Source organism: Pseudopodoces humilis, chromosome 26 (assembly GCF_049639895.1).
Source record: "Pseudopodoces humilis isolate 2021_Gansu_Grassland_sample_001 chromosome 26, ASM4963989v1, whole genome shotgun sequence".
Classification (NCBI taxonomy): Eukaryota; Metazoa; Chordata; class Aves; order Passeriformes; family Paridae; genus Pseudopodoces; species Pseudopodoces humilis.
In genome coordinates, this window is record NC_142225.1 from 3953828 (window position 1) to 4056104 (window position 102277).

Sequence of the window (102277 nt, forward strand, 5' to 3'; positions counted from 1 at the left end):
CTGCCCTCCTTCCGTCCCTGGAGAGAGCGGGGATGGAGGCGGACAGGCTGTCCCGGGACACGGGCTGAGGAGATGGAGCCCGTCAGGGTCCTTCTCCCGGATTTTCCAGAATAGTGTCCAGATTCCCCCTTTCATCTCCTCCAAGGTGGTTCCCATGTTCCTTCTCTCGGATTTTCCAGAATGGTGCCCAGATTCCTTCTCTCTTTTCCTCCAGGATGGTCCCCAGGTTCCTCCTTTCATCTCCTGCAAGGTGATTCCCAGGTTCCTTCTCAAGATTTTCCAGAATAGTGCCCAGGTTCCTTCTCTCATTTCTCCCAAGGTGATTCCCAGGTTCCTTCTCTCGGTTCTTCCAGGATGATCCTCACCTTCCTTCTCTCTTTTCCTCCAGGATGGTCCCGAGGTTCCTTCTCTCATTTCTCCCAAGGTGATTCCCAGGTTCCTTCTCTTGGATTTTCCAGAATGGTGCCCAGATTCCTTCTCTCTTTTCCTCCAGGATGGTCCCCAGGTTCCTCCTTTCATCTCCTCCAAGGTGATTCCCAGGTTCCTTCTCTCGGATTTTCCAGAATGATCCCCACCTTCCTTCTCTCTTTTCCTCCAGGGTGGTCCCCAGGTTCCTCCTCTGGTTTGCTCCGAGGTGGTTGCCAGTGCTGTCCTCCCTTCTCATCTTTGTCAGCATCCCAGACCTTCACTCCAGGACATGAGCTCATTTCCATGTCCTACCTGCTCCTGCTTTCACTGTTTGGATAGAAATCACCCATTTTTCCATTCATCCGTTTATTTTGTGGAGCACACAATTCCCTCCCCATCCCATATCCAAAGGCAGGTGCTGTAACTCCCGGGAAGGTGCAACCCATCCTCGCTGTTTAACCCATGCTCCTCATCCTCCCACCAGTCCAGAAAATTCCTTGTTTGCTTCTTCTTTTCTGTGAAAACAAAAAAACCACAAATACACACTTCCCAAATTGCCAGCAAACACCCAAACCAACCAAAACATTCTGAGTTACAACCCAAATACTCTCTGGAAAATGGACCAAAATGGGTTTGGTCACGATCTAAATATTTTCTAGCAAACAAAACAACAGTTTTTTGTTCATAACCAAAATATTTTCTGGCAAAGGGGCTGTTATCCAGATATTTTCTGGAGCTCCTCCAGGCTTGTTTGCATCCCAAATCCAAGCAAGACAGCTCTTGGAACAGAAAAACACCTTCTCCATCACCCAGTCTTGGGTTGAAATGCAAGCTGTAACCAAAAGTCTGTATTTAATTATCATTTTCAAACCAGGTAAGGGAGTGTTCTTTATCTTTTCCAGGACCCATCCCTCATAACTGGGGGATATTTTCTGTTAATGGGCCAGGTGGGGCAGTGTTCTTTATCTCTTTATCTCTTCCAGGACCCATCCTCCTTGCAGGGGGATCTCTTCTGTTAATGGGCCATTGAGCCTCACTGCATGACTGATAAAATTCCATCATCCCATTGTGAGATGCTCCACCCAGTGTGAGGAGCCAAGCATTCCTACCTGGATATAATCTGGGATTTAGAGCACCAGAGTCAGCCTTTCTCCACTGGATTCCCAGAGGAGACCGGACCCATTTCACCACCACTGAACCTTCAGAGGAAAACTACACCCATCTACAAAATCACTGCTCCAACAGAACCACATCTGTCACCCCAGGACTGCAGCCACCATTTAATGGGACTGCTCCCAGCACCCTGCCCAGCAGAGTGTCAGGCTGTACTCTGACTGTCAGGGTTTTTTTTATTTTGTTTTGTGTGGTTTTTGGTGTTTTTCTTTGGTACTACTGTATTTGAATTTTAATTTTCCTAGTAAGGAACTGTTATCCCCATTCCCATATCTTTGCCTGAGAGCCCCTTGATATCAAGATTGTAATATTTCAGAGGTGGGGGTGGTTTACATTTTTCCATTTCAAGAGAGGTTCCTACCCTCTTTAGCAGACACCTGTCCTTCCAAACCGAGACACACCGCTCGGATTCCGTTCCCTCGGGAGCACCGAGCGCGTGTCCTTCGCTGGATTATCGACACCATCACACAGCAATTATCGTCTTTGCCAGCAGGGCTGGTAGGAAGATTGGGTTCTTGAGACTGGATAAAAAAGCAGGCTCTGAAAATCAAGTTTTCTGACATTGTTTTATAGTTCCTAAACACTTTCCCAGGAAAGTAACTATAAACGTATTTAAACAGTGTCAGAAATCTTGATTTTCAGAGCTGCATCTCACCCTTTTTGTCCTTAAAAAAGAAAAAAGAAAAGAAAAATGAACAGAGGAAACAAACAATATCTTCAACAACCAAAAAAGGAAAGTAACATCGAAAACGAACAATGTTCCAGACAATCAGGAAGTTTGATTTTCAGGGCGATGCTCTGGTGGGAAGCAGAGCGCGGTTTTTGGAACGTCGGCAGAGTGCCCACTCCCAGCACGGCCCCGCGGTGACGCTGCTCTTGGCCACACTGGAGCTCCGGGCTAGCTCTACGGTGCCACTCCGGCACGGGCAGTCGCCAGGAGTGGGGAACAGCAGGGGAAAGGCGATCCCACTGCAGAACCTTCAGAGCACCGAATCCTGCCGGGCTCTGCCAAATCAGGCATCATGGGTGATGGCAAAAGGATGGAGGAGACTCACTCGGCTGTACTTCCCAGGAACAGGTTTATTCAGGAGAGGGGATGAGCACAAGGATCCGGGCTGGGAGAAATCAGGACTGAAGAGAGCCCCGAGCACCTCTGTGCACTGGGTTTTATCTCAGGGGCGGGCACAGTCCAGGGTCCAATGGGAGCTCATGGAGGGAGGGGTAAGGGGAGGAGGTTACAATGTCAGGGACCAATGGGGATACAAAGAAGGTGTGAATACAACATAACAACCAATAACGTGTTGAGGAAGGGATGATGTACATGGAAGGAGAGGTGGGGATTACAGTGATGGATGGGGAGATGGGGCAGGGTAAAGGTGATTGACGGGGAACATTCAGGAAAACTGAGAGGGTTTTACATAACAGACAAATGGAACCAACCAAAGCAGTAAATGGGGGAGAACCAGGAACATATCAAACGGATGAAATAATAACAATTTTAACAGAACTGAATAAACATACTACAACACCGCGGGGCACAGGGTGCCCTCTGCAGCACTCATCCCACTTCTTGGCACTTCCTGACCCAAAGTGGGGCAGCACTGAGGGAATTGCTCCAGCAGGAATTACGGATTTGGAGTTTCCAGCAGCTGATCCTGCGCAGAGCGAGGATGGTGCACCCAGGATTTCCCTCGGAACCAGGCTCTGGGCATTCCCTCTACTTCTCTTTCAGTTTCTCTTCAGTGTTGGTTTGGTGGCCCAGCTCCAGCTCAGGGAATTCCATCTCTCCACCGCCTTTCCCAGGATTCTGAGTGCCCAGCACTCAAGAGGAGCCTGTGGAACCTGGAGCAGGGAAGGTTCTGTGGAGACCTCATGGCCTCTTCCAGGACCTGGAGGGGCTACAAGGAGCTGGAGAGGAGCTGTTCATCAGGAACCGCAGTGAGGGACAAGGGGAATGGGTTCAGGCTGAAAGAGAGGAAATTTAGGTTTGATATTAGGAAGGAATTCTTCCCTGTGAGGGTGGGGAGGGGCTGGGATGGAATTCCCAGAGAAGCTGTGGCTGCCCTACCCCTGGAAGTGTCCCAGGTCAGGTTGGACAGGGCTTGGAGCAATCTGGGATAGCAGGAGATGTCCCTGCCCATGGCAAGGGTGGAGTGAGATGATTTTTAAGTTCCTTCCAACCCAAACCAGTCTGGGATTCCATGCCCCCGGAGCAGCTGTGTTTATGAACCCACACAAGCAGTCGGATCCTTCACGAGCTGCTTTTAGTGTTTTATTTCCAAAACAGAGGTCACAGTACACAGGAACAGCTCCATCACATCAAAATAAAGATTCCTCTTTTTCCTGTGAGCAAAAGATGGCTAAATAAACTGTAAATACATGGTTGGGCTCCAGGTCAGGCATTTAAATTCCCAAACCAGGTGAGGATCAGCCACTTCTTGATGATCCAAACCTAAAGGGGCCCTAAGGCAGCTGGAGAGGGATTTTGGACAAGGGGATGGAGAGACAGGACAAAGGAAATGGCTTCAAACTGACAGAGGGAAAGCAGCACTAGGAATTGTCTTGTCAAGGTCTCCCCATGGGTCACCAGCCAGGACAACCATCCCATTCCATTTATTCTGTACAGTTCCACACTTCAAGGCAAGCCAGGAGCCATCCTCAGGTCACAGAGCTGTTTTCAGAGAGGCACTGCCCGGATTTCCGTGGGAATAACCCCAAGGAACAATCACACAGCAGCCCCTGGCTCAGAGCACCTTTGCTTCTCTGCCACACCAGAAATGTTCGGTGTCACCCCCACAGGTGACAATGACAGGAGTCGCACAGGAGGAGCCTGAGGTGACACTGAAGCTTCTGGAAGGATCCTATTCACTCAGGGAAGGAAAACAAATTAGATCCCATCTTTACAATGAGCCTTTTCCATCCCCTGGCCTGTAATTGCCAACTTCAAAGCTGCCAGGGTTCTCACTAATGAATTCATCTCCAGCAGCAGGAACCCAAACCTGTTCTGCTGCCTGTGAGCAGCATTTCCAGGCCAGCCGAGTTTGGGGAAAAGACAAAATTCCCAGAAAGCCTGAGGGCAGCCCTCCCAGAGGCTGGAATTAGGAAATGTGTTCATTAATGACCATTTGTTAATGAGTCTCCACCTGAGAGGGCTGAACAGCATCACACAGAGAGACAGTGAGAGAATGGGGAGCTGGAAATGCCACCCCTGGTTTGGTTTTTCTCCCAGTAAACAGCATGGCTGAGGTAATAAAAATAAGAATTCCTCAGAAATAACAAACACATTTGAGTGTCTCTGCAGAATTATTGATCCTTTAACCTTCACCACCCTCCCTGTAAGGCAGGCACAGCTCACAGGGGTTCCAACTTCCTTCCCTGAGGGGAAACAGGCACCTGAAATGGGTTAAAAGAGGAAAAAACCCTCCCACAGAAGACAGTGGAGCTCTGGGAGAAGCTCTGTTCCTATCAACGGGTTCTTGGGAAGGGGAAGGGGAGAAGATTTGTTTGTGCATTCACCAGGGAGGAAATACCAGGGGAAGAAATCGAATGGATTAACTCAGACTCAAACAAGAACCACTTAAAAAGGTCAAGGCAGTGATATTCCCTCTGCTCAGCCCATGGCTGTTCACAAAACATCCCAAAATTACAATTCCAGGTGGAGGAAGGAGCCCAGCAAGGACAGGTCAGGCCCCAGTGGGGCCACACAGAGCCAGTCCCCAGCCAAGGAACCTCCAGCCCAGCTCCCACCCCCAGGGCTCAGCCACCACCCAAATCCACCTCACTTTGCTGCCTAAACCCTTTCTAAACCCTGTTTCTCAGCAAACATTTCACTGAAGCAGCTCCTTCCTCGATTTTCCAGTTCCCAAAACACCAAGCTGAACCATCTGAGCTTGGGACAGAGAGGAGGAGAGGTCGGAGCATCCCCTCAGCTTCAGGGACAAACTCCAGAGCAGGTTTGGGATGGTTTTTCCTACCCAGCTGTACCAGAGCCCGGGATGGATCCCTGAAAACCAAAGGCAGATTTATGGATGCATCCACCAAGGGTGAGGATCCTGCTGTGAAGTGGGACGGGTCACCAGGTATCCCAATCCTGGTTTCCCATCCAAGCCAGCAGCACCTGCTGTTGTGCATCCACGGGGAAAGCCCAGCAGAAAGCGTCAGACCCAAAGGAAAATCCCTAAAATCCACCTTTACGAGGTTCCATAAGGATACAACAGATCAACAACATTCCCAAGTCAAATAAAACAGCCACAGGGAAAAACCCCAAAAAGACCCCAAATCACGGAATTGAAAGGATTGAGAGCACGGACTGGAATTCCCTCCTCACTTCCCAATCCAAACCCGGATCCTCCTCTGGAACTTTTCTCCCACGGCCACTAGAGGAAGCTGCGCCACTGCGCCGGGAGAATCCCAAAAGAAATTCCAAAAGAATCCCAGAAGAAAATCCCGGAGCTCCGGGACGGTGAGGTCAGCCCCAAACACAGCTCCAGCCCTTCCCTGCGCTCCCACTGCACCTGGAAAAACAAATATTACGGATTTCTCAAAGGGTCCTGCAAGTTTTCCAAAAAAGAGTGAAAATCACTGGGATGCGAACAGGACGTGCACCCTGAAACCCGTGAGTTCCATCCTGGCTGCCGGCACGATAATTCCCATTTAATGGCTCAAACATGGAACAACCCACAACAAACAATGGGCTGAGAGCAGCTTTTCATTCCCAAAGCTTCCCGGGGAGTTTGGGATCGCGCTGGAGCTCAGCCTGCTGAGCCAGCAGGGCCACCACGGCCACCGGTGAGAGGGGACACGAGGGGACACCAGGGGACACGAGGGGGCAGGGAGCACAGGATGCTCCATGCTGGAATGTGCAGCTGCCATCAGCTCGATCCTTTCTTGTCTTCAAGGCCCCTGGAATTCTCCTTCTTCCCAGAAGAGGAGCAGAATCCTCCAGGAACACCGGGCTAAGGACATGCCGGAGAGCGGCGATCGTGGATCTGCTGGGTGAGCACAGAACTGTCACCGCACTTCCAGTGTCCTGTGGGAGCCCTGGATTTGCCAAGGAGGGAAGGGTGGGACAGCCCAGACACCTGGAGGAGGTGAAAAGCAGCAGTTTGAGTGATCCGAGTCAAGTTTCCCAACACAAAGCTCTTGTGGAGGCACAGAAATGGGATTGCCAGACTTTTTAAGGAACTCCAGGGGGAATTCCCTGATCCCAGGAGCTCACAGAGCTTTCCACCCCATCCTCAGGGACACGTGGCCATGCTGCACCCAAGGACAGCCCCAGCCCTGAGCTGCTGCCACCCAAGGCACAAAGAGCCCTCCCCAGCACCTTCCCTGGAATTTAACCCACCTGGAAAGGGCCCTTACCTCCTCCTCCGTGGAAATGGAAAACATTTCCTCTCTTTTCCCTTTCTGGGAAAAAAGGTAAAAAAGGGATTTTGTATTTCTCAGCTCCAGCACGTTCCTACAGAGGCTCCAGAGGGAGTTGTGGTGAGGGTGACACTGACAGCTTAGAAACTCTTTATTTAAATATTTTATTTAAAGCTTAACGCAGTTAACTTTTTTTTATATATATATATATATATATATGTATAGATAGATATAAACAATTTCTTCTCTCACTTCCCTAAATGAAAGCTGGATTTAGGGGGATACATTACTTGGGGTGGGAGTTGTTTTTTTCCTTCAAATAAAGTCATTTGTTATACATATAAAAATATATTACTTGGGTTTCCTTTCAGTTACAGGTGACACAAGGGACGGGGCGGACGAAAGAATGGAAGATGAGCACAAGGACTTCCAAAAGGAAAAGAAAAACCAGTGGATTGAAGCGTGTGGCACACTTGGAATTTATAGTGCAACAGCAAGCCAAGAACTCCACGTTCTGCGACACAAACATGGCACCACTCGGACTTGGGACACGTGGCCTTGCTCCCAACAGGGTCACGGCTCAACAGGACATGACAGCACCAAAAACCAAAAAAAGGCTGAACTTCCAAAACCTGGAACTTGAGCTCCAGGCCCTTGGAGCTGGGGGATGGGGCTCTTTCCTCTTCCACAGACGTCAACAGCAGGAAACATCCAAGGACAAGGGGGACACGAGGCTTGGCAGCGTCTCTGGCTGGGCACTGGATCCAGCTCCTGTCCCAGGAGGAACACAGACACAGCCAGGAGGGATCCAGCTCCAGAGTGTCCCAGAGCATCCCAGAGCATCCCAGAGCATCCCAGAGCACTGCTCTCCATCGGAACAGGCACAGAGAAATCCAGGGAAATCCCACGGGGAGGGGCAAGGGGACATCCCGGGGCAGCTCAGCACAACCCCGGCATCGAGACAAAAATCCACAGCAAAAGGCCACAAAGTTACCTGGAATTTGAGCCCTTCCAGGTCTGTAGTTGAGGGAACAAACTGCACATTCTCTCCTGACACCGAGCACAGGCTGCTCCCGACCCCAGCCAGGCACGTGGGTGTAGGCAACGACTTTGATGCCACTCCAAGCTCGGCTGCCCGGCGGCTCCGCTCCCACTCCCACGTCTCCCATTCCATTTCCCACCCACCCCGTGACAGTCAGCCCCGAGTTCAGAAATTCTTCATTCCCAGCTGCTCCTTTCCACAGTGTTTTTCCCCAGTTGGTGGCTCAGCAAAGCCACCAAGGTATTTTGGGACCTGTCCCCTCAGACAGGAGCGAGCCCCAGCGAGAGCACACTGCAGACTGGCACCAACTTGGCAACGAATGGGGATGCAAAGGAGCAGTTCATAAATAAATAAGTAAACAAATAAATAAACCCACAGCATTTCTCAGCAGCTGCCAAAAAAGAACCCTTGTAAAAAAAACAAAGCAGGTTATGGCACAAGTGAAGTTCTCTAGGCCAAATTTCCAATCTCCCTCACGGCTGTGGCCTTTCCCTCTTCTAAAGCAGGGAAGGGAATTTAAGGATTTAGGCAATCAGGTTTCTGTGATCACAGTGTGTGCCCATGGCTCTGTGTCCTCTTTGTTTAATTGCAGCTGCCCAATTGAAATTGAATCTGAGACAGGGACAGAAGGATAAAAAGCTTCAGGAACAAACAGTGAGCTGAGGGGGGAAAGGCCACGGCGTGAGCTCCCTCATCTCCAGGCACCACTGAACCACAAGGCAAATCCCAGCTCTGGAGTGGCCTCACTGCAGAGCTCTCCTGGAGATGTGAAATCCACGGGGAACGGGCTCCATTTGCACCGAGCTCCTGGAGCAGCTCAGTTTTGGGAGCTTTAATGTTTGGGTTTTTTTCCCCCCGTGGCACTGCCCAGCTCTGGCTCTGCCCTGCCCCACCCCAGGCTGTGCCACCTCAGCGCTGGCACCTCCCGCCTGGAACTCAACCCTCAGAGTCACCAAACATCCCACAAGGCTTGAAAAACGAGCAACACAGAGAGGGGAGGACGGACAGACAGACAGACGAGCCTCAACAGCAGCAGCTGCAGGAGCCACAGCGGGCAGGACACAGCGAGGGACAGGGGAGCCAGGGCCGGCACTCGGGCCCCTCACAGGGGCAGGTCAGTGCTGTTGTGCCGCGTTTTCCTCGAGGTGCCATCGTCCCTGGGCAGGGCCCGCTGCAGGCTGGACATGGCCGCTGTCTTTTTGAGGTCGATCACGGCGTACGAGTCGGTGCGGCGGGCACCGGGGCTGGCGGGAGGTGCCACCCGGGGGTCCTGGTGACCCTTGCAGGGCTCAGGCTCCAGCTCCACCTGGATGTAATTGAGCTGCCGCGGAGGCTCCGGGCAGGGCCGGGGGAAGTCGAAGCTGAAGACGTTGGGCAGGCGGCTGCGCCGGGCTCGGGGCAGGAAGGAGCGGCGCGGCTGCAGGGCCGCGCTCTCCGAGCCCATGGAATTCTGCAGCGGCTCCTCCTCGCCGGCCTCGGAGAAGCCATTGGGGGACGGTGTGGGTGCCGTGCCGCCATCCTCGTCCCTGTGCCGGCCCGGCTGCAGCTCCCACACCGGCGGCAGCGCCGGCAGGTTCTCGTAGTGCAGCAGGGCCGAGCGGCGCTGGGAGCGGCTCCCGTCCTCCCGGGCCACCTTGGAGCGGCCAGCCCGGCACAGGGACGAGGTGCTGGGGGCCACCAGCCCGTTGAGGTTCTCGTAGACGCACTGTGGGGACGGACACCCCTCCTGACACTCGTTGTTGTTGTTGTTGGGGGGACTGAGGTGCGCCCGGCATTCCCGGGGGTGCCGGCACAGCCGGCGGTAGCCGGAGCTGGGAGCCAGCACGAATTTCACCTCCCCTGGCTGCAGGAAGACCTGAGGGTTGCGGTCTTCCAGGGAGCAGCTGTGGTTCCTAGGGGGGAAAGGAGGGTGGGCTTCAGGCAAGGAGTGCATACAGTGCCGGCCCCTCGGCTCCGGCTCCCCGGTGGCCGTGTTGACGTAGGTGTGGGACTGCAAGGAGAGAAGCAGAGGGACAGTGAAAGGAGGAGACAGCAGAGACCAGAGCAAAGCAGCCGATAAACCACCAGGAGAAAGGAATTTATCAGTGGCTGACGAGAAAAAAGGGATTTTGGAGGTTGGGAAGGTTTTGGGATGCAAATGTAAAAGTTGGTTTGGGTTTTGTGGGCTGGGAGAGAGGCAGAGTCCAGCTGCAGATACACACCGTGTGTCCACATGGATGGACAGCAGCAGGAATTTCCTCATGGAAAGGGCGGTCAGGCTTTGGAAGGGGCTGCCCAGGAAGGTTTGGAGTCCCCATCCCTGGAGGTGTCACCTGGAGGTGGCACTCAGGGCTCAGGGTGGGGATTGGGCACAGCTTGGATTTAATCTTTTCCCAGGTATTGCCCATCCCCAGTGATTCTGGGGTTCTGTGTCACATCTCACAAACTGTCTCCTCGAGTGGCTCACAGCTGATCCCACAACCCTCACACCTGCCCAGCCTGCCCTGGGGGTGGCTCAGACCAGCTGGGTTTTGTAGAAAAAATCTAAAAATTCTAAAACTGTGAGCAAAGAGCTGAACCTCAAAAATGAAAAGGATCTGAATTTAGGGGTTGTGTGACAGCTGACAGATAATTGCCACCCAAACACCAGTGGGTTGAGCATAGAACTCAGATTTTTTTGGACAGAACACCAGTTCTAGTGAAGTGTCAAAGAGCAGGAGCCTCCAGAAGCAAAATGAAAGAGAATAAAAAGAGTGACAAGGTGTGAGGATCCCCTGAGCTTTGAGTGAGGGAAACCCAGAATTGCACCCAGGGGAGTTTAGGATGGGTTTACCTGCTCCTCAGGCCCCAGGAGGGGGTGGGTAGAGTCTTCCCCCACAGAGGAATGCCTCAGGCTGCTCACTGAGGGGTGCCGGGCTGCAGAGAAGGACAGGGATTCTCCAGGGAAGCTGTGAAATCCATTGGGAAGTCCAGTGTAGCCCAGACCTGTGAGGGAATCAAGGCAGAGAAGCATTAAATTGGTACAAAATAGAATTATTACACTTTCAGAGTGAGCTGGGCTCTTCTGGACACCCTGGAAGGTAAAACCAGCCTGTCCAGGGCCATCCCAGGGCTGGAGCACACACACGGGGGCCAGGCCCTCCTCTAAATCGAAGGAATTCCTCATGGAGACAGGAACTGAGCCATTCCAGATGTGGCTTCCTGCAGAAACCACCTGACCCTCACAAGTGCTGCCCAGGAGAGGCCACTTGACAGTGGTGGCCTGGACAAATCCAGCTGAGGGGTGACAGCCCTGACTGCCTGAAGGGCTTTTCATGTTTTCCTCAGAAACCCAATCCCACGCTGGGGCCTTAAAACAAGAGCAGCCATGGGATCCAGGGGCAGTTTGATGGGACCCCCCTGTCACCCCCAGCCCTGTGTCCCCTGTCCTGTCCCCACACACTGATGGGCTCGTACTGGTGGGGCGCTGGGGGCTGCGGGCCCGCTCCCGATCCGAGGGCTGGCTGTTCCTGGTGATCACCACCGGCTCCTCCACCACGTTGATGCTGTTGCACTGCATCAGGTCCTGCAGCAGGTTGAAGATCTCCTCTGCTCGGGAGCACTTGAAGGCAAAAATTCCTGCCAGGGACAGAGAGGAGGGTCAGAACAGAGAGGAAATGATCCTGCTTTAAAAATATGTGTTATTCCCACTTCTAAATGAATTCTGATCTCTTCTGCTGTTGTTTAACACCATCAAGCCACAGGAGAACAAGCAACAACCCTGTGGATTATTTGGGAAATAACAGCAGAAATCATGGAATACAGAATAGTTTGGGTAGGAAGAGATCTCAAAGATCAGCCAGTTCCACTCCCAGCCTGCCACAAGCCCAGAGCTCCACACAGCCTGGCTTTAAACCCCCTCAGCGCTGGAATCTCACAGCACACGGGTGTGGAGGGCCAGGTGAACTGCTCACCTCTCCTATCTGAACTCCCCTGGCACCCACTCCATCCTTTTCCAGGGGAAAATCCAGGCAGTGACTCCTTAAAGCTGGACTGGGCCCTGTGCACGGGAGGGAGGGACAGGAATGTCACGTTTTTAAAAATCTCTGGGATTGAAGAGTCTCTCCCCAAAGGAGCAGCCCAGCCCAGGAGCCAATCCCAGGCTGGCACACGCACACACCAAACCATGGCAACAGGAACAGCCTGGCAACAAGGGCTGCTCCCAAAGATCCACGTTTTCCACTTTCTGGCAAAAAAAAAATATAGCTGGATCTGCCTTGCATCAGGTGGGGAGCAGCATCAGCAAGGAGGGCTCCAGGTGAAATTAATAAGCAGGATAAAATCCTGCAAGGAAGGAAGAAAACAACACATCATCCCTCTCATTTCTGCTTAAAGAGTGCCTGATAAAAATTCTGCAGGGTGTGAGAGCTCTGCTTCATCCCCTCTGCCTGGACCTGAACAGAACCAAACCACGCAGAGGGCAGAATTTTTATCTCTGGATTAAATTGTCACCACTGATCCTCACCCTGCAAAAGGCAAAGCAGAAACCCAAGGACAAATTCCCTGATAGGAGTGGAAAACCCCATTAAAATAAATATTAAAGAGCAGCAGATGCCAGAGCAGATTCACACAGACCCTGAGCACTCAGGGGAGTCCTTTTGGAGTTTACAAACACATTAACAGAATGAGGAAACAACTTTTTTTTTTTTTTTTTCTCCCAGGAGATGCAGATGCCAAGGAAATGTTCAGCTCTTTTTGAAAGCAACAGACTGGTGGAGGAACCAAGAGGCACCATTGTAAAACTCATTCCTCTGTTCCCAGACTATTCCCAGTGCTGCTGGTGACTTGGCATCAGCTCCTGGGTGAGTCACTTCCCTCTCCATGCTCACAACATCAGGGAAACATGGGATTCCTTTTCCTCTGTCACAAAGTGTTGCCAGACCCAAAATTGGAGCTCTGGGTAGAACCAACGTGGGGGAAAAGCACTGAGGAAAACAAAACTCAAAACAAAATTCAAACAAAAGCTGCTCTGTGGAATAAATAACCCTAAATTATGGGGAAAGGTGCAGGTGCTGCTTTATCCTGAGTTGAAAGATGCTTAACAAAGTCCTGCAAATGCTTTTAAGCTCCTGAGGAAGGCCCAGCAAACCCTCCTGCCCCAACTGGGGCACCAAAGCACGGAGTAACAACCCCAAAAATGCTTCACCAGTATCCCCAGGAGCACCAGCAGGGCAAGGCCATCAGATTTATGTCAAATTTAACACTTTTAACACAGAGCATCCCCCGTGTGTGCACAAAGAGGGGGAGGAGGCTGCAAGACCCCCAGCACCAGGAATTTGGGAAGACACGAGGATCAGCTGCCTTTGGGTGATGCCTTAAATTTGAGCTTTCATATTTTCCAAACTCTGCACTCTGATTTAACTCTGAACTGCACATAAAGTGTCAGCAAGTTCTCTTCACAAACAAACAAACAAAACAATCCTTTTCCAGCCCCAGAACCAAGGGCACCATTGCAGCTTCAGGCCCAAAAAGTACAAATTGCAAATGGATGGAGCAGCCTGGGAGGATGGGACTTCATAACCTGAAGCTGTAATTGGATAATTAAATTAATTAAATGGACCAAAACTTATAAAAGTGTGAAAACTCATTATCCAGGGTCCATCTTGTGTGGAGCCATGGCCGGGCTCTTGTAGTGCCCAAGGTGTATCCTTGGAAGGGCTTTTAATTTTAATACTATTTAGTATTATTTTATTTATTTTAATATAATAATATTATTTTATTTATTTTTAAATTTTAAATTTTAAAGTATTATTTTATTTTATTAATATTATCATTAATTTTTCATTCTTTTAATAAACCCTGACTTAATTCCTTTAACTCTGTCCAGCCTCTGTTCTAGGGAGCCTCCCAAGGTGTCACGGGGAGAGAAAGCTCAGAATTGCTGCCCCCAGGGAGCCCCCAGGCACTGACCCTGCCCCAGAGATCCCCAGGGAGCCCCCAGGCACTGACCCTGCCCCAGAGATCCCCAGAGATCCCCAGGGATCCCCAGGGATCCCCCGACACTGACCCTGCCCCAGGGATCCCCCAGACACTGACCCTGCCCCAGGGATCCCCAGAGATCCCCAGGGATACCCCAGGCACTGACCCTGCCCCAGAGATCCCCCAACACTGACCCTGCCCCAGGGAGCCCCCAGGCACTGACCCTGCCCCAGGGATCCCCAGGGATCCCCCCAACACTGACCCTGCCCCAGGGATCCCCAGAGATCCCCTGACACTGACCCTGCCCCAGGGATCCCCAGGGATCCCCAGGGATCCCCCAACACTGACCCTGCCCCAGGGATCCCCCGACACTGACCCTGCCCCAGGGATCCCCAGAGATCCCCAGGGATCCCCCAGACACTGACCCTGCCCCAGAGATCCCCAGGGATCCCCGGGGATCCCCCGACACTGACCCTGCCCCAGAGATCCCCAGGGATCCCCAGGGATCCCCCGACACTGACCCTGACCCAGGGATCCCCCGACACTGACCCTGCCCCAGGGATCCCCCAACACTGACCCTGCCCCAGGGATCCCCCGACACTGACCCAGCCCCAGGGATCCCCAGAGATCCCCAGGGATCCCCCGACACTGACCCTGCCCCAGAGATCCCCAGGGATCCCCGGGGATCCCCCGACACTGACCCTGCCCCAGAGATCCCCAGGGATCCCCAGGGATCCCCCGACACTGACCCTGACCCAGGGATCCCCCGACACTGACCCTGCCCCAGGGATCCCCAGAGATCCCCAGGGATCCCCCAGGCACTGACCCTGCCCCAGGGATCCCCCGACACTGACCCTGCCCCAGGGATCCCCAGAGATCCCCAGGGATCCCCTGACACTGACCCTGCCCCAGAGATCCCCAGAGATCCCCAGGGATCCCCCGACACTGACCCTGCCCCAGGGATCCCCCGACACTGACCCTGCCCGGTGTGGCAGCGGCGGCCGCTCTCGAAGGAGAAGAGGTTGGAGTCGAAGCCGTAGCGGCGCAGGCACAGGTAGGGCCACCTGACGGCGTCGCGCTTGTGCGTGTGCAGGATGAGCTCCCTCTGCGTCAGCTCCATCACCCCCGAGCCCAGCTCGTGCCCCTCATCGTCCACGTTGGTCACCTGCAGGGGACACAGCGGGAAAATCAGAGCCACGGCTCGGCTGGGGCTGGGAACGAGCTCCAGGAGCAGCCAGTTCAGATCTCTGCTTTCACTGCCAGGTGGACACTGAGGGGTGGGGAAATCCCTGGGCAATTCCAAGGACTGAATGTGTTTTCCATGAGGAAATTCCTCCTGATTTCCAGCCTAAACCTCATCTGGTGCAGCTGTTCTCTCTCATCCTGTCCCTGTTCCCTGGGATAAGATCCCAAATCATCCCCTGGTTGTCCCCTCCTGTCAGGGAGTTGTGGAATCAGAAGATCCCTCCTGAGGCTCCTTCCCCAGCTCCCTCAGGACTCTCCAGTCCCTTCCTCAGCTCCATTCCCTTCCCTGGACACGCTCCAGCCCCAAAATATCTCCCTTGCCCAGAGCTGGACTGGGCCCTCCAGGTGCCCCTGAGCAGCGCCCAGCCCAGCCCAGCCACCAAGCTGGGCAATTCCATGGATTCCCCTCCATTTCCTGCTGCCTTTTCCCAGCTGAGAGCAGGGATTCATGGCTGGCAGGAGCTGTCAGCCCTGGAGCCCATGAGCTTGGCAGCTCAGCTGCTGTGGCTGAGCCCCGGCCCTGGAACACAGCCCTGAGCAATAAAAGGTTTTTCTCTCCAGTCCCCCATTTCCTTGCATTTCCCAAGCAGAGGCAATTTAGCAGCAAATACAAACACATTCACAGCAGGAGTTTCTTAAGGAAAGGGGGAATAAAACCCCACCAAACCAGAAGTGATGAATTTGCAAATGCTATGGAGGGATGTTTGTGTGCAGGGACAGAAGTTTGCTCTCGCCTTGTGCAGTCAGAGCTGTCCCAGGCCCTCTGATGGGGTTGGAAGGGCAACAATTTACCTTGAATTTGGTGGGATGGTTGTCTGGGATGCTGTCTGTGCACAGACAGCTGCAGCAGCTCCCCATGACGCCAGGCAGAGAGGCAATCCCTGGGGACAGGACACAAATTGGGGCACAATCAGATTTCCAGGCAACTCTCCCAGCATCTCCAGCTCTGCCCTCCCCCATCCCAGTGGGTTTGGAGCTCCAACTCTTTGTTCTGTTCCTTGATTAACGAGAGCTCTAAGTGTAGCACTAATTAAAACCAACAGGTTTCTTACCATTAGGCAGTTGTTGGATTTGTGGAGGAGTGAGAAGGGATTCCCACTGCAGTCCCTCTATCTCTCTTGGGACTTCATGGCAAGCAGGCTTCACCTAAAACATGAGGGGAACACTCCCATCTTCCACCTGGCAAGGAGAACACAATTAAAAAATTATAAAAGCAGAGAAAATTAGAAAGCAGGGGGTGGGAGAGTGACTGAACATCCCTTCAGACATCCCAAGGATAAACGGGTGCATTTTGTGTTTAATTAATTACATTTATATCAATGCAGAAAACTCTGCACAACAACAAAAAATACACAGCTGAAAATAAAAAAAAATAAAAATAAATAAGAGATATTTTATTTCCTGGCTTTGGGATCCTACAGAGGAGTGGGCCCTGCCAGGGTGAAGAAAATAAAACTGAGCAGCCAGGGGTGGTGAGGCAGCTGCTGCTGAGGAATGCGAAGGTGCCTTCAGTGCAGGGAAGGTCCTTTGGGGTCACAGAACCAGCAGCTGCTCTGCTTTGGAATAGAAGCAAAAAAAAAAAAGGCCAGAAAACACAAAAACTCTGATATCTGACCCAGTCAGTGCGAGGATCAGACAGGCAGGAGTTGCACGCAGTAGGATTGAGAAATACTCCTGGGTTTTTTAAATTAATAATAATAGTGAGAAATGTGAAATTCTGCCATCCCTGATGGGAACTTGGGCAGGTAACAGGGGATGATGCCAGGTGTGCCCTGAGAGCAGCTCAGTGTCTCCACCTGATCCACCAGGACCCAGAGCCTGGCAGCAGGGCAGTAAATGGCAATTTGGGAACCTCTTCCCACTGGAAACCTCTTTCCATTGGGAACCTCTTTCCATTGGGAACCTCTTTCCATTGGGAACCTCTTTCCATTGGAAGCCACTTTCCATTGGGAGCCTCTTTCCACAGAGAATCTCTTCCCATTGGGAACGTTTTTCCATTGGGAGCCTCTTCTCATTGGGAATCTCTTTCCATTGGAGGTCTCTTTCCACTGGGAACCTCCTTCGACTGGAAACCTTTTTCCATTGGGAATCTCTTTCCATTGGGATTCTCCTTCCATTGGGACCCTTTTTCCATTGGGAGCCTCTCCCTTTGCCATGCCAGAATCCGCCTCCCCCCTCCTCCAAGTTAAACCACGCATTGTGGAGTGGCAGAGCTGCCCTGGGCCCCCTTCCAGTGTGGAGGGAGGGGGAAGAGCCCCACTTGAGCTGCCAAAGGGTCCCACTCCATTTTTACATCAAAACCTCCCATAAATCACCTCCCACCGCACTCCATGCCGTCACTTTGGCCCTTGGAGAATTCCCCACCACGCCCCAACCCTGCCAAGAGCCCGGGAGAGGAAAGTTTCCTTCTGTGCAAGCTGAGAACAAACAAAGCCGGTGCCAGCTGCCCTCCTGCACACACCTGCCAGCCCTGCAGCACCACCAGCCCTTCCCTGTGCCACCCCACACACCCTGCCCCTGCCAGCCTGCTTCTTTCCCTAGGCCGGCATGGATTTATTCCCCTCCCAGGCTTTGGTCAATAATTCAGCACAGATCCTGCTCCATGTGATCTGTGTCCTCTGTGGCTGTGCTCTCCCACCGCAGCCATTCCCTCAGGAATAACAGCTGGGAGAAAACATTCTGCCTTTGCCTCCTCGATATCCCTCTCTCCCTCCATCCCCATCTACGAGGGGTCAGCCTGAAGTGCTGTGGCTTATCAAGGACAGCTTTTACAGTGAGAATTGAGCAAATGAACTAAAAAACCACCACCTGAACGCTCCCTCAGCGCTTCCCACTGCTCCTCGCTGGTGAATATTTCATCAGCATCCCTTTCACACAGACGCTGAGATTCCCGAGTCTCCAGGCTCCTGCTCTGCACTTCCAACTCACCTTCCCACACCTGTTTGCCAGTTCAGAGCTCAGCCAGTCACTAAAACCACCCCAACAGCCCAGCGCGGCTCCCCACAGTAGGACTGGGTCCCTCCTAAGGCCACCAGCCCCATCCAGACTCCCAGGATCCCAAACTAAACCCTCCTCAGCCCTGCTTGGACCAGGCTCTCCCAAATTCCCAGCCTGCAGAAGCCCCTTGTGCCTTCACCCTCCTGCCAGCCCTTCTCTTAAACTCAGAGCTGGAGAAGAGGATCCCCCCCAATCCCAAAGGATCAGGGCACCCCGATACCCCCTGCACAGGGACACACGGACACCTGGTGTGGAAAAGCACCTGGTCCCACATCAAGCCCTCCAGGACACGCAGGGACAGACCCAACACATCCTCCCAGGAAAAGGAGGGAGCAGGGGGGCAGCTCCGGGGGCAGGAGGGACAAGGAGAAGGGGCTGGAGGAAGGAGAAGAGGGATGGGGGATTCAGGAGGGGGCTGCAGGGAGGAAGAAGGGGATGGACAGAGGAGGAAAGGGATGGAGGGGTGAAGAAGGGGATGCAGGGAAGGAGAATGGGATGCAGGGATGGGGAAGGGGGTGCAGGGATGGGGAAAGGATGGGGCTGCAAGGATGAGGAGGATGGGGCTGCAGCGACATGGAAGGGGATGAAGGGACGAGGAAGGGGATGAAGGGATGAGGAAGGGGATGGAAGGAGGAGGAAGGGGATGGAGGGATGAGGAAGAGGATGGAGGGAGGAGGACGGGCCTGCAGAGCCCGTGGGAACGAGGGGCCTGAGGAAGGGGCGAGTCCCGGGGAGTACCGGGGAATTGGCTGCGAGGGGCGGCCGGGGGAGCCCGGGGAGGGCACGAGGGGAGGGGACAGGGGGCGATGCCGCGGCCCCGCTTCAGGCGCGGCTCGGTACCTGAGGCGCTCCCGGCTCCGCCGTCCGGGAGCTGCGGCCCGGGGCCCCCGGCCCGGCCCTTCCCGGAGCCCGAAGCGCGTCGGAGCCCCCGGCCCGGCCCTTCCCGGAGCCCGAAGCGTGTCGGGGCCCCCGGCCCGGCCCTGCCCCTGCCCGGCCCGGCGGGTCCGGGGGTCCCCGGTCGGGCCCGGGGGCGGGGGGGCCGGGCCCGGGCCCGCCGGAGCAGCGCCCCGGCGCGAGCGCGGCGGGGCCGCCAGGGGGCGCCAGGGGGGCGCGGCACCGCCGGGGGGCGGGGCAGGGTGGGCGGGGCCTCACGGTGGGCGGAGCTTGGGTGGGCGTGGTCGGGCTAAGGGGGATGGACGGGAGGGGTTTGGGGGGGGTCACTGAGAGCGTTTGGGGGTCTGAGGCAGGAGAGGGCACTTCGGGGGGTTTGGGGATCTGGGTTCGGGGGATGCTCGAGGGAGATCAGTGGAGGGGAACTGGGGAGGGGTCTGGGGAAGGAGAGGGGCTGGGGGTCGGTGGAAGGGGATTTGGGGTTGGGGGAATGGTCGTGGGGGATCAGTGGAGGGGAACTGGGGACGAGTCTGGGGAAGGAGAGGGGCTGGGGGTCGGTGCAGGGGGATTTGAGGGATCTGGGCTGGAGGGTCGCTCAAGGAAGGGTCAGTGGAGGGGGATTTTGCAGGGTCCGGGTTGGAAGGATGTCCTCGGGGGTGAGTGAAGGGGAATTTGAGAGGGGTCTGGAATAGAGGGAGACTTAAGATGCGCATCGGGGGCTCTGGGGAAGGAGGGGGTTCGGGGGGCTGAAGCAGTCACAGCGGCCCCATGCACGGCCCGGTCCCAGCAGCCTCAGAGCACTAAAGCAGTGCCGGGGTCCCGCTGCACCCCCAGAACATCTCGGAGGGCTCCTGGCTGCCCGTGCTCAGGCTGTGCCGGGTCCCGACTGAGCCCAGAACGCCGCATTTGACCCGGCATGGGGCACAGCTCGGGGAGAGTTTACCCGAGCCGCAGATTTTACAATTTACAATTTCCATTCCACAATTTTCCGGTTCCACCCTCACCCACGGCTCCGAGGTGGAGCTGCCGGACATCAGCCCTGCGTTCGGAGGGACGGGAGCTGCGGGTCCTCACCCCAGCACGGAGCCAGCGAGCCGTGTCCTGCCCTCCGCGGGGACACCGCGGGGACACCGCGCTGCTCCGGGCTGTTGCCATGGAGCAGTGGCTGATGTCACCTCGGGAAAGCTGCGAGTGACCCCTCTGTCCCCGAGCAGGACTTTGCCCAGGAATCCTTCTGGGGAGGGATGGAGGAGCGTGGGGGGAGCAGGGGACGGGGGGGGTCCTGTCACCACCCGCGGGGACAAAGTCCAAAGCAGCAACCGGGCCGAGATAAAGCTGCAGGGACCAAGCTCCCGGCAGTGGAATAACAGCGTGGGGACATCCGTGACACCAAAGGGACCCTGGGTGGTGACAGCCCCGGCGGGACAGCCCTGCTGGGACCCCTGAGCAGGGAGGGACAGCAGCAAAGTGTGGAGGTGCCCACCCCTCCTCCTCTTCCTCCTGCTTTTCCCCCTGCTCAGGGGATTTTGCAGAGGATCCTCAAATGGTTTGGCTTGGAAGTGACTTTGAAAATCCCATTCCTGCCATGGACAGGGAAAATTTCCACTACCCCAGGTTGCTCCAAGCACCCAGGCTACCTAAAAACAGAGGCCAGACAAAATGAAGGGAATAAATGGCAGTTCTATTTATTGAAAGGCCTCCAGGTACATTTTGGGCAGACAAAGCCTCTCCCAGGGGTGACATTCAAAAATGGACCACAGCTCACAGGTTTCCACACTTTTTAAAGTTTGGTCTGTTTGCATATTGAGGGTTAATCTTCCAATTCCAGCTTCAGGTAATGAAGTCATTTACCCCAAGTTTGCTCCCCCCCACCTCACTTTTGTTTCCATCTCTCAGGGCCTGAGGCAGGGAGGTGTCCTTGATCCCCAGGCCTGGAGAGGAATTGTTGTGTCTGACCAAAATGGGAAAGCAGCAGCTGACACTGCACGTGGAATTTAGTGTTCTACACTGAAGAACTGCAGGACTACAAATGTATGAAAAATAGAAAATCTAAAATCCTAAGGCTTCACAAGCCCTGTCCAACCTGGCCTTGGACATTTCCAGGGATGGGGCAACCAGTTCCATAAAGCAGCACAATAACCTGTGCCCCAACACCGCCCTGCACGGCCTCGCCCAGCGGTGCCACGGGCTTGTCACGGAGCCTGGCACCTCCTCTGCCAAATCACCATCCCTGTGCGTTTTGGCTGCAGTCCCGACCCTGATCCCAGAACCTACACGAGCCATCTGCACCCCTCGGGGCTCCCAAAAGCTGCCACAGCTCCCGGGACCACGCAGGTGGCAGAGATCCAGCCTGGTCCTGGCAGATTTAGGGGTTTTTGGGGATGCTGTGTCCCTTCTCATCCCCAAAGTCACATCAGCGGGCAGGAAAATTTTACAGCGTGGTGAGAAATGCACAGAAACACAACCAAGACGCTGTGCCTCGCGTCAGGCTCTGATAAATTTTCTCCTGACTCCTGCCCGGGTAGAATTGCTGCAGCCAGAGCCGGTCTGGAATGGCTTGGAGGAGCCTCGTCAGGTGTTCAGGGCTTGTGGAAACTAGGACATCCTGACTTGCCGCTGGCTAACTCCTTTGTGAGAGCCCAGCCTAAGTTTCTCCACCTCTAAATTGGGGTGTAATGACACTTCCCCCTCTTTCATGAAGCTTCAACTCTTTCTGATCTCGGCAGGGAAATAAATCATCGCGCGGGATCATAAAAGTCATCAAACGGCAACCTGGGGTGAACCGAGCCGCAGATGGAGGGAAGGGCGCGGGCGCTCGGAAAATGAGAGGTAGGAGCGAGCCAGATGTCATCGGCAGCTCTTTCCCCTGTAGGGTTAATGTCCCCCCCCCTTCCCCTCCCTGCCTGCCCTGGAATTCCAGCCATTGGCTGGCTCCCGAGGTTTAGGCTAAAAAGCCTCTAATTAGGACCCCGGCTGCCGCGGAGCCAGTGCCTGGGCAGGCAGGGGGGAAAAAAGAGAGGAAAAAAAAAAAGAAAAAAACCCCAACAACAAAAAAAACCAACAACGTTTCCCTGACTGAGCTTGGATGTTTTCCTTTCGCTTTGCAAAGTTTTCCCAGCCCAGGCTCCATTCCCTCGCGTCCTCCGGAGCAGGGCGGGACAGCGGCGGCCGGCGCGGGGCTGGAGCGGGCGGCCAAGCCCGGAGCGGCGGAACGCGGGGCCCGGAGCGCCGGGAAAGGGCAGGTACGTGCGGCTGGAAGGGACTCCGGGCTCGGCTCTCCCAGCTCCGTGGGGAGATGGAGGTGGGGGAGAGGGAGATTGAGAGGGAGATTGAGAGGGAGATTGAGAGGAGGGGGCAGCGAGCTGCTGCGAGGGGAAGGGAGCGAGGCGGAGCAGGGGGATTTTGGCTGTTTGGAGATTTTTTTGGGGGGTGGGGGGATAATATCGCTGCCCCCGCGGTCTTTGTGGTCGGGGAAATGTCCCCTGAGAGCAGGAGGTGCCGCCTGTGCCGTCGTGCCAGGCTCTGCCAGCCCGCAGCGGGCAGGTGCTCCGGGGCTGGGGGCTGCTTCCACCATCCCTGCTCCCCTGGCATCGGCCGGGAATGGGATGTTTCGGGATTGGGGATGGAGCTGGGCCCCTCCAGACTTGCCGGGCTGAAATCTGGTGGCCACAGGGAGGGGTGGGGTGAGGGGTTTTCACCCCGGTGGCCACGGGGAGAGGAGGGGTCGCGGATCTTTATCTCGGTGGCTGCAGCGAGAGGAGGGGCGGGGGTCTCGGTCCGTAGCTGCGGATGTACGAATGGGTGAGCCAGGGTGGGTTAATGGGTTACTGCTCCCTGCCGTGCCTGCGGGATGGAGGGAAAACACAGCAGGAAAAGCCATTTGCAGCACTGGCACATCCCCTGGTGAGCCAACAGAACGCTCCCCTCCGGTGCTGCGCGGCAGAGCAGGATGCTGAGACCCTCCCCCATCATTTGGGGGACAGCAAAAGCCTTTTTTAAAGCCAGGGCCACGACGCTGCTGTGCCCAGCAGTGGCACCAAGGGCTGCTCCACCTGGTGCCACCCCAGGTCCAAAAGGCACCGTGGGCTCCTGGGTGAGACCGGCTCCAGGTCGGGCAGGACTTGCTGCTCCGGCTCTCCTTGCCAGACCTCAGCTTATCTCGCCCCAAAAGATGCATCTTTACTGCTCTGCATCTTTATTGCTCTGCATCTTTATTCCACTCTCCTCCAGCGCAGCTGTGTTGACGGGAGCTGAAGCAAAAACAGGTTATCCCGTGGGTGAGGCCAGAGTGGAGCTGCGCCTCTGGGAGCTGCCGGCGCTGCCGGGTGCTTTGAGGGGCTTTTTGGAGATGTTGTGTTTCCTGGGGACTCTGTGAAAGCGAAGTTGAGGCAGGGATGAGGCTCCCTGGCCGTGCTGGGAACAGGGAGCCTGTGCTGAATTCCGAGCGGGCTGGGGTGGCTGGGCTCCAAGTTAATGTGTGACCTTGGCAGCAGAGGGCTGGGAGCCCACACAGACTCCCACAGCCAGCTGGAGACAGGGGCTGCTCCCGGGGAGCCAAATCAGATTAGTATTCCCAGGAATTTCAGCCTCTTGTACTCGGGGAGCTGCGACAGCTTCCGATCCTTTGGAGAGCAAGAGGAGCTTGGGCAAACGCGTCCGGAGGAGCACCCACAGGCAGGACAAGAGGATTTCCAGCCAAGGCAAATGACAGCCAGTGCCACCCAGCCTGCCCGACTGGTCTGTCACACGTCCCTTCTCGGGGACTTGCTGGCTGCTCCCCCAAAGTGCCAGCACGGTGCCACCTCCCCTGGCGCCCGGTTTGGGGCAGACTGGGAGCATCCCTGTATCCCTTGGCAGCCCAGCAGGGCAGGGCAGCCAGGGAGTGCCCGGGGACAGCCAGGGAGGGCAGGAAGGAAGAGGGGACAGGGCCGGGGAGCAGAGGAGCCAGACCTGTTGGGGCTGCCTGGCTCTTTAGCATGGGAGGCGCGTACCTCTGTCACCGTCTGGGGCTAATTACAGGGACTCGTTTACAGCCCAGACGGCTGCCAGCCATCGTAATCACATCAAACTGGGCTGGGCTGGGCTCTCCAGCACATCCCCGTGCGTTCACAGCGGCCGGGAGCCCTGCCCGAGCCGCTGTCCCCCAGTGTCACCCCACCTCAGGGATATGGGGGTCCCTGTGCCTCACTGGGCTGGGGCCAGGCCGGCACTGCCAGGAGGGGTCTAATTAGCAGCAAAGTTCCAAGAGATTACACAAATGCAGCTTGGAGGCTTAATGAGCCAAGCACAGCCCGGGAATGGCACCCACCTCCCACGGGGACACCTCTCCCAAACCGGGCAGCAGCAGAGACACGAGGGTACCCCTCAGCATCCCCAGGGTCTCTCACAACCCTGCTCCTCCTGGAGAGCCAAAACTGTTTCCCGATCCCTCACCCGAGCCAGCAAGGCCAGGGCTCTTTTTGGGCAGCAAATACGCACTTAAACCAGATTATTTCATCCCTATCCCAAAGCACAGCTTTGAACAACACCCTACAACCAGCCCTGCATCCCCCGGGCTGCCCCAGGCTTCCAGACCCCAAATGCCAGGAAAAAGCCAGCAGGCCTTTTGTTTTATCTCTCCGATTAGCCGATCTGCAGCGTTAATCATTGACCCGGCAGCAGGGCAGGGAAACCTGAGCTGCCCCTGCTGATCCCATCTGCTCCCGGCTCCAGAGCTGCCCCCTTCGGGTGCCAGCACCCCGAGGTGCTGCTCAGGAAGGGCACTGGGGTGTTTGGTGTCAGCAGTGGGGACATTGGGATGTCCCTGACAGGGGGGACACACCAGCACCGTCCCAGTGTGGAGCAGGGAACGAGTCCTTGTGGTGGCAGAGGTGTAGGAGGACCAACATTTCATGGCCTGGGGGTTCTCACCCCTCATCCCTGAGATCATTTGATGCAGGGAACATTTTCCATAGGGGTTGACTGTCCATGGTGGGCGTTGCAGGGGTGAATCCCTGGTCACAGCCCCGTGATTTCCCTCCACGAGGAGCAGCAGTTCGGTCCCAGCCCACCCTGGCTGCCCATGCCAGGGCAGGAAATGTGGGCTGAGGGAGTCAGGCTCTGGGCTGGCATCCAGGGAACCCCAGGAGCCACCACATCAGCATCTCGCCTTTGTTTTGGGAAGCCAGGGCAGGAAGGAAGCGTGGTGGAAAGGAGGGGACGGCACCGGATGGGTTTCCACTGCGTAACCCCGAGCCAGGCGTGCGGTGTGGGCTGGGACAGCCGGGCAGGAACAGCCCTGGGCAGAACAATGGCAGCCCGAGGGGAAGTAATTATTTCCCACTGAATTGGGCTCAACCTCAGTCTGTTCCCACTCAGGGATGGGCAACTAGATCTGGGATTAGGTGTGCCAGCTGGGGGAAAGCTTCTGCTGTGGGTGTTGCTTTTTTCCAAAAACTGTTCCAGCTTGAGCTTGGGCACTTGGGGTCTTCTCTACCTGGCTTCATCCCCATCCCCATCCAATCCCATCCCCATCCCCATCCCCATCCCCATCCCATCCCCATCCCCATCCCCATCCCCATCCCCATCCCATCCCCATCCCATCCCCATTCCACCCCCATCCCCATCCCATCCCCATCCCATCCCATCCCCATCCCCATCCCCATCCCATCCCATCCCATCCCATCCCATCCCATCCCATCCCATCCCATCCCATCCCATCCCATCCCATCCCATCCCCATCCCCATCCCATCCCCATCCCATCCCCTCATTGTGGGTTTGCTGTAACCCCCAAAGAGAAAGGAGCCCCCCCAAAATCCCTTGTATTCCTGCAGTGGTTCAGCCGAAGCTCTGGAGGTTGTGGTGGTTTGGAGCATCATCCCAGCTGGACGTGCCCCAAGGTCGCTCCAAGGGATGAGGAGCTGCTTGTCCTGCTGCCACGTGGGCACAAGACAGGTATCCAGGGACGGACCCTTGCTCCCTGCCTCGTGTCTGACCACCTCTGGCTCTCTGTCCCCAGCTCATGTCCCTGCCGAGCCCTGCATGGCCCCAGCAGGACGAGCCCTCCCCCTGCGGCACCACCACCGGTCTCCCCCCGGCCTCGTCCGACAGCGACTCCGGCTGTGCCCTGGAAGAATACCTGGAACCCTCCGCGGAGCCCGCGCCCCCCGAGGTGGGCAGCACCCGGCTCTCCCCCAGCCACACCAGAGCACCCCGTTTCTCAGGGTTAAACACACATTTTAGCAGCTTTGAGCTAAACACAGTTTAATCTCCCTCTGAAATTGTTTCTCCCAAGGTGCTGCCGTGTTTTGGGCCCCACTCGCCGCAGCCTGGCTCTCCCTCTGACAGGACCCGCAGCAGAGCCCTTCTGCAGCAGCTGCCTCCTCAGGACTGCGATGTAAGACCCCCCTTTTTTTGGGTGCTGCTCCCCTCCCCAGGCTCACCTGATGCTTTTTTGGGACTACTTAAAAACAGAGGCCAGACAAAATGAAGGGAATGAAAAGCAGTTCTATTTATTGAAGGGCCTCCAGGTACATTTTGGGCAGACAAAGCCTCTCCCAGGGGCTGCACACAAAAATGGACCACAGCTCACAGGTTTTCACACTTTTGTAAGTTTGGTCTATTGGCATATTGGGGGGTTGATTTTTTGATTCCAGCTTCAGGTAATGAAGTCATTTACCCCAAGTTTGTTCCCCACGACTCCCTTTTGTTTCCATCTCTGGGGGCCTGAGACAGCGACTCCAGGCCTGGAGAGGAATTGTTGTGTCTGAGCAAAATGCAAAAAGCTGACCCTGTGTGTGGAGTTTAGAATTATCCACTGAACAACTGCAGGACTAATACATTTTCTAAAACAGAAAAGCTAAAATCCCCTGACCCTGGTGCCCCACAGGAGCGGTACTGCCCCGACCTCGCCGAGGAGGAGCGGCGGCAGCTCCGAGCCTTCAGCGCCCGCCGCAGGCAGGAGGCTCTGGGCCAGGGCCTGGCGTGTCCCGTGCCAGCTCCCTGCCACGGCTGTCCCTGCAGGAAGGTGAGCTGTCCCCTCCAGCGCCCATTCCCTGCCAGGGACCCGGCCCCAAAAGCCAGCCCAGCCCCAAACCTGGCATCTCTCTGCCTTGCAGTGCGGCCGGAGGCTGAACAAAGGGGACCCGGGGATTTCAGCGTCTCGCCTGGGCGACCAGTTCTGGCACCCGTCCTGCTTCTCCTGCCACTTCTGCCACCAGCAGCTGGTGGATCTCATCTACTTCCAGCAGGATGGGAGGATCTACTGCGGCCGGCACCACGCCGAGCTCTTCCGACCCCGCTGTGCCTCCTGTGACCAGGTGGGTGCTGGCCAGGTGGGTGCTGGCCAGGTGGGTGCTGGCCAGGGGCAGGCTTTGACCTCCCTGAGGCTGTTAAACACCCCCAAGCTCAGCTGGGGGCTCCAAATCCATCAGAACCACCGATGGGCCGGAGGAATATTCTTTCCTGAGCCTTGCAGAGAGCCCCACGGGCTGGCGGCTCCTCCTCACTCCTCAGCACAGCGAAGCACCGAGGGTTCTGAGGCTGTTTTCCCATTCCAGCTGATCTTCATGGAGGAGTGCATCGAGGCCGAGGGCCGGCGCTGGCACCTGGAGCATTTCTGCTGCCTGGAGTGCGACGAGCCCCTGCGCGGGCAGCGCTACGTGATGAGGAGCGGCCGGCCCTGCTGCCGGGGCTGCTTCGAGAGCCTCTTTGCCGAGCCGTGCCAGGCCTGCGGGGACCCCATCGGTACGGCCGCGACCCCCGCGGGCTCCCCTGGCCGCGGAGCCTTCCGAGGATGGATTTTGGCACTGCCCTCACCTGTGGTTGCCCCGCAGGTGCTGACAGCGAGGAGGTCACACACCAGGGGCTGCACTGGCACGCCCGAGCCGCCTGCTTCTGCTGCAGCCTGTGCCGAAAGCCGCTGCGGGGACAGCCCCTGACCTGCCGCCGCGGCCGCCTCTTCTGCTCCGACACCTGCAGCCGCGGCCAGGACGCCTCTTCCACCGCCTCCGACTCCTCCGACTCGGCTTTCGCCTCCGCTCCATCCCCCGACTCCACGCCCCTGTCCCGCTCGGCAGCGGGGGGCTGCAGGCAGCAGGGGGAAGGGGCTGGTAGGGTCCTACTGCCGTGGGCTGGGACGGGAGTGGGAGCAAATCCAGGCTCTGCCCAGACCCTGGGGACTTCATTGGGAATGTCACACAGTGGGAAGTGGGGATAAACCCCCAGCCCACCTCCCACGGTGGGAGCTGGAGGTGGCTCGGTGCCACCTCGTTGTGTCCTGAGACAGCCCTTGCTGTGGGATGGCTGTGGGAGGGCAGGCTCAGCTTCTCCTTCCTCCCTTACACCCATTTCCCCTTTTCCAGAGGCGTTTTCAGATCAGGCCCCGGTGCACCCTGCGTTCAGGAGCCCCGAGGATCTCGGAGCAGCCGCACGGGAGTGGAGGGGCGATGCTGCCAAGGAGCACCCAGGGATGCTGGGACCCCCAGCCGGCCACCCCTCGGCCCCCCAGCCCAGCCCAGAGTGGCCCAACGAGCCTGGAGCCTTGGGCCAGCCGCTTTTGGGGGGCCCCGACACCCGAACAGCCACAGGCAATGGAAACCCACACTTCCAAGCGGGCACCTCCCCTCCCCGACACAGCCCCCGGGCAGAGGATGGCACGGAGGAGGAGGAGGAGGACTCCTGGTGTCCCACCTGCTCCTCATCTTCGGACTCGGACTCAGAGGAGGAGGGTTTCTTTTTTGGGAAGCCCATCCCCAAGCCTGGGATGAATTCCCTGGGCAGGGAGCCCCCGGGGAGGGGCAGGGGCAGGACGGCCAAGCACTGCAGTGTGTCCTAACAGCGGGGTCCGGGTTCCCCGAGTGGCACTGCCAGGTCCTGCCAGGTCCTGCCACAGCCTCAACACGTTCCAAGTGTGTCCTGGACGCGGCCCAAGGCTGGTGGGAGAAGCTGCTGGGATCTTTTCCCCCCCGGCGGCTGTTGGCAGAGCAGAGCCTGCAATTCCTGCCAGCCTCTCCCGCAATTAGGAACAGGTAAAGCAGGAAGGGAGCGGGGCCGGCGGCCGCGCCGGGGCTCCAGCGCCTCCGACAAGGTGGCAGCTCCAGGGAGAGCGGCCGGAACTCCAGACAAGGGCAGCTGCCTGCATCACCCCACTGCTGGGTGGGATCCTTCCCTGGACTCCTCTGTGCCCCACTGCCACCTGCTCTCCATCCCTGGTGGCACCGCTGCCACCGCAGGGAGGGGACCTGGGGCACAGCTCTGCTGCTGCCGATGACGAAGCTCCAATAAAGTTTGGCTGAAATCTGAACGCAGGGTCTGCCCTGTTCCTTCCCAGCCCATTGTGACACTGACAATGTCACCGGGGCAGGGAGGTCCCCAGGGGTGGCCTCTGCCCTCTGCCACAGCCGGGGTTCGCTGTGGGACCCCTCCCCTACAGCCCCAGGAGAGCGGGAACAGAACAATGGCAGAGCAAGGGCTGCAAAGAAAACGCGGTTTAATTTCAGATTTAAACCCAAAAGCACTCACTGGGGTTTGGGGACACATCCCTGGCAAGCAGGAATGGAGGAGAGGCACTGCTGCCCTCCCTCCCATCACCCCCCAGTAAAACTTTTGCTGCCCTCAGAAGTCTGGGCAGGGCTAAAACCAAACATATCCTGCTCGCCCTCCCTCTTCCAAGAGGTCGAGTGGGGCTGCCAACACCTCCCAGCTTGCCCCGCAGGCTCAGCCCCCTCCTGAGCACCCCAAAGCGCTGTCACAGCCCTGTCACAGCCCCCATCACCCTCACCCAGCTGGCAGGAGGGGGTGGCTGCCATCAGAGGCTGGCGGTGGCTGAGTCGATGGTGTCGATGAACTCCTCCAGCTGCTGCAGGTGGTAGAGGCGGCACTGGCGGAGGTTGGCCCTGAGCGCCAGCCCCAGCGCCGCCTCCATCGACGGCTCCTTCTGCAGCAGCATCGTGGCCACCACGGCGATGGTCAGGCTGAACTGCTGGTACGACTGCAGGGGAGGGCCACGGGGTCAGCACCCCACAACCAGCACCAAACAAACCCCTACTTTTAGTCCTAAAACCCTCAAACGTCATCAGAGCCCCTACAAGCTCCTTATTGCCCACAGCACCTCCCCCTGCAAGCACCAGTGCCTCCCAAAAATGCACAAATTCACACCCCCCACCACCCAGCATCGCTCCTGAAGATCCTCAGGTGAGATCCTCCATCCTGCAGCCTCTCCCAGGCCTCCAGGTGCTCATCCAGGGGCTGCCAGGACTCACCTGCTCGATCTCTGCCTTCTTGGCGAGGACGGTGGCAGAGCGTAAGTCGACGCCTGCCGGGAATGGTGTGGGGAGCGTGGAGCAGAGCTGCTGCTGGCCAGACACAGCCTGGGAGGTGGAAAAGGCAAGGAAGGGTCAGAGGGGAAAGGGACTGAGCCAAACTGGGGCTGCCAGTGCTGGTCACTAGCCCGGGACTGGTCACCCTGCGGAAGGAGCCCCTGGTTTGCCACCCTCCCCTCGGGTGCCAGAGCCGCCCCCGCTCCCCCTCTGTCCCAATTTCTCCCCCTCATTAGGCAGTAATTAAGCTGCTCTGGAGAGCTCTCCTCGGCTTCCTCAGAGCTCCAGTCCTGGGGCTGTTCACACTCCAGCACTCCAAGCCTCCGTTACCTCCCTGGCTTTTTTCCCAGCCGTCTCCCGTTTATTGGCATCTCCGGCACAGCCGGCAGCGGGGCCGATACGGGCTCTGCCTCCAAACAAAGCTGCCCTTTAACCCCAGCCCGGGATCCTGCAGGCCACAGGGATCCCCCTCTGGGTGTGGCAGTGTCCCCAAGCCCAGGGCACCGGCCCCGTGGGGGCACCCAGACCCCGTACCGGCTTTGTCTCACCAGACCCAGGCGGGTGCTGGGGCCCTGCAGAGGTCTTTGGTGTGGTGCAGGCACCAGGAGAAGCCTGGTTGGGCTGGACCTCGGGTTCTGCTGCAGATGCTGGAGGGACCTGAGGGTTTTTGGGCGGCTGAAGGCTCTGCAGAGGCTGAGGGACAGAGAGTGGCTGTGCAGGGACAGGGGGACAGCGCTGCCAGCACAGCCCCACTGACAGCAGTGGCCTCACGGGGCTCTAACGTGGGGTGGGGACGCACCACGGAGCTGCCCCACATCCCAAACTCACCCCATCCTGGGCAGCTTCTGCCTCGGCTTCTCCAGCTCCACGTGGCGGCTGCTCCCAGGAATGTGGGCTGAGCTCAGCCCCTGCCTCTCCAGAGGAGCTGGATTCCAGGAGTTCCCTCCTGGCAGGGTGTGGAGGGGCTGCTGGGCTCTGGGGAGGTGACCCATGAGCGGTGCCAGCCTTGGGGACACCTGGACTGCACGGCTCTACCTGTGCAAATGTTACAGGGGGACAAAGGCTTGGGGAAGGGGGCTGTGCCTCTTCCAGACTCTGCTTTAGGGTGGGAATAAAGCACATCCCTAGGGGAAGCTGCTGCTGGTGGGGAGGATTTGGGGAGCCTGGAGCTGGTCCAGCGCCACTTCCCAGCAGTCCCATACCTCAAGGTGCTCCTGGATCTTGGGATAGCTGGAGGTCTCCTCTGGAGGGGTTGGATCTGTCCCCAAAGCACAGGGATCATGATCCTGGTCGCCCACAGGGGTCTGCCCAGCTTCCAGCTCAACCTGGGGAGAGGCAGTGGCGTGAGGACACGCGTCTATCCCGGGATGGGATGGACAGGGCGCTGAAACCCAAAGGAAATCCCAGAGAAAGAAGAGCCTGGAAAAATTCCATGCCTGGCAAAGAGACAGCGAGGTGGAGAGGGGAAGAGCTGGAGGAGAGAGGAGAGAGATGTTCCAGCAGCCAATGAGACCCGTGATCCAGGCAGCTCCCGAGGTGGGAGCACCCCTGGCAGCGGGGGAATCTCCTACCGGTGGCTTCGCAGCACCGGCATCGGCAGCCGGGCTCTCCAGAGGGCTCCCAGCCGGACTGGGGGGCTCCAGGACATTCCCAGTCCCCACTGGCACATCCTGCAGGAAACCAGGACACGTGCAAGGCTCAGGGTGAGCACACTCCCGGTGTGGGATAGAGGGGACAGGTCAAACACCACAACCTGCGGCTGTTCCGGCGTCTCCGCAGCACCTTGGAGGGCAGCAGGGCGCTGGGCAGGATCCGGGGGCTGCAGCTCCTTCCTGGCCACTGGCTGGCTCGTGTTGGAGAGGGCAGGAGAGGGCTTGGAGTGCTGCTTGTGCCCTGCAGGGTGGGAAACAGCGGGAGAGACTCCTCACCCTGCCCCGGGAGAGGCTGGAGAGCACCGAGGATCCGGCACGGGGTCAGCACAGACCTCGGGGGGCTGGGGGACACCACGCCCGGGGGACCACGGTCAGCTGCCGGTGGTGGCTCCTGCGGAGGCGGCGTCTCCCAGCCGGGTGATGGCTCCAGGGCGGGCGGTGTTCAGGGAAAGCTCCTGGATTCCTGCAGGAGCACAGCCCCAGGGTGGGGGTTTAGGTTGGGAGGGGTCTCTGTGCAATCCCAGCCTAGGCAGGAGCAGCTTCCAGCGGTCCTGGTGTCCCTCATTGTCACCCCAGAGCCACACGGGCCCCCTGAGCATGGCACCCACCGTGGAGGGCCGGCGGGGGGCCAGGGTGGGGGCTGCTCCTCCTCGGGGAATCCGGGCCAGGAATCAGGCAGCACGTCCTGCAGGGAATGGGGCAGGGGATGCTGTGACTGCAGAGGGTCCCCACACTGTCCCTGTCACCTGGGCAGCGAGGTGACATGAGGGGGACATGTGGCTGCCACCCCCAGCCCGTGTCCCCCTCACCAGGTGCCAGCTGTCTCCAAAGCCATCCTCAGGCCCTTGGAATTCTTCTCTGTCACCCCAGGGGGGAGGTGGGGGGCAGTAATGGGGTGCCCATCTCTCCTCCTCCTTCCACGGGGCATCACCGGAGCCAGGGAAGGGTCTGGAGCCCCTGGGCTGAAATAGGAATGGCCACTGCTGAGGACTGGGATTTTCTGCTTCTCTTGCTGTTCCCCCTCCCCACTGTGACCCTCAGCTCTTTCTGCCTCTCCTTTCTGCCCTGCTTTGGATGTGTCCGTGAATCCCTCCTTGCAGCAGGATGCAATTAGGGTGAAACAGCTCAGATTTCACCTAACTGAGAAAATTAGCTCAGATTTCACCTGAGAAAATTAGCAGGCTGCCAGTGGTGGGGAACACTGAGAGCAGCCTGACTCAAACACCCCGAAATGAAACCCCAAGAGGATATGAAACCCCAAGAGCAACTGGCACTGGCAGGAAACGTTTCCTGGGAGGAGCCAGAGGGCAGCAATCCTAACTGAAGAACAGACAAAACCCCACCACCCCATCCTGTAAAAGCTCAACCCCACTTTAGAACAGCAGAATTCCCAGCTTGGCCCTCCCAGGATTGAGTGTGGATTCCTTTCTGGAGCCCTTCCCTCCTGGAGGCTGAGCCAAAGAGATTTGTGTGGGTCTGAGTGTGCAACATCAATCTAAACTTCATAACTGCTAATTAACTTTGAAACTATTGATTTAATAAACAGTGCCCTGGTTATAACCATCCACAGTGCACTGTAGATAACTGGTTGGGATCCTTTAGTCCAATCCTCACCATCCACTGATATATAATAATATGTCATAGATATATATAATCCATTTAACCTATGTAAATGTATTTGTTTGGCCATTCTCAGCCCTGGGGGACGAAGCTGTGGAGCCCTTTAGACACAAACTGCTGGCCAGGCAGCTCCACAGCTGGATCCAGACGTTTCCAGGCTCCTTTTGGGAATTCAGAAAGCCAGGGGTTCATTTCTGTGCCTGGGGGGGTCCACAACTGGATCCAGACATGTCCAGACTCGTTCTGGGGAAGGAGTTTAGGGAGCCAGAGGCTCTTTCTGTGCCTGGGAGGGTCTCCCTGACAAACTCCTACGTTCCCACCGTGCCTGGGACACATCCCTGGGACATCTCCCCCCAGCCCTGTCCCTTACCGGGCGCCTCCTGTGCCGGCGTCTCCTGTGCTGGTGCTCCCAGGGTGGCTCATCCCAGGGTGGCTCATCCCAGGGTGGCTCATCCCAGGTGTCCTCGGGACCGGGAGGGGGACCTGGCTGTGGCCCATCCCACCACGGAGGGGGACCGGGCTGTGGAGAGATCAGAGCCCTGAGACCCCCGGAGCAGGCTCGCCCCAGCAGGGATGGGGGAGGCAGGAGCCCACCCAGCTACCCTGTGAAGACCCAGACTGTCCCCAGTTCCTTCCCAGACCCTCAGCATCCCCCGGGATGGAGCAGCTCCACGGTGGGAGCTCCAGGGGCGCTCCCAGCCCGCTGTGCAGCCCCAGCAGAGCCCCAGCCCCACGTACCTCCCTGGGGAAGCCGTTCCTGCAGCCCCGCGGGGGGAACATCCTGCCCCAGGGCCGCCCTGGCCCCCGGCCCGGGCCCGACCGGGACTCCAGGAGCTGCGGGATCTGCTGGAAGGGAGAGGCTGGGTCAGCACGGCCCCCAGGACGTCACTGCCGGCTTGGGGACGCTGCCAGGCAGGTGCCACCCATGGTGCTGCCAGCCCTGCTCCCAGAGCACCAGGACACCTCCAGAGCCCCTGGGACACCTCCAGAGCCCCTGAGACACCTCCAGAGCCCCTGAGACACCTCCAGAGCCACTGGGACACCTCCAGAGCCCCTGAGACACCTCCAGAGCCCCTGAGACACCCCCAGAGCCCCTGGGACACCTCCAGAGCCCCTGAGACACCTCCAGAGCCCCTGAGACACCCCCAGAGCCACTGGGACACCTCCAGAGCCCCTGGGACACCTCCAGAGCCTCTGGGACACCTCCAGAGCCCCTGGGACACCCCCAGAGCCCCTGAGACACCCCCAGAGCCACTGGGACACCTCCAGAGCCCCTGGGACACCTCCAGAGCCACTGGGACACCCCCAGAGCCCCCGAGACACCTCCAGAGCCACTGGGACACCTCCAGAGCCCCTGAGACACCCCCAGAGCCTCTGGGACACCTCCAGAGCCCCTGAGACACTCCCAGAGCCCCTGAGACACTCCCAGAGCCTCTGGGACACCCCCAGAGCCCCTGAGACACTCCCAGAGCCCCTGAGACACCTCCAGAGCCTCTGGGACACCCCCAGAGCCCCTGAGACACCCCCAGAGCCACTGGGACACCTCCAGAGCCCCTGAGACACCTCCAGAGCCACTGGGACACCCCCAGAGCCCCTGAGACACCTCCAGAGCCACTGGGACACCTCCAGAGCCCCTGAGACACCTCCAGAGCCGCTGGGACACCTCCAGAGCCTCTGGGACACCCCCAGAGCCCCTGAGACACCTCCAGCGCCGCTGGGACACCTCCAGAGCCCCTGAGACACCTCCAGAGCCACTGGGACACCCCCAGAGCCCCTGAGACACCTCCAGCGCCGCTGGGACACCTCCAGAGCCCCTGAGACACCTCCAGAGCCTCTGGGACACCTCCAGAGCCCCTGAGACACCTCCAGAGCCACTGGGACACCCCCAGAGCCCCTGAGACACCTCCAGAGCCCCTGAGACACCTCCAGAGCCCCTGAGACACCTCCAGAGCCCCTGAGACACCTCCAGAGCCCCTGAGACACCCCCAGAGCTGCTGGGATACCTCCAGAGCCCCCAGTGTGGCCACCAGTGAGGACATGGTGGATCTGGGGACACAAAGCCCCCCACGCTGTCCCCCGGGGGTGACACGGGACTGGCAATGCCTTGGCACCCCCTTTGCCTGCCCGAGGCTCTGCTTGTGCCTGCCACGTGTCACCGTGGGTCACCCCGTGATGTCCCCAAGGGATCCCAATGTCGGGATATGATGGATGAGCCCCCCGCCAGCCTGAAACCCCACTTTTGTCCCTAAATTGTGGGGTGTCAGCCTCAGATCCTGCAAAGCAGCACTGGAGCATGGAGGGGGGTGGGGTGGAGGGCCCTGCACCCCAATCCTGAATCCCAGTCCTGAATCCCAATCCTGAATCCCAGTCCTGAATCCCAGTCCTGAATCCCAGTCCTGAATCCCAATCCTGCACCCCAATCCTGAATCCCAATCCTGAATCCCAGTCCTGAATCCCAGTCCTGAATCCCAATCCTGAATCCCAGTCCTGAATCCCAGTCCTGAATCCCAGTCCTGAATCCCAATCCTGCACCCCAATCCTGAATCCCAATCCTGAATCCCAGTCCTGAATCCCAGTCCTGAATCCCAATCCTGAATCCCAGTCCTGAATCCCAGTCCTGAATCCCAGTCCTGAATCCCAATCCTGAATCCCAACCCTTCTCTGCACCCCAACCCTGTAACTTCGCAACTGCACCCCAGTCCTGCACCTCTGCACCCCAGTCCTCCACCCCTTTACCCGGGCCCAGAACCCCAAACCTGTAACTTCGCAACTACAGCCCAATCCTGCACCCCAAATCCTGCACCCCGAATCCTGCCCCCCAAATCCTGCACCTCAATCCCGCACCCCAAATCCTCCACCCCGAATCCTCCACCCCGAATCCTGCACCCCAAATCCTGCACCCCAAATCCTGCACCCCAAATCCTGTACCCCAAATCCTGCACCCCAAATCCTGCACCATCCCGTACCCCAAATCCTGCACCCCAAATCCTGCACCCCAAATCCTGTACCCCAAATCCTGCACCCCGAGTCCTGCACCTCAATCCCGCACCCCAAATCCTGCACCCCAGTCCCGCACCCCAATCCTGCACCCCGAATCCTGCACCCCAATCCCGCACCCCAAATCCTCCACCCCGAATCCTCCACCCCGAATCCCGCACCCAAATCCCGCACCCCAAATCCTCCACCCCGAATCCTGCACCCCGAATCCTGCACCTCAATCCTGCACCCCAAATCCTCCACCCCGAATCCTGCACCCCAATCCCGCACCCCAAATCCCGCACCCCAATCCCGCACCCTCTCATTGCACACCAGTGTCCGGCGGGAGCCGATCCCTCCTGAGGAGCTCTCGTTCTCCCGAGCTCTCCTGTCCCTCCCCCGGGGGTTTCCCTTCCTCTTCCCATCCCGCTCCTGGCACATTCCGGCCCCGAGAGGAGCGCGCACACCCCGGAAAGCGCCGCTCCCCCCGGGACAGCCAAATTCCTCCGGGAATCTGGGAACAAAGAGCCGCAACCTGAACCCCGACAGCAGCCGGAGACCCCCTGAAAAGGGGGTCCTTCCATGGAAAAGGGGATCCTGGGAATCCTGCACTTCCCGGGCACGGAATATCCATGGGAGAGGGGATCCTGGGGATCCTGCAGCCCCAGGGAATGGAACACCCATGGAAAAGGGGATCCTGGGGATCCTGCAGCCCCAGGGAATGGAATATCCATGGGAGAGGGGATCCTGGGGATCCTGCAGCCCCAGGGAATGGAATATCCATGGAAAAGGGGATCCTGGGGATCCTGCAGCCCCAGGGAATGGAATACCCATGGAAAAGGGGATCCTGGGGATCCTGCAGCCCCAGGGAATGGAATATCCATGGAAAAGGGGATCCTGGGGATCCTGCAGCCCCAGGGAATGGAATATCCATGGAAAAGGGGATCCTGGGGATCCTGCAGCCCCAGGGAATGGAACACCCATGGAAAAGGGGATCCTGGGGATCCTGCAGCCCCAGGGAATGGAATACCCATGGAAAAGGGGATCCTGGGGATCCTGCAGCCCCAGGGAATGGAATATCCATGGGAGAGGGGATCCTGGGGATCCTGCAGCCCCAGGGAATGGAATATCTGTCCAAAGTGGGTGTCCCCGCACCCCCAGGGCACCAGGCCTGCTGCCGCCCCCCAGCTCCGGCATCAGCCGCCCGCTGCCCGGGGCGCTCCCAAACTTGTGCCGGGATATTTGGGGTGCAGGGCCCCCATTCCCGGGGCTGGAGCAGAATCGAGGAAGGGACAGGGAAGAGCGGGAGGGTTTGGAGGGCCCCGGCAGGACAGAGCTCCGTCGCACCCACCTTTTCTGCCATGCCGGGGGAGCGGCGGGGACGGGGGCCAGCGGGTGGCTGTCACCTCCCAAGGCGTCTGTCACCTCCTGCCACCGCAGCCGGCTCTGGGGACGCGGCTCTGAGGGTCTCCCAAAGCCGCTGCCCACCCAATTCATCCCCTCCCGGGCCGGCCCGGCGCCTCCAGGCTCTCCTCCCCCCTTTCCCCCGCACTCCCGCCGGGAGCGGCGCTCCGGGCTCGGCTCAGGGCACGGCCGGCTCGCCCTGCCCCCCGCGCATTTCCCATTCCCCCGCGCCAGGAACATCCCCGGCAGCGCCGGGGGCTGGCTCGGACGCTCCGATAACGAACTGGTCTGAACTGGTCGGGCCGTGCGAATTCCCGCATCTCACGGAGGTGAGAACAGCCCGGGTGTCCCTCCCGGAGCGTGGGAGGAGGGCAGGCAGGGAGGGAGGCACCGCTCATCCCAAACGTGCGGAAAGGACGGGGCAGGAAAAGCCATCCCAAATGTCACCAGAGCATGGAGAGAACGGGAAAACACAGAGACAAGTGGAGAAAAACCCTCGGGAAACTCCGGACAGCCCCCCAGGGATGCTCCCCGCATCTCCAGATGGTCCCTTAAGGAGAGCCCCTAATTGCCGTAAATCAATTAGCTGGCAGCGTGGATCAATTAGCTGGATGGGATTTGGGAACAGGGTCCAGCAGCATTCCAGAAATTCTGTGCAAGAATAAGTTACTTTTACTGTTAAAATTTATGTGAAATATAAATTATATATTAAAAATATAGAAATAATATATAATATATTATCTATATTATATATAATATAAATTATATTAATTATATATATTTAATTATATATAATTAATATATAATATTACAATTATATTATAACTAAATTTAATATAATATAGATAATATATTATGTATATAAACTATATAATATAAATAATATATATACCATATATAATATATTATATAGATAATATAAATAATATATATAATAAATTCAATATAATATAATATAATGTAATGTAATATAATATAATATAATATAATATAATATAATATAATAATATAATATAATATAATATAATATAATATAATATAATATAATATAATAATATTTTATATAAAATATATAAATATATAGTATAAATAATGTATATTATATTCTAAATAATATATAATATATAGATAAAAAATATAATATAAATAATATATATTATATATTATATATTATATATTATATATTATATATTATACATATCTAAAATTGTATTTATATTTGTATTGGTAAAATTTATATAATAATAGTAATAAAACTCACTATAACCACCGTCCTCATGCCACAAAGGATCCTTAAAGACTCTGTGAGGAACGAAACCCACTCCTGAAAATTGTTAAAAGGGATGATAAGGGACAAATCAATAAAGCAAAAGAAAGAGCCACTTCTTTAGCAAGCAGGCCTTTAAAAGAAATTAAAGATGTGGAGGGGTTTTTTTCCATTTTCAGAGGATGAATCATGAAAACAAATGAAAAAGAATATAAACGAGCAGTAAGAAACCTGTAAGACACTTACCAAAGAAGAGATATTAACTAGGAAAATTCAGATGTACATAAGGAGTTTAAATGGGGTTCTGATGGATGATGTTAAATATTATTTTTTTTGTTGTAACTGCATTACTTCCCCAAATGACTCTGCCAATTTTCAGAGCTGTTTGCCACAATTCTGCCCCAGGTTTGCCACAGCTGCAGTGTCTGAGATCTGTCAGGGAGGCACTCTGGGGTGGTTTTCTGAGGCCCCTCTCACTCTGTTTCCTCCTTTTATCATTTCTGCCTGTGCTGCTTTGGGGTTTGCAGGAGCAGCCCTTTCCTGTGATGCATCTCTTGTGACAGCCCAGCTTCCCACAAACCCCACTGCAATCTTGGGCTGGATCTAAAAGCACAATTTATTATTGTAAATAACACAACTGAAATTATTTACAAGCAACTCCAATGACTTGCAGTAACAAATGCATTGTAGCAAAAGCCAATTATTAAACAGCTGATTTTAACAACCCCCCCATGCCCATGGCATGGACTGAGCACCCCAAAAATGTGCAACTCTCAGGTTTGGGACTCCACCTGAGCCTCCTCCCGCAGCAGCTCTGTGCCATGAGCTGCTTTTCCCAGGCACAGGAGCTTGGGAGAACACAAAAGCTGCAGGACAAGGATCTGCTCCCATCGTTGTAAATATTCTGATAATCCATTCAAAGAGTAAATGAGAGAGAGAAAATCGTGGAGTATAAAGTACAGGAATGTCAGGAGTGCTGTGTTTAAAACGTGCAACCCCAGAAGTGTCAGGAGAATCAATCCTGTGATAAATGGAGATGATTTGTGCTGACTAAGTTGTAACTATTTGGAAAGTTATTATTAAAAGCAATAAAGGGAATTGGTGTTACAGGGCAGATGGAGCCCTTTGCAGATGTTCCATGTTAAAAATAGGATACAGGATGTAGCTTTTAAAGATAAGAAATGACCTTGAGATGGACACAGTTGGAAGGACTTCAAGCACAGGGCCTGAAATTATGGTTTTATTTATGAATTTATTAATTTATGAAACGCAAAGCTAATTAGTGGAACACACTACTCACACAACATTTAGCACAACCTGTGAGGTATCCAGAGGACAACGAGGATGAGTGTGAGCCTTCATCCAAAGACCACCAGAAGAATGAAGACCCCCTAGCAACAAGTGAGGCGTGAATTAGCGACGGAGAATTTAAGAACTGAAAGTGGGAGGAAACTTAGAGCAAACATCAATGAATATGTATAAGCATAAAGTATATAAATATAGTATATATATTTATATATATACAATATAAATTCAGTTTGAATTGCTTTGTTTTGTATGCGAGGCAGGGTGAGAAGCCCTCTTTACACCCCAGTCAGTTTTGTTTATGTTTTAATCATAATTAATTACTAACAAATTACAGACATGTATATAAATTGTATTTTTTTTACTAACTTGTGTTTGTTTATATCAAATCGATATTCAATTCAGTAAATTGTATTCTTTCACTGAATTGTATTAATTTTTAATTAAATTGCTGTTAATTCAACAGAGCTATTTGTCTAATTTCATTCACACCACCACAAACACAGAGGTTTATGTCCAAAAAGGAGGCAGAGGAGTTCTGTAACTTTATTGGAGTAAAGGGAGAGGCCACGGGGCATTTCCCCTGGGGCTTCTCAAACTTTTAGGGGACACAGCCTCCTTTTTATCCTCATTTTCCTCTCTCTTTTCCATGGGCTGAGGTATTTGAGAGGTACAGACTTCCCAAAACCCCAATTCCTAAAACTCCTTTAATGTAACCCCCCTCTTTCCCTTTGTGTCTCTATTCTTTTTCTCAAAATCCAGATATTTGAGTCTCGAGTGAAACTGCCGCAGTTCCCTGGCTGCTCCCGAGAACCTCCCCCGATCCCAGGGCTTCCCACGGCTATTCCCGGGAACCCCAAACCCCGGCCCCGATCCCGGTCCCCATCCAGATCCTGCTCCCGATACCAATCCCGATCCTGCTCCCGGTCTCGATCCCAATGCCAGTCTCGGTATTTTCCCTATCCCGATCCCAATCCCGACCCAGACCCCGGCCCCAATCCCAATCCCGATCCCGGAGCTGACCCTGATCCCAGTCCCAATCCCGGTCCCGATCAAGACCCTGATCCCAATCCCAATCCAGATCCCGATCCCAATCCCGGTCCCGATCAAGACCCTGATCCCAATCCCAATCCCAATCCCAATCCCAATCCCAATCCCGATCCCAATCCCAATCCCAATCCCGATCCCAATCCCGATCCCAATCCCGATCCCCATTCCGATCCCAATCCCGATCCCCATTCCGATCCCAATCCCGATCCCAATCCCAATCCCGATCCCAATCCCAATCCCAATCCCAATCCCTGTCCCAATCCCAATCCCAATCCCGATCCCCATTCCAATCCCGATCCCAATCCCGATCCCCATTCCGATCCCAATCCCAATCCCGATCCCCATTCCGATCCCGATCCCAATCCCGATCCCGATCCCCATTCCGATCCCAATCCCAATCCCGATCCCGATCCCAATCCCGATCCCCATTCCAATCCCAATCCCAATCCCGATCCCAATCCCGATCCACATTCCAATCCCAATCCCGATCCCCATTCCGATCCCAATCCCAATCCCGATCCCGATCCCCATTCCGATCCCAATCCCGATCCCAATCCCAATCCCGATCCCAATCCCAATCCCGATCCCGATCCCGATCCCAATCCCGATCCCAATCCCGATCCCGATCCCGATCCCAATCCCGATCCCAATCCCGATCCCAATCCCAATCCCGATCCCCATTCCCATTCCAATTCCAATCCCAATCCCGATACCAATCCCGATCCCGATCCCCATTCCAATCCCAATCCCGATCCCAATCCCAATCCCAATCCCGATCCCAATCCCGATCCCGATCCCGATCCCGATCCCAATCCCGATCCCGATCCCCATTCCGATCCCAATCCCAATCCCGATCCCCATTCCGATCCCAATCCCGATCCCGATCCCAATCCCGATCCCGATCCCGATCCCGATCCCGATCCCAATCCCGGTCCCCTCTCGCACGTGGCGCTCCGCGCGCCGGCGGTTACGTCACGCGCGGAGTGACGTCATCGCGCGGCGCGGGCGGGCGGCAGCAATGGCGGCGGTGGGAGCGGCGGGGGCAGCGGGAGCGGCGGCGGTTCCGCCGCGGGGCATCCGCGCCTGGCTGCGGAGCGCGTTCCGCTTCGCCACCGACCGCAACGACTTCCGCAGGTCCGGACCGCGACCGGGATTAGGATCGGGATCGGGATGAGGGTCGGGATCGAGGCCGGGACCAGAATGGCGGTGGGAGCTGGGATCGGGATCCGGAGCCCGGTGTCTGTCCCCAGCTGTGTCCGGAGCAGGGCAGGGATTGTCCCTCAGTGCTGGGAGGGACCTCGGTCCCTGTGTCCAGTTCTGGCTTCTCAGTCCAGGGACGACATTTTGGGCCTGGAGCGTGTCCAGGGAAGGGAAAGGAGCTGGGAAGGGTTTGGAGAATCCTGAGGGAGCTGGGAAGGGTTTGGAGAATCCTGAGGGAGCTGGGAAGGGTTTGGAGAATCCTGAGGGAGCTGGGAAGGGTTTGGAGAATCCTGAGGGAGCTGGGAAGGGTTTGGAGAATCCTGAGGGAGCTGGGAAGGGTTTGGAGAGTCCTGAGGGAGCTGGGAAGGGTTTGGAAAATCCTGAGGGAGCTGGGAAGGGTTTGGAAAATCCTGAGGGAGATGGGAAGGGTTTGGAGAATCCTGAGGGAGCTGGGAAGGGTTTGGAGAATCCTGAGGGAGCTGGGAAGGGTTTGGAGAATCCTGAGGGAGCTGGGGAGGCTCAGCCTGGAGAAAAGGAGGCTCAGGGGGAATTCCTGGCTCTGCACAAGTCCCTGCCAGGAGGGGACAGCCGGGGGGGATTTGGGATGTTATCCCAGGGAACAGGGACAGGAGGAGAGGGAACGGCCTCAGGCTGGGCCAGGGGAGGCTCAACTTGGACAGCAGCAGGAATTTCCTCATGGAAAGGGCGGCCAGGCCTTGGAAGTGCCCAGGGGGGTTTGGAGTCCCCGAGGTGGCACTCAGGGCTCAGGGTGGGGCCAAGGTGGGCACGGGGCACAGCTTGGATGAGCTGAAGTCATTTCCAGCCTCAGTGCTTGTGGGATTTTCCTGTTCCAGGAACCTGCTGGTGAACCTGGGGCTGTTCGCCGCCGGGGTTTGGGTTGCCCGGAACCTGACAGACATCGACCTGATGGCCCCGCAGCCCGTCCCGTAGCAGCGGTCAGTCCTCGGGGAGGGCTCCATGGGAGTGGGATCAGGGAATATCCTGAGCTGGAGGAGCCCCACAGGGATCAAATCCAGCTCCTGGCCATGCACAGACCCCAAAATCCCACCCTGGGCATCCATGGAGAGGTGTCCACTCTTGCAGCTCTGGGAATGTGCCCCAAACCCCTCTGGAGGAAGAACCTTTCCCAATATCCATTCTAAATCTCCCAAATCCAGCCCTCCCTTGGGTGGTGTCGCTGCCCCCCGAGGCCTCAGACTCACCCTGAGCCCGCAGGACAGCGCTGTCACCACGTGACGTGACACAAATCGGGGCTGAGCCCACCCCAGGGGCCCCACACCCCACAGAAGCCCCTCTTTACACAGAGTAAAGCAGAACCAGCTCCCCTGACGCTGCTGAATCCCTGTCCCAGGAAGGAGCCGGAGCTGCCGGGAGCAGAGCTCACCCTCCCACCAGGACTGGAGCTGTGGGGCTGCTCTGATCCCACCTGGAGCTGTTCTGATCCCACCTGGAGCTGCTCTGATCCCACCTGGAGCTGCTCTGATCCCACCTGGAGCTGCTCTGATCCCATCTGGACCTGCTCTGATCCCACCTGGAGCTGTTCTGATCCCACCTGGACCTGCTCTGATCCCACCTGGAGCTGCTCTGATCCCACCTGGAGCTGCTCTGATCCCACCTGGAGCTGTTCTGATCCCACCTGGACCTGCTCTGATCCCACCTGGAGCTGCTCTGATCCCACCTGGAGCTGCTCTGATCCTGCCTGTCCTGCCTGGAGCAGGACAAAAGGTTTAATACTGACGGAGAATTTGGTTTCCCATTGATTCATCCCTTCAGGAATTGTTTCCTTGAGGATGTGCACGGAATTTCCTGCTGTACCCCCCACCCCCAGATGTTTATTAAAATTTATGGAATAACAACCCACTGGGATTTCTTTATTTTTTCTCTTTGTTTTGTTTTTTTTTAATAAGAAACTTCAGCTTACAAAAACAAGGTGTAAAAAGAGTAAAGATTTACCAAAAAAAAAAAATAAAATCATAAAAACATGATTTCTATTTCACACCCGAGAGCCAGAGGGACCCGGCCCTGGGATCCAACATCCAGGGAAAATCCAGACTGGGATGAAGCTCCAAGCATGGAGTTTCCTGGGAAAAGTCTGTGGAGAGCTGGGACAGGTGAAGGAATGATGGCTGTGGTGGGAGGAGAAGCCTTTGGGTGTTGCATAGCTTTGGGTGCCCTGCGCTAGGAGGTACTCACAGCTCGTGAGTTACTCACAGGCTGCACAGCGGCTGCTGTGAGTTACTCAGGTTGCACAGTGGCTGTGAGTCACAGCTCGTGAGTTACTCACAGGTTACACAGTGGCTGCTGTGAGTTACTCAGGTTGCACAGTGGCTGTGAGTCACAGCTCGTGAGTTACTCACAGGTTACACAGTGGCTGCTGTGAAACAGGTTGCACAGTGGCTGTGAGTCACAGCTTGTGAGTTACTCACAGGTTACACAGTGGCTGCTGTGAGTTGCAAGCTGCACAATGGCTGTTACAAGTTACACAGTGGCAGCTGTGAGTTACAGGTTGTGAGTTACTCAGGTTATACAGCAGCTGTGAGTTAACTCACAGGTTACACGGTGGCTGTGAGTCACAGGTTGTGAGTTACAGGTTACACAGCGGCTGTGAGTTACAGGTTGTGAGTCGGGCTGCGCAGCAGCTGTTACAGGTTACACAGTGGCTGCTGTGAGTTACACACAGGTTACACAGCGGCTGTTACAGGTTACACAGTGGCTGTTACAGGTTACACAGCGGCTGTTACAGGTTACACAGTGGCTGCTGTGAGTTACACACAGGTTACACAGCGGCTGTTACAGGTTACACAGTGGCTGCTGTGAGTTACACAGGTTACACAGCGGCTGTTACAGGTTACACAGCGGCTGTTACTCACAGGTTACACAGTGGCTGTTACAGGTTACACAGTGGCTGCTGTGAGTTACAGGTTACACAGTGGCTGTGAGTCACTCACAGGTTACACAGTGGCTGTTACAGGTTACACAGTGGCTGTTACAGGTTACACAGTGGCTGTTACAGGTTACACAGTGGCTGTGAGTCACTCACAGGTTACACAGTGGCTGCTGTGAGTTACAGGTTACACAGTGGCTGTGAGTCACAGGTTACACAGTGGCTGTTACAGGTTACACAGTGGCTGTGAGTCACTCACAGGTTACACAGTGGCTGTGAGTTACTCACAGGTTACACAGTGGCTGTTACTCACAGGTTACATAGTGGCTGTTACTCACAGGTTACACAGTGGCTGTGAGTTACTCACAGGTTACACCTCAGCTCCGCGGTGCAGGAGCAGCAGCCGCCCCGTGGCTCGACATTCTTTGGCCGTTTCCCGGGGCTCGGGACACTCCGGAGCCCTGGAGGGGCCCTGGAGGGGCCCTGGAGGGGCCCTGGAGGGGCCCTGGAGGAGCCCTGGAGGAGCCCTGGAGCCCCTCCCTGGGCTCCCCATCCCCAACCCGCTCTGCCCAAAGGCGTGGGAGCGCGCCCTGAGCCGGGATCATCCCGGGAAAACGGGATTCATCCCTCTCCTGAACGGATCCCGACACTCCAGACTCAGCTCCGCTCTCACTGCCGCGGATCCGGGCGTGACTTGGAACAAACCCAACCGCTGAGGAGCCAGGAACAGCCAGGAATAGCCAGGAATAGCCAGGAATTTGGGAATATCCCGAGCTGGAAGGGACCCACAAGGATCAGCCTCAGGCCCCTCAAGGCCCTTCATTTACAGCCCCTAATTAATTGATTAATTGGATTCTCTTGGCACTTGCTGCTGTCCTTGAGGATGCTCCCGGCCTGGCACTGGCAGTGACATCAGGAATGAGCTTGGAGCAGAAACTCGAGGCTGTTCTGATTTAAAATGGCTGGAAAATCCAGAAAAATATGATTTTAAACTGCTGAAAAAATACAGAAAAATCTGATCTAATATTCCTGGGGAAAAAAAAAACCCCACAAATCTACAAAAATCTGATTTAGAACTGCTGGAAAAACCCAGAAAAATCTGATTTAATATTGCTGGGGGGAAAAAAAACCCAAACCAAACTACAAAAATCTGATTTAAAACTGCTGAAAAATCCAATTAAAAACCCCTAGGAAAATCCAGAAAAATCCAGAACACCCCAAAACACAGAGGGGACCTCGGGCTCTGCTCATCCCAACCCTGCAGCAGCCAAATTGAAACCAAACAGCACCAAAAATGCCAAATGCTGTCGCTTCCAAGGAAAAGTTGAATATCCCAGGAACCTCAAGGTGCTGGGAAAGGTAAATTTAATAAATTCCTTCCCTATCAGGGCGAATTTCAGCTCAAGTCACTTGGAGATGTGGCTCTGACACCTTTAATTTTAATTTTTACTTTCTCATTTTTGTTTTCTCTCTTCCCCAGAACCAGTTTTGCTCCTGAATTAATCCATGAAGCACAAATATTTCTAATTTTTTCAGGAATATCAACTTTTCCCTGGCTGAGCTCATTTTCCTATCCCTTGGATCTCCCGTTGTATTGAGATTAATTTGATTTCTTCAAATATTCCTTCCCCAAGCCGTTCCTAAGGAATCCTTCCAGATCCTGCTACGTTTAGGGAAGCAAAACTTTTTTTATCAGCACTACTGCAAACTGCCAGATCTCCAAAAAAAAATAAAATAACAGAACATGACCCTAAAATGATATTTAATTATTCAAAATTACATTTCTTTTAGGCTCAAAAAGCAGCATCTTGGGCAGAAAATGGGAATTTTTCTTTGACATAATCCAAGTTTTTTGCTTGCTGTGCTCACTTTGCCCAAGGACAGGAGGTTCAGATTTCCCAGGAAAAAGTGGGATTTGGGAGCTTTTCCCAAAGATTGGCGGCTTGTGTTTATCTGATGAGACAAAAGGAATGAAAAAGGTGAAGGAAAAATCTGGAGAATTTCCCTGCCTGAAAACTTTTTTTTTTTTTTAAAAAAACCTCATATTTTAATTTATTTTAATAAAAATAACCCAGATTAACAGACAGCAGATCTAATATTCAAATTAAAAGGTGAAATGTGAACAGCCAAGCCCCAAAATGACAAAAACCACACCTGAGGTGCAACTGTAGGCTGAGAAGTGCCTGGAAATAATTCAACTAAGGCTCTGTTTTCCCCAAAAATTACAAAATCAGGCTGATTTCAGATACAGACTTCTTGTTTTTGTAGCTTTTCCAACTCCACGTGGAATTTGGGATTTCACATTCCTCCCCTCGGGGTGGCCCTGCAGGAATTGAGACCTCCAAGGGTGGCACCGTCCCAGTGCCAACCTCAAGAAATGACATTTTTCACTGATTTTTCACCCCAAACCCTGTTCCCCTGAGGAAAACCAGCCAAGTTTGTACCAAAAAATAAAAAAAAAGGGGATTTTGTATTCCAAACTTTCCAAAAATTCCACCTTCTGCTGCCACAGCTTTTGGAAATTCTTCCCAATCCAGGTGATGCCAGCAGAAACCTGGAGCCTTGGTTTGGCTGCCACAGCACTCAGGGACATTCCTGAGGGGTTTTTTGGATGTTAAACCCCATTTTTTTGGGTGTTAAAACCCCTTTATGTAGGTTAAACACATTTTTGTGTGTTAAAACCCACTTTACAGGTGTTAAAAACCCATTTTTGGGGGATAAAACCAATTCTGGGGGGGGGGGTTAAACCGAATTTTCTCCACAGCAGAACTCCATGAAAATCCCATTTTTGAGGGAATTTAGCTGCCAGCTGAGTTCAGCTCCCAGAAAATCCTGGAATGTGGCCCAGCCCCGGTGGCAGTTTCAGCCAGGGCACAGAAATTGGTGTCCTAGGGGCAGCAGAGGGAGGAATTGAGAAGAATTGAAACATTTTCCCAGCAGGAACAGCTCTGGGAGCTTCCCAGGGATTGGGATTCACCAGGCCACTCAAGGGTACTGTACCTGTTCCTCTTGGAGCTGGCTCAGGATTTTTAGGGATTGAAGGGTGTTGATCCAGGGGGATTCTCCTGTTTCCTGCTTGTGCTCATTCCTCTTTGATAGGGGAGGAATGAGCAGCATCAAACTTCATTGTTTTGGGTTTTTGGAGCCAAAAAGACACTTGGAACCCAAGATTGTGCCCAAAATCAGAACTGCCCAGCTCCAGGTGGTTTTCCAAACATCCTGCCCTCATCCCATTCCTGCTCTGATCCCATTCCTGCCCTGATCCCATTCCTGCCCTGATCCCATCCCTGCCCTGATCCCGTCACTGCTCTGATCCCATCCCTGCCCTGATCCCATCCCTGCTCTGATCCCATCCCTGCCCTGATCCCGTCACTGCTCCCATCCCATCCCTGCCCTGATCTCATTCCTGCCCTGATCCCATCACTGCTCCCATCCCATCCCTGCCCTGATCCCATCCCTGCCCTGATCTCATCCCTGCCCTGATCCCATCCCTGCCCCAATCCTGTTCCTGGTCTATCCCATCCCTGCCCTGATCCCATCCTTGTTCTGATCCCATTCCTGCCCTGATCCCATCACTGCTCCCATCCCATCCCTGCTCTGATCCCATCCCTGCCCTGATCCCGTCACTGCTCCCATCCCATCCCTGCCCTGATCCCATCACTGCTCCCATCCCATCCCTGCCCTGATCCCATCCCTGCCCCAATCCTGTTCCTGGTCTATCCCATCCCTGCCCTGATCCCATCCTTGTTCTGATCCCATTCCTGCCCTGATCCCATCACTGCTCCCACCCCTGCCCTGATCCCATCCCTGTTCCGATCCCATTCCTGCCCTGATCCCAGTCCTGCTCCCATCCCATTCCTGTCCCAATCCTGTTCCTGATCTATCCCGTTCCTGCTCTGATCCCATCCCTGCCCTGATCCCATTCCTGCTTGATCCCATTCCTGCCCTGATCCCATCCCTGCCCTGATCCCATCCCTGCCCTGATCCCATCCCTGATCCCATCCCTGATCCCATCCCATCCCTGCCCTGATCCCATTCCTACTCTGATCCCATCCCTGTTCCAATCCCATTCCTGCAGTTTTCCCCACAAAGAAGGGGAAGATGAACACCAGAAGTTCCCAAAAGAAGCTGGCAGTGTTTTCCCCTCATGGGAATGTCAGTCTTGTGTCCTTGTCACTGTTTTTGGGTGGCAAACACCTGAGCTCGGAGTTGTTTTTCTGGGATTCCAGCTTTGTCCTGCAGCGTTCTCTGAGTGTAGAAGAGGATGTAGGCCTGGGTCTTGCACACCTCCTCCACGCTACATACATTCAGTTTGGAGTCATTGCAGTGCACCCAAAAACCTGGGAAAAAAGGGAAAAAAAGGCTCTTAGCTGAGGCAGGATCCCTTTGGATTTTGGAACTGCTCACAGGAAACGTCCACAGGAGAAAAGGAACCTCTGTCTTTTCCTCTAACCTGGAAAATGGTTTTAATATCATTTTTTAAATAGATATGTATTTTTTTTTGTGCTTTAGAAATATCAACTCTTCATTTAATCAGCCCAAGAACTCAATTAGGCAGCCAGCAATTCCCTGGGGCCAGGCAGGAAGGCAGAGCCCATCCTGATCCAGCTGCTGGGATCTCCCAGCCCCCTGCGGATGTTATTCATGAATAGTTCCTGTTTTTTCCCAGCCTCAAAACACGTTCTGTTCATCTCCTCAATCCCGAGGATCCTGAGCAAACCCAGCTGCAGCAGCTCCGCCTGGCAGGATGAAGAATTCACACCATTCCCAGGGAAAAAAATCCCTGACCTAAACAACAAAATAAGTAAATAAATAAAAATGAACAAAAATAAATATAAATAAATAAAAATAAATAAAATAAATAATTAAAAATAAATTAAAAATAAAGTAAATAAAATAAATAAAAATAAATAAGATTAAATAAAAATAAAAATAAATAAATAAAGATAAATAAAAATTAATAAAAATGAACAAAAATAATGAAAATAAATAAATAAGAATAAATAAAAATAAAAATTATCAAAAAGAAATAAAAAGAAATAAAAAGAAATAAAATAAATAATTAAATATAAATAAAATAAATAAAAATAAATAAAAATTAACAAAAATAAATAAAAATAAATAAAAATAAATAAAAATAAATAAGAATAAAAAATGAATATAAATAAATAAAGATAAATAAAAATGAACAAAAATAAATAATAAAAATCAATAAATAAAGAAAAATAAAAATAAACAAAAAAAAATTAAACAAAAATCAATAAATAAAAATCAATAAATAAAAAAAGTATAGTAAAAATATAGGAATATGGGGAAGGGATGGGGAGAAACAAACCACTGAAGGGCAAGGAGCGGATCCTAAGGAAATGGAATCCCGGGGAAGGATTCCAGGAGAGGGAAATGCAAGGAATGCCGAGGGGAGGAAGAGGATGGGGATGGGATTTGCCCCACGCCCCCAGCACACGCACCTCCCTCCGTGTTGTAGCAATAGGCTGTGTAGTGTCCTGAGCCAAACCCCTTGCCGTGATGCATCACCACAGCCGAGAGGTCATACACAAAGGTCTCAGTGGCAAGGGAGGGCAGAGAGTCCCTGCAGCAGTAAGGTTCCATGTTTAATACCTGCTCAAAGAGGACATGGACCCCGATCTTCTCGCGGTGATTGCGCTCAGACCACCTGCCAACACAAATCCCACACTCAGGGCTGCTCAGATCACCAGATCCTGGCTTTTCACCCCAAAATCCCCAGCAGACACCTCCCCCCAACCCTGCAGCTCCTGCTGCTGCTCGTGGCCTTGGCTGTGCTGGGGTCTCCTGACATCGAGGCCTTCAGCTGGGGGCTCCCCCTAACACCAAGGGCTTTCATTTTAGGTGGGGTCTCTTCCTACCATCAATGATTTTTATTTTAGGTGGGGTCTCTTCCTACCATCAATGATTTTTGTTTTAGATGGTGTCTCTTCCTACCATCAATGATTTTTATTTTAGGTGGGGGTCTCTTCCTACCATGGATGATTTTTATTTCAGGTGGAGTCTCTCCCTACCATGGATGATTTTTATTTTAGGTGGGGTCTCTTCCTACCATCAATGATTTTTATTTCAGGTGGAGTCTCCCTCTGCCACTGAGGGTTTTTATTTTAGGTAGAGTCTTCCTCTGCCATTGAAGGAGTTTACTCTCCCTGCTATTTAAGGTTTTTATTTTAGGTGGGATCTCCCCTTGCCACTGAGGGGTTTTATTATAGATGGGGTCTCTTCCTACCATCTATGATTTTTATTTTAGGTGGGGTCTCTTCCTACCATGAATGATTTTTATTTTAGTGGGGTCTCCCCCTGCCATTTCAGGTTTTTATTTTAGGTGCGGTCTCTCTCTGCCATTGAAGGATTTTTGGTGGGGTCTCCCCCTGCCATTTAAGGTTTTTATTTTACTGGGGTCTCTCTCTGCCACTGAAGGTTTTTATTTTAGGTGGGGTCTCTTCCTACTATTGATGATTTTTATATTAGTGGGGTCTCCCCCTGCCATTTCAGGTTTTTATTTTAGTGGGGTCTCTTCCTACCATAACTGATTTTTATTTTAGGTGGGGTCTTCCTCTGCCACTGAGGGTTTTTGTTTTAGGTTCAGTCTTTTCCTACCATTGATGATTTTTGTTTCAGCTGGGGTCTCTCTCTGCCACTGAAGGTTTTTATTTTAGGTAGGTCTCCCTCTGCCATTTAAGGTTTTTATTTTAGGTGGGTCTCCTTCTTTCATTGATAATTTTTTATTTTAGATTTAGATTTAAGGTCTCCTTCTACCACTGAGGATTTTTATAGATGGGGTTTCTTGACACTGAAGGTTTTTATTTTAGGTGGGGTCTCCCCCTGGCACTGATATTTTTTGTTTTAGGTGGAGCATTCTGGGGCCAGATTTATCCTCTGACCACCTTTAAAAACCCTCAGTTCTACCAATAACCTCCCCAAGCCCAGCCTAACCACTTTAGAAACTTGTCCTAACATTTTCAGCTTTTTCTACTTTCTATTCAACAGGTAATTTGAGGAATTTAATTCTCTCAATCTCCCACCTTTACCAAATCTTTCATCAGCTTATTTCTCCTTCCAAGCTGCCTGCAAACTCGACTCAAACCCGAGGAAATTAAGGATTAATATGCACAAAATATTAAACTGTGGCAGAAAAACACCCTGCAAATGGGTAATGGGAGGGGCTCTCACCAACCTGATGGCTCAGAAATTACACAGCTGCTTTCAGCAGGAGTTGAGGGAAATTAAAGGCCCACTTTTGGTCACTTTTTCCCCCAAAAATCCAGGGCCCAGTGCCTCACCTGAAGCGTTTAAGGTGCAGCCGGAGGACCTGAGGTAGTCTGTAGATCAGCAACTGCTTTTTAGCTTCACTCAGAACAAGAGGTTTGGGAGAAGATTTTCGCCGTTTGCCTGTCAAAAAAAACCCCCCAAAAAACCCCCAAGGCAAAGATTATCAGGATTCTGTTAATTCCCCCAGGAGAAAAATCAGCACAAGGTAAACTCTTTTTTTTTTTTTTTTTCCTTTTTCCAGCACGGGGATGGCCACAGGAATTAATATTTCTGAATTCCTCCAGCAGTTCTGTGAGATTCAAACTTTCCCTTCTCCTCATCACACAAACATTTGTCACCTCTGAGCTGTTCCTGCTGGAAAAACACCAGGAAACATTGAGCCAAAGATATCCTGGGCTGCAGCAGTTCCAGCAGGTGAATTCCAATTCACAAATATTCGATATTTTATTCTCCCTGCTGCTTTGTGCTTCAAAAAGGGGAGGAAGTGGCACTCACTGTTGCACTGGTCACAGGCGTAGATCCTCCCCTCCAGGGCTTCTGTCTCGGTGAATTTGGCCAACATTTCTGTCAGCAAGCACTCAGCCTGGGGCAGGGGCACGATGCCTTTCTCCAGGGAATGGTAGCGCTCCGGGAATTCCAGGGAAAGGTCCCAGAAGGGCTCCACGGTGTTGGATTTGTAGTTGCACGTCCTGCAGGTGACCTGCAGGGGACACAGGGACAGCCAGCTGGGTTTGGAGGTGCATGGGGATATTATTGTACGTGTGGTATTGTTTTTATGTGGTGCTAGGAGGTGTTGTGTATGGATTTAGCTGGTTGTTAATTATTGAAATTAATAAAAAGTAATGAAAATTAATAAATAAAATAAAAAGTATATAATAATAGAAATAATATAAATAAATATAATGTATATTTATACTATATATATTATATATAATACATAATATATTATGTGTTATATATATTTATAGGCTATATATAATGCATAATTTATATTATATATTTTATATATTTATATTATGTATTAATAATATAAATATATATTATATACATTTTATATATTTATATATTAATAATATAAATGTATAATATTTAATATGTAAAAATATATTATATATTTATATATAATATAAATATATTATATATTAACATATATTAATATATAATATATAAATAAACAATAAGATAAATAAATTAATAAAAAATAATAAACCCCTAATTTATTGGTTATTTTGTAATTTTATAATTTGTAAACCACTTAATTTAATAATTTAAATTAATAATTATTAAATTAATAAAATTAAATGTATTAAAGTGATTAATAAACTAAAAGTAAGTTAATTAAATTTATTATTAAATTAAAATTTTAAAAGTAAATTAATTGAAAACCGCTGTAGGTCCCTTCCAGTTCAAGATATTCAATAATTCTATGAACCATAACTTCAGGCATCCTTTCCCTGAAAGTCAAAAGTTTTCACTGGAGAAATTCACCTTTTAATCTCTGACAAGCACAAAGTCCTAAATATTGCTGAGCTCAGTGGCTCGGGGCAGGGTGACAGAAATTTTCCTGACAACAAACAGAGAACACACTTTGTGTCTGTTCTTACACACCACCAGTTCTGCTCCCAATTCATTTCTCCTGGAAACCCAAGGGAGCTGGAACTTCCAGAATTCCTGGGGATTTTGGGGCTCTTGGGCTCTGCCTTGTGGAGAATGCAACGTTTCCAGCAAGGAACAGCACAGGAAAAAGGGATCAAACAGCACCACAGGCACCTTCACCTCCTACAGGAACCTTGGTGTAGTATGTTCAGCGTCTCTTGTGCCAGCAAAAAACAAATTGTCACAAAGAGCTTCTACAGAGGTGTCTCATCATGTTATTCCCAGGCACAGAAACACCACCAGAAAGGGGCAAAAAAAATGCAAAGGCACCTTAAAAACACATTCAAACCCTAAAACCAGGGGCTCAGGACTTCTGTGTTTATGCAGGTTTCATTCAGAAGTGGCACAACTGAAGTAAATTTGTGCCAAATGTGACAAGGATGGAAACGGTGGCACCTGCACAGCAACCCAAGGGATTTTTTTCCTCAGGAATTGGGATATTGGGAATTCCTAAGACACTTCTAAAGGGGATCCTCAACATGCAGAGCCTTTGCTCCTCGGTGATCCCTGTGGGAAAGCAATTCCATACCTGACTGAGCAACTGCCCGTGGAAAATGGTGTTGACCACCTTGAGGACCTGCTTGGTGAGCTTCCTCTGCGAGAAGGGGATGAGGATCCTGCGCCTGGTCCCTTCGGACTCCAGCTCCTGCTGGACCTTGTCCAGGAGCTCACAGAGGAACTCCTGAGCGTCCTGCTGGTCGTAGCCGCGGAACGCCGGGATCAGGCTCCACACAGAGTGCAGCATGGCAAAGGGGGACACCAGGGCCCACTTGCCAGACCACATCACCCTGAACAGGGTGTGCAGCTCGTGGCACAGGGAGATGTGCTTCGAGCTGGGCTCCTTGGGCTGGATCAGCTCTAAACTGCGGCTGATGGAGGAGCCGCCGTTCAGGCTGGCCGGAGAGCTCTGCGTGCCGGATGATCCCACCCTGTCAGGCTTCCCCGGCTCGCCGGCGGCAGCCCCGTTTGCCAGTCTGCCAGGCATCCTGGCCCTCCCATTCACAGTTTTAGCTAAAAGTTCTTCTGTTTCACAGAGGTCAAGAGTCAAGAAACATTCTCGGAACTTCTGGAGGTGGCTGAGCACCTGCAGGATGGAGTTCATGTAACAAGTGTTGCCCAGGTTCCTCAGCCCCGTCACCCCCGGCGTCATCAGGGGCTGGCGCCGGATGGAGTAGAACTGCTTGAATCTGCTGCTCTGCACCTGCCTTGAGGTAGGGGAAGCTGTGGCCACTTCCCTGAATTTCCTTGGGATCAAGCTCTCCCTGTGCACGTGGGACAGCAGCCTGGCGCTCTTCCTCGGGGGAGTGTTGGCCAGCTCCTCCAGGAGCTGCCTCTTCATCTCCTGCCGCCGCTGCCGAGCCGCTTCCTTCTTCTTCTCCAGCTCCTCCAGCTGTTTCTTCTCCTTCAACTTCAGCTGCCCCCGGGAGCTCTTGTGGAACCAGGTGCGCAGAGCCCTCGCCAGCAGGGCCTGGCGCCGGTGCCACAGCGCCACCAGCATCTGGGACTGGCCCTGAGGGCTCCTCCTCCTCCAGGCGTCCTCTGCCAGCGCCATGGAGCGCAGCGTCCTGCCGCTCCTCTGCCCCTTGATGGCCGACAGCGAGCTCCTCAGCAGCTTCAGGTCGCCCTCGGGGTTGTCGTTCAGGACGTAATCCTGGCACAGGTAGCAGAAGACGTAGAGCTCGTGCACTTCCATGGCCAAGGGGTGCCGGGTCTCCTGGAAGTGCCTCAGGGCGTGCTCCTCGATGTAGCGGCCGCAGGCCACGTGCGAGCACTTGAGGCAGGCCCAGAGCGACTCGGTGGTGTGGCAGTCCACGCAGTGCCACTTCTGGGGGTTCAGGATCGAGTGGTCCTGGGCGAGTCGTAGCCGCCCCACATGTTTGCATCTATCCATGTCTCACAGGAGGCGTCGCTGCTCCGACCTTTTGGGGGGCAAAAACACAAGGAAAAGGATTTTAGAGCCGTGACACACGTCTGAAATCTCCTTGTAGGGTCGTTGGAAGGGTTAGGATCATCAAATCTGACTCCTGGCCCTGCACAGGACACCCTAAATTCCCTACATTTGCATCTATCCAAGTCTCTTACAGGATGCATTGCTGTTTTCACCTGCGGAGGCAAAGAACACAAGGAAAAGGATTTCAGAGCTGCAGTGTGGATGTGAAATGTCATTGCAGGGTTATGGGATATCCGGATTGGAAGGCAGCCAAAAGGATCATCAAATCTGACTCCTGATCCTGCACAGGACACCCTAAATTCCCTACATTTGAATCTATCCATGTCTCTTACAGAAAGTGTCACTGCTCCAACCATGGGAGGCAAGAAAACACAAGGAAAAAGGTTTTAGTGCTGCAACATGGATTTGAAATCTTTTTGTAGGGTCATGGGATATCCCCAGTTGGAAGGGGGTCAATAGGGTCATCAAGTCTGACTCTTGATCCTGCTCAGGACACCCCAAATTTCTCCTGTTTGCATCTCTCCATGTCTCACAGGAGGTGTCACTGCTCTTCTGGGGGGGCAAAGAACACAAGGAAAAGTATTTTAGAGCTGCAGTGTGGATTTGAAATGCCATTGCAGGGTTATGGGATATCCTGATTGGAAGGCAGCCAAAAGGATCATCAAATCTGACTCCTGATCCTGCACAGGACACCCCAAATCCCCCATCCTAATCTTCCAATTCCAGCTTCAGGTAATGAAGTCATTTACCCTCAGAACTCCCTTTTGTTTCCATCTCTGGGGGCCTGAGGCAGTGACTCCAGGCCTGGAGAGGAATTGTTGTGTCTGGGCAAAACGGGAAAGCAGCAGCTGACCCTGTGTTTAGAGTTATCCACTGAACAACTGCAGGACTATTACATTTTCTAAAATAGAAAAGCTAAAATCCTAAAGCATCAGACTGATAAAAGATTCCCAGTGAACTGTGGATCCCTTTCTCCAGTCCTTCCAAGGCTCTGAGGGCAGGGAAGGAGGTCAGAGCAGCCAGGCTACTCACGGAGTGCAGGTCACACATCCCTTCCTCCGCCACGCCGCGTCCCGGGCGCGGAGCAGCCCCATCTTCCCACGGATCCCGGAGAATTTAATTACTGGGAAGTCCTCACTGCCAGGCAGCTTCAAAGCCCTGGAGAGAGAGGGAAAATATCCTGGTGATGCAAAGAAACCAACCCTGAAACGCTGGCAGGAGCATCATTAACCCCTCAGTGCAGAACTCATTTATTCCAGAAATAATTCTCTGGAATTACCCCCAGGATCCCGAATTCTCAGATGTTGAGACATGTCACACACAGAATCCCATTCCATTTCATTCCCTGCTTTCTTTTCTTTTCTTTTCTTTTTTTTTTTTTGGTAGGCTGTAAAAATCTGCTGATCACATGGAGCCTTTTCATGGTGAGGCTTTTGTAGTGGATGACCCAACATATGGCAGAGGGAAAAAATGGGAGTCAAAATAAAAAAAAAATACAGGAGGAAAAATGTGCCCCTCCTGTGATAATTTGGATTTTTTTGGCTGCTTCTATTGCTTGGTGAGAGACAGGGGGAGGAGAAGGGGGAAAGACAAAAAAAAACAACAAAAGCTGTGCTGAGTTAAATTTCATTTCTAGGTGTTTTTTTCCCAAACAATAAAAAGGAAGCTATGAGGAGTTGGCAGGTTTGAACTGCTACAAAGTAAGAACCACAGATGAGAGAAAAATGGGAAAAAACCAGAGGTAGAAAAGACTGGAGTAACAGATCTGAATTCAGTTGGTTACACAGGGACCTGGCACACAGAATATGTGGTTAAAACATCATTTTATGAGGTGTAAAGTTTAACACTTGCCAAAGTTTTGAGGCAGGGACTGAGCCCTCACCTGCGTGGGTGGCAGGGACCTGGCCAGGTGAAGGAAATGCATTTTTAGTGGCCCTAAATGACACAAATTTGCTTTAATTACCACCTTTATCAGTGCTATTGCTGCTGAGGATGGAATCTCTTAGAGAAAAATCAAAGCTCTTCAGTTTTTTCTCCTGGACTCCACTGAAAGCTCAAGTGGCCACTTCAGCACCCAAAGAACCACCGAGGTTTTTATTTGAACCAGCTCAGAAAACCCCTCATTTCCCTTGGGCTGGGTTCATTCCCTCCCAAATCCCAGGACGTGGACAGGATTTTGGAAATCCTCACTTAAACAAAGGATTGATTTGGTCTCTTTTTTCCAAGTTGGAAAAAACCCTTCCCCACCTTTTCCCCTCCTTAAGCTTTTTTTCTCCTCTTTCCTCTTAATTTTCCTCCTCAGGGGTGGGTATAAAAATCATGGAATTTTGTTTAGAATCCTGTCTAGCCTCGGTGAGAGCAAGTGGCAGAAATTCCAGCTTGCAGGAGTGCAGACACTGTGGTAACATTGACAGCCTTCATTTACATAAAAGAATACTAATTATGTTGTATCATCAACATCTGTGATTCTGCTCACTGCCATATGCGACAGTGTGGGGAATTTAACCCTTCAGCCTCCTCAGCACACCAGATTTATAGTTTGGAACAAAAAGACACCATTTTTTAGGGATTCATCAAACAGCCGGTCGCTCACGGGCTCTGCGAAGTCTCAGCACACAAAATTTTCAAAAAACACTGAATTTCTCCTCAATTCCCAAGGAGGAAGAGTTGCTCAATTCAGCAGGGTATCAGGCTCCCAGGGAATCACTGCCCAAGCAGATCCAGGGAATTTCAAAAGATACAGATTAAGGAATCCTGTTTGACATGCAGGAGATAAATCAGCAGCCTTTTGTCAACTGCTTTGACTTCTCCTGTGCTGAGCCTGAAGATTTCCTGCTTGGAAAAGGGAAGAGGTTCCAAACACCTCAGTCAGCTGACAAAGCAGCTTTGTTACGTCTAAATTCAGAAATTCTCAGCACAAAAGCATCTTTGATGCTATATTTGATATCCCCAACCTGGTTCTCTTTAGGTATCTGCAGATAATTCCCTTACAGATCCAAGCTGTAATTCCATGTGCATCTGAAAGTTAGGAAGGAATTGTGTTTATTTAACCCCAAACCGCTTGAATGAGAGGTTTTTCCTCGAAAGTGAAGCTTCTCCACCCACCACGCTTCAGAGCTCTCATTCACATTCAAGATTTCTCTTGCTGACTCATATTTTTGACTCTTTCCATGAAAAAAAAAAATAAAAGAGGATTGGAATCAACTCTCAGATGTTCCAAAGGCAGCTGGAGCAGCTGCAGGTCCAGCCCTGCACCCCCCACACACCGCAGAGTGGAACAAATCCCTGGAAACGCTGGCACAGGACTAAGGAGAGAAGTTTTCCTCTCTTTTCCACATGTACACAAACACTTTGCCACAATCTCCTCCCGGGAACACAGAGCTGCAGCTCCCAGGGGGAATTCCAAAGCTGGGATTAAAGGAGAGCAGGATTTGTGAGTCAGGAGCTGTAAACACAGGCACGAGGTGAGGGAAAAACAAACCTTGAAGAGATCACAGGGCTGGAGCTGCCCCAGAGATCCCAAATTGCTGCTGTGGATGGGATAAGCCATGAGCAACGCCAGGATTTAAGGATAGGGAATGAACACCTTGGATTTGAAAAGCTCTGGAAAGAAACACTCAGAGCTCTGCTCTCTGTAATTATCAGGTTTAACTCTTGGGTTTGGTTTTTGTTTGTTTCTTTTTCCACCTAAGCTGATTTTAAGGAATCTCTATAAAATCTTCCTTTTCTCACCTACTTGGATCTTTTCCAGAGAAGGGCTGGGGAGGGAGAAGAAGAGGGAGAAGAAGAGGGAGAAGAAGAGGGAGAAGAAGAGGGAGAAGAAGAGGGAGAAGAAGAGGGAGAAGAAGAGGGAGAAGAAGAGGGAGAAGAAGAGGGAGAAGAAGAGGGAGAAGAAGAGGGAGAAGAAGAGGGAGAAGAAGAGGGAGAAGAAGAGGGAGAAGAAGAGGGAGAAGAAGAGGGAGAAGAAGAGGGAGAAGAAGAGGGAGAAGAAGAGGGAGAAGAAGAGGGAGAAGAAGAGGGAGAAGAAGAGGGAGAAGAAGAGGGAGAAGAAGAGGGAGAAGAAGAGGGAGAAGAAGAGGGAGAAGAAGAGGGGGAAAAGAAGAGAGAGAAGAAGAGGGAAAACAAGAGGGAGAAGAAGAGGGAGAAGAAGAGGGAGAAGAAGAGGGAGAAGAAGAGGGAGAAGAAGAGGGAGAAGAAGAGGGAGAAGAAGAGGGAGAAGAAGAGGGAGAAGAAGAGGGAGAAGAAGAGGGAGAAGAAGAGGGAGAAGAAGAGGGAGAAGAAGAGGGAGAAGAAGAGGGAGAAGAAGAGGGAGAAGAAGAGGGAGAAGAAGAGGGAGAAGAAGAGGGAGAAGAAGAGAGAGGGAGAAGAAGAGGGAGAAGAAGAGGGAGAAGAAGAGGGAGAAGAAGAGGGAGAAGAAGAGGGAGAAGAAGAGGGAGAAGAAGAGGGAGAAGAAGAGGGAGAAGAAGAGGGAGAAGAAGAGGGAGAAGAAGAGGGAGAAGAAGAGGGAGAAGAAGAGGGAGAAGAAGAGGGAGAAGAAGAGGGAGAAGAAGAGGGAGAAGAAGAGGGAGAAGAAGAGGGAGAAGAAGAGGGAGAAGAAGAGGGAGAAGAAGAGGGAGAAGAAGAGGGAGAAGAAGAGGGAGAAGAAGAGGGAGAAGAAGAGGAGAAGAAGAGGGAGAAGAAGAGGGAGAAGAAGAGGGAGAAGAAGAGGGAGAAGAAGAGGGAGAAGAAGAGGGAGAAGAAGAGGGAGAAGAAGAGGGAGAAGAAGAGGGAGAAGAAGAGGGAGAAGGAATCACATGGTTGCTCTTCGTGGAGGTGGGGAAGGAAAAGAGGGAGAAGGAATCATTTGGAGCACTGCAATCCACTAAAGATGACTAAAACACAAATAAAAAAACCAGGGAATAAAAGCGAAACAGGGGTATTAGTTCAGCTAATAACATTTTAGAGCCTGTTTGAAAACTTCTCACCTTGTAAATCACTTAAAACACTGGGGCAAACCCCACTTTCTTGCCTTGCATGGCTCAGAATCCTGGAAAAAATTCATGGTGAGATCCTCTAACAGCTCCCAGAACCAAATGCAGCAGCAACAATTTGGCTGCTGCCCCTATAAGAGTCTTACAAGAAACCACCCGAGCTCATTCTGCTCCTTTGTGCCATTGTTGCACATTTGGAACCTGATTAAAGCCATCTGCAGGCATCTGGTGACAACAGCTACTTTCTTTTTCTAAATCAATCTGCAAGAAGCCAAAAAAAACGAGTCCAGGGGCCAGGAGAGGTGCTGGATGTTCAACCCTGGAATGATGCTGCTTTTATTTGTACAAAAGGTGATTCCAGAATAAATAAGAGAGCACAAACTCCTGGGAATCGTCTGCCAGGACAGGTGGGAAGCTCAGACTGAAGGATTTTTTCACTCATTCCTTCATCCCTCTCCTGGGAATGGCAGAAGTGAAGCACAGAGCCTTTTGAGAGTTGGTGCCACATTAAATAAAGCACACTTGCCTTTTTTTTTACCAATTTTTTGCAGCACTGTAGGAAAAAAAAAAATCCTTGGATAGTCTTGATTTCCATCAAAATTACATAAGGAATAGACAGAGTTTGGTCAAATCATAGTGACAGGACAAGGGATAAGGCTTCAAACTGAAAGAGGAAAGGTTTAGGTTGGATATTGGGAAGAAATTCTTCCCTGGGAGGGTCAAATGGAATTCCCAGAGAAGCTGTGGCTGCCCCTGGATCCCTGGAAGTGTCCAAGGCCAGGTTGGAGCAGCCTGGGATAGGGGAAGGTGTCCCTGCCTTGGATGAGCTTTAAGATCCCTTTTCCAAACCATTCTGGGATTCTATGGAATAGGTTTAAAAATCCTGGATGCAAAACCAAAGTTCCCACCCCAATAAACCACTTTTTATGTGGAACTCTCCAATTTCTGCTGCAAACACTCCAAAATGGAAGTCTGGGGATATCAGAGAGATCTCCTAGAATTCCATACAAAAGAAAAAAAACAACCAAAACTTTCTTTCCCTGATTGTTTTCACCTCCCTGTTTGTGAGGCACCAATTATTGAACCAGATGTGCAAATGCAAACTTGTAATCTGAGCTGCCCAGAAAATGGGGAATAAAATCCTGCTCCAACATCCCCGTTCCAGCTCTGGCAGGAGCTGTCCCAAGAGGCAGCCAAGGCAAAATCCTTTATTTATGGAATTCCAGAATCACTGAGGCTGGAAAAACTTCCAGGATCATCAAGCTTTGCTTGTCACATTCCTTGGACACCTCCAGGGATGGGAACTCCAAACCTCCCTGGGCAGCCCCTTCCGTGGAGAAATTCCTCTTGAATTCTTCCTTGCTTCCCAAAGACACCAGAAATGACACTTTTCCAAGGAAAAAACCTCTCATATAATTGATATTCTGTTAGAAAATAGGAATTGATGCTCCAAGGAAGGAGTAGCACCACCACACCCTCTTATACTCTGTCCTTCGAGACCTCACACTCCAGAATTCCTCACTCAGAGCATGGAAAATTCCCAGGAAAAGAGGCAGGAATCTCATTTTCCTGCTCTTTTCTCCAAAAATCCAGCAGGGTTTCTTCCCTTTACTCCTCTCCTTCAAACTCTGCTGGGTTCTGACTTGCAAATTCCATCCCTGAGGAGCAAGAGATTTTCCAGACAGATTTTTCCAATGATTCTGGAGCTCTTTTCCCGAAAAGTCTCAGGCTTTCTATCCCAGAATTGCGGCTTTCCCTCTTTCCAGGCTGACACAACAGCCAGCTGGGTACAGGAAAATTAACAAGGAAAACAGAGGAAGACAAATCCTCCACACCTGGATCTCACCGAATCCTGAGAATTCCCAACTTTCTCATGCCAGGAGGGAGTCAGGATCCCACAGGAGCCATGGAGGAATTCCTGCTGGATTCAGCTGATGGACACAGGAATTGGAGGACTCCACACCCCACCCAGCTGTGCTGAATTCCAGCTCTGGCCACAAGGGAGCTTGAGGAAAATGGGAATTTCCTGCCAGTTTCGCCAGCCAGTTCAGATTTACAAAGTCCTCCCAGTCAATTCCAACTCTGGAAGTATTAAACTCTTCCTGGGAGCTCCCAAAATCCACTCTAGGCTCAAAACTGGAATTGCCAGGAATCAGTTTTCAAAGGAATATTGAAAAATTCCAACCAAACCCAAAAAAAAAGAGTCAAAAAACCCAAAGCACTCAGATTAGGAAAATCCCATTCCCTGCATTGGCAGCATTCCTGGTGGGAACAAGGATTCCTGCAGGATTTGGTTGTCTGGATCCTGTCAGGAAGCTGAAGTTGGCAGATTTTGATCCATCTTTGACTTTGGAGCACAACAAATATAAAAATGAAGCATTTCCAGGTCCAACCTCCACATCAACCAAACTGCTCCAGATAAATGAAGTGTTCAGGGAACTGAGTCCCAGGGATGAAAAACCTCCTTTCCTAAAAAACTCTGGAATTCTGAGCACTTTAGAAAAGCCTTTAAGGTCTTCAAGAGTGCTTTAAATACAACTTGGGGATTTCTGTGAACTGGCATGTGCTGTTACCTCACCTACAGTGAAAAGGGAATTAAATATACCCATTCCTAAAGGCTGGAATGGATAAAACAATCCAATTCTGCCTTTTTTTGTTCCTGGGGAACTGGTGGAGCTGCACTACCCCAAAACCTCCTCTCCTCTGCTTTTCCTGGTGAATTCCAAGGAGTCAGAGAAGGCACCAAACTCCTTTTGGGTTGGTTGGGAGAAATTTATGACTCCACCAAAAGCCTTGGCCTCTTCCAAGAGCTGGAATTCCAACTCCACACAAAGGGCTGCACATGTGTCTTCTATTCACATTCCTTCCTGATGAAGATCCCTGGGAATGGAGCAGGGTTTGGAAATAATCATGGAAAAGGCAAAGAGGAGGTGAAATCCTTCAGTCCACAAAGGGATGAGTTGTTGTGTGTTTGCACTGCCATGGGAGTTTCAGGTTTTTAAAATTTAATGTGTTTTAAAGATTTAATTTAATTCAGATTTAAAAATTTGAATGTTCTTATCGAGCCAAGCTCAGTTTTTCATCAGAGAGATGAACAAAAGTGACTAAAACCTCAAGTAGATGTATTTTTAATTTTCATCTCTTGACTTCAGCTTTAAAATTCCATTCCCAGGTGAAATATTGTCAATACATTCCTTAGAGTCACTGAAAACAAACAAACAAGATCCATATCCTACAAATCCCTGAAAATGTGGGAATTTCTATGTCATGACCCTGGATGTTAAAAAGCATTGTTAAAATGCTATTTAAGTCATAGTTCACAGCTTTCTAGAAGTTAATTTCTCTATTTACTCCAGCACATAAAAATCCCTTCTCCCCTTTCTTTCCATCCAGGTTTTATTTTTGGGATGGCTTTTGGAAAGGTCAATAAACTGGGAAACACGAGCAGAACACTGATCTGGCATTAAAACAATTCACAACTTTCCTGAGCAGTCCTCCTGGACCAGTCCAAAGGGAAGGAAGGAGTTCACAGCAATTCCCTGCCTCTTCCATCTGCAGAAGCCTGAAGGAATTACAGCAAAACCACACAATTGGAATTATCAGCCTGGAGCAGGAAAAAGAATGGAATTAGAACAGGCTGAGAGATTATTCTGACTGAGAAAAAAAGTTCTAATTTCACTTTACAATCAGCTTGGCACAACCCAAATTCCCAAAGAACTCTGTGTCCACAGAGGTGACAACAGCAGAGGGTGATATCCCATATCCTGAAGTTTTCCACACAAACTTCTCTCCTGGAACAGCTCAGCTACAGCAGGCAGGAGAGGAGCTTTAGGGCACAAAATCAGCAGCACAGACTCCAAATCCACTGGAAATCCACTTTTTTTTGTGCCCCCCATCCCCAAACTGTTTGGATTCATACCAAACCCAGCATCTTTGCTTCCTTTTACACTTCCTACTGCCTGGGGATCCTGCTCCAGGGATCTGTGCCATGGAATAATAAACCAGGGACAGGTTAAACCAAATCATCCCAAGGTGACAAAGCAGGAGCAGAGATCAGCAGCCTTCCCTCAGACTCCCACTTTCCCTGCCTTATCATTCCTTTAAATCACAGCCAGCCACACAAATCCCTACATTTTCCAGCCTGCTGGAAGCATTTTTGCTTTTCCCCACGCTCTTGAACCATTATGATCCCACTCAGCACATCCCATTTATCACCGATCTGCAGGAAAACAACACATCCAGAGTTGAGGTTCACAGCAACAGTTCACAGATGATGGATTAAAAATACCAAAAATCAGCCTTTTCACAGGGAAAATCCTACTCCAATCCCATTCAGCTTCCCAATAACAACAAAATCCAACCTCATTTTGGACTCGATCACCTTAAAGGTCTTTTCCAGTTTCAACAATTCCATGACTGAAAAGCAAAGCCGGTTACATTCTGACCCTGAGCACCTTCAGCATTCCTAAACCTGATTAATTCTGTCTCAAACCTCAGGGAATTTCAATGAAACCAACCCCAAACCCCTCCATGGTACAGGGACGAGGGGAAGTTTGGCAGCTCCGGCACCTCGGTCTGCCGCAGGGATCCATGAGCGGCCGCGGGATCGGGGATTCGGCAGCGGAATCCCAGCCTCTCGCAGGATCTCTTTGTGACAGACACAAAGAGGGATTACGGCACAGAGCCAACACTTGCTGAGTTCTGGGGTGTCCTCTGCTGTTCTTTTTGGAACAAAACTCGGATCCATGCTGGTGAAATCTCTGCCGGATTAGGAAGGAGCCCATCCTGGGAGCGGATCTGGGAGCCATGGGTCACAGCGAGGTGGCAGAGCCATCTCTGAGGCAATAAAACACCAGCCAAGCCCAGCAGGCTGTGCCTGATTCTCTCCCCAGCCAGAAGGAACAGAGCATTCAAGAGGAGAGCACAATTCCACAGGCTGGGCTTGGAGCAGAGAAGGAGCCTCCGATGTGTTCAGGATCCCGAAACAAAAATAACACCTGGTTTTGACAGCTCTCTCCATCATTTGCTTTGCCTTCACTTGCCAATCAATTATTTGGGGTTTTTGACCCCAAATGAGTGAGGTAGAACAGCAGAAATTTTTCTGTGGGTTTTGTAACAGCAGAAAAATTTCTGTGGGTTTTATAAATGTTATGAATTGATAAAAATGAGTAAATCACAGCCATTTATCCAAATGCAGCGAGGATTCTGGTGTCTGATTTGTCTGCCCAGCAAACCCCAAGGTGCTTGATGGGATTTCTGCAGAGGATCCATAAGGATTCCCAAATTCCCATATGGAGAGTGCTGCTGTACACCCAGCTCTGGAAACAGAAAATCTCTGAGCCCTCCATTTGGACCCTGGGCCTCCAGCAAGGGCTTCTGTGTTTTCTTGCCAACAAAGAATTAAGGGATTTACACATCCTCTTCCCCTGCTCAGCTGCTGGGCCTGGTTTGTGCTGGGAAAAGCCAATCCATCCAGCAATCCCTGCTCTTCCTCAGTGTCCAAGCAGGGATCTGAAGTGGCATAAATAAAACTGAAATTTGTGTTTTCAGCCCCAGCCTCACCCAAGGTTTGTGCCTCTATTTTCTGGTACAAAAGGAAGAATTTCACTTGTTCAAATCTACCTTTCCCTGCCGTTTCCTGATGGAATGACTCCTTATTTGCATGTTAGGAATCCTGCTCTGACTGAAATCCTTTTTTTTTCCTGAACTACAGGATGTGAGTGCTGCCTTTGTCCTGCTCACAAGCCGAGGTCGGAAGCAGGACCCCGATTTGTGAACTCCCAGGTTGTTAATCTTCCTTAAGAACTGCAGATCAAGCCAGGCCCCATTCTGCAGCATCTGTTATTTTAATAAATTATCCTCCTAAGAGGTTAAAGTTCATCCCTTCAATTTGTCCTGAGATGAAACAACAACAGGACAAGGAGAGTAAAGAAGGAGAGGTGAATTTGGGTTTGATGCTACAAAAAGCTGTTCCTAAACCCTTCCAATTTTGGGATGAATAGGGTATTTCCTTCCTTACTCTGACTCATTTCCACATTACCCAAACCAGAAGCTCCAACTATCCTGGGAAGTGCAGGAAAAGAGCAGAACAAATTCCAAAGGAGGTTTTTTTCCCCCCTCCTTTGAAAACCACTTGCTGTTTCCACTCTCCATCATGAGTATTTTATATCCTCCAAATAAACTCTGGTGAGCAGGATCTTCATCCTTGCTCTGATTCAGGTGAATTAACTATTCTTAGTTAAATAGATTTATTTCTAGTCTTAGTCTGATGACAGATTAACTCCTGACTGGTTGGATTATGGATTTACCTCTGGAACTAAATCACTTTTGAATCTGAGTTATAGCTATTAGTTCTTTCTAGCTCAGCTGAACAGCTTTTAGTGCCTCCTTTGTGTTTTTGAAAGAATGATTAAACATCATTAAATCCAAGCTCAGGGCTCTTTCTCACAACTCCAGGGAATAAACAGCTGATTTCAGGTTTTTTTTTAAGAATAGCAGAGTTTTACATGGATTTTTTCAGCATAATTAATGCCATTCTAAATCTATAATGTTTGTCCTTAAAATTACAACATATTTTTTGTGCTTGTGTGGTTTTAAAGGACATAACCCCCACTTTGTTCTCCTCACAGGATCAACCTCCTCTTCCCACATGATATTGCCATTATTTTTCTCCAGCTGCAGAAGACACAAACAATTCCCAGAATCACAGAATATTCTGAGCTGGAAAAGACCCACAAAAATCATGGAAGTCCAAATCCTGACTTCTATACAGCAACCAGCAGACATTTAAACACGGTTTGCTCTTAAATGAAACATGAAATTTTCCAAATGTGCCACCAGAAGAAGCAGCCACTAAGAGGAGTTTCAAGAACAAAAATAACCCCACCTGTAACTGCCTTAGGAGGTCACTGGATGCTGAAATCCAGGATTGAGACCCCCTCATCCCAAATCAAGGGGTTTTTAAATAGCACAGCCCAAATTTCAGTTAATTCATCTTAAAGCAGCCCTTTGAGCCAGCTACAATGTCTGAATTATTTAATTTCTTACTGTTAATGACTTGAAAAACGCTTAAACATCCAAAATCAGACTGTGCTGTTCGGTTCTACCACCACACACAAATATATATCCATATATATTAAAATATATCCCTGGATTTGTGTAACTCAATCCTTACACCCCTCCCTCCACCCAGAACCCTGATAAATCCCCACAGTGACTACAAATGCAAACAAAATTAATCAATAAAACCCATGAACTTCTCATTCCATGAGTTACATCTGAGGTGGGGGGAAGTTTCCATGACCAGTTTTATTTGCTGAAGTTCAGTGCATGAATAAATGATTTGGTTCTGGGGGACCCCAATACAGAATTTATCAATAAAAATATAATAATAAGATAATGCTCGAGGTAGGAGTCAGACAAAACAGCATTTTCCTCATACACACAGCACTTATTTAACCTGCAGCACAAGGTGCAGCTCTAAGCCAGCTGAAATTCCTGGATAAAGTCAATTCCAGCACCAGGCAAGAGCTGGAATGGTTCCAGCACATCCAAATAAAGGATTTACAAGAGCATGGAGTGACAGGACAAGAGGAGATGGATTTAAACTGTCAGGGAACAGGTTTAGATTGGATAGTAGGGAAAAATTCTTCCCTGTGAAGGTGGGGAGACCTTGGTACAAGGAGTTGTGCCTGCCCCATCCCTGGAAGTGTCCAAGGCCAGCTTGGATGGGGTTTGGAGCAAATTGGGATGGCAGAAATTGTCCCTGCCCATGGCACTGGATGAGCTTTAAGGTCCCTCTCAACCCAAACCATTCTGGGATTCTGAGTTTTAATAAAAAAATAAATCACAAAATACAAGAAAGATTCCCAGTTTTGTCAGAAATTACTGAATTGAGTCAGGCTCACAGACACCCATCCCTGGCAGGAAATAAAAAATGGGAACCAAGCCCCCAAGGCAGCAACGAGTGCTCCCCTCAGGACACTTTTAGGATTTCCAGCTAAAAGCCACTTATCACTTCCTCACCCAGCCCAGCTCCTTCCACATCGCTTTCATTTCAACTCCAAACCCACCAATTGTCTTCGGAGGTTTTTCAAAGCCTGGGAGAGAGGGGCAGAATGCAATTAGAGGACAGTATTTCTTCATCAAATCTAAAGCCGCCCACTGAAAGCGAGTGAGAAAATGCGGTCCCAAGGCAGCGCTGCTCCATGGAGGGGATGGATTTGCCTTTCACAGGGAAAAAGGGATGGGAACCGTGCTCACCGTGCCTTAATCAGCTCAGCTGATCCCCTATAGAACATCTCAATGCAGGGCCACAGCTGCAGCCCATAACTCTTGGCTTGATCTTCCATGGTTTGCCTGAAAAGGGCAGAAATGCACTAAAGCTTTGCTGCAGTAAATTGGTCTTTTGTAAAAAAAATAAACAAACCCATCCCTGGCTGCACCCAGAGAGGGGGAAAAACAGGTTGGGTTGTTGTTTTTTTTTTCAGTGTGAAAGTTTTTGTGGTCTACATCACCCCCCAAACAATTATTTCCTTTAAAATTCAAGTTATTTAGCTATTCCAGCCTTCTGGGGGGATTCCCGTGCCTGAGGATGTGCTTTTTCCTTTGGCATTTCAGTCAGCAAACTCCACAAAATGCTGAAAAAACACCTCCTTAGTCAGAATCTTGCTTTAAATAGTCCATTTGTCACGACTGACACGTCACACAAGACACATTGCAGAGGAACTTGGAGCTGTCACATCCCTGGATTCCAGCTCTCTGTCTCCATTTGGAAAAGCAGCTGAAAGCTGAATTACAGAGCCGAGCAAAGTGTGAGCACCGTGGGGAGGAACAAGAAAAGCTCCTGGTTTTCAGATATTTTTTACTTCCTCAGCAAAGCCAGACCTCTCAGTGAATTACAGCATAATTAGCTAATTAAAGAAACTCACCTAGTGAGTGTTCTTTCAAAAATCTCAAGGTATGTCCCAACAATTTGCCATTTTCTGAGGGATTTCAGCTGATTTGTCACCAACTGGAGGTGTAACAGCTCACGTGCTCCTCATTATCATCTTGCAAGCTAAAAGCTCATTAACAACAATTAGGAAAAAAATATAAACTTGGCAGCTTTGTGTCATTTTCTGCCTACTACAGACACTCCTTAATGCTGTTGCAAAAAAGGATTTTTTTTTTTCCTTTCACACCCAGCAGAACAGTGGGCTTTCATCTGAATTTTCCTCAGCGCACCAGGATATCAATTACAGCAAACAAACAAATAATCAGCTTTAGTCCACCTAAAATTTCATCCCAAAGACACTGGCAAAGGGCAGAATCTCACCCTCAGTTTTACCTCCTCTGCCTTTTAATCTGTTTTGTTTTCATGGGGTGTACTGGCTGCTCTGTGCTGGAATTCCCTGGCTCCTGAGCCACAAAAGCCTCACCTGATCCATCTTTGAGCTAAACTCTCCTCAAACCCCAAAGTGAAGAGCATTTGTGGGCACACAGGGAAACATCAACCAACAACCGAGATATTTTCAGCTCTGAATAGGATTTTGAAATAATTTCTGTTCAACAATTTGGATTTACTCAGCACCCTTAGGAGCAAAGACTCATTAAAGGTTTCACACTAACGAGGATCCTCTTTCTTTCACTGGAATTCAAGGGGGGCTTTTTCCTAGACAAGAGCCTGGGGTGAAGGGTTTGGGAAGGGTGAAGGGTCTGGGGAAAGGTGAAGGGGTTTGGGAAAAGTGAAGGACTTATAAATATCAGGCTGCTGAGATAAAAACATCTCCCAAGGTTTCATTCCCCAAAGGGGAAAAAAAAAAAACAAAAACCCAGCAACAAACCCAACCCTTGATGAAATATTCAAGCTGAAAACCACAAAGGTTGTTAAACAAAGTGAGAAAACTTCTCATTCTCACTGGAAAGGATTCCTGCAGAAAATAAAGGATTGGAGGGGGATCTTTGGAACAACCCCATCTTTCCATTCCTCCTGACCTCAACCACTGCCCCAAGTTACAGGCAAAGTTGTCAGATAACTTATTATTTCTCTGTTTATTTATAACCATTTTAAACCAAACCCCTCAGTTTTGTTTTGCCTCAGAGCTGGGATCAACTTCAGAAAACCTTTCCCACTTCCCCAAAGCTAAAAACACTCAGGAAGAAATCCACACTTACACACCAACAGCTGAATTTTGTAGTATTTTTTAGAATTTTGTAGTATTTTGAAGTATTTCCATTTGTTAACTGCTCTAAATCAATCCATTAACATATTCTGAGAGCTGAGAAAGCACTAAGTTTCACTTTATGAGTCCCAGCAGAAGCCCTGTGACATTTCAGTATAAAAACAGTTAACAAAGGGAAAAAAAGGCCAAGAAAAACAGGATCTAAAAGACATTTTCAGTCCTTTATACTGAATAAACGACTTTTGGTGCTGAGAAAGTGCTTCTTGTCACGTGTTTAGAGGTGCCGAGACAACACAGGGCTGCTTAAAAATAATAATTAACAAGTGAGTGTGTTTTAGCACTGAGGAAAACAACCTGCAGTGTGTGATGTGGGCAGAGCTGCAGCAGCCACAAGAAATCCTCCGGAAAAAAAAAGACATCCAGAAACTGATTGTGCCTTTTTCTGTCCCCACTGAGCAATTGTCATCATTCCCTTCCCAACCCAAAGGCTCCTCCCAGCCCAAGCACACGAGGCTGATCCCAAATTTCCCCATCCTCACAAGCCTTGGACCACACGGAGCCGGCATCTCGGCAGGAATTGCAGCAAGAGATTCCTTCCTAACAATCCTTGGACACACAACAGCCAAACAAATCCCCAGTTTGGGCTTTTTGGCTCTTTTCTAGCCCTTAACCCGTTGCATGTGTGACTATTGTGCAAGCCCTGCTCCTGAACAAGCAGAATTCTCTTTTAACAAACCCAGCTTGCACAAAACCCAGAATTATTCCTCGCTGGAGAAAATCTGCCAACTTCAAAACACCCTCTTCCACTTGGACTCAGCTCGTATTCATCGGGAGAATGATCAGGGGAGGAATAAATGCACATTTATGGTTTGCTGAAAGCTCGGAGACATCAAATGCTGCTCACACTTGGCACGTCACTCCCAAATATTTGCACCCAGCCCGTTCTCAAGGCAATTAAAAACACCAAATAAAACCCCAAACGCTTTTGTTGCCTTCTCCTTTTTGGGTTTTTAAACATCACTCAACCTCTCTGACCCTGGATAAGCCATAGGAGCCCCCGAGTGCAGCTGCTCAAAGCAGAGCAGCCAAATTTCAGTGAAAATTCCACATGGGGCAGCTCCCAACACTTTACAGCAACAGCCATTTAATCCAAGTTTAATCCACGCTGCCCGCATGCACACGGAGTTTTTAATTCACATTTCCACTGGTTTATCCCCTCTCATCCTCCAGCTCTTTTTTCCATCCTCATTCCCACATCCCAGCCACGTTTCCTCAGCTCCAGCAGCAGCTCAGCTCTCAGCCCCCTCCCCAACACCTTCTTTTTGCTTCCAGCCCCCCAAATCAACCCTTTTAATCCGCTGGTTTCTGCCTTTCTCCCTCAAAAGAACGACTGACTACTTCAGGAAAAAATCCTGCTGAAATCCATCAGTTTTCCCTGGAATCACCACCTTTCCCTGGGCTCCATAAGCATCTTCCCCGAGGCAGCGGAGCGTGGAAGGACCAAATTTTGCATCGTTTCACACCAGACGAGCCCAGCGACTCCAGGCATCTCTCCCTGACTAAAAAGTACAGCGAAAAACTCCGCAAAGTAAAAACAACTTCCCACTCTCCCAGCTTCAGTATTTCGGGATAACGGGATGCTTTCCCCACGCTGTTCGACCTGGAGCTGTTCTAACACAGGGATCAATCAGCCTTGTTCCCTACGTAAAGCGATTAACGGGCGCTTTTTCCTAAAATTAGCAGCTTTTCCAGGGCTGGATTCCCGTTTGTAGGGGCTCGGTTATCCCTGATCCGTGATTCCCGTGGCTCCGGGAGTCCTCGTACCAGTGGGAATCCCCTTGGAGGTTTAAAAATGGGGATTTTGGAGCAATTTTGCTGCCTGGAGCTGACACCAAGCCTCCCGCGGATCAAGTTCAGCTCTTTCCCCCTCCTGGGGACACAAACGCACGGATTTTTGGGGTTTTTTTCTAAATAAACACAAATCCGCACCGATTTTTCTCCGTTTTCGTGCCCTCTCCCCGCTCCACCACGCTTAGCACGGAGGTTTAAAGGGAGTTTTTTAAGGGTTTTTTTTCCTCCCTCCCAGCAAAGCCACGACCCCAAGCACCCCCCTCACGGTCCCGGGAAGGGGGTATGAGGAGGTGGAAGGGGGTTTGGAGGATTTTAGGAAGGGGATCTTGGGGAGGATAAAGGGGGGTCTGGGGAGGTGGGAGTCGATCCCGAGGATGAGGGGGATAATGTGGAGAGGGGAGGATGTTCCCTCAACAAAGGGAAAGTTGCGGAGCCGCCGAGCCCGGCGCGGGGGTCCCGCCCGCACACAAAGGCGGCGACCCCCGTGATGGATGGGGGGGGGGGGTAACGGGGTCCGCCTCAGCCCCACAACCGCACCACGGAGAGGGGGGGTCCCTTTGAGGGGGGAGCAGCAAAGACCCCTCCTCTCCTCCTCCTCAGCCCCCATCTTCCCCCACCCCTCTCTCCCTCTCTGTCCTCAGGAGGGGTCGCGTCCCGTGTGTCCCCCCCCCTTCGCCCCCCCGTCCCCTTTATTTACCGCCATCACCAGCACGCGCGAGCTGTCACCCAGCGCGAGACGCCCCGGCCGACCACGCCCCCTCCCCGCCCATTGGCCGCCGCGCCCCGCCCCGCCAGTCCATTGGCTGCAGTTCGCGTCACTCAACGCCAGCACCCGCCTCCCTCTCCGCCGCTTACTCCAATTGCGTAGCGCTGCACACAGGCTAAGACCGCGGGTATTTACGCTGTGACCGTAGAGTACGCACCCCGCTGGCGTAGCGTACGCCGCCGCGGGCAGAGCGGTGTCGGGGCGTACGGAGTCTGCGCAGCCGGCAGGGGGCGCTGTTCAATGGGCGCCGGGGGGGGCGGGTCGGCGCGGGTTCGAGTCCCGCCCCCGGCCGTGACGTACCGGGCTTTGTGAATCGCGGGGCCGAAGTTCGGTTGAGGCACGGGAGGGTAAATAAGGGTGTCTCGGAGACAAAGAGGCTCTTAAAAGGGCGGCGCGGGGGCCCCCGAGGGGGTGGCGTGGGCTGGGAGGTACCCCACGGGGGCCCTGAGGTGATGGGGGTGCTGAGGTGACGGGGGGGCGCACCCCACGGCGGTCCCTGAGGTGATGGGGGGCACAAGGGGGAGGCTGTGAGGGCTCTGAGGTGATGGATACCTTGAGATGGAGATCCTGAGGGGATGAGGGGGCACCCCAGGGGAGCCCTGAGGCGAGGGGGGGAGGCAAAGGTGTTCTGAGGTGGTGAAGACCCTGAGGGGATTTGGGGTCACCTTAAAGGGTCCCTGAGGTAACGGAAGGGCCAAGGGGGGAGGGGGGGGCTGTGGAAGACCCTGAGGTGATGTGGGGACACCCTAAAGGGTCTCTGAGGCGATGGGAAGGGTCCAAGTGGGGCTGTGGGGACCCTGAGGTGATGTGAGGACACCCCAGAGGGTCTCTGAGGCGATGGGAAGGGTCCAAGTGGGGCTGTGGGGACCATGAGGTGATGGAGAAGCTGAGATGGGGGCTCTGAGATTAAGGGGGTCATACCCCACATGGTCCCTGAGGTGACAAGAGACCCTAAGGCGATGGTGGCACCAGTGCCTGGCCCACTTTGACCCTGTGCCTGCACAGAAATCCACACTGGCACAGCTGCAATGAGCCTGCAACATCTAAATTAAAATTGGAGAGTAATGAGCCACACTCACTTGTGAGATTAAAAAAATGCCACAGCACAACAGAACAAAAGCCCCAAAAATCCCCTGGGGTGGCAGCAAGACTGGCTCTGCCACTGAACCACTCATGACCCTGATAACATCACCTGTATAAATAAATAAATTATTATTTATATTATCACCTGTATAAATATATAATAATTATATATATATTTATACCTGTATAAACCTTAATTATATATAATATAGAACTAATTTTTATATTATTATGATAAATATTATTACTGTTATATATTATACAAGTTAGATATGATAATTATTAATAGTATATATATTTATGTCTGTATAAAGTAATGTATTATTTATATATCATCTGTATAAATAAATAATTATATTTATAAATATATATAAATATTTATTTATAAACCATGCAAGGCTGAGGCCTTCATTCCCAAAACCCCTGCTCCCTCTTGGTCAGGCTTCAGTTCAGGGAATGAAACAACACTGACGGAGATTTTGAGAGGTGCAGAAGCAGAGAAAAAAAAAAGGATCCACGATCAACAGGCTTGGCTGGGACATAAAGGACTAAATCCTCCTCATCCTCACGTCTCTAGAAACCCACTGACGTCAAGGGGTTAATGAAAGGCAGAACGTGGCTCCAGGGCTCCCTTTTTCGAGCTCCAGGAACAGCACAATGTATTAATAAAACCCCAGCAATCCCCAGGGATCCCAGCACACATTTCCATGTTTTTTAGGCATACGAGCAGAGTTTTGACATCTCCGATTCTGGAGCAGCCTTGGGAATTAACAAAGCATTACCAACATTCACCGTGACTAATCTGCTCATTAAGAGGGTTTTGGGGTTTTTTTTTAACTGTAAGGCTTGTAATGGGAAACAGGACAGGGATAACCATCCCTACAAATCCTACTTTTTTCCCGTAAGTTTTCCCAGTTGAACTAGGTGAATTTTCACCACTGAACTGTCCCACACAAGTCATGAACTTGGGGCTAAAAGGTGCAAAAAATTCAGTATATTCAGCATTCTACCACACTTAAGGGACATTGTGCCATTTCTTAGGGCTCATGAACCACCTCTTTCTGGGGCCTGTGCTGATTAAATTTATTAAAGGCTCACAACTAAAAGCTCTGAGCACTCTAACAGTTGATTAGGTGTGCAGGTAAGAATGATTAAATCATATTATAAAATCAGGCCACCAATCAGCTGGTTTTTTTCCTTTTTGCTTCAGAAAGAAAACCTTTTCAAGATAAATTATTTCTGTTTTCTATGCTCCTCAGACTCGTACGGGCAAGGAACCAATTATATTTTTTCTGGAATGCTGGTGCCTTCCCAGGAATATGAAGGAAAAAAAATATATTGAAGAGGTATCATTATGTCTTAAAATTAATTTTTGGCTGGTAGTGCCAAAATCCTTCCTTATTCCATTGAATCTGAAGCCATCAGGATTCCTCAAATGGTGTGCAGGGACAGGATATTTATTACCTACCTTAAAAACAATGGGATAAAGCTGCTGGAATTCTCTCAGTGACTGAAAAAGCTCCTGCCAGGCTCGTTCATTTTATTTTTTAATTTATCCAGAGCCTTCATAGAGAGCCAGCAGATTTTGACATTCCCATCAGCTACAGAGGATGAAGGCAAGGTAAGAATGTGCCAGGAACAGGAAAATGCAAGAAATCCTGGATTTTTTTCACAGGGAAATGTTTGCTTTGGGGGCATAAAGCTCTTGAAGCAGATCCAAGGGAAGTGTCTGTAAATAAACAACACAAACCAGCACAACCCTCACTGTGCAGGGACAACTCCTCCTCCCAAAATCCAGTGTTTTATTGGCATGAAATACAACAAAACACCAATGTGCATATAAAAAAATATAAATTTAAGAGATTTCTCCTGTAGCTGTTTGTAGTCACAGAAGCTCTGCCCTTGCTTTTGGCTGGAATTTCTCTTTTCCCTGTGGATAAACAGTGATTCCCTGCACAAAACACTGTCCAAAGAACCACAGATGCAATAATCCCAAACCATGGAGGACACCCAGAATTATACGCGGCATCGGAAAACTTAGAAATGGGAAAAATCAAGAAGGGAAAAAAATCCTGGGGCTGCCTCCTGTGCCACACTCTGGAGGGATTCCTGATCCAGTCCAGGAGCTCCAGGGAATGCTGTTCACCTGATTCCAGCCACGGGCACCTGCTGCTGCTTGCGGATCTTGTTGAAGAGCTCCATGTACTGCACCATGGTGTCCCCGGGGCTGTAGGCGCTGTCATGCTTGGAGCCGAACACCGACGGGATCCCGGGCGTGTGGCTGCCCATGAAGCTCTGCATGAACTCCATCAGCAGGTTCCAGCAGTCGTTGGCAATCACACAGGGACAGTATTCCACCTGGGAACACATCCCACAGCCCTGGAGCTGGTGGCAGGGGCAGAATTCCACCTGGGAACACACCTCAGACACCACAGAGCTGCTGATAGGGGCAGAATTCCACTTGGGAACACATAGAGCTGGGCACTATTCCACCTGGGAAGCAGCCCTGGAGCTGGAAGGGGCACTATTCCATCTGGGAAACAGCCTTGGAACTGGTGGCAGGGGCAGAATTACACATGGGAATGTACCCCAGACCCCTGGAGCTGGCAGGAAGGACAGTATTCCACCTGAGAATACACCCCAGAGCCCCTGGAGGTGACAGCAGGGGCAGAATTCCACCTGGGAACACATCCCACAGCCCTGGAGCTGCTGATGGGGCGGAATTCCACCTGAGAATACACCCCAGAGCCCCTGGAGGTGATAGCAGAGGCAAAATTCCATCTGGGAACACATCCCACAGCCCTGGAGCCTTCATGCAGGGAAAGCTTTTCATGGAAACACCCCAAAATATTCACCGTCTAACAAGGATGGATAAATATAAATGAGACAGAACATGTTGGGAACGTGCAAGAGGACCCTTTCCAAAGGGAAGGGAAGGTAAAATGCAAAGGGAAGGACAGCAAGGCCCAAATCAGTAGGGAATTAGCACCGGAAAGGTTGTTTTATCCCCTTGGCCATCCTGAGGGATGCTGCTCGTGTTGTGCAGCTGGAATTTAATCAGCTTTTTATCTGGATGGCATTCCTGCAGGGATTCCCTGTGCAGGGACAGCCCCAGAGCACCTGCCTGGATTAAACCTTGGGAGAGGAGATCCAAACCTGCCTCCTGCACCAGCAAAACAACTGGGACACAGACAGAACGTGGAATTACAGAATCATGGAATGGTTTGGGGATGGGACCTTAAAGCTCATCCAGGGCAGGGACACCTCCCACTGTCCCAGGCTTCTCCAAGCCCCAGTGCCCAACCCAGCCTTGGACACTTGCAGGGATCCAGGGACAGCCACAGCTTCTCTGGGAAATTTATTCCATGGCTTTCCCACCCTCACAGGGAAGAATTTCTTCGCAATATCCCATCTGTCCCTGCCCTCTGGCAGCGTGAAGCCATTCCCACTTTTCCTGACACTCCAGGCCCTTATAAATAAAACATCTCCCTCCATCTTCCCTGTTGGCTCACTTCAGACACTCTCAATTAGATCACACCTAAACCTTCCTTCTCCAGCTTCTCCCATGGGATTTCCCCGCCTATCCATGCATTCCCCACCCTTCTGAAATGGCTCTCACCTCCACGGATATGCCCCTGGCGCTGGGGCCCATGGTGACCGTGCCCAGCTTCACCAGGAAGTCGCAGTACTGGTAGCGGGTGCCACGGCTCTCGATCTTGTTGGCCTTGGCGTTCTGGAAGAAGCCCTTGAGCTTCACCATGAGGGTGTCAAAGTTGGCATCAGCCACCAGGCAGGGCCCGTTCTCGAAGAGGGCGAAGCAGCTCAGGGGGTACTCGGTGTTGTGCATGACGTACATCAGCTTCCCTGTCTGCCCTGGAACGACAGCGAGGGAGTGGGGCTGGAAAACCAATATTCCTGCCTTAAAGCAGCTCCTCCTCCTGCCTGTAATTCCAGATCCTCACGTGTTTATTGTGGTATCCATTCAGGGAAGAGCTTGGATTTCTTTCTGGAGATTCACGGGGAGAAAGAAATCCTCGGCAGGACCAGGATAAAACGCCAGCATGGCTCAAGGGGAGGTGACAGGAGAACCCCAGGAGCACCCACCTCCCACCCACTGCCCACGGGCATGGAGTGAGATGGGCTCTGCCTCTCCTCCAAGCTCCAGCTGCCAAAAAAGCAGGAAAATGCTGCTCTGGAAGATTCCAATGGGTCTGGCCGGGAGCAGAGCTGAGCAGAGCTGGGGCTGCAGGGGCTCAGTGCAGTGTGGTAAACATCACATAAATCAGTGCTTGAAAGGGATGTGGGCACCCAAGGGGAGGAAGATGAAGGGAAAGGAACAGGAAAAAAGGACAAGAAGAGGGGAAAGGAAAAGGGAAAAGGAGAAAGGAAAGAAGGAATTGTAGAATCATAGACTAATGAAAGTTGGAAGAGACTTTCAGGATCAGCCAGTCCAACCCTCAGCCCAGCGCTGCCACTGTAACCCCTCAACCACATCAACCAGCATCAGATCCAGGAGCCTCCTCCACACCTCCAGGTAAGGTGGGGAAGGAGAAGGGGGAGAAAAGAAAAAGGAGGAAAAGCACAGGAAGGAAAAGGGAAAGAGGAGCTTGGAGAGGGGCTGGCCCCGTTGCCCCCCGGCCCTGCTGACCCTGTGTGCCGAGGGCGGCCGCGGTGTGATAGGTCTCGCAGTCCACGCCGAACGTCCCCTGCTTGTCCGCGCCCAGCGCCTCCAGCCGCCGGGCCAGCAGCTCCACGGTCTGCTGCACGCTCTTACCCTCGGCCACCGGCACCTGCGACACGCTGCGACACGGCCCGGGGCTCACGGACCCACCGGGGCACCGCCGCCCGCGCCCCCGGCCCTGCCCGTGTCCCCGGGGCTGCTCCGCACCCTCCACCCGGACACTCTCCCCGGGTCCCCGGGGCTGCTCCGCACCCTCCACCTGGACACTCTCCCCGTGTCCCCGGGGCTGCTCCGCACCCTCCACCCGGACACTCTCCCCGTGTCCCCGGGGCTGCTCCGCACCCTCCACCCGGACATTCTCTCCGTGTCCCCAGGGCTGTCCCCGCCCAAAGCCCTCCCGGGTCCGCCCCTCATTCCAGGAGCCCATCCCAGTGCCGCCCCACACTCCAGGAGCCGCTCCCGGTGCCGTCCCTCCCGTCCCGGAGCCCCCGCTCTCACCAGGTGACCCCCATGGTGCCGGTGCCACCACCGGAACGGGCGGGGCCAGAGGCACCGGGAAGAGGCGGAGCCGCCCCGGAAAAGGCGGGGACAGACCCCACGTGTCTCCCCGGTCCGGAGCCGGTGGTTCCCCGGTTCCGGCGCGATGCCCAAGGCCCGGCGGGCGCGGGGCTCCGGCGCGGCCCCGGCGCTGCCCTTGGCCGAGCAGATCCTGCAGGACGCGGCTCCGCGGGCGCGGGCGAAGCGCGGGGCCCCGGAGGAGCAGGACGGGGATGGCGGCGGGGACGGGTTCGTGGACGCGCGGCTGTCCCGGCGCATCCTGGAGCAGGCGCGGCGGCAGCAGGAGGAGCTGGAGGCCGAGCACGGCCCCGGAGCGCCCGCAGCCCCCCGACAGCGCAGCGCGGTTCTCGGTGAGCCCCGGTAACCCCTGGCACGCTCCGGGACCCCCGAGCGTGCTTGGCCCCGAGCTGAGGCAGCGCCGCTCCCCGCAGGTCCCGGTTCGGACTCGGAGGATGATGAGGAATGGCCCTCGCTGGAGAAGGCGGCGACGGCCGCGGGACGGGGCGGGGATTACGGCGGGGAGGTGGAGGTGGACCCCGAGGACGAGAAAGCCATCGAGATGTTCATGAACAAGAATCCGCCGCTGAGGTGAGGAGGGGGCTGCACCGGGGCAGGGGCCGCCGCCCTGCACGGACCCCGACTGAGCTCTGTCCGGTGTCGGCACCGTGCGACCCCCAACTCACCCCTCGTCCTGTCCCAGCCCCTGACTCAATCCCTGTCCCACATCAACCCCCAATTCACCCCCATCGTGTCATCCCCCGGCGACCCCCGATTCTCCCCCTGGTCCCGTGTCGGCCCTGCACAGATCCCAGCTCGCCCCCGTCCCTTGTCAGCCCCCGACTCGCCCCTGTCCCCTCCCTGGTCCCCCAGTGACCGTGTCCCGTGCCGGCCGCAGGCGCACCCTGGCTGATATCATTATGGAGAAGATCACGGAGAAGCAGACGGAGGTGGAGACGGCGCTGTCGGAGCTCTCAGGCTGCCCCATGCCCCAGCTCGACCCCCGTGTCCTGGAGGTCTACAGGGGTGTCAGGGAGGTGAGGCTGGAGCAGCCCAACCCGCAGCCACCACCCTGAGGTGCTGAGGGATGGGACAACGTGCTCATGTCCCTCCTGTCACTGCCCCCTGTCATGTCCTGGCCCGTGTCCCTGTCTTTGAAGGTGCTGTCCAAGTACAGGAGTGGGAAGCTCCCCAAGGCGTTTAAAATCATTCCTGCCTTGTCCAATTGGGAGCAGATCCTCTACATCACTGAGCCAGAGACGTGGACAGCTGCTGCCATGTACCAGGCCACCAGGTAAGGTCACCTCAGGGACCCTCTAGCATGGGATTTTTGGGGGTTTTTTTTCCCCCTGTTTGGCCTCCTTTCCTCATCCATCCCTTCATGCTTTGCTGTTGCCAGGATATTTTCCTCCAACCTGAAGGAGAGGATGGCCCAGCGGTTCTACAACCTGGTGCTGCTGCCGCGGATCCGGGACGACATTGCCGAGTACAAACGGCTCAACTTCCACCTGTACATGGCTCTGAAGAAGGCTCTGTTCAAGCCAGCGGCCTGGTTCAAGGGTAGGGGTCCTGCAGGGTCCCCTCTGGGGCTTGGCTGGGTACCTGAGGGGCTGTTGCGTGGCAGGGACCCTCCAGCTGCTGCTGCGAGAGTGATGATTTCCTGGGCTCGGGGAGAAGGGGCTGAGCCCCAGGGCTCTGCCTGTGGGTGAAGGTGGTTGGTGCCTGACTGTCCCCATTCCCAGGGATCCTCATCCCGCTGTGTGAGTCCGGCACGTGCACGCTCAGGGAGGCCATCATCATCGGCAGCATCCTCAGCAAGTGCTCCATCCCCGTCCTGCACTCCAGGTGAGGCCCTGAGGGGCTCAGGGGGAGCAGCTTCTCCTCCAGGGACCCTGGGAAGTGCCTTGGATCCATCCCTCAGCCTCTCCAGCCCCTGGGAGGTGGTGAGGGGTTGCTCAGCTCCCTCTGGGGTTGAGATTCAAGGCTCAGCTTTGTGCCTGAATGCCTGGTGCTCCATGGCTCGTCTGGTTGCCCCTCCATCCTTGTTCACTGTGGCTGTAGCCTGGTCCCTCTCATGTCCATTTCTTGGTCCCCATGACTTCAACCCAGCACCCCCTGACCCTGTGCCCATTCTTCTGTCCCCATGGCTCTGTCCCCTGACCCTGAGACCCCCATGCCTGTCCCTCAGTTCCCATGGCTCCATGCCCTGACCCTAAGTCTCTTCCTGGTCCCTGTGGCTCTGCCCTTGGTCCCCATGGCTCCAGCCTGGCTCCCCCTGGCCCCCCACCCCCTTCTGTGTTCCCATGGCTCTGTCCCCTGGCCCCAAACCCCCTCCTGTGTCCCTGTGGCTTCATGCCATGACCCCTCACCTCTCTGTGTCCCCGTGGCCCTGTCCACTGTCCCCTCACCTCTCTGTGTCCCCATGGCCCTGTCCCCTATCCCCTGACCTCTCTGTGTCCCCGTGGCCCTGTCCACTGTCCCCTCACCTCTCTGTGTCCCCATGGCCCTGTCCCCTATCCCCTGACCTCTCTGTGTCCCCGTGGCCCTGTCCACTGTCCCCTCACCTCTCTGTGACCCCATGGCCCTGTCCCCTGACCTCTCTGTGTCCCCATGGCCCTGTCCACTGTCCCCTGACCTCTCTGTGACCCCATGGCTCTGTCCCCTGACCTCTCTGTGTCCCCATGGCCCTGTCCCCTGAGCTGCCCCTGTCCTGCAGTGCGGCGCTGCTGAAGCTGGCTGAGATGCAGTACAGCGGTGCCAACAGCATCTTCCTGCGCCTGCTCATCGACAAGAAGTACGCGCTGCCCTTCCGTGTGCTCGACGCTCTGGTCTTCCACTTCCTGGCCTTCCGCACGGACCAGCGGCTCCTGCCCGTGCTGTGGCACCAGAGCTTCCTGGCCTTGGCCCAGCGCTACAAGGAGGACCTGTCCTCGGAGCAGAAGGAGGCCCTGCTGGAGCTGCTCAAGTTCCACAGCCACCCGCAGATCTCGCCGGAGATCCGCCGCGAGCTGATGAACTCCAAGACGAGGGACGTGGAAGGGGAGCAGCCAGTGGCCATGGAATGAGCAGGGAAATGCTGGAGCCTGGCCTGCCCTCGGGACGCTGCTGGGATCCTGGATCAGGAGCATCCTTCCTGGATCACTCACTGGGAGCAGACTGTGCCCGCAGAGCTGCACTGAGCACCCTGTGCAGCCCCTGTCCCACCCAGGAGCCCGGTGCCACCAGCACTGGGACACTTTGGCTTATCCCTGTACTCGGAAATAAAACCAGAGCTGTGTCAGCCAGTCAGGGCTCCTGGGTCTGCCCAGCTTAGTCCCAGCCTGTCCCTGTCCCCACCAGCTTCTGGAGCTCCTTGTCCAGGGGTTTTCCCAAACACTCAAAGCTCCTCAGGGTTGAATTCCTGAAGCCACAGTGCCACCATCCTCACCTGGCCATGAGGGCACCTGCCTGGCCTGCTCCTGGCACTGTGCCCAAGTGCCACCTCTGCTGCAAAACCCAGGGGGGACTTTCCCAGGAGGCTGCACTTCCCTGGGACCTGCTGCCACTGCCAGGCCTGTGCCTTGCAGCTTTGGGCCACGGAGAGGAGCCCCCGCTGCACCCTGGGCTGTGCCAAGGGCAGCAGCCTCCTGTCACCTCCCATGGTCCCCACACAGCACTGCCTCTTCCGTGACTTCCCCATTTTCTCTTAAAGCCAAAAGCTGGTGGCACAAGAGGGAGCCTGGGTTGGCACAGAGCACCTGGCACTCCTGTCCCCACCTGAGCTGCTCCAGTGCCCACCACCCTCCAGCCTGCTGGGAAGAAGGTGCTCCGGCAGTGCCTCACCTGCAGGAAGGTGTCTGACTCCATCACCATCCCCGAGCTGCCCTGGGTGTCCCTCAGCGTCCTGCCTGCCCTGTTCCATCCTGGGAAAAGCAGGGCTAGAGCTCCCAAGGGAGCACCAGGGAAAGATCTGAGCCTTGGGAACGGCGCAGGGAAACCCTCGAGCCACTGGGTTGTTTTTTTTTTTGTTTAAAATATTTTATTGCAACATCACGGGGTTCTCTGGCTCTCCCAGCAGCGGGACTCGTGCGAGTGAACACCAAAACCAGTTTACTCTTAAATTAAAAACTCATTTATATATATATATAAAAGAAACACATTTCCTTTTGCACAGCCAGGCTCTGTCCCAGCCCTCCTGCTCGCAGGAGGCAGCGGCTCCGTGGGTTTCCGGACCAGGCAGGCTCAGGGAGGAGCAGCAGCCCCACCTTTTTCCGCCTGATTTTTTTTGTGGCTGGTGGCATCCAAAAAGGAAGATTTCTACCTCATTTTCCACATCCCCCACGGGAGGACAACAGCCACACGTCCACAGGTTCCCCAGGCAGCAGCACCATCTGCCTCCCATCGCTGTGGAGTCTCTGGCTTTTCCTGGTTAATTCCACTCTGTAATGGTTTTCTCATAGAAAAGCAGCATTATTTTTTTTTTTTTCCCTGTTTTACAACAATTTTTATAAAAAACTAACAGGATCAACAACAACAATACAAAAATGCAGTAATTGCTTTTCCAACTCAAGTGCGCAGCAAAGTTTTTCCACCCTCTCAGGAGGCAGCTCAGATCCACGTGGATGAACACAGCCCCCTCCTGAGCGTAATCCGAAATCCCTGCCCTGGAAAGAGTGGAGATGCATCCCAGACTATAGCAGCACATTCAAAGGTTTTCCTTAAATCCTAGTCTGATGCCTAAGCTACCAAAGGACCCAGCAGCCTCCCAGGAGAGTCTCCCACTGCCCAGGGAGCCAGGGAAGGGGCGAAGGGGGAAGGCACATTTTTGGGAAGGAGAGGAGAGTGGCACCTCACCCTGAGGAATCCCAGCTCTCCTCCCTCCCCATTTCCCAGCAGTGAACAATAAATTAAGCAGCCTCCGTGGGCCGGCGGAAAAGCCGAGGGGACGGCGCCCGACCCCAAACTCCTCCCAAGGCACGGACGGGGAGCGCGTCCCCAAAATCCCACATCCAACAGCAAAAACAAACAAGCCCCACAGGTCCTCTCCAAGCAGAAGCAGCTGCACGACTTCCCCAGGAGCTGTGGGAATGTGGCACGAAGCAATGGGGACCGAGGGGCCACCAAGCAGCTGCTCCACGAGCCCTGCAGGAGCTGGCGGTGACGAGGATTGGGGTCCTGCAGGGCTGGCTCTCCATGATTTTTGTCCCTCACAGGGCTGAAGTCACCGTCAACAGCCCAAAGAGCCAGGGAACACCAACACAGAAACAATTCCAAATTCATCCAGGCTCCTGCTCCCTGTCCCCAGCATTCCTGTGGCTTGGCACCACCTCGGTCACTCCCCCCCGGCCACCTGCAGCAGCTCCGAGCTCGGATCCCGCTCCACATTCCCAGCCTGGGAAGGGCCCCTCGGAGGTGCTGGGTGGGCAGGGGGGATGCAGCGAGCTGGGGGTGTCCAGGGAGGGGCCGGAGTTCTGGGGAAGGGCAGTTGGTCACAGGTTGACGTCGGTGACGTCCGTGGGGGTGCTCGTGGGCTGGCTGCCCCCGTACGCCGCCGTCTTGGAGCTGAATTCCTGCTGGGATTGGGATGCCTGCTTCAGGCTCTCGGCTAAGGCCGCCTCGATCTGCTCCTGACAGGCCTTCAGGCAGTCCTGGAACAGGGAAACACACAGGAGGCATCAGATCCCTGCTCCTCAGGGCTGGGAGCTTTAGGAAAAGCTCAGAGCAGCTGCTGGGCTGCGCTTCTGACCCCTCAGAGCACTTTTTCCAGAAAAAGGAGATTTTTCTCCATCAGCTTGTCCCTCCCCAGGCAAAGCCCCACACTCTGGTTGTCCTCCTCCCATCTCCCTGCTGACCCCATTCTGCAGGAATGCTGTGTCCAGCAGAGCTTCCCCAAGTCCCGGAGCCAGGGTGTGGCTTCGGCAGCGTGGCAAGGGCAGGGCAGCTCCGCACAGCCCAAACTTCCCCCATCCCAAAAACACGGCTGTCCTTGGATCCCCCTCCAGCTCCAGCCCAGCTTTCCCAGAGCTCGGGGTGTTCCTGCAGCAGAGCCGGAATTCTGCTGGATGCCCCTGAGGCAGCAGGACCCTCCCTGACCCAAAATCCACCCTACACCCCTCCCACCCACGCTGGGAGAACGGTGCTGTGGCTACCGAGCTTCTCACGAGGTTTTCACCCTCCTGTCCCCTCTGTGACACCCCCCAGGGGACCCTGAGCTGGGGGACACGCACAGGAAGGCACAGGGGGCTGCCAGCAGCAGCAGCACTTGCCACAAATGCAAACCCTGCTCTGGTTTTTCCCCCACGAGCTGCAGGCAGAGGAGGAAACTCCCACTCGGACACAGCCCGGCTCAGCCCGGTGGCAGTTTGCACCTCATGGGACATTGTCACACCCGAAATCTCTTACCAGGAATCCGCCAGCACTTCTTAGAAACTGACAGAGGATGTGGTGAGTGAAAATAGCAACGCCCAGCTCCCCTTCCCTGGCTCCCCATCAGCACAGCTCCTCCTGCCCCAGCCCTGAGTGCCACCATGGACACCTGGACAGGGGCTGTGCATCACCATGGACACCTGGCTGTCCATCACCATAGACACCTGGACAGGGGCTGTGCATCACCATGGACACCTGGACAGGGGCTGTCCATCACCATGGACACCTGGACAGGGGCTGTCCATCACCATGGACACCTGGACAGGGGCTGTCCATCACCATCCTGGGCTCTCTATCACCATCCCCAGCTGTCCAGCACCATCCCTGGGCTGACCATCTCCATGGCCAGACCATCCCAGGGCTCTTCCACCTCTCCATCAGCAATTCTGGCTGAGATGCCAAAGCCAGCCTAGCCACACTCAGCCAGGCTCCCGCTGGCCAAGGAGCTGGCCCAGCCCTGCAGCAGCATCCCTGCATTCCCAGCACTGCCCAGATGGGCCTGGGAGCTGCAGGAAGGGGATGGCTCCTCCAGAAGGGAAACTGAGTCACAGCCTGGCGACTGTGTCTCTGCTCAGGGAGAAGCAGCAGCACCACAGGTGGGGGAAGGCCGAGCCCAGGTGCTCTCCCAGGAGCCCCAGATTCTGTGGACACATCCCAGGAGGAGCTGCCACAGTCCTGCTTGGGCTGGAGCTGTTTGTGAGGCACCCCACACCTGGGCAGGGAGCACAGCAGATGCTGGGGAGGGACAGGAGGGTGCTGGGCTCCATTTCAGCTCCTCTCCCTCCACAGAACCCTCCCTGCTTCCCACCTGTTCCCTGCACAGCCCCGACCTCGTGGAGCAGGTTGGGAGCAGGTGGCTGCACTGATTTCTCTCTTTAAAAAGGAGAACAAAAAAATTCCATCTGCACAAATGGATCGGGAGCCTCCCGCCAGGACAAAGCCCCGTGGCAGCCACCCCCACCCCTGATCCAGCTCCTGTAACTGACCTGGGCAGGGAGGAGATCAAAGGGGAGAAGAAAAGCTCCCGATTGGAGTGACCTGGAGAGCCCAGTGGGATCCCTGTCCCTGCTCCAAGGGTGGCAGAGGGGCTGGAGAACCCCCCCATCCTGATGTCCCTAAACCTGCAATGTTTCATGTCCCAGCCCCCTCTCCGCCCCCAGCCAGGGCACCTGCAACCGGACACTGAGGGGAGCAGATGCCGAGCCCGACGTGTCCCTGTCCCCATCCCAGGCGGAGAACCCGATCCTGTCACCACCTGCCCGGCAGGGAACAGATCCTGCCCTTTGTGTGCCATTTCAAAGGCTCCGAGCCCAGCCCGCCCTGCCCGGGGCTGTGTTTGGGATCATCCCACAGCCCTTGCTTCTCCTCAAACCAGTCTGGACAGCGCAATTCCACCGAATCCCAGAGGAGCTGGGGCTGGAAGGGCCCTCTGGAGTCCATCCCTGTGCCTGGCTGCCCATCACCACGGCCAGTCCATCCCAGGCTCTCCCTCCTCGTGGCCACCCGGAGCAGGTGACACGGGGACACATCCAGGTCAGAGACTCCACACCCTCCCCAGTCCCACGCTCCATGGAAAATCTGAAGAAGGGAGGTTCCCAGCAGCTGGAATTCCCGGTGTCCACTCACCACCTCCGTGCCCGTGATCCCGGCCAGCAGCTCCGTGATGGCCTCGCCGCTGAAGCCGTTCAGGGAGAGGCTCAGGCCGTGGATGGCGGCTCCGATGCTGCCCGTGGCGATCATGGACGGGGGGTACATCACAAAGGTGTAGTCTGGAGCCAGCACAGGGACACGAGCGGGGAAGGAGCCGTCAGTGAGGACGCAGGGGGAGATTGGGAGAGGGATTTTCCCTGTGGAGCTCGGGAGGGTCTCGCAGAGGGCTCTGCGCGGCGTGGCGGGGAGAAACTGGGATGGAGGAGCATGGAACAGGCTGAGCACCAGGGCCAGGCCTTCAGGAGAAGTCCTGGGATGAGGTGGCTCCAGAGGCTGAGGGAGAGGCCGAGAAAAGTTGGGATTGAACCCTGGGCAGCCTCCCACAGGCACAGCAAGAGACTGGCACAGCTCTCCTGGCATCTAAGAGCCCCCAGGAGCGTTATCCCACCCTGAACGGCTCTGACTGCAATGAAGGCAGACACCCAGCTCCCAAAAAAGGTGGGGAGCCCATCCCAGGTGTCCCAGCACCCCTGGGCCCAGCACCCACCTGTGGCACAGAGGGCGATGAAGGTCTGCGCGTGTTTCTTCACCAGCTCCGCCTTGTCGGCGGGCAGCGGCAGCCGGTGCAGGATGTGAGGCAGGAAATCGTTGGCAATCACCGACACCAGGTCCCACTTGAGCTTCTCCAGGACCAGCAGCTCCCAGTGCTGCGGGGTCAGCAAGGACAGGACGTTATGGGATGGCTCAGGAGGCTCCGGGGCCAGCGCAGGATGGGGAAGGGCAGAGGGGCTGTCCCCACAATTCCAGCCCTGGGCTGCTCAGAGCCGGGAGCAGAGCAAAAAATGTGGATTTTGCTTTGCAGGGATTAGCCCTGGACACTGCTCGCTTTGCAAGGTGCTGTGAGAGCCCAGGGAGGGAAACCCAGAGCAGGGACAGAGGGAAATCCAGAGCAGGGACAGAGGGAAACCCAGGGCAGGGACAGAGGGAAATCCAGAGCAGGGACAGAGGGAAACCCAGAGCAGGGACACCATTCCCAATCCCTTCCCCACTCCCAAGTAGACAGGCTGATGTCCAGGCTCCCAGGACAATCCAGCTCAGGGTAGAGCAACCATAGGGCTGTGACTGCCCCACAAACCCTGGGGCAGGAGGGAATTCCCAAGCTGGGAATGCTATTTTTTCTTTTTTTGGCAGAAAATTCCCTTTTCTCCACCAAGAAAGCCTCCAAGTGTGCTCGGAGCATCCCCAGCACTGATCAGCCACACCAACACCCCCTGGGCCATCCCAGGTGCTGCCAATGCCTCCATCCCAGGCCGGGGTGTTCCCTCCAAAAATCCAGCAGGGATTTCTGGGATCTCCAGGAGCCAGCCAGGCTGGGAGCAGATGGTGGAAGGCTTGGAGCCCCTTGAGTTCCAGCTGGAGCTCCGGCTGCTCCTGAACCCCGTGAGCCCCTCCTGGCTCCACTCCTGCCAGGGACAGGGATGGGGACAACCCTTGGCAGAGCCATCCCCCCACAGCTCCCGGGCTCAGGGGGTGCCAAGGTGAACACAAGGAGAGCCCCACTTGGAGCCTCAGCACAAAATTTGGGATCCCTGCCCTCAAATCCCAGCTCTGGCAAGGCTGGAGCAGCAGCTGAATCCATCTGGGGGCCACACACAAGGAGGCTGGCTGGGCTGTCACTGCTGTCACCTCTGCCAGGATCAACTCCCCCATTTCCCAGGGTTTTTCCAGCCCCTTTTCCCCTCATCCCATGGGTCAGCAGCAGATCTGGGTTGGGGGTTCAGAAAGGCCTGAGGGTGTCCCCAGGTCCCTCCTGCCCAGGACAGGGGACAGCGGCCCTGCTGGGAAAGGAAAACCCCCCAGGAGCTGAAGCTGAGGGTCCAGAGCAGGGCTGGGGCTGGCCAGGTGTCCCAAGTTCAGGACCTCACCCTGCCCAACACAAATCTCCTTTTTCTCCAAAAAATTCAGGATTCCAGAGCTCCAGAACAGACAGATTTGAGGAAGTGACATTTTTTCCTAAGCTCAGATCTTCATTTTCCCCTTTTTTTTCTTATTGTTCCCCCCCTTCCCTCTTTCCCTTTACACAACAAACCCACCCTGAGTTGCTCAAACACGTTGCTCAACCTGCTCCAAACCCCCACCCTGGGCCCAAGCTGCCACTTCCCAGCCTCTGCTTTTCCCCCCAGGAATCCATTCCTGCCTCCCACCTCCCAGCCTGCCAGGACTGGAAGTTTTTTAAGCCAAATCCACGGGATAAAAGCAAAAAGGAGCTTTGGGAAAGAGCTGCAGAGCCTGAGGATCACCAAGTGCCTGGGTGGAGGGAGGGACTGGAGCAGAGGAGGAAGATCAGGCTTGGGAAAAGGAGGAAAGACGGGTGTGGAATGTCCTGAGTGGGACACACAGCCAAGGGACACAGGGGAGAGCCACTGCAGAGCTCTGTCCCCACCTCTTCCTCACCCAGGAGCCTCCAGATGGTTGGGAAAGCTCCTCCAGGTCCTTGGGAAGGGACACAGGACACGTCTGGCAGTCCCTCCCCACTGGAGCAGGGCCTGGAGCTCCCTCCTCACACAGCAAACCCCAAAGGAATCCCCCAATCCAAGGGAAGCAAACCCCAAAGGAATCCCCCAATCCAAGGGAAGCAAACCCCAAAGGAATCCCCCAATCCAAGGGAAGCAAACCCCAAAGGAATCCCCAAATCCAAGGGAAGCAAACCCCAAAGGAATCCCCCAATCCAAGGGAAGCAGCAGAGCCCAGCAGAGGCCCTGCCACCCTCAGCCATGGGACAGGAGCCAGCACAGCCTGTCCCAGGGATGGATCCTGCCCATGGACAAGCTCTGGCTCCTCGTTATCCCCCAGATCCCTGAGGCCACCCTGACCTGGCAGTGCCAGCTGGAGGTGCCAGGGATTGTCCCCAGGCCCAGGGACTGTCCCCAGGGGCCAGGACAGAGCTCAGGGCAGATTCTCCTGCCAAAGCTGCCCCGTGCTCGTCCCTCTCCTCTGCCCCAGCAGCCTCTGGGTCGGGATCTGGGTCGGATCCCTTCAAGGAACAGAACAAAAGCGGCCGGGCCAGGCCAGGCCAGTGACAGCCGATGGAGCAAACATCAAACATCCTTTTCCTGGCTTTTCCTCACGGAATCAGCCCCTGCCTGGGGAGTGGAGCAGAGGAAGAAAGTGGAAAATGTCCTTTTGTTTCTCCTGTTTCTCCTCCCTGCCCATCCCAGAGCTGGGAATGCAGCGGATTCCCCCATGCCAGATCCCCCCGGGGCAGGGCTCTGTGGGGCTGGGAATCACACACGGCAGGGTGTGAGCTGATCTCTCCTGGTTGTACCCAGAGGAAAAAAAAAAAAAAAACAACCAAAAAACCTCAGCCAACCAAAAAAAAAAACCCCAAAAAAAATAAAGGAGGAAGGAAAATTCCCAAAATTCCCAGAGCCTTTCCTGCTCTGCCCAGGTGAGAAGAGTCCTGGTGCTGCCAGAAAAGCTGCAGCAGCCTCAGAGAAGGGCAGGGAACGTCTGGCTCCATCTGGGATGTGACAGTGACAGCCAGTCCTGCCCTCGCTGGCAGCGATTTTGGGTTCTGGCCCTGCAGATGGGAAGGGCCCTCGGTGCTGTCACACGCTTGGGGACACTCCTGAGGTCACTCCCAGGGGCTGGGGGAGCTGCAGCACCAAAATCCATCTGCAGATGGAAAATGTGGGAAAAAGGCTGGATTTCCACGGCCTGAGCAGAGGTCAGGGTGTGTGAAGGGACAGGTGACAGCTCAGCATGGAGCTGAGCCACCAGAAGGGAAACACAAATTCTGGGAACACCCCTGCACCCTCAGCTCTTATTCCCTGATTTTCACTCCCCACTGCTGCTCCTGCATCCTCTCCCTGGAGGCTCCTCATTCTTTTTCCAGGGAATCCCTTGGCAAAACCGAGGCTGAAGATTTCTAAGCCAAAGCAGGAGGATGGAGGTGATTTCCAGCTGTTCTCCCCAAGCTCTGAGCAGCTGAACCCCCTCTTCCCCAGGCCAGCAAACTCTTTATGAAGATAAAGAAAATAAAAAAAAAAGCATGAAAAAGAAAGAATTACAAAAAAAAAAAAAAAAAAAAGCAAGGTGGGTTAGAGAACGGCCTGGACGGAAATCCAACTTCCTCCAAATGGACAAATCCCTCCTTGCATCATTTCCTTCTCCCCCAGAATAACTCCAGCGAGGTTCTGTGTCCTTTCTGAAGGGCTGAGCTGCTGCCAAGCATCCCGGCCCGAGGAGGAGGAGGAGGAGGAAGCAAAGCCCCTGGGAATGTGAGCCAGCTTCCTGCTGGGATGGCCCCGGGCCATGGAAGGGAGGCCAGGATTGTCCAGAGGCTGCTGAAGAAGCTCCCCTGACCCTGCTCTCCCCACCCTCTTCCAGGGGGTTGGGAAAGAGCAGGGCATGAGCACAGAGGGGGAAGCAGCAGCTCTGAGGTGTTGTAATTCAGATTTAACTCCCTCAGGGCTCTCAGCCAGGGCAAATCCTTCACAGATCCCTGGATATTCCCTCCAGTCCCTCTTTGTTGGGACAGAATGTGCTCCAAAAGGGGTTAAAATCCATAAAATCCATGGAAATCCAGGGAAGATGACTTTTCCCATGGGTGTTGTAATCCAGATTTAATTCCCTCAGGTCCCACAGCCAGGGCAAATCCTTCAGGTCCCTGGATATTCCCTCAATTCCCTCTTTATTGGAGCAGAACGTGCTCCAAAAGGGGTTGGAATCCATGGAAATCCAGGGACTCTCCAGGTCAGTGCCTCAGTTTCCCTCCCTCCGGGCCAGGCTGGTTCCCAATTCCTCTGTCCAGCCCTTGGATAATAAACAGGAATAACCCTCTGCTCTGCTGAGTGCTCACATTCCCATCAGGAAAGAAGAGAAGGATCCAGTTTGCCTGGAGAAGCCCCCCCAAAAAGCTCTTTTGACTCCCAAATTAAAGCTGTTTTCATCCAGATCGACTCTGGAGTCCACCACAAAGCATCCAAGAGCAACCCAGGATCATGGGAGGAAAAACTGGATGGAAGGAGAATTCCAGGACCGAGACCTGCAGGATCAGGAGTGAGGAACAGGGAGCAGAGTTTTCCTCCTCCATCCCCAGCTCCCAGGAGGAAGGAGCAGGAAAGATCAGCAGGAATTAACCCTGGAGCCTGGGAATGAGGGAGAATCTCCAGGGATGCTCTGCCCACTCCTCACCTGCTCAAGATTGAGCTGGGAACAGCAAATCCTCATCAAAAATCAGCAAATTAATCAGAATTAAACCCAACTGGGAGCCACAATTGGGAGCTGAAGGAGTCAGGGATGGGGACAGGGCTCAGCATCCAGGGAAAAAGGAGTTTCCTGTGGGCATTCTCAGCACTCCTCGGCTCCTGAGGGCTAATTAAGGCAATCACCACCCACTAATGACTCCAGGCAGAGGGGTCTGGAGGGGAGGGGATTTTCCCCAGCCTTGGGAAAAGCCAGGCTCAGCTCAGAGAGCTCTGCAGTTCCCAGAACTGCCCTCGAGTCACACCTGAAAGTTCTGTGGCTTGGCTGCCCACCTGGGGCACGGATCACACTCAGATCAGCCCAGCCCGAAACAACCAGAGCTGCTGAGCTCGGTGATGAGTAACCCCGAGAGATTCTCGGAGCTGACGGTCCCCAGGGATGTTCTGTCACCGAGGGGAGGTCACTGCTCCCTCCTGAAGCCCCAAAAAAAGGGCTTTTCTCCCATTTCCTGCCTCGTGGCGCAGGCTGAGCTCACGGGTTTGGATCTCATCAGACACCACCAGTGAACATTTGGCCTTTCAGAGCCTCAGGACGGAACTTTCTGGATGCAGGGTGAGAAATGGAGGGCTAGAGCAGGAATTCCACTCATTGCCACCACCCTGGAACACCAAGTGACCTCCCCAGGAGCGCCCCAGCCCAGAAACCCCTCACAGCCACTCTGCTGCTTCACTCTGCACCTAAAATCCCATTTTTCCTGCTGCTGTGGAAGTGAATCTCCCACATTCCCCGCTTTTTGCAGCTGGGGGGAGGCAGAACTGCCTGACCCAGAGCTTGGAGATGTCACTGGAGTGACAAAACTCAGAGTGACAGCTCGGTGCTGGCACATGAAACTTCCTCCACAACCAGGAGGGGACAACTCTGCTCCCCAGCACGGGGAGGATGGAAAAACCTTCCCCAAGGAGGAGGGAAGGCAGAGGGATGGGATCAGAGGGCAGGATGGTGATGCCAAGCAGGAGCTGGGCACTGGGAGAGGGCACAGGGCGTTACCAGAACTGCCTGACCAGAGCCTGGAGCCTGGGAGATGTCACTGGAGTGACAAAACTCAGAGTGACAGCTCAGAGTGACAAAACTCAGAGTGACAGCTCGGTGCTGGCACATGAAACTTCCTCCACAACCAGGAGGGGACAACTCTGCTCCCCAGCACGGGGAGGACGGAAAACCCTTCCCCAAGGAGGAGAGGAATGGGATGAGAGCAGGACAGCGATGCCAAGCAGGAGCTGGGAGGGGGCACAGGGCGTTACCAGCAGCTCCTGGGCCGTGATGGAGTTGTCGGTGTAGATGCAGAGCTTCTCCACGGTCAGGGGCATGGTTTCCCTCAGCTTGGAGGCCAGGAGCATGCACACAGCTCCCAGCAGCTGCAGGTGGTTCTTCTGCACGGCCACGGAGGACAGGTAACGATCCACGTAGTTCATGGCCAGCGGGAAAACCTCCTCCTCACACTTCTGCTCCTCACACACCTGGCCAGCCCCGGGGGCAGAGACACGAGAGAAAAGGAAGTTTTGGTGAGCGCAGGAGAGCTCAGCACAGCTTCAGAGCTGCTGTTTCACACTTGGCAGGCGCCCTCGGCAGGGAAGGAGCCGCAGGCATCGCCCCCGTCGCATCCTGAGGCTTCATCTTCCTGTGGAAAGCAGCAGAACCGAGCTGCAGCTCCAAAGAGTGCATGAATAAATCCGAAACTGCCTGCTTTGGCCCCGTTTCTGCTGTGCCCTGCTGGGGATGGCTCCAGCCAGCTGCCACCCCTGCCCTGGGGAGCTCTGGAGCAAAGGAGCAGCTCCAGCTGGAGAGTGGAGAGAAGGATCCAGGGCTGGCAGTTCCACCTGGAGACCCCAGGGACACGAGGAGAATCAATGGCAGCACCCAAATCAACACCGAGTCCCCAAAGTCCCCTCCCTCAGCCACCAGCAGAGTCCAGCAAGTCCAAATTTCAGCCCTGTGCTCTTATCTGCCACCAGCATCATGACACTTGTCACTCTGAACTTCCTTCTTTCGACATAACCATAAAAATATTGCGGTTTCTCCTCATTCTGCAGCAAACACCACCCTCCTCCTCCTCCTGCCAGCCGCGGTTGTCCCGGCCATGGGGACAATGACACGAAGGTCGTGACAACCGCCAGTGTCATCTCTGCCTTTAGGGCTCCACAGGAGCGGCTTCCAACGCGGCATTTATCAAACAACCCTTCTTGAAACGGGGATTGCAGGAACAGAGTGACAGCAGGGCGGGAAAAAAACCCTTTAAAATTAAAATATTCATTATTTCTTTGGAAGAGCTTCCTGCAGCACCGGCTGGGAAAAGGCAGGAGCCAGCATTGCAGAATCCTCATTTATTGAGATTTTTCCCTGCGAGCCCACCATGAGATCCCCCCCGCCCCGAACTCCATCCCAGAGAGAGCCAGATTCACTTTTAATTTAGGGAAGTCAGTAGTAGCGTTCTTATTTCCCCCAGCCTCGGGGCTGCCCGGCAGAGCGGAGGTTTTTAGGGGGTCTCTCACCCCCTGGTTTTGTGTTCGGGGGAGGGTCCTGCATGGGGGAATCTCAATTTCAGCACAGCCAAACTCACGGAGAGGCTGCAAAGCTGCCTGCGGAGCCTCCACCCGCAGCGGCATCGCCCCCCGCCCGACACTCGGGACACCAGCGCTGTCCCCGGGCCCGCAGCTCCGGGGAACCCCGCCGCGTTTCGCTACCTCCAGCATCCAGAAGGCCAACATCTTCCGCATGTAGGGCTGGATGTCGCGCTGCACGCACTGGAAGTAGGACAGGCGCGGGCTGTAGCGCTCCTCCAGGCTCAGCAGGTTCTGCAGCACCCGCCGGTCCCCGAGCAGCTGCGGGTCCCGCCCGGCGCGGGGCACGCGGGGCGCGGACTCCACGCACAGCAGCTCCATGGGCCCCGGCACGGAGCGGGATGGAGGCGGCGGCAGCGGGGCAGGAGCGGGGGGCAGAGGGACAGGGGGAGAACAGGGGTGCAGGAGGGTGCAGAGGGGTGCAGGAGGGAGCAGAGGGGTGCAGGAAGGTGCAGAGGGGTGCAGGAAGGTGCAGGAGGGAGCAGAGGGGTGCAGGAGGGAGCAGAGGGGTGCAGGAGGGAGCAGGAGGGAGCAGAGGGGTGCAGGAGGGAGCAGAGGGGTGCAGGAGGGAGCAGGAGGGAGCAGAGGAGTGCAGGAGGGAGCAGCGGGCGGAGCGAGGCGCAGCAGCCGCCGCCGGCTCCGCCGCAGGACGCCGGGAACTGGCGGCGCTCCCGGCCGGGCCCCGAGCGCCGCCGAGCGCCGCTGGGCGGGGCCGCGCCGTAACGCAGCCAATCACAGAGCGTCCCGCCGCTCCGAGGGGCGTGGTCATACTCGGCCTAAACCAATCAGAGGCAAGATCGCCGAAAAGGGGCGTGACCCTCCCGCGGTGGGCGGGGCCAGGGGCGCGCCGGCGGGACGGGCGCACGTGGGGCGCGGCGGGCGCTGCTGCCATGTTGGGGGGGGACACGGGGACACCGCGCGATCCCCGCCACCCCCCGCCACCCGCTTCCGCCCCATCCCCTTTATCTCCCCGCTCCGAGGCGTCTGTCCGTGCCTGACACTTAATTTTTTTTTTCAGTGTTGAATCCTATAACTTTTTACTTTTTTTTTTTTTCTTTTTTCTTTTTTTTTTTAGCGCAGTTCTTTTGCAGGCTGTGGAAATAATCAGCTGTGCACATGTTTGGAGCCGCGCCGTGCCGAGCCTGCTGGCTTCCAGAATTCACCCTGGTGCGGCTCCGTGGGAGATTAGGAGCGCGGGGGCTGCCGAGATAAGGCTTTGTCAGCCGAATAATTCACAATTGTTCGGGAACACCTTTGAAAAGTAGGAGGCTGCTCAGTCCTCAAAGGAATTTCAGATAGTTTTGTACCGTGGCTTCCCCAGCTCTGTGCTGGGACCTGGTCCTGCTTCTCTTTGAGCCACTGGAATTCTCTTTGAGCCTGGCTGTTTTGGGAAGCTGTGGCTCGCTCCCTGATTTTTGTCACTGGCTACAGAAACTGCGACTTTGTTGCTGGGAAGCGTCAGAAAAGAGCTTAAAATATATAAAATAAACAGCGGATTGTCCACACAAAACTCAGGAACGGAGCAATGGGAGCTGCAGGAATCCCAGAGCAAAACCTGAATCCCAAAAGGATCCCAAAGTGGGCTCCTCTGGACACCTCTGACCGATCCTGCTGGGATATTCCTCTGTAAATAAACTCATTTTTAGGTTAAGGAACAAAAATGTGCCACCACAGCTGCTCACACACACACAAGTGACACTCAAGTCACTTCCACCTGTGCCATTTTGACACATTTGGCGCTTCTTTGTCATCTAAAGAATCTTTTAATGACAAAAGAACACCTCAAATTAATAAGAGCAAGACAGACAAGACCGAAGTCTTTGTTCTGTCAGCTCAGGATTTTTTTGGGAGTTGTTGAAAATGAAAACCATCTTTGTGATCAGAGGTTTAGAGGCTCAAAATGCCCCCGGTGACAGCGAGGTCACATCCACAACACTCTTCCCAAGTGCTGGAATCCCATTCCTGCCCCGGGCAGGTGGCTTTAATTGATGCAATTTAATTATTGCAATTTATGCAATTTATGGATGGCAAGTTTTTAATGATGTCATTGGTGTGGATTTGCTGTGCTGAGAAACCCAAGGATGATGCAGAACTGAAGGGAAAGAAAGGGGGGAGAAAATTCCATAAATTACCATGAGAAAGATGGAATTTTTCCCAAAAATCTCCCTTTTTCCCCCAACTTTCTTTCACCTTACAAAGAAATCTTCCCGCAGTGTGGGCAGGAAATATTTGAGGAATCCATGGGAGAGAGCCCTGTGGATCAGTCAGCTGCTTTTAATCCGGGGTGCTGCATCCCCCCCTTCCTGCAGGGGAAGAGAAGGGCCCCAGATCCCACATTTTTAACAAAAATAGCAGCTCTTGACTCCAGCAAAGGGAAACCACAGCGGTGGCTTTTGGGCCTTTTGGTTTTGGGGCTGTGTCTTTGGAAATTGAAAGTTTCAGGTTTGTTTGGTTTTTTTTTTTTTGGTTTTTTTTTGCCCCAGACTTCCTGGGTTTCCTCCTGTTCCCGGTGGTTGTGGGGTGGTTGTGGCCCCACAAAAGGGGGAAGGGAGCGTTGCACAAGGAGGATGACTGGGCAGAAGTGGAGCCTCTCTCCAAGCCACAGCAGCAGGCTGGAAATGCCAAATTAGAGTGCACGATCCTAAAAAGCCTGAAGCGTGTGGGTGTGCGGAGGGAAAGGGGGGAAAATTCCAGGAAAACCAAATTTTGGGCACTGCTGGCCATAGATAGGCGGCTTCCTGGCTTGGGCAAGGTTAAAAAAGGAAATTCCTTGGGAGTAGAAATGACAAAACCCCAGTGGCTTCCAGGAGCTCGGCTGGGTGAGGTTGGTCTTTGCTGAATCATAAAATCGGGATCGTTTTTTTGGAATGTTGTTGATGAGGGGAAAAGTGGGAGTTTTCAAAGGGCGGTGTGGATGTGGGGCCGGTTCTGGCAGCGCACAGATGGAGACTGATGCCATTTATCCATGTTCCTGGAATTGTTGGGGCTGGAAAATCCCTCCAGGATCATCGAGTCCAGCCTGTGACCAATCCCCAGCTCGTCCCCAGCCCAGAGCACTCAGTGCCACATCCAGGAATTCCTTGGATACCTCCAGGAATGGGGACTCCAAACCTCCCTGGGCTCTTCCGAGGCCTGAACACCCTTTCCATGAGGAAATTCCTCCTGATTCCATGAGGAAATTCCTCCTGATTCCATGGGGAAACTCCTCCTGAATCCATGAGGAAATTCCTCCTGATTCCATGAGGAAACTCCTCCTGATTCCATGAGGAAATTCTTCCTGATTCCATGAGGAAATTCCTCCTGATTCCATGAGGAAACCCCCTGGAAATTCCCTGGATCCCTGGCAGTGCCCAAGGCCGGGCTGGACGGGGCTTGGAGCAGCCTGGGATTGGGGAAGGTGTCCCTGCCCTGGCAGGGGGTGGGATGATCCCCAAGGTCCTTTCCAGCACAAACCATTCCAAGATTCCATGCAGGAGGTTTGGGAAGAGCTGGGACAGCGCAGGGACACCTTGGCCCATCTCAGGTGCTCCTGAGCCCATGGCTGAGGAATCTTCCTGCTCATCCAGTCCTTCCCAGCTCATCCCATTCCCTTCTCATCCCATTCCCTTCTCATCCCATTCCCTTCTCATCCCATTCCCTTCTCATCCCATTCCCTTCCTCATCCCATTCCCTTCTCATCCCATTCCCTTCTCATCCCATTCCCAGCTCATCCCATTCCCTTCTCATCCCATTCCCTTCCTCATCCCATTCCCTTCCTCACCCTATTCCCAGCTCATCCCATTCCCAGCTCATCCCATTCCCAGCTCATCCCATTCCCTGCTCATCCCATTCCCTGCTCATCCCATTCCCAGCTCATCCCATTCCCTTCCTCATCCCACTCCCTTCCTCATCCCATTCCCTTCTCATCCCATTCCCTTCTCATCCCATTCCCTTCTCATCCCATTCCCTGCTCATCCCATTCCCTTCTCATCCCATTCCCAGCTCATCCCATTCCCTTCTCATCCCATTCCCTTCTCATCCCATTCCCAGCTCATCCCATTCCCAGCTCATCCCATTCCCAGCTCATCCCATTCCCTTCTCATCCCATTCCCTTCTCATCCCATTCCCTTCTCATCCCATTCCCTTCTCATCCCATTCCCAGCTCATCCCATTCCCAGCTCATCCCATTCCCTTCTCATCCCATTCCCAGCTCATCCCATTCCCTTCTCATCCCATTCCCTGCTCATCCCATTCCCTTCTCATCCCATTCCCTTCTCATCCCATTCCCTTCTCATCTCATTCCCAGCTCATCCCATTCCCTTCTCATCCCATTCCCAGCTCATCCCATTCCCTTCTCATCCCATTCCCTTCTCATCCCATTCCCTTCTCATCCCATTCCCTTCTCATCCCATTCCCAGCTCATCCCATTCCCAGCTCATCCCATTCCCTTCTCATCCCATTCCCAGCTCATCCCATTCCCTTCTCATCCCATTCCCTTCTCATCCCATTCCCTTCTCATCCCATTCCCTTCTCATCCCATTCCCAGCTCATCCCATTCCCTTCTCATCCCATTCCCTTCTCATCCCATTCCCAGCTCATCCCATTCCCTTCTCATCCCATTCCCTTCCTCATCCCATTCCCTTCCTCATCCCATTCCCTTCCTCATCCCATTCCCTTCTCATCCCATTCCCTTCCTCATCCCATTCCCTTCTCATCCCATTCCCTTCCTCATCCCATTCCCTTCTCATCCCATTCCCTTCTCATCCCATTCCCAGCTCATCCCATTCCCTTCTCATCCCATTCCCAGCTCATCCCATTCCCTTCTCATCCCATTCCCAGCTCATCCCATTCCCAGCTCATCCCATTCCCAGCTCATCCCATTCCCTTCCTCATCCCATTCCCTTCCTCATCCCATTCCCTTCCTCATCCCATTCCCTTCTCATCCCATTCCCTTCTCATCCCATTCCCAGCTCATCCCATTCCCAGCTCATCCCATTCCCTTCTCATCCCATTCCCTTCCTCATCCCATTCCCTTCTCATCCCATTCCCTGCTCATCCCATTCCCTTCTCATCCCATTCCCTTCTCATCCCATTCCCTTCCTCATCCCATTCCCTTCTCATCCCATTCCCTTCTCATCCCATTCCCTTCTCATCCCATTCCCTTCTCATCCCATTCCCTTCTCATCCCACTCCCAGCTCCAGAGGCATTTCCCAGGCTGTTTCTCCCTCCCTCTGGAATCTCCTTCATTCCCAATTTTAAACCAAAGTGATCCCAAAGGAAGTTTGGTCCCACAGAGGTTGAAGCTCTGCCCCAGGGGATGTTTCCCAATATTCCCATTCCAAACTTTTATATTCCAAAACATGGATTTTTCCTTGATTTAAATCTCTCAATCAGGACAAATTTTGGCCCAGTTTTACCCAATTTTCTATAAAAATAAAAATAAATTAAGAATAAAAATAAAAACAATAAAAATAAAAATTAAAACATAAAAATAAAAATATAAGAATACAAACGAAAATAAAAATAAAAACAACAACATAATCCCCAAATAAAAATTAAAATAAAAATTAATAATAATAAAAATAAATTTAAAATAAAAATAAAAAATGGGTCTGGTGCTGCTGTTTGGGTTTATGCTCACAGAGGTTTCAAAGAATTCCCATTCCTGGGGTATAAATCCATTTATTCCTGATTATTCCCGGATTATTCC

General features: G+C 53.3%; 8 protein-coding genes across 15 annotated transcripts; 3 read left to right on the forward strand and 5 right to left on the reverse strand.

The window, feature by feature from the left end:
• Nucleotides 1-7092: 7092 nt before the first annotated feature.
• FRS3 (fibroblast growth factor receptor substrate 3) lies at nt 7093-19138 on the reverse strand. Of its 2 annotated transcripts, none has more exons than XM_005529340.3 (7): nt 19007-19138; nt 16222-16348; nt 15962-16050; nt 14903-15089; nt 11423-11584; nt 10800-10951; nt 7093-9977 (listed from the first exon to the last, which is right to left on the reverse strand). In XM_005529340.3, the coding sequence occupies exons 3-7, from the start codon at nt 16025-16027 to the stop codon at nt 9090-9092; spliced, it is 1455 nt and encodes a 484-aa protein (XP_005529397.2). In that variant the 5' UTR covers nt 16028-16050; nt 16222-16348; nt 19007-19138; the 3' UTR covers nt 7093-9089. The 2 variants fall into 2 exon arrangements, with proteins under 2 accessions (XP_005529397.2, XP_014113563.2); XM_014258088.2 differs by having other exon boundaries at nt 9130-9879.
• Nucleotides 19139-21573: 2435 nt separating this feature from the next.
• PRICKLE4 (prickle planar cell polarity protein 4) lies at nt 21574-29340 on the forward strand. Of its 2 annotated transcripts, XM_088067144.1 has the most exons (10): nt 21574-21688; nt 21784-21886; nt 22167-22299; nt 26056-26208; nt 26332-26433; nt 26926-27063; nt 27155-27355; nt 27596-27782; nt 27872-28147; nt 28400-29340. In XM_088067144.1, exons 4-10 carry the CDS (start codon nt 26059-26061, stop codon nt 28870-28872), a joined length of 1527 nt encoding a protein of 508 aa, XP_087923270.1. In that variant the 5' UTR covers nt 21574-21688; nt 21784-21886; nt 22167-22299; nt 26056-26058; the 3' UTR covers nt 28873-29340. The 2 variants fall into 2 exon arrangements, with proteins under 2 accessions (XP_087923270.1, XP_087923269.1); XM_088067143.1 differs by lacking the exons at nt 21574-21688; nt 21784-21886 and having other exon boundaries at nt 22031-22299.
• A 169-nt stretch (nt 29341-29509) lies between these two features.
• On the reverse strand, nt 29510-39301 carry LOC106628506 (uncharacterized). Of its 4 annotated transcripts, none has more exons than XM_014258112.2 (13): nt 39269-39301; nt 34366-34473; nt 33998-34147; nt 32817-32969; nt 32616-32692; nt 32340-32470; nt 32109-32248; nt 31927-32025; nt 31558-31680; nt 31184-31330; nt 30890-31048; nt 30299-30406; nt 29510-30027 (listed from the first exon to the last, which is right to left on the reverse strand). In XM_014258112.2, the coding sequence occupies exons 1-13, from the start codon at nt 39284-39286 to the stop codon at nt 29845-29847; spliced, it is 1596 nt and encodes a 531-aa protein (XP_014113587.2). In that variant the 5' UTR covers nt 39287-39301; the 3' UTR covers nt 29510-29844. The 4 variants fall into 4 exon arrangements, with proteins under 4 accessions (XP_014113587.2, XP_014113584.2, XP_014113585.2 ...); XM_014258109.2 differs by having other exon boundaries at nt 31184-31390; XM_014258110.2 differs by lacking the exon at nt 39269-39301 and adding an exon at nt 37955-38163 and having other exon boundaries at nt 31184-31390; nt 34366-34470.
• Nucleotides 39302-42635: 3334 nt separating this feature from the next.
• On the forward strand, nt 42636-44706 carry TOMM6 (translocase of outer mitochondrial membrane 6). 2 transcript variants are annotated; one of them, XM_014258122.2, is made up of 3 exons: nt 42636-42763; nt 43684-43785; nt 44155-44706. In XM_014258122.2, exons 1-2 carry the CDS (start codon nt 42648-42650, stop codon nt 43778-43780), a joined length of 213 nt encoding a protein of 70 aa, XP_014113597.1. In that variant the 5' UTR covers nt 42636-42647; the 3' UTR covers nt 43781-43785; nt 44155-44706. The 2 variants fall into 2 exon arrangements, with proteins under 2 accessions (XP_014113597.1, XP_005529483.1); XM_005529426.3 differs by having other exon boundaries at nt 44202-44706.
• Nucleotides 44707-49761: 5055 nt separating this feature from the next.
• Nucleotides 49762-74366, reverse strand: USP49 (ubiquitin specific peptidase 49). 2 transcript variants are annotated; one of them, XM_005529339.3, is made up of 7 exons: nt 74319-74366; nt 57670-57795; nt 55216-56605; nt 53526-53730; nt 53042-53150; nt 51203-51408; nt 49762-50074 (listed from the first exon to the last, which is right to left on the reverse strand). In XM_005529339.3, the coding sequence occupies exons 3-7, from the start codon at nt 56575-56577 to the stop codon at nt 49908-49910; spliced, it is 2049 nt and encodes a 682-aa protein (XP_005529396.2). In that variant the 5' UTR covers nt 56578-56605; nt 57670-57795; nt 74319-74366; the 3' UTR covers nt 49762-49907. The 2 variants fall into 2 exon arrangements, with proteins under 2 accessions (XP_005529396.2, XP_014113574.1); XM_014258099.2 differs by having other exon boundaries at nt 49907-50074; nt 51354-51408.
• A 2865-nt stretch (nt 74367-77231) lies between these two features.
• MED20 (mediator complex subunit 20) lies at nt 77232-80756 on the reverse strand. Its single transcript, XM_005529338.3, has 4 exons — nt 80650-80756; nt 80119-80270; nt 79090-79343; nt 77232-77828 (listed from the first exon to the last, which is right to left on the reverse strand). Exons 1-4 carry the CDS (start codon nt 80661-80663, stop codon nt 77613-77615), a joined length of 636 nt encoding a protein of 211 aa, XP_005529395.1. The 5' UTR covers nt 80664-80756; the 3' UTR covers nt 77232-77612.
• On the forward strand, nt 80741-83990 carry BYSL (bystin like). Its single transcript, XM_014258103.2, has 7 exons — nt 80741-81059; nt 81141-81297; nt 81605-81743; nt 81867-82000; nt 82106-82266; nt 82449-82551; nt 83423-83990. Exons 1-7 carry the CDS (start codon nt 80795-80797, stop codon nt 83769-83771), a joined length of 1308 nt encoding a protein of 435 aa, XP_014113578.1. The 5' UTR covers nt 80741-80794; the 3' UTR covers nt 83772-83990.
• Nucleotides 83991-84698: 708 nt separating this feature from the next.
• Nucleotides 84699-97227, reverse strand: CCND3 (cyclin D3). Its single transcript, XM_005529336.3, has 5 exons — nt 96711-97227; nt 95271-95486; nt 89309-89468; nt 88738-88880; nt 84699-86333 (listed from the first exon to the last, which is right to left on the reverse strand). The coding sequence occupies exons 1-5, from the start codon at nt 96906-96908 to the stop codon at nt 86175-86177; spliced, it is 876 nt and encodes a 291-aa protein (XP_005529393.1). The 5' UTR covers nt 96909-97227; the 3' UTR covers nt 84699-86174.
• Between the last annotated feature and the right edge of the window lie 5050 nt (nt 97228-102277).

Excerpts from the sequence above, each read along its gene's own strand:
- FRS3 (XM_005529340.3), bottom strand. The coding sequence starts at position 16,027 with ATGGGGAGCTGCTGCAGCTGTCTGTGCACAGACAGCATCCCAGACAAC. Across the intron at positions 15,090-15,961 it reads ACCATCCCACCAAATTCAAG|GTGACCAACGTGGACGATGA; the intron begins GTAAATTGTTGC and ends TGTCCCCTGCAG. Across the intron at positions 11,585-14,902 it reads CCGCTGCCACACCGGGCAGG|GAATTTTTGCCTTCAAGTGC; the intron begins GTCAGTGTCGGG and ends TGTCCCTGGCAG.
- PRICKLE4 (XM_088067144.1), top strand. The coding sequence starts at position 26,059 with ATGTCCCTGCCGAGCCCTGCATGGCCCCAGCAGGACGAGCCCTCCCCC. Across the intron at positions 27,356-27,595 it reads GCTGTGCCTCCTGTGACCAG|CTGATCTTCATGGAGGAGTG; the intron begins GTGGGTGCTGGC and ends TTCCCATTCCAG. Across the intron at positions 28,148-28,399 it reads GCAGCAGGGGGAAGGGGCTG|AGGCGTTTTCAGATCAGGCC; the intron begins GTAGGGTCCTAC and ends CCCCTTTTCCAG.
- LOC106628506 (XM_014258109.2), bottom strand. Across the intron at positions 32,693-32,816 it reads TTGGAGACAGCTGGCACCTG|GACGTGCTGCCTGATTCCTG; the intron begins GTGAGGGGGACA and ends CATTCCCTGCAG. Across the intron at positions 31,049-31,183 it reads CAGAAGCTGCCCAGGATGGG|CCTCTGCAGAGCCTTCAGCC; the intron begins GTGAGTTTGGGA and ends TCTGTCCCTCAG.
- TOMM6 (XM_014258122.2), top strand. The coding sequence starts at position 42,648 with ATGGCGGCGGTGGGAGCGGCGGGGGCAGCGGGAGCGGCGGCGGTTCCG. Across the intron at positions 42,764-43,683 it reads GACCGCAACGACTTCCGCAG|GAACCTGCTGGTGAACCTGG; the intron begins GTCCGGACCGCG and ends TTCCTGTTCCAG.
- USP49 (XM_005529339.3), bottom strand. The coding sequence starts at position 56,577 with ATGGATAGATGCAAACATGTGGGGCGGCTACGACTCGCCCAGGACCAC. Across the intron at positions 53,731-55,215 it reads ACGGGCAGTTGCTCAGTCAG|GTCACCTGCAGGACGTGCAA; the intron begins GTATGGAATTGC and ends TGTCCCCTGCAG. Across the intron at positions 50,075-51,202 it reads TTGCTACAACACGGAGGGAG|GTTTTTGGGTGCACTGCAAT; the intron begins GTGCGTGTGCTG and ends CTTTTTTCCCAG.
- MED20 (XM_005529338.3), bottom strand. Across the intron at positions 79,344-80,118 it reads GGCCGCCCTCGGCACACAGG|GGCAGACAGGGAAGCTGATG; the intron begins GTCAGCAGGGCC and ends CTGTCGTTCCAG. Across the intron at positions 77,829-79,089 it reads CCAGGGGCATATCCGTGGAG|GTGGAATACTGTCCCTGTGT; the intron begins GTGAGAGCCATT and ends ATGTGTTCCCAG.
- BYSL (XM_014258103.2), top strand. The coding sequence starts at position 80,795 with ATGCCCAAGGCCCGGCGGGCGCGGGGCTCCGGCGCGGCCCCGGCGCTG. Across the intron at positions 82,267-82,448 it reads GCCAGCGGCCTGGTTCAAGG|GGATCCTCATCCCGCTGTGT; the intron begins GTAGGGGTCCTG and ends CCCCATTCCCAG. Across the intron at positions 82,552-83,422 it reads ATCCCCGTCCTGCACTCCAG|TGCGGCGCTGCTGAAGCTGG; the intron begins GTGAGGCCCTGA and ends CCTGTCCTGCAG.
- CCND3 (XM_005529336.3), bottom strand. The coding sequence starts at position 96,908 with ATGGAGCTGCTGTGCGTGGAGTCCGCGCCCCGCGTGCCCCGCGCCGGG. Across the intron at positions 89,469-95,270 it reads TCACGGCCCAGGAGCTGCTG|CACTGGGAGCTGCTGGTCCT; the intron begins GTAACGCCCTGT and ends CTGACCCCGCAG. Across the intron at positions 88,881-89,308 it reads CATCGCCCTCTGTGCCACAG|ACTACACCTTTGTGATGTAC; the intron begins GTGGGTGCTGGG and ends TGCTGGCTCCAG.